Source organism: Amblyomma americanum, chromosome 1 (genome assembly GCF_052857255.1).
Source record: "Amblyomma americanum isolate KBUSLIRL-KWMA chromosome 1, ASM5285725v1, whole genome shotgun sequence".
Classification (NCBI taxonomy): domain Eukaryota; kingdom Metazoa; phylum Arthropoda; class Arachnida; order Ixodida; family Ixodidae; genus Amblyomma; species Amblyomma americanum.
Window position 1 is genome coordinate 525,294,712 of NC_135497.1, and position 144,179 is coordinate 525,438,890.

Sequence of the window (144,179 nt, forward strand, 5' to 3'; positions counted from 1 at the left end):
ATTGGCCGCTGCGTTAACGTGTGGCTCATGGAGCATGCTAATTTTTTCAGAAAGAAACTAACCTAGCTAAGCATTGTTTCACGTGTAAATGTACGCCATTTTTTGACGATACTGATGTCTTGTTCGCTCATTCTGACCAGCGCACTAGAGAAGTAGCTGAGTCGTTTCAAATTATCGGAAAAAGTAATGGGTGCGTGAGTGTCATCTGTTACATTATCGGTTCGAGAAATGAATATGCTACTTAGCGGGCACTGGTTCTGCAGATATTCACGTACTTTTAAAGCAGTTTTTTCTTTGTACTAGCACTAGGAGTCTTGTTGACATCGCACATGAACGCTGTTTTTCCGTGTGTATATATATGACGTGCTTCTTCCTAATAAAAAATCTGTAGTAAGTTCAGCGCTGGTTTGTGTGTCTCGTCTTTTACATGGTCCGTGTGTGTTTGCGCTTTTGAACCACCACTATGCATCAACACCAACTAGCGCAATGTGCAGTTTTTCTGCAATTTAATTTCTTCTTGGAGCTGTTTCCGTTTCATCAGTCGAACGATGACTGTGATGTGTAGTTGGTGTTTAATTCACATGAGGCATAAAAAATCGGTTAGATTATTGCTGGCAGGTCATTGTTTGTCATTCCAGGTCTTGGAAGAGGCTGGATTAAATGTCGTAGTCAATTAAAGCTACATATCAGCGATTGTATTAGTTTTTCTAGTTGCATCATGTGACCAAAACGTCATCTTGACGACAGTCGGCGTTCGGTTGATGAAACCAAAACAGCATGAGAAGAAATTCGATTATAAATTATTTAGCGGGGCTGTAGGCAAGTACTACCTAGTAATCTATGTATTTTATTATCTAACGCATCATTTGACAGAAGAAAACACGCAATAAATTTAGGTGTCTATAGTCTTTTAATGGCTCATGCACCTTTCGGTTATTCTTATTATTGATATTTATGTTTATTATGGTTACGGATATTAACAGCAAACGAAATTTGCTGATATTTCAAGCATTGCACATTGTAGCATTGCATATGGCTATGAAGCATTTGCTGAAAGATGTGACTGTAATACTTTGGAAAGTGATTTTTATCCACCATACTGAATATCAATTTCATATGTTTGTTTATTCGTTCACTTTTACATCTGCTACGCAGCGCAGAATCCCAACAGCCACCATGGAAGGCAACAACAGAGTGGCTGCATTCGTGCGGGGGGCGAGAGACTGCGATGGCGGTCGGAAAGTTCGGATGAAGGGGGCGGACCCTTCACCCCAGTAATTGGGTCTTTGTATGCAAGAATGCCCAAATTGTCTTGCAAAAACAAATCAATAAATAAGAAGCATTCTTACTTGCATTGTAATTTCAGTAGTAACATGTACACAAAAAATACTGATGAAGTGAAGAAAGCCTCTCTGGTTTGGCAAGGTGGCCCTTAAGTCTAATTATATCGGTGGACCCAAAGGCATACAGCGATTGGTTCTATATGGGTTACCTTTGTTGACTTCCCGCAAGTTATCACCTAAGAAGCCCACTGGGCCCAGTACGGGCTAGCCCACGGAGGCCCGACACGGGCCAGCCCACGGCGGCCCGGCACGGGCCAGCCCATGGAGGCCCGGCAAGGGGTAGCCCACGGAGGCCCAGCACGGGCCTGCCCAAGGGGATCCAGCGCGGAGCCTTGTGGGGCTATGCAGTAAGCCCACTGGGCTGCCCTTGAGGGTCCCCCCCCCCGATGCCAAGTTGCAAATCCCACACATAACGCACGTCGGGCCCCTATGGGCAGCCCGTGCCGGGCCCACAAGGGCCCGCAGCTCAGAGCCCCATTTGTGCTACTGGGGTATGCTATGTCCCGCCACAAAATTTCTCGAAGCAATTCCGTTGAAGGACTTGAGCTCCACAGAAATAGCTGACGCCCTTTTGTCAGTGTTCGTGAGAATAGGACTTCCGGCCGAAATCCAAGCCGATCAGGCGACGGTCTTTACAAGCGCCTTGACGACCACATTCCTAGAAAGATACGGAATTAAACTGTTACACAGCTCGGTGTATCATCCGAAGTCCAACAGTGTAGAGAAATGGCATTCGGTGCTGAAACGGGTGCTACCCGCTCTTTGTTATGAGCATACAGCAGACTGGGAGGATTGTCTGGCGGCCACACTTCGCTTTACGAACAGTCCCCCACGAAGCTACGGGGTTTACGCTAGCAGAACTCGTGTTGGAAGAACCCTCCGATCTCCCCTCCGAATGCTGAGAGAAATGTGGGAAGGGACAGGAGAGAACCAGACAGTGGTTGAGTACGTGCTTTAGCTACTGGACCGCCCTAACAACACGAGGGAATTAGTAAACCGAAATATGAAAGCTGCCCAGGAGGCCGCCAAGGTGTAGTATGACAAAAACGCGCGCCTTCGAGGTATCACCACGGGAAATGGCGTGATGATCCGCCGGCCATCGAGAAAAAACAAGCTGGAAGTTCACTGGGATGGTCCAGTGGAAATGTTGCAAAAACTTTCGGAGACGAATTACGCGCTAAGGGTTCCAGGCAGGGGAAAGCAAGTGAGAATCTATCACTGCAATCTGATGAAGCCGTTCGTGGAACGCAGCAGGATTGTCAATCTGACTCTAAATTTACCAGAAGAGCTGGACAGCGAGGGTCAGGGTTGGAAGGGAGGTGCGGACGCTAGAGACAACGTGGAGAACATTCTGGCTCTCTCCGTGAATGCAGACTTCCTAAGCGGGACCCAGGTCGACACGCTAAAGCAGTTGTTGAGCGAATTCGCTGACCTATTTAGCGGTCGCCCGGGCAAGACACACCTCCTGACACACAAAATCGAGCTCACCTCTGATGAGCCGGTACGGTCGAAACCCTACAGGGTATCACTGCGGCAAAAAGAAATAATGGATGCAGAAATTCAGCGCATGTTGGAGTTAGGGGTTGTGCAGCCAGCCGAAAGTGACCATACCTCACCGCTAATTCTTTTTGAGGCACCAGGGAAATATCCTCGTCCCTGCGTGGATTATAGAAAGCGGAAAGGAATTACCAGGGATTAGATATACCCGATTCCCAACATAGAGGAAAGGATAGACAGGGTGAGCGGCGCGAAATTCATTTCCACCCTCGATCTCTTACGGGGATATTGGCAAGTTCCCCTCTCAGAAAGCGCGAGCAGGTATGCCGCTTTCATCTCCCCAGCGGGCACCTTTCGACCCTTAATGGTCAGTTCTGGGTTGAAGAATGCCCCCTACAGCGTCTCGAAACTCATGGACATCGTACTGAAGGACCATGCAGTGCTTTGCACTCCCTTATTTAGACGATGTGGCTATTTTTTCGGAAACCTGGCAAGAGCATCTAGAACACCTAAAGACCGTGTTTCTTGTTTATGACAGTCTGGACTCACACGGAAGGCAGAAAAGTGTAGATTTGGTTGCACTCAGGTGACGTCCTTGGGCCACGTTGTAGGCCAGGGAACTATGAGCCCATTCGAGTTAAAGATTGCCCCGATCGCAGCATTTCCGCAACCACGGATGAAAACGGACATTCGGTCCTTTTTGGATTAGTTGAGTACTACCAGTGATATATTCCTAGCTACTCACAGCGGGCTATTCCCTTAACTGAGGCCTTGCGAAAGGGAGCACCTACCAACGTAAGTTGGGATAACCAAAAAGAAAACGCCTTCAAAAGCCGGAAGGAAGCACTCGTGTCCTGACCCTAGCTCAGGAACCCTGACTATGGGAAAGGGTTTATAGTCCAGTGTGATTCCAGCGATAGAGGGCTGGGTGCTGTCTTAAGCCAAGTTGGCTATGACCATGAAGAACACCCAGTTCTGTACATCAGCCGCAAACTGACCAGTAGAGAGGAAGCGTACAGCGCTTCCGAAAAAGATTGCGCGTGTTTAGTTTGGGCCGCGCAGAAGTTGTCGTGTTACTTATACGGAGCAAAGTTTGTATTTGAGACTGACCATTGTCCTTTAACGTGGCTGCGACAGATGTCCCCCTAAAATGGTCGCTTACTCAGATGGAGTCTGGCTCTCCAACAGTACAATTTCTCGGTACGTTATAAGAAGGGGAAACTACACGGAAATGCTGATGGCTTGAGCAGACTGATGTAAGCGGGAGAACTTAGAAGAATCTCCTCGTGTGTTTTTTTTTTAAACTTTGTTCCGAGTAATCCGGCTGTGGCAGTTTCAAAAGGGGATGTTTCGCGCTCAGTCGGCACACAATTAACCCAAATTTAAACACAATTTTTTAAAAGTGTATTGTTGTCAATGGACGAAGCCTGGTAATTCTTTGGCGAATTCCGAGCGCTTGCGGGTAGGTCAGTGCTTTGCTGTTTGGAACGTTCCACCTGCGCTTTCCTTTGTTGGTGGTGCTTTGGGTTCTGCCTTGGGGGCGCTGATATTGCAATACAGGAACCAACACGACGCCATCTCATCTCTTCCTGCCCAGCGGTTGTCAACGCTGGACAGTCGAGATTTTTCTGGTCGTGGAGGAGCTGTAAGGTTTCTGGCCACAGCCGGTCTGGTTCAGCTGCGTATTCGGCCCGGGACACCTGCAACCGTGGTCACTGCACGGCGATAGGCATCTTGGTTCCCACGGCCGGTCCCCGCTTGGTTTATTGGATTCGAGACCGAGGGCTCTGCTGCCGTTTGTAAACAACATTGTTCCCGAAAGATCGACCGTGCGGTACGGAGGCAGTTAGCGACCGCCAAAACCGAGCAGGGGTGACTCACCCCTTCAACTGTGCCTGCTTTCCGGCGCCTCGCCCATTCGGACTTCCCGGGAGGCGTGTTCGGCTTGACAGCGTGAGAGCTGTCGTTCGGATGCGAAGACAACGCTCTCTCTGGTGGGGGAGATGGTCCAGCGGCACCCTCTCTCTCCGGCGAGGCATGTGACGGGGGCGTGTCCCTATGTGAAGTGGTGTTTGTGTGTGTGTTTACGACAGCGCAAGTTAGGCCACGCCCAACCTGGCGAAGACCTCCTCGAACCTGGGGAATCCTAGGGACCGGACCCTTTTAAAATCGGACGACGAGTGCCATGAGGAGGAATCCCCGATCATCCTCAGATCTTCTCATAACCTCCGACCTTCCCCATCACCCTCCAATGGGTTCCTAAATCTTGTAAATAATGTAAAATAAACCCGCTGTGCAGTTTTCGTCATAACCAAGTCCGGCTACATCATTCGGAGAAATGACCTGCGGTGCTGAGAGAGTCAGCTCGCTCAAGGACCCCTCGTCTCCAACATAGTCAAGAGCGTCGTCGATGCGGGGAAGAGTATAATTGTCCTTGTGGGTAATTTTGTTGAGGCGGCGGTAGTCGACACAAAATCGGATTGAACCATCTTTCTTCTTTACAAGTACCACTGGCGAAGAACAAGGGCTCTGAGACGGACGGGTGACATCCCGGTGTAGCATTTCCTCAACTTGTTCACTAATGACGCGGCACTCTGCTACCGACATACAATATGGCCGCTGTCGAAAAAGCGGGTGAGAACCGGTCTCCATGCGATGAGCGACGATGGAAGTCCGGCCTAGAGGAGTGTGGGCGACGTCTACAGCGGAGCGAAACATGTGCAGAAGGGCTGAAAGCTGCGTCCGGTGGGCGGAAGAGCGTCGTCGATGGCGGCTTGAAAGGTGGCGTCGGGCAATGGATCTGGGGCCGAATCGGGATGAAGAGCGTTGATGGAGGAACGGCAGGTGGTCACGGGGGCATCCAGGTCAGAGAGAATGTGGGCAGGTTGAATTAAACCAGGAGATTAGCCACGTAGCAGGGTAAGCGGGCAAGAAGATGGATTGTTGATAAGCATCTTCGTAAGACCTCCATGAACATCGGGAACAGCAGACGGCAGCGGCAGGTTTTTGCGGTGAACAAAGGAAGAAGACGGCGTAAATAAAACGGTGACGTCCGGCGTGGCAGGACGCGAGAGGGATACAAGCGCCGAAGACTCCGGAGCGATATGGACGTCTTCAGTGATGGTGAGCTTCTGCGGACACACGAAATGGAGCTCGTCGGCCAGTTATGAAGTTGTGTTGGAAGGTAGGTGCGCATTTAGTATGCGTGCTTTGAATCTCAGTGATTGTTTCTGCAATGCAAATTGGAGGACAGTTCTCTGCTGCGCGAGCTTTTTTCAATGTAGTGAAAGTAGCTGGAGCAGCATTTGTTACTGTGTCACCTAGCCAAAAGTTCTCCCACAGGACCACTGAGCTTCTGAATACCTATGGCTTGAAGCTCGAAGCTCTAGTTGCCCTTTCCGAGGTTTTCTCTATTAACCAGTGCAAGGCCAAGGGCTCCGAGCTAACAAGCATTTGAAACCATAGAACTATACACTGTAGTGCTGGGACCGTGCAGCAAGTCAGTGTTAACGAGGTCGCAATAAACATGGTTTACTGTAGAAAGCTAGTGTGAAAAATAGTTGCGCTCACAGAAAACGCTGTTTTTTTCTTATTCGGTCATTGAAACAAAGCAATGCATATAAAATTTTGATACCTCGCTGATCCCTCAATTTTTTTTCACGTAAAGACCAAGAGTTGCATGGAAGTTGTGCAAGCCACGAAGTTGCGTGTGATATGTGCCAGGGACCTGGAGCAGGCTGGGAAATTAGTGAATGGCCGGTGGTATTCCCTCAGTAAGGGAAGCTTTTTCTGTAAGTATGGTTTTTGGCGTGGCATTGCTTAGAGATGCATGCATTAAACTGACTAATCTGCACCTGCCCATGCTTCAAGAACAATGAAGTACATGAAAAAAAATTGATTGCCGAAAAAAAATTGCCGTTTCTGGTATGTTCTTTCAGGAAAGTATTTGCCACTTAAAGGGCTCAGTGTGTTGTGAAAACCTAAAAAATTATTATGTGCTTGTTGTGGCCTTTTGTAAAATTTTTCCTTCCACGTCTTTGTTGGCCAGACCTTGTAGCTTGTCTGCATGAGATTTCATGAGATTGGCTGCTACCTAAAGGTTCTCTTTTTTGTTGCTTTTTTATTGGTTGTCACATTCTTTGCGTGGTAGTGTCATGCGGTTTGGGAAGTAATCTGATCTGATTTCTGCATTCGCCTGAAGTGCAAGCTTTTGCATGTGGGGCAGGTTTACGGTGACCCCTTGTTTGCGGTAACTGCAGTTTGGCCATGAGGATTAGTCCTTTTTTTATTGTGATGCATAGTCATTTATTTCATGCATAAATTAATGAAGTGAGCTCTATTTTTTGCAATAAATGAACATTCATTATAGCTGCGGCCATTATAAGTGCGCTTGACTCTAAAATGGCTGGCTTCCGGCATTCAGTATTAACTCTTAAAACCGGCCGAAAGACACAACACAGAAGAGATGAGCACAAGACGAGGCTGGTCTAACGACCGAATATTTATTTAAGGAAAGCGGCAAAAGAAGAACTAAAAAGAGGTGCACACGCGCATAACCCCAATACAGTGAGAGGGCAAAAACAATATAAAGTCACTGGCATACAAGTAAACTATCTAAAAAAACAAATTCCTTACAGTAAAGGTTCACCAATGTTTAGCCACGCATATGTCCTTAGCCTTACCAATGTAGTAAGCCCCAACTATATCAGGACAGATTTATCATTTCCCTAAACCACTGATGTGCCGCGGAAATCAGGCGTGCAAAGAGACAGGTCGTCCTCCGATTGCATTCACGAGATTGAACGTGCAGTGTCAGGTAAGAATTCGCCTTCCCCTCTATACAGTGAACGTGCACTCAGTCAGGCGCACATTCAGACATCTGCCTGTCTGCCCATAGTAATTTCAGCTAGAAGGCAGTGAAAGACAAAAACCTTTTACTTTTGCAAGTGGTGAACATTTTTTATGTGCCACTGTGCATAGCGGATGATTACCGTAGTTGTATCAAGCCTAGTTTGAACGTTAGCGCATGGGGCTCCTACCTTGCTTTTAGCTGTCAAGACAACAGCAACATCATACTTTGGTGCGACTTTCTTAAGACGGTGCGAAATGCCATGGAGGTAAGGTATAGAGGCCGCCTTTTTGTGCTGCTCAACTACGTTAGCATCATGCGAGTGGTGTTACTTTATCTCGAGCGAGTGAAAGCGCACCCTGACAGGTGCGCGAGATGGGCAAGTTGGAACGCAGGTGCCATAGGCTTGGAAACCTGCTCCGAGAATGCATTCTCAACACAGTGCTGGCATGACTTCCGTAAAGCGGCCTTGATGCATGCGATTGCCAACCCGTCCATCACCAGCCTCGTGTGGTTCGACTCATAGCTAAGAGGATTTCCAGATCTTGGGCGTTAGCGCCAACATATGTGGTTGTCTACAAAGTGAAGGTTTAAAACAAGAAACTGCAAATGGTTCTGCTTAGCGAAATTCAGACGTAAAAGATAGGCTTTGACCGCATGCCTTAAAGATTTCTAAAACGTCTTGAGCCAACTTATCTGAGCCTTCCTTGTGGAATAAAATTAGGTAGCTCTCAACATAACAAAATGCTACGATGCCGCGGTCTTCCAAACAGAGCTTTGACGCGGTATCGACTGGACTGAAAAATCTCGTGGAGGAACGGTGCGACCTGGGACCTTCTGCATACGCCTGACTTCTGATGTAAATACCGCCCTGCCAACTCACAAAAGTGGAGTTCTCTGGAGTTCTAGTTTCTTACGGACAGCAACATGGGCAGGCGCAGTGCAGTGAGCATCGACATGGAGGGCCTGTACTATTCATTGTCACTTCTGAGGCATGTGCAAGACAGCATCAGGGTGAACAATGAGCATGCTTTTACAGACGATTGAGTGATTTTGGTTGCTAGCTTCATGACGCTGTTTTTATTTTACTGCAAATCCGCATTTGTCAGTTGGCAGGGCGGTATTTACACCCAGTTCGCCTTTGCTCAACAACATTTTTTGTCTAAAGTCGATAAGGCATTAGAGCCCTGTGTGGAAGACCTTGGCATAGTAGCATTTCGTTATGTTCGTGGCTACCTAATTTTTCTCGACATGGAGGGCTTAGATCAGTCGGCACAAGATGTTCTAGGAGTCTTTAAGACGTGCGGTCAAGGCCTTTCTTTTACATCAGAATTCGCTAAGCAGAACCGTTAGCACGTTCTTGATGCAGACCTGCGCTTTGTGGACGACCATGCTTGTCGGGGCTACAGCCCAAGATCGGGGATGGCGCTTTTTAGCTACGAGTCGGACCACTCGTGGCTGGGGAAGGATGGTGAAGAGGTGTACTTGTCGCTGGATAAGGTCAGCAAAGATGGAAACACTTGATGGGTGTGCAATCGCGTGCATGACATCAGCTTTACATGAGTCATGCCATCACTGCTCTCAGGACGCATTCTTGTAGCAGGTTTTCACGCTAATTACAGCTGGGATCCCACTTGTCCATCTCACAAACCTGTCTGAGCGTGTTTTCATTCGCTCGAGGGAAAGCAACACATACTCGGATGATGCTTATATACCTTACGTCCACGGTATTTCACACAGTCTCAAGAAAGTCGCGGCAAAGCATAATGTTGCTGTTGTCTTAACAGCGAAGTGCAAGACAGGAGGCGTTTGCGCCCCCATTAAAAAAAAGGCTTGATAAAAGTATGGTTAATCGTCCACAATGGAGAGTTTCACATAAAAAAGTTCACCACTTACAAAATTAATGGAGTTTATTGCGTTCCACTGCCTTATGGCTGCAACTACTATGGGCAGACAGGCAGATATCTGAATTTGCACCTAGCTGAGCACTTTCACTCTATAGGGGAGAAGGCAAATTCTAATCTGGCACTGCACGTTCAATCTTGTGAATGCAAATCTGAGAATGACCTGTTGAGGCTTACTACATCGGTAAGGCTAAGGACACGTGTGGCTAATCCGTCGGTAAACCTTCACTGTAACGAATTTACTTTTTAGATGATTCATTATATGCCAGTGACTTTTGATTGCATTTCGCCCTTCACTGTTTGGAGTATTGTGCGCACGTATCTCTTCGCGGGTCTTCTTTTGCGGCTTTCCTTCAATGAAATTTTTGTTAGTCCAGCCTCTTCTTGAGCTTATGTCTTCTCGTGTGTTGTGTCTTCTGGCTGGTCTTCTGGCTGGTGTTGTGTCTTCTGGCTGTTGTGTCTTCTAGCTGGTGTCTTCTGGCTCGCCCAGTCGTGAGCCTTGTTCAGTATAACTTACTAGGCTATGTTGCCGTGGATAGTGTCCGCAGCAGTTGTGGGTAACTCCGAAGAGATAGCGTCATACGAGTGGTTGTAATTGGAAGAGGCTGATGTTAGGATGCTGGGCAAAAAAAATTTCGCCGTCTAATAATTAAAGCCAAAAATGTCCAAAACGTAGCCAGACCACAGCAAAACTGCCGCAAAATTTGAAAACGCTGAAAGTAGGTGGAGCTACAGCGCAGCGCCAAATTTGAAAAAATAGAAGTATGGACAAAGCCAAAGTTTCGCGCCAAGTTTGAAAACTCGAAATGGGCAATCACATCACCAGTGATAAGTGACCGATACGTAACCAGGAGATAAAAAAAGAATGATAAATTGGAGGCAATAAGGTAAATAATGAGAAGCGAAATGCAATGAACGGGTAATTAGACTGGGCGAGTATTTATTGAATCGGCGGGAACGATGCGTGGCGGAAAATTTGAAATTTCTAAATGGTTGCGGGGATGAAACGAGGGTAAAATGAGAGTTAATCGATAAGCAATCAATAAATGGGCTTGGGCATGGCGTATAATGCAAGATAACCGCGGGCACTTAAGGGTAACGGAGTGGATTCCAAGAGAAGGAAAGTGTAGCAGGGGGCGGAAGAAGGTCCAGTGGGAGGATGAGATTGAGAAGTTTGCAGGCATACGATGGACGCAGCTGGCAAAGGACAGGATTAATTGAGGAGACATTGGAGAGGCCTTTGCACTGCAGTGGGTGTAGTCAGGCTGATTGTGATGACATTAGAATAGGGCTTGGCTTCCGAGCTGAATTCCAGTGACATTTGACTTAGAGCTGATAAAGAACTTGGCGACCATGATGTCAGTGAGCGTAATGGCGCCACATCATCAGCGAGGGCCATTGCGTCGATGTTCCAGTTCCAGCGCTTGAATTGGACTCATTCATTATTAGCTTCCAGCCATTCGTCGATAAACAGCTTGAATAGCAATGGTAAGAGCGAATCTCCCTGGCGAACAACTGTTTTGGGGTGCACCTTTCTTTCGTGTGCTTCAAAACGCAGCGTTGTAGATGGTGATTGACAGAATTATTTCACGTAGCGGAGAGTCTCCGCACTGTAGCACTTCTGGCCATATCCCGCCTACTTCTGGCGCTCAGGATGACAGAGTGAAACGTGTTCAAGTCGACCGACGCCGTGTACAGAGGCTTGCAGTGCGACTGTGCCTCATGAATTGTCGTTGCTAGTGAGAAGATATTCTCTGCACTGCCGTCAACAGGCGAAAAGTCCCGATGACGGAAATCTATTTTCACTACTCCGAGCAATCAGCTGTAAAGTCGTTTATGTAGGACCGGCTTGAAGATCCGTGCGATTGTAATATGCCTAAAGCAGCCAGCCACTCTATACTAAAGAAAAACATAATAAAAGCGAAATTGACTGGCTGCAAGGTATTCCACGCGTTGGTCGACTCCTCTTACTTTAGTAGGTGATTTTATAAAATGCGGGAGCTGGATATATAAATCGATTTAATAAGGAAATCGGTCCCACAGGCCAATAATAGAAGCTTTTAAGAATGCTCGGAGCGGGTAGATCGAGTTTCCGTCGTAAAAGGACGACCTCAGAATCTTGTTTAGCTCAGCTTTTACACCCTTCTGGAGTATAGTTCGTTGAAAAATTATCGCAATTCTCTTGCAATGGAACGCTCTGCGATAAAGTGGCTGTCTCATGCTGCTTTCGATTTCGATCAATTGTTCAGGTAAGGTTCGCGAGGTGGCACCGAACGTTCCAATTAAAACTGTACGTGTCCAAAAGTTTTCCTTATTGAGACGCGTTTTTCCCGCGCAAGAAATTCCTGCGTTGTAAGGCTTCGCTAATTATGTTGCAGAATGAAAATATGCTGTATTGACGCCGTATTATCGATGACGTTGTTGATCGTAAACAATATGTAAGCTTCGCGATAGAGGCGTTTCTAATTTCTTTCCATTCTTACGACGCCACTCATCGTGGCAGTCGCGTTTTGTACCCGTGTGTCTCCGACTTTTGAAGTGAAGTAGTTGTAAACTTTATATTTATACTTTTTTACCTGTATTTTCGTCCAGGTAATGATCCCTGTCTTTGGCTGCGCAGTTTTTTCTCCTTTATCCTGTCTGAACAAAATTTACTCTTGAATGAAAAACGGTATAACTGATCTTTGTTTTGCAGACCACCGGAATTATGATTGAATGTTTACATGAAGCTATTAATCCAATATTCAGAGCAAACACTGCGACTCTAATTGTAATTTTAGACGTTCATTTGAGAACTCTGCTTTTCCTTAATTAATGGCAGGCCAGAAAACAAAATACTTTCGGTAGGCTGTAATGTTGAATACATATTTTAACAGGCCTCAACGCACCCCAAATTGTACTGTTTTTAGCGTTAACAGTCAATAAAAACTGTATCTGCAAAGGTACTTCATGTTTGCTGATCATTTAGGTAATTTTTCGCGTTAAACTAATACTGCTGTGTAATCACTCACATGTTCTGCAGTCTAAATAAACAGATAAAGTGATTCCTACAGCCTTAAAAATAATCAGCGGTTGCTACCGTAGCTTTTACATGGATTTTGTCATACGCAGACGTGAGAACACCTCTCACATTTTTAAGCTAGAAATCGACATTACAAGCGTGATGTACCACCCCAGAGAGGGCCTGAAATTTTACACAAATAAGTTCGATAAACCGCGACTCTCATCTGGCAGTTCTAAGGAAAAAAATTCAACATATGCAGGGACAAGCAAGTTTGCTTCGTATATTTCGACAATATTCTCAGACGTAGAATTGGTAACATAGTGCAATGTTGCATTGCTCAATCACTAGACTTCGAGTGATCCAGTGCCAGGCCGGGTTATTGCGATATTCTGGACGCTGACGCCGCGGCATATTTATCCTGTGCACTCCAATAACAAACATACAATTACAGGCCATTCGTAAGCACTTATTAAAGGGGCAGAAACGTCGTAATTGAAATTATAAGCAAGGCTTCGGACATTTAGATTCACTTAGAGCTCTTTACGGTATGGTGTATATGCCCATGGGTCGAAGCAACTTTAGCCGATGCCTTTCTTGCAAATTCTTATTTTAGTCACAGGGGCAAAGCCCCCTATTTTCAACACTTTACGCTGGTCCGAGCCACCTGTCTATGCTTTGTGTTATCTTAATCGACGAAAGCTCCAGAAAGCCGCTTGAAGGGTTTAGTTGCATGATCAGTTAACATAACGGTATCGAATCCTATCCTTTGATGCTGTTTTCAACAAAGTTCAGAAAACGCCAGCAGACTGTTGGAGCGCTTTCAAGAGTGTGTACTAAATGTCTGTCTTACGTTATGTTAAAGGCACAAAACAAACGATAAGTGTTCAGTGTTCTGGCCCCGAAAGCAGATCAGTGATCTCTCTTGCTACAAACCTGCTCCAAACTGACCCCTTTAATTTAGATGTTTACAGCAGCTCTCTTTCCGACCCTCTCAAATCTGTAGTAATGCAAACAATACTTGGTACCGAGTTTGGAGATAAAATCTAGTGTGATAACTCAAGAAAGAACAAGTGGCGCCTACTTTTCATGCGCGTCATAAGGTAAAGAAATGAGGTTGGTGTTTTGAGGTTAAGATCATTTTTTCCAATCGTTATTTCTCATGCAGACACAATGCCTCTCGTCCACCCGAGGTTATGCTAATCAGCTCATATCGCGTTTTTGCGCTGTATAGTCCTTGGCAATGGGTTCAGAGCAGCACCGGAGTATTTTCCGATTTTCCAGGTTTACTTCCCTTTCTACTCCCTGAGTAGCTTCCAGTTTATTCCTTTAGTCTTTGGCCTTGTAAAGCTGTCACCGTGAGAGCTCTATCTGCATGCTGGCCTTCCGCAAACCCTATTCGCTATTTGAAGGAAATCAGTTACCAATTAATAAAAGGTAGGACTGCGGGAATAAGACACGTGAGAAGGCCTGGAAACGAAAAAGGCCCATGTATTGTGCCTTGTCAGCGCACGTTAAAGAACCCGAAGTAGTCAAAATTTCCGGAGCCTTTTGCTACGGCGTCCCTCATTGCCTGAGTCGCTTTGGGACGTTGAACTTGCATAAGCCAAACCAAACCAGAACCGAATGCGACACCGCAGGCGCATACTTAAAACTGTTCTTTCATGAATTAGAGCACGTTCTATATAAGCGTGGAAACGATGCGCTTAACCACCTTTGCCAATTTGCACAGGTGCTGATACATTTTTCTCTTCCCTTGGCTAAAAAAAGACAACAAACTAAACAGTCATTCGCGAAGGCCAGATAAAACAAGTGGGCATTCATACATTATGCCGCTATAGGCGCTTCATGCCAAAGGAATGTAAAAAAAGAGTTACCGCTCGAAAGTAAAAATCAACCTGTATAAAGATGACGGGGGAAAAAGAAAACGCGAGTCGGCATTGTAGTTGGCACAATGTAAAACAACAATCAAAGAAAATAAAGACGATACTGTTAGGGTGAAAGCAAGGTATGAAGTACGTAAACACAAACATGCTTTAGTCGGAAAGCACTACTTCAAAAGTTATAACCGGCTCACGGAGTTTGTGTCACGCTTGCCCTTGAAGGTGACCTTGACGAAACTTGCATAGCAATAGTTCATGCAGAAATAAAATAAATATTGCGGCGACTGAGTTTCGAACCCGCGGAGGCCCGAAAAGATCAGCTTCGCGGGCCTCTATGCTATCATTTTAAGCACTGAATTTTACAGAATGATCCTATGTTTTATGTAAATGAGCTATCTACAAACATTTCGAGAAAAGTGGCGTATCAACACACGTAAAAATAAAGCGCGAGGAAAGAGCCAATGGAGAGCTCATAGCTAACACATCATAAAGAGACACATCAAAACAATAAATAACTAGAAAAAAGGCTATGAACAGCACAGTACTAAGAGTGAGTGCTACTCCTGTTCAAACTAGGACTGGTCATGCAATTCTTTTAGGTGCACAATCATTCAACTGGAACGGTCTTTAGGAGACACAACAGATTCACAATGTCGGTCCATCATGCGTGCTTTCCATATTCTCTGCAATCCTGTTAATGATAACATATCTAAGGATTCATCAAAAGCTCGAGAGCAGTTAGATATCGTACAGAATGCGCCGTCAAATTGTCTTTTTTTAATGTCCGTTGCATGATGTCATAGAAGAATATTTCATCTTTACAATTGGTGAAACAATGCTAAGTTGTTTCAGGAGCATGACAAATGGGACAATTTACCGTAGACAAAAAAATACCATTTTTTCTAGGCATGTCTTAACCAGCAAAGTCTCCGTTTGTAGCTTAAAAAAATGTTCTTGTATATGGCGAGAGGAGCATTTTACATACGCCCTTGAATACGTCAGGTCCCGGCAAACTAAAATACGCAGATCATTACATTGGTAAAGGAAAGATCAAACAAATTAAGTCCGTGTAAAACCGTTTCCTCGATGCAGAAAAAAAGAACTCATGCGAAAAACGAGCAAGTAGGAAACCAACAGCCAAATACGTCATGCTCAAATCCTTACAAACACGGACGATACGAAACAATTCAAGACACAGTGAGGCTCGTTAAAGTATGACCTAAATTTACTTGCAAGAATTCACGCACGATTGTATGTGTCGCGTCGCGGAAAAACCTAAAACGTGAAACTGCCTGTCGGAGATAGAGGTGGAATAAACCAAGGCTGCCAGCGCTAACACGCCGGAAAAGGTTATCATGCTTCATTGATTCAAAAGACGAATACCACGAAAATTTGGAAAAAATCTACAGAAACACAGGATGTAAAATCTTGTGCAATTAATAAATTACAGTACATTATAAATATTAGTGGCGAGCAAAAGATTGCATGCGGTCGCCCTGCCCAAAAATCTAGAGACCGTGGGGCGACAAAGTCTGAGTGGTTTCGATCCTGGCCACGGCGGTCAAATTTCGATGGAGGCGTAATTCTAGAGGCCCGTGCACTGTGCGATGTCAGTGCATGTTAATGAACTACAGGTGGTCAAAATTTCCGGAGCCCTTCACTACGGCGCCCCTCATAGCCTGAGTCGCTTTGGGACGTTAATCCCCAATATACCAAACCAAACCGAAAAAGACAGCATACCGCTAAATGTTTGGTACGCGGTCTTTCCAGTAATGTGCACTGTGCTTGGCACTGGAAGAAACGCCACGGTACTTTGGTGGCGTACGTGTCCACTGAATTCCTGCACATTCGGCAGGAGCCGCCGCGGCTGCTCAATGGCTATGGCGCTCGAGTGCTGACGCGAAATACGTGGGGTCGATTCCGGCCGCGGCGGTCAAATTTCGATGGAGGAGAAATTCAAGAAGCACGTGCACTGTGCGATGTCAGTGCACAATAAGGAACCACAGGGGGTCTAAATTTCTGGAGACCTTCACTACAGCGTCCCTCAGCCTGAGTCGCGTTGGGACATTAAACCCGGTACACCGAACCAAACGAAACATTCCGTTGGTGTCGCACCCTACATATCAAACCAGAGAGCGCAATGCATGGCTTATCAGCGCAGAAAAAAACTAGGTCACCCGCATAGGCTAATACGGCCAGTTCGTGATCAATATTACGAAGCCCACTGGCGGCTACACTGTTTGCTACACTTTCACAAAGTGGCTCCAAATATAATGCGAACAGAAGCAGGAAAAGTGTGCAAACCCATTTCAGAGAGGACTGAATACTAACTGGTTGTTAGAGTCAGCAACCAAGATTAACAATTAAGCGGGATGAACGTTTTTTGTAGCAAAGGCGTATCCCAGTAGAAAGAATTAACCAATATTGACGTGGTTTAGAAGAGAAGAAATAAATGAATGGGACACCCGATCAAACGCCTTTGCCAGGTGAAATCGCAGCAGTGCTAATTGTTTGTGAGTGTTACTGCAATACTGCAACACTGTGCGGGCTCCATGTAGATTAGACTGTATTGACCTATCCTTGAAACCACATGTTTGATGCGGTCCAATCGAAGTAGACATTGCAAGCTGTAGCCGATTTTAGAGGGCTTTAGGGAAGGTCTTACGATCAACATTCGAAAGCGTGATCCGTCTGTAGCCATCTACAAATCGTTGTTTTTCTTTATCGTCAGTTTTCGGTATAAGACAATATGACTTTTGGTAAATCATCATAATCATCACCATCAGCCTGACTACACCTACTGCTGGGCAAAGGCCTCTCCCACGTCTCTCCAAATAACCCTGTGTTTTGCCAGCTGCATCCACTCTTTGCCTGCAAACTTCTTAATCTTACCCGCACACCTAACCTTCTGCCGCCCCCCGCTACGCTTAATGTCTCTTGAAATCCACTGCGTAACCATTAAAGACCAGCGGTTATCTTGCTTTCGAAATGCATGCCCTGCCCAAGCCAGTTTCTTCCTCTTGATTTCGACTAGGATGTCATTAACACGCGTTTTTTCCTCACCATCTCTTCGCGCTTCTGGTCTCCTAACGTTACACCTACAACTTTTCTTTCCATGGCTCGCTGCGTTGTCCTTAAGCTCAACCCTTTTCGTTAGCCTCCACATTTCTGCCCCCTAGGCGAGTACCGGTAAGATACAGCTGTTGTAGACTTTTCTCTTGAGGGAAATTAGTAACCTGCCATTCATGATATCAAAGAACCTGCCATATGCGCTCTACGCCATTCTTATCCCAACAAACACAAAACCTCCTCAAAATCTAACAGAAACATTCCATCAGGCCATTTGGAATGTCCCCAGGAGGTGCTCATTTTTCCCAAAGACATCCAAAAAACGTCCCCAAAACTAGCAGTGTCCAAAACGTTGTGCGTCCCAGGGGAGGCCTCACAAGGTTAATTCTAGATTTCTCGGCTCTGGCTCAATAAAATTATTTCTTCTTTTTGATGCAGACTTCACACATCTCAGCGCACATACGTGCCAAATTTCAGGCACATGCTTACGTTACAGGTGGTGTAATACATCTGTCCACTCGCGTGAATGCTTGCTGGCTAGGCCATTCAGACTTACCTGTTTACATGAAATGTGCTTTAACAAGGTGAAAATTTGGGCTGGTTGGTGCATGATCTTGTGACGGGAGCAGCGCAGCACGAGACAAAGAGAGAGGCGGGACACGATGCTGAAAAACAACCAAATTTTTAATGCACGTTCGTCGAATGTATACATCTCGCTCGTATAAGAAGGAAAAGATAAGCATGAAAAACGCACACGTGGTGATATATTAAGACATCGCGCGCAGATAATCAATTTCTCTGTCACGAAGCGCTATTGAAAGTATGCAGACGCATAGGTCGCTCTTTGGTCGGATGTTGAAGGCTTCTTCAATCTCCCTGGTCCGTTGATCAAAATATGACAGGATGACCATTGTGTTGATAAGCTGCGTTTTTTAAGCTGCGGAGCGCATTCATGCTCTCTGCAATGTTTTGCTAATTCACTGTTGATGGAGCCCTTTAGGGATCTTTTGTGCTCTCGAAGCCGTTTATTCAAACAGCGCCTTGTTTGACCAATGTAGGTGCATCCGCATGACAGAGGCATTTCATAAACCCCGCTTTTCACACATTTCACATTTTTCTTCCGGTGTTTTTTCTTGCATTGATTTTTTTCCTTTGCTCGCTGTTGACTTTGGCGCACAGGCTTCATAACTTGTTGGGTGCTGACATAAGCACTTTTACACCAGCTCTTGCTCCTACGGTTTTGAGACTGTGGGAAATGCCATTAATGCAAGGAATGACCGCGTACGGCTTCTTTTATTCTGCTGTGGTTGTGACATATTTTCTGCCTCTAAGTACTTGCAGAATCCATTCTGCAACATTGGATAGCAGTCTCGTCGGACAACCTGCTGCTTTCAGCCGACGGTTCTGGGTGTCAAAACTGCCTTGAACTTCATGATGACAGGATCTCGTCAATGCGGCTCTCATTGGTGTTTTTTTTCTGCCCCCGCTTGATGATATTGGAGTGCGCAGATGTGTAGGGGAGCAGTCCCTTCAAGCTTCGTGGTCCGTACCGCCAGCATATGTGAGCGCCTAGAAAGGCTAGCGTCAAGTCAAGAAATTGCATAACGTTGTTTTCTGGGAGTTCACTCATTATTTCTAGTCCTAGTTCTTCCAGTCCTTTGCAAAAGAAGCAATGAGAGCCGCATTGACGAGATCCTGTCATCATGAAGTTCAAGGCAGTTTTGACGCCCAGAACAGTCGGCTGAAAGCAGCAGGTTACCGGACGAGACTGCTATCAAGTGTCGCAGAAGAGATTCTGCAAGCACTTAAGAGACAGAAAATAAGTCACAACCACATCAGAAAAAAGGAAGCCATACGAGGTCATTCCTTACATTAATGACATTTCCGTCAGTCTCAAAAACGTAGGCGCAAGAGCTGGTGTAAAAGTGCTCATGTCAGCACCCAACCAATTAAGATGCCTATGCGCCAAAGTCAACAGGGAGCAAAGAAAAATCAATGAAATAAAAATCACCGGTAAAAAACGTGAAATGTGTGAAAAGAGGGTTTGTAAAATACTTCTGTCATGCGGACGCACTTACATTAGTCAAACAGTGCGCTGTTTGAATGAACGGCTTCTTGAGCACAAAAGATCCCTAAAGGGCGCCATCAGCAGTGAATTAGCAAAACACTGCAGAGAGCATGAATGTGACCAGCAGCTTAGCAACACAATGATCATCACATAATAATTTGATCAACGGACCAAGGAGATTGCAGAAGCCTTCAACATCCGACAAAAGAGCGACATATATGCGTCAGCAAACTTTCGATAGCGTTTCGTGATAGCGAAATTGATTATCTGCGTGCGTTATCCTAATCTTTTGCCACATGTACATCTTTTGCGTTTGTCATGCTTCTGTACATAAGATGTACATATTCGTTGGAACGTGGATTAAAAATCTGGTTGTTAGTCAGCATTGATTCCCGCCTCTCTATTTTTTGTTTCGTGCTGCGCTGCTCCCGCCACAAGAACCTGAAATGTGCCAAAAATTACACACAAAGGAAATATGAATTCAAAATGTCGCCCGATCCCGCCCATATAACAGGAAATAGCAGCGCAATACAGATGTAATTTCAGATTATCAGATGTGCTCTTTGCATTTAAATGAATACAAACAGGAGACGCATATGTATGCACCATTTAACACACAATGTACGGAGCACTATGACACCAGCATATAATAATGGCGTAATTTTTCTCTAGCTCTGAGAAATCTTGAAAAATAAAGCAATAAAAGCATAATACAGGCTGAAAGTTGATGCACCTTAAACAAACATTCTAAAGGGTACAAAAGCATATATGCACATGCAAAAGCAAACGCATGTAAAGAGCAACCTGGGTGCCAAACGAAAAGACGATATGAGTGTACGATAGAGATGCGCGGTTTCAGGTCACGGATATTCTGCAGGGTGAAACCTACCTCTGGCTTTGCCTCTCGCACGAGCCTCGGAGTAAGCTTGAGCGTGTTATCAAAAGAGGAAAAAAAAACTAATGCTACGAGGCTAAAAAAAAAACGAGCATAAACCAACACACCTTGACGACCTTGCCAACGGAAACCAGGGGTTGAAATAAAATGCTGCAACTATATACATTAATTCAACGCAGCCTTCTGTCCTGCGCCTTCTCAAGGCACAGCGAACGCTCAAACATACACCTTACATCCTCGTTACACCCCCGTTTTATTTTCTTGTGACTCAGTGTGGAGATAAGACTGCTTGGAGCCGGATGGAAACAGGGGGGGGGGGGGGGGGGGGGCGTCTTTAGGTAGGAGCCCTGGCGCGCCGCACCCATGGTACAGCAGACCGCGCGTGTGGCACAATACGGCATGGGAAGCGAGATCAAGGGGATCAAGGCACAAGTAATCCGGTGGGGTGGGTTGAAAGTCAGCGACGTGAACACAACACAAACTATACGGCTGCGACAGGACGGCAATGTAGGTAGAGCAGGTTAATCCATGGGCACTCGCAGCAAGAATCTGGTGGGCTTCTGAAGATCCCTCCCGCCTATGACCGCAGTGGACGGCCACGCTGCCACCAACAACACGCCGCAGTCGTCGGAGGCGCTGAGGGATGCAGAGTGCGCGCTAGGAGTCACCCATTGCCTTGAAATCCGCTGCCGCGAACGACGCCTGTAAGAGCGCCATTATGGTGTAGGGACATGAAGCTGCGCAAAAGACTTGATGCGCCACGCGCGGCTGTATCAGTTCTAAAAGGAATTATGTGGGCACGCCGAGGTGTGCGGGAAAGCTGCCATGAATCTGTAGCTACGAATTTCACGACAGCCCAGTGATGAGAGCAAGAGCTGCCCTGCGCTGGGGCTTGCGCGCGAGCGGCCAGGGGCTGCGCGAATACGTGTGCGCAAGATGGCTTCCGTCCAGCGAGGAAGCTGGGCGAGCGCAACGAAGAAGCCGGGCGAGTGATGGGAGGAAATTACTGCGCCTCCGCTAGACAGCGGCGCAACGAGGACTGCTGGTAGTTGGAGATGCCTGCAGGGACCGCCGCACCGTGCTGAAGTTGGAAACACTATAGAAGACTGGCACGTCGGTGACCGCCGCTCCCGGCGGTGCGACGAAAAGACAGACCGCCGTCGCCTGCCTGTCTGCAGCATGGAGCCGACGGCCCACGAGAGAGATGCAGGGTGAAATGCGCTTCCTTCGGCTGTTCGAACAAAACTGTTTGATCTCTCAAAACGGCGACTGCAAGAGCAAAACCTTCTCTCCCCGTAGCTTTTGGCGCGAGGGAGAGAGAAAAAGGAGCGAGGAGTCAATTTGTATTTTTTGCTGAAAAGCATTGGTCCCAAAAACGTGCCCTAGTTACCTTTCTGGGACCAAAATCCTATGATTTGTTTTTGTTTCTGCTTAGCACCCTCGAAAAAACATTTCTAGGCCATTAGTGGGCGCACTTCCCTTTTGCTTGTGTTTCTGTGTCCTGCCTCTACGGCCTGGAAATGTTCGATAAATGTTTTACTGGGACTGAGACATTCCATTCTTTCTGGGCGCACCTGGGGAGGTACGTTGTTTGCTGGGATCCTTCTAGTTATTCCCCTCTCATGATCCGGATCAGCTGTCACTACCTGCCCTAAGGAGACGTATTTCTTTACCGCTTCCGGCCCCTCGCTGCCAATTGTGAACTGCTGTTTCCTTGCTAGACTGTTGAACATTAGTTTGGTTTTGGGCATGTTAATTTTTATACCTAATGTTCTGCTCTGCCTGCTAACTCATTGGTCATAATTTTCAGTTCACCTCCTGAGTGACTCAGCAAGGGAATGTCATTTAGCGAATCGCAGATTATTTAGGTATTCTCCATTCACTCTTTTTCCCAATTGTTCCCAATTCATGCCTCGGAAGACCTCCTGTAAACCGGCGGTGAATAGCATTGGCGAGATCGTGTCTCCTTGCCTGACTCTCTTCCTTATTGAAAATTTAAGGAAGGGCACAAACACAGCATCAGTATTGTTCTCAAAATTTTGGAGTAGGACCAAGGATAACGGATATTTATATGTTTTGTGAAATTCCCCTAAGAGGCCGTCAGGTCCCGGGGTTTTCGAAAGGGGTAATTGATCAATTGCATCTTCCATTTCACCCATTGTTATAGGACCACTTACTATCCTGCATTCATTCTCAGAAAGTGGCAAAATCATACACATTCATTGCGCTACATGAACATCGTCAGCAATGCTTGAAGCGCTAGTAGGCCTAAAAAGAGAGGTATAGTGTTTAGAAAACTCGGTTACTATTTAATCTGTTCTTTTGACCAGGGCGTCACCACAGTAGAGCTCAGAGACGCGCTTGGCTCTCAGGTGGCGGCGCTCATCAAGCAAGGCCTGTCTTGTTGGCTCCTTAGAGTGCAAAGCACGATTGCTGCGGGAATGGACACGGGCCACCCGAAAATGTACTGCATTGAACCTTTGAAGGTGGCATGTTACAGGTGCAGTTTCCTCTGTGCAATCCTGGAGCCTCGCGTTCATGCTCGTGCATGTTATAACGGCTCAGAAGCAGTCGTTTCTCCTCCCCATGCGTAAAATAAGACCTAACGATGCCAATCTAAATAGCTACACCACGAACTTCTTGCTTAAACATCTCCCAAGCAGAAAATAATGGGACTCTCATGGTCAAGCCAGATTCCAAAGCTGTCCTCACTGGCTGATTAAACTACTTCTCAATTAGCAATGAATATATACGTGTCCACAGTGTCCACTGCGGCTGAAACTTGGGCCGATCACGTTCTCTAATCCGCGCCCACACAGTGACGATTCCATGACCACAGAAAGAAACAGGCATGACACCACACGAAATACGCCTCTTAAGATCTGAGGAAACGTATATCCGATCCGGACGTGAAGGCGAGACTCTAATAAATGTGAATGCGGATGACAATCTGGCATCATTTATGTTGTAGGCAGAAGCCTAGCCATTGCATGTAGCTAGGCTGAGAACGCGCTTGGCTGTGCGATCGCGTGAGGCACGCTGTTCGTGTCGCGAGACCTCGTTCTGGGCCCGGGCCAGTGTTCGCCTGCCCAGGAATTAAGCCGGTCGGTGCTCCTGCTTTCCCCAACTCAAGAATTTAAGCCAGCGTTTTCATTTATACTTGATAAAATACTAATGCTCTTATCGGCGTTTCCACTTCTACCCGCACGGTCTCGTGGGTCGCACATGAAGTTAAAATATCCTACGAGTACCACATGCCGATTAATGCCCAGAAAAGTTGCAATATGCTGAAAGAAAACTGCTTGAACACCCGATTATTTGAAGCATACACTTTGATGAGCCTGCACGATTCTCCGTGCAGCCGAAAGTCAAAACATATAAGGCACCCTTTTGTGTCAACCTGTACATAAAGTCAAACAGAAAAACACTTTTTTTAGGAACACAAAGGAGCCCGCCTAAACCCTACCGAGTGCGACACACGGACATCAAAATCTGCTATGAAGGGCCGCAGGGCCACTTCTATATCCAATTCACTTTATGTCTGACTTCTGAACAGCAATAATGTCTAACCGACGGTCCGTAAACAATGGGCGCAACTGTACTTGTTTCTGCCTAGAATGTCCGTCTGCCTAGATGTTGAGTGTTGCGGCGGTAAACTGCTGGACGTTCGCCATGGTGACCAACGTACACATAAGCCAACCATTCGCGATGGCGGGTGCCAATCCAGAAGGTGAGACCTCCCTAGAGCTGGCACCCTTTCTCCTCTCTCTCGAGCGCCGAGGAAATTTGGTTCTAGACTTTCAAAGGTGGGAGTTGAGCTTGGAGGCAGGGGCGGCGTCCTCCAGAGAAGATACAACTCGGCGACACGCCACGCTTCGAGGACATTGGTGACAAAGCCACAGCTGTTCCACACTTGCCATCATGAAGAAAATCAGCCGCCTATATGGCACGTCTGACAGTGGCATCAGGAATCCCATCAGCGCAGGTGCTCTACGCTGCAGCCACATCACCACCCTTTTCTTCCTCCGGCTCACACACAGTGCAGGCATGCACACCAAGTGTTTCATCATTGACACTGTCTATTTCCGGCGTGTGTTCCGCCAGACAGTGATGGTCAACATCTGCAGAGAGTTGCTCCGTCCGTGAAGGCCTGGCAGGGTCGCGCTGCAGACCAGGGCCGACATCAGACACTTGGCCAGCATTTGCTGATTCAGCGGGTGCGACGGCTTGTGCGGCACCAATAACATCCAAACGTTATGTCACATCCATCAAATTCTCCTGCAGAGTCGTCCACAGCATGGGTGCCACTGCGGACCGTCTGAAGTATGGCCAAGTCGCCGAAAGTCATCACACCGGGGAGTGTAAGGCAGTAACGGCGTATATTCCCAACCTTGTTGCAATTGACACAAAAGGGCGGTCTGCCTGAAATTAAAGCCAGGGACTGTAGACCGCAAACTGTCAAGAAATGAGGTACTTCGTTGACAATGACACCATCAGCGAGTTTCAGCACCATGTCTGTATTCAAAGTACAGTTCAGATCTATTTGCGAAACTCTCTAGTGCTCCACTGTCATGGAAGTAACCTTTTCGGAAGCTCGAAGGGCGTCACGAACTAAGTCATCTTCTAGATGTTCTGGGAGCCAAAGAAGCTCGAGCTTGAGTATGCTATCGCCGCCGCCGATCACGCCTCGTGTTAATCTCCAACACAGTCGCTCGCTTTGGATTGCAGATCGTCGTCTTAACATTCATTTGCGGCATGAACAGATCGGATCTGCCTAACCTTGACCAGAGCTTAACCTGAGTCTAATATCTTCGCCAAACGTTCCGACTGCCCAGAAAAGCAAGGGCATAAGCCAACCAGGATAAACACATGCTTTCGCACGTGTACTCGTTCTAGTCGTATTACAATTATATCACTTTTTTGTTTACCCAAGGGAAGAAAAAATATGATATCAGTACCTGTGCGAATTCACAAAGGCGGTTGCGCGCATTGGCTCAGCGCATATGTTGCATGTGCTCTCACTCATCAATAAAACCTTCGAAGTCTGCGCCCCTGCTCTCTTTTTTGTTTCTAGGTCTCCTGTTCTGTCTTATTCGTGCAGTCATACCCTTCTGTTTAAATGAACCAACTCACCCGTAAGAACGTTCCACAATATAATTAATAATGACAGTGCCGCGAGAATGTTAACCATAATTCATGTCATGCGGGTACTGTTCTTTCATGTCAGTAGATCTATCAGGGTAGAAGTCAGAGTTTTCGAGCACTAATTTGACCGGGGTATTATCAACCGTAACTCTTTCAACCATTTAAATGCGTCGCTTCATGGACAGTTTTTTTCCCTGCCCAACACAAATAAATCATTAGTGCCAAGAACGTCGCCAGCACGATGTAAGAAAAATAAGCTGAAAGAGCGTTGGCATGCCCACACAGCAGCGCTGCCATGCTATTTTACGGAATGTCTGTTTGTAGGCTTAACTCTGCAAGCAAGTCCTACCCAGCACGCGGTTCCACGTAACAATCTTAACAATGTACCTGGAACGTTGCTCCATACACGCGCCACGCAAGTGCATCTGCATTTTGTAGGAGGTGATGAGTTGCGACACCATGGCTTCTCGAGCATCCGCAGGGACATGCCCGCACTGGCATGTTAGTGAGCAGTGCGCCACCACGGACCCGAGCAGCCATGCTTAGTCGTGCGTGGCTAGCGCTGTGTTCGGGAAAAGGGATTCTGGTGGTTGAGCCGATGCTAAGCGTTTGGACCTTTAACGCTCCTAGCGGAGACAACAAACCACTTTGCCTCCAGCTTCCTGTAGACTGCGTCTCCGGCCTGACCCGACCGGAGGAAATCGGAAGTCACCTTTTTCTGTCGTCCTCTTCATCTTTCAATTTCCAATGTTTCACCTCGCAACTTTCCTGTCTCCTCCTGCCCTTTTGTTTTTCTTTCGGGAAGAGTTAACCTTGTGTGGCTAGCTACCTTGCGTTACGCCATATTAGGTTATAGCTGTGGTGAAGAGCTCGCGTGGGCAGGACTTTCCAGCAAGTTCCTGTCCCGTCCCCCTGTCGGGCTCCATAGTGGGCGGCTGGCCCACACTGGCCGAATAACATATGCATTTTATGGCTCCCACGGTTCCAAACATGATCGCTGTCTGAAAAGAGGGCGGAACGAAGCTGCAGACTTTTCTCTAAAAAGAAAGCAACATTCTCAGAGTTCCACATCACACATAGTGGAGTAGAAGGCAAACAAGCTAGAGTCCTATCTCCGTTCCTTGTGTCGACGTGCCTAACAGATGCCTTGGGCCTTGTCTACTATGTATCCATAATGGCCAGTGGCGATTTGTTACTCGAACTCCGTGACAATGTCCAAAACTGAAACACGCAAACATTATGTCTTTTGCGGACATCCCTGTCCCCATCCCACTATCAGTGGCGTCATCTCAGAAACTGATTTCATACATCTCAAAGAAAAAAAATTCTGGAAGGGCTCACCGATGAAAACCTCAGATATCTACTGAATCAAAATCCGTGAGGACAACAGAGAAACAGATACAAAACAATTCGTCCTCACATTCAACATAGCACATTACCTGAAACAATCGAAGTTTGATACCTAGCGGAGAAGCGCGAAGGCGATTTGCACTAAAACAAGGCACATTCTCCTTCAGCGCAAAAATGCACATTGCTGACGGGGGTTGCGTGGGCGCGGCATACTACACCGGCCTATGGTACCTGCCCAGCTCACACGCAGTGAGTCTCACGCAGAGCCACGCACACCTCTGGCAGGCGCAGCGAAAGCTGCTATGTCACCCCCTAAAAAGAACCCGCCGACACCCAGGCCGGCAACCCGCCACGCTTCACCCTTTCGGGAGAAGCCCAGCCTTGCGCCCTCTGGTTCGCCGCGGAACTCCAGCGCCTGCAGTGAGTCCATGAACTCAAACTCCAGCGCACCTCCGCTGCAGCGGCGGCAAAGCCCTTTTAGGCGAGAAAAAAAATCAGGAACAGGACCCAAATAATCCGGGACCTAAGTTTTGAAATGCATCGCCACAGATCTACCACACGGCATTCCTAATGCATTGGAACTGCCGTGGACTACTAAAAACTACAGCGATGTAACAGACCTCTGAAATTCGCTCTTCCCTGTAGCATTGTGTGTACAGGAGACGAACTAGGGGCCCATACACAAAGATATTTATAAACCTATGAAGCATTTTGGAGAGACCGAGAGCAGGCAAGTTGGCTCTCTGGAGGTGCTGCTATTGCAGACCGGAACGCTGTTGCAACCCAAGAAATCAAGCGCCAAACGAAACTCGAAACAATTGCAGTCACCGTTCATCTTCTTAAAATAATTAAATTATGCTGAGTATATCCTCAACCGCATCTGACTGCAACACTCTATGATCTAGAAGCACTTTTTAATCACCTACCAGAGCCATATCTGGTAGTAGGGGATTTTAATGCGCACTCCTCGGTCTCGTAAAGTAAAATGACAGATGCAGGAGGCGGCATTTTAGATTTTAGTTCGTCCGACAATGCCTGCCTGCTCAATACTGTGGGCACATTGACTGCGTCCCGAACTGAGGTGAAAGGAGGTGTTTAGTGATTTTAAGTGGGATGTTCTCGACAAACCCTATGAAAGCGATCACCTCACCGTGGTAGTCACCTTATCATCCTCACCCTCAACTTTCTTTAGTAAACCGCTCCCAGTAAACTCAATTTCCTCAATGAAAGTATGACTAACGAGTAGCAGTACCTGGAACGCTGCTTCGGGCCGCGATAAATATTACACGAGAGGGAGCAGGGTTGTACCGGCAAGATTGAGTGTGCACGATTACCACACGAAAACGCAATAACCCATTTCCACAAGGAGGGCTCAGAGAACTTGCCCCAAGTAACTTCAGCTGAAAGGATGAATGCTCGTCTCTTCAGTGTCCTTTCCCCTCGACTGGCATAGACTACAATAACACGTTCGAACCAATTTCCCAAAGAGCGCCCGGAACAATTCTACCACTAAGCTCCTTCGCTCCTTCACCCCCTCGTGTCGGTCAATAATTGGAGCTTGGCCCGCTTTGCGCATAGGCGACACGCTCCATAATTTCCGACGCACACACGCGCATCTTGTTTTAAAGAGCTCTATATTGCCCCGAAATTCGAGGTGAGTGGTCAAACACTGATCGTGTCGGGGTTTATCGCGCTCCTCGTTGCGCTCGTCTCAATTATGTTTCAGCGAACCCGCCAGCATGCCTTGAGTGCTTGCACGATTACGCAGGCAGCCACGGTAAGCTTCGTAGTGAAGCGCATGAGCGAACTTTGTCTTCGCGCGCATGCCAGCGCTACCGCGAGCTATCTAATGCATCACCACTGGCAAATCCGGCAGGCTGTCCGCGGAACGGCGGTCTGGTTACGTCCGTTCTCTGGGCAGAGTTTTTCGGACGGCGTTATTTTGACACAGCCAGAGATAAGGGTGGATGATAATGTGGCTCTCGTGATTGCAACCGTATAAGAAGTTTTATTGAGAAACAGGCATGATTAGTTTATTATTTTAAGGTGGCACTGAGCATCAGCGAGGCCCATATATCACCTCATTGATGACACGTATTGCATACGACACGTATGTCATGTGTATTACGCCACTTGCTTCACATTTTCTCCGCCCTCAGTTAGACTAATCGCATATGAAATATTCATCCTCACTAAACTTGAACATGCACCAACTATATGGAACCCCATCAAGAGTATCTAATCGAGGCGTTAAAGGCAGTACGAAATCTACCAGCTCGTTTTATGACATCATAATGTGATTCCCGGCTTAGCGTTACTAAGATCAAAACTTCCATTGGTCTAACTCCGCTAGCAACTCGTCGAAAGGTAGAAAGTCTATGCCTCTTTCATAAACTATACCATACCTTCCCGCATTTGCGTCAGACCCTCATTCTGTTCTGCTTGAGGGAACAGAATGAGGGTTTGTTCGATTTGTCCGATTTGTCGATTTGTTCGAACGACGTTTGTTCGATTGTCCAAGTGTTCAATTGCCCAAGTGTTCAGCGCATTCATGGTTTATCGAACGCTTTCAATAAACGATGTTTGCACACTGCCATAGCGGAATGGAACGCACTTTCCGACGATGGGGAGACTGAAAGAAACCCTGTAAAATTTGAACAGTTATTGTTAAAATATTTCTCTTGAGGTGGTGGTGGTGGTGGTGAAAAGCATTTATTTGGATATATTTTAAGAGAGGTGCTCGGGAAGAGGCCCATAGTAAGTCTCGCCCCTTACAATACAAGGCGGAGTCCCTCATTCCGGGACCCCGTTGGTCCTGACCGCTGCGCAGGTCTGCCGAACCAGGGCCTGTTAGGCCGATAGTTCCTGGCAGCCGAGCAGAGCCGCCTCCCAGTCCTCTCGGGTGCGGGTAGGGGTGATGTGTGGGGGGGGGGGGGGGGGGGTGGAGAGAAAGATTTTGCCTGCATGCCCAAACCATGTGAAAAGTGTCGGCCACCTCCCCACAGAATGAGAAACGGCCGTCAAGAGAAAAATCAAAGTGCTTGGGAACCGCCGAGCACAGCAGGGTGTTTGTATGGAGCCTAAGGAGAGTTCGTTCGCCAGCTTTACTAGTCCCTTCATAGGAACTTGGTAGCGCCGGGGTTCGGCACCAATAGTGCTCAGTTTTATCTTTAAAATAAAGAAGAGGGCTGAGATCTTTGTTAAGGTCCGCCGAACAGGCGTTCCTTGGGCGGACGAAGGAGTTCCTATTCTAAGCCTCCTTGTTACCTTCTTATTGCCTTGTTTCATTTTCATAAATCACCGTGTCAACTTTGAAAACATGTGCTTGCTATTGTTTTTATTTTAATGTACCTTATTTTTATTATCTTTGTTAACCGTTATTAACATCTTTTCTCCCCCCCCAACCATGTAGTTCTGCAACGGGGCCCTTAATAGAAAATAAATGATGATAAATGATGATGTACGAAATATGGCTTGTTTTTCACTGAAGCCCACCACTAATTTTTAAAAACAGGGTTTTTGCTTAAAGAGAACTTTTTGTGGCGATGTATTACTAAGTACTGGCAGACGAGCAAAACAGGCAAATCATTTTAAATAATAAAGTGATTAATTAAACTCTAGCAATTAACTTTCCAAGTATTATCGATAGACGCACGATTGCAATTATATATTTGCAGCCAGTAGTTTGTAATAGCCATATCAGCTTTAAGAATTTTGGAGAATGCGATTACCCCCACCGCTATAGTTCAACCTGTTTGGGCCTTCTCTCGCGCCATACGAAAAGTGCGTGCCTGCGGGAAGCACAAAGAGGCATCAATCTATTCGCGGCACTGCGTGGCGCACATGCCACGTGACATCTTCTAAAGCGCCCGCGTTGGGCGCATTGAGTCGTGAGGAGCGGGTGGAACCTGCATAAAGGAGCAGTGTTATGTTGCTCATGCCCTCTGAATATTCAACGCACTCATAATTAGCAGCTACCGCCATGCAAGACACCATGCTTTGCGGTCTTGTCAGCGCCTACTTTCCGTGATGCTTGAACTCGTTGCCCAGAGATGCAGTTGTTTTAATGGTAATAATATGCATGTTGTTCAAAATGATAGGTTCGAAAGGCAACGAAGTGCAGGACCATGTTTATTTCCTCATTTTAAAGCCTAGTAATGAACGACGCACAGCACGCAACTAGCGGTAAAGAGACGAAATAAAAAATTGGCTGCTGTTCAACCCGGCTGAACCTAGTTTACAGAGCGTAAGCTCGATTAAGCATGGTCAGACACAGTTTGCAGTGGTTCAACTTTAATGGATATCAATGACTTCAATGACCAAACTGACAGTGCCCGCTATCAGCTTCCTCTAACGTTGTTCACACCGGTGCTTCTCCATACGGGCCTTTCGCTCTTCTTCAGTTTCTGCTTCAATCGTAGCATATTTCCTCACTCTATCCTTCGCCAACGCGCCCTGTCGAAGTTCCTGATCGCCAGAATCATCAGATTCAATCAGCCATCTACGGTACACAGCCGAAGCACTGGTTCCAGCGAGTACCTCCGCCATGGCTTTCTGCGGACGTCAAGCAAAGCTTAGCGCGTTTTATTATCCGGTCAGATCAAAGGCGAGTTACGTGGTTCAGCTCAACTGCGAAGTCAGCACTGAATCACGTTGTTAGATGCAGTTGCGAAGGCGAGCGGCCGCCGCCGGCTCTGCGCGCCGCAGCTGGGCCGAGGCGCCGCGAGTCACATGGCATGACGTCACAACCATCCCCTGCTCCGCTGCTTAAAGGTGATTGTTCGAAGCGGCATGACCTTGAGGTTTTGCACAGGAGTATTTCGCGTAGCATCCAAAAGCCCCTATCAGGTGGCATAACAATCGTAGCATGCGTTAGTGGTGGGGCGTTCTTCAACGTTCTATATATCTGCGTTCTATTTGCGTGGGCATGACTACGTGATGGTAAAATCAGTTCCTCTTCGCCGACTTGGAGGCAGATGCAGAAAAATTCAGGCTCAATACGAGAAAAACGCATTGCTGCTGATTGTCTGCCATTGGTTTCAGTGGGGTTGATCGCATCAGCGAGCCTCCATCGAATCGTAATATGCACAGATTCTTTAAGTTCACCAAATTGTATTATGCGAAATCATGGCTTGCTTTTACAGATGACGCAATATATTTCTGACCATCTTTCGCACTGAAATTTTCATGTTCTGGGCCCTTGCACTCAGGCAAGCTCAATAAAATGATCAGAAAATATGCAGGAATCGTTGTGCCGCTTTACAAAGATGCACTGGGCTTCCCGAGACTCCAAGCATCACTGTAGTGGAGGTAAAAGGGGTTAGCTTCGCCTGGCCTTTTTAGGCTAGGATTTAGGTGTTCTCTTCAATTCTGGCGAGGGCTCCCAGCCATTGGAGTATCTCTTGCTTATAGGCAGGCGTCGTGGCTTAGGCAGACGCGTTTGTTGAGACGCGCGTCTCTGCATCTTTACTCTCACATCTCTCTCCTCTCTCTGCAAGTGGAAGCGATTGTGGCCCAGCTCGAGCCTATCGATAGGCTCGTGCAGTTTTCTTTTCAACCATCATTTATTTATTTGTTTATTTACTTATTTATTTACTTCACAATACTGCAGCCAGCGCCGCTGCCGAAGCAGGAGCGGTTACAAGAGGAGCGTCTTCGCAGAGCGCTCAAACGTAGCAATATCAGCGAACACAACAACAGAAGGCGGCACACAGTTTCATTGCTCAATGGTATGTGGAAAAACGATTCTTAAAAGAGTTTGGTCCTCACAAGATACGGGCGTAGATTTCTGGAATCTATGAGGGATGACGACCTTTTCGGTGGGGCAAGAAATAATTTATCTCATGGCAAACGTATTTTCTGACGGTAGAATAAATACAGGAATTTTAGTATTTCTATAGCTCGTCGTGTTTGGAGCGTCTCTAGCACAAGCTGAGTCAGCATGTTAGATACCGATGATGTTGGCCTGTGTTCTGATAGCATAAATCTGGCTGCAAGTCACAGATCTGCTCCAGCATGGCTTTATATATTTTGGATAGCACAGATCCCGCGCACCCGTCACATACTCGAGAACTGTGCGCACCAAGGTGCGATAGGCCTCGAGCGTAACGTCGGAGAAGGAATTTTTAGTTTTCTGCGCAGGAAACATAAGTCATTATAAGATTTCTTCGTACATACGTTCTTGAAGCGCACTTGGCAATTAATCCTACTGGTAATCGTGAAGCCCAAGTTTTTAACTGAGGTAGTTCTGTTCATAATATGGCCATTGATAAAACACGTCAACTTAAGCTAATTTTTTGTTGCAATGGTCTAGGAAACCGTTTTATTCAAATTAATTTGCAATCCTTTGCACTCACACCTATACCCGAGCATACAAACATCTCCATTGAGCAATAATTGTGAAGACACATAGTTAATTACCGAATAAATAAGACGCTCATCAGCAAACAATTTCACATCTATGCAGTCGCCCACATTTTTTGCAATGTCATTAACGTAGGTGTAAAACAGTAATTGGCTCAGTCATTTAGGCCAACCGTGCTTAACTATATCGAAACGGAAAAAAAGTATTCACTATAATTCATTGTCAAGTCCGTGTACTTGAAGGCAAGTTTAGTTCGAAAGAGGGCGTTTTTGTTTCGTAGATAAAACGAAAGCAGAAAAAATATCTAATTTATTCGATCAATACGTATGAAAGATTTATAACCATTTACACACATACAAACACACACGCACACACACAGGTTTTATTTCTCCAAAAACTAGAAAGTGGTCTCCAGAGTTAAAAGCATGACGAGGCCCATGAAACCCAATACATTGCAGTAGATCGGGGTTCAAAACTGTAGGGAGGAAAAAAACGTTTAGGTGCGCGATAGTTGGTTGATCATGTTTGAAGAAACGGCACAAGGGACGAGGACGAAGAAGGGGGAAGTTCACCCACAATGTATAAAAAGAACTGACATTAATGAACTGAACATTTTCACTGCATAAACTAGGTTTCCCGAAATAATAGTCCTACTTAGCCAAGAAAGTAGCCTTCAAATTCGTTGTGCAATTCAATAAGAAATGCTACTCTTAAAGAAAATTGAAAACAATGAAACGCTCTCACACATTATGGATTGATAAAATATAGGTGGCTTTCCCAAACGATACTCCACAATAGAGCGTAATCACACAACCAACAAGGGCATAGAAAAATCCGCAGAATATAACCAACCACAATATATAGCCTTCGTTGATAACAAGAAAGCATTTGACTCAGTGGAAACCTCAGCATTTATGCACGCATTGAAGAATTAGGCTGCACAAGGGTGTTGTGCGAATTACTGGAAGATATTTATAACGGCTGCACAGCTACCATAGTCCTCCATAAAGTCTGCAACAAAATTTCAATAAGGAAGGGTGCCAGACAGGTAGACACGATCTTCACAATGCTATTGACCGCCTGCTTACAGGAAGTATCCCGAGGCCTGAATGGGAATGGTTGGGGATATGAGTTAATGAAGAATACCTAAATAATCTGCGATACCCTGATGCCCTTGCCTTGCTGGGTCACTCAGGAGATGAATTACAAAATAATAGCAATGAGTTAGACAGGCAGAGGAGAATGGTGGGTATAAAAATGAACATGCAGAAAACCAAAGTTTTGTTCAAAAGTCTCACAAGGGAACAGCAGCTCACAGTTGTTAACGAGGAGCTGCTAGTGGTAAAGGAATACGTCTATTTAGGGCAGGTAGGGACTGCTGATCTGTATCAAGAGAGGGAAATAACTCAAATAATAAGAAGGGAGTGGAGTGCATATGGCAAGTTCTCTCATATCATGAGAGGCAGTTTAGCAATATCCCGAGAGAGAAAAGTATACAGCAGCTGTATCTTACCACTACTCAATTATGGGGCAGAAACGTGGAGGATAACGAAAGGGTTCAGCTCAAGTTAAGGACAATGCAGCGAGCTATGTAAAGTACAATGGCAGGTGTAACGTTAAGACACCGGAAGCGGCGAAAGTGGGTGAGGAAACAAACGCGGATTGATGACAACCAAGTCGAAATCAAGAGTAGGAAATGGACTTGGGCAGGGCATGCAATCCGAAGGCAAGGTAACCGCTGCTCCTTAAGGGTAACAGAGTGGATTCCAAGAGCCGATAGACAGAGCAAGACAAAAAGAGGAAGAGAGAAGGCAGGGACGTTAACCAGAACGGTGTTCCGGTTGTCTGATCTGCACTGGGGAAGAGGGTTGAGGGGATAGAAAGGAAAGGAAGGGGCGAGGAGCACAGTTACAATCGGGCAATCGGTTTCTTTGCAGGAAGATATTCGTCTCAGTAACCGGAAGCACTAAACTCTACGACACAATCGCAGTTGGCCTGAATAAAAGATGAGAGATTAAGTTGCCAGTTTTTAAATTCCGGATCATAAGAAACAAGCAGTACAAATAATGCAGTAAGAAATAGTACTTGGAGACAAAAACTCTCGCTACATTGTTGTGACGCTTTTAGCGTGCCAAGGCAGTTGAGGTCTTCATGGCGATTAAACGGTCATGTTGAATGAAGCCACGAATGTAATAAGAGTTTATGGGCATCGAGCAGACGCTGCAAGATACTGTTCTGAAAACTGACCCGACGAATAAAAGTGCCTACGTTCGAAAACGCTCAAAGAGCGCGAAAAAGTAATAATCGCTTCGTGTTAGTTTTCGTTACCAGCTCACTGACAGTGGAGCAAAAAGAGCTAAACAAACACGGCAGTCAGACATACGCATGCGACCCGAACAACGAAAACTTCAAACGCGTGCACGGAGAAAGTACGCAGTGGAAGAAACGAAATCCTAGGCATGCAACGCAACACTACGAAGACTGAAAGCACGCCGGAACAAATATCACGACCGTAGAGCAAAGGCGGCTTCATACCGCAGCCTCTACCAAGAGACCTAACCCTTATGCTTACTGACCAGGTCCACCTCCAAACGAGCGGATTAATTAGGAGCCGGCGTTCTCAGTCTGGCCCGCCACCCGGCATCGGCGGCCTCGGAGCTTGCCACTCGATGCCGCTGAAAGAAATGGAGTTTGTGTCGAGTGCCAGACGGTGCGACCGGACCGCCTGTGATCCGGTGTGGTGGTATGTCTCATGCCCTATGTGTACTGCTATGTCCCGTGGTATATCCCATGTTTACAGCCACCGAAACGAAGATAGGCCTTATGTTTCAAGAAATATACTAATTTATGCGATAAAACAAATGAACACGCCTGTAAACGTGACACAACTTGCCAACGACTGTTGTTATAAAGCTTCAGTGCTGATATAAATCTGTAAGCGAAGAACATGTCGGCGCTGTGTAGCTTCCTGCACACACGCTTGAACAACGCATGTGCACAAAAATGTTACAAAGCAAAGAAATTGCGGATTGGTTTCTCCGAATCCAACTGTGATGAAGGGCCCCTGCGACTATGTACTCTTAGTCCTACAAGGACAACAGTCAGAAATACCACTCCCTGTTAACTCAGCAGCTCAACACAGCTGGAGCAACTGGGTGGTACGAATTTATGTTCATAGGAAGAGCCGATGGGTTCGCGCATTCAATGTGCACATATTTTTAAAATATATATAACTTATTTCATATATGCTGACAGAGAGAGAGAGAGAGGGTTTATTGATAGGAAAGGCAGAGAGGTTGGCCTGAAAAATAAATGTCTGGCCTGCTACTCTGCTCTGCGGGACGGGAAGAGGAGATAAAAGGAGGTCACGATGGGGGACGATGATGATGGGAGGAGGCAGATGAAAAACTACTTAAAAAAAAGGCACACTTTCTGACATCACAAACGCGAGACAAGGTCCGTGTCGCTCAAAAAGCGTGAGAGCGCTCGCGTTGCCTTTACAGTTATAAAACTATCTGGCCAAGCGCCGAGGATCAAATCCTCAGAGAGGAGCGATGTGTCCATTGACATCAGAGCAGATGCGAGAATGAGTCTTTCCCGTGCATACGCTGGACACGCCACTAAAACATGTTCTATAGTCTCTAGCACGCCACATGTGGTACATTCCGGGGAGTCCGCTCGTCCTATTAAGTGCAAGTATTTGCGCGTGAATGCCACTTTTAAACGTAGTCTACGGATAACGCATGCAATAGGGCGAGGTATTCCGCGAGGAACTGAAAAGGTCATCGTCGGATCTAGCCGTTTAAGGCGGATGTGGCGGGTGTCTGGCAGGGCCCAGTACCTAGCCGTCGCCCTCCTCATCAATTCCGAAAGGAGGCAAGTTGTGTCCACTATAGAGAACGGTACAGCTGTATGCAGGCCACTGCTGAAGGCGCTCCTTGCTTCAGCGTCGGCGGTCTCATTACCATCGAGTCCGCAGTGTCCGGGGATCCACTGAAACACTATACGGTGGCCGTTTCCCTGAGCAAATGATACGAGACTAATGATATCAAGAACCAGAGCTTGGTAGGCTGTGTGACGTAAGAAGCATCCTAAAATGTGTAGCGCAGGTTTACAGTCGGTTAAAATGCACCACTCCTGAGGCGGTTCTCCGCAGATGTGGCGAATCGATTCCCGAAGGCCCACAAGCTCTGCAGCGGTTGAAGTAGACTTGTGTCCCAAAATGAATCTGCGGGTCGTCTGTTGTGCAGGGATTGCGAAATTATAATAATAATAATAATAATATTAATAATAATAATAATAATAATAATAATAATAATAATAATAATAATAATAATAATAATAATAATAATAATAATAATAATAATAATAATAATAATAATATTAATAATAATAATAATAATAATAATAATAATAATAATAATAATAATAATTGGTTTTTTGGGGGAAAGGAAATGGCGCAGTATCTGTTTCATATATCGTTGGACACCTGAACCGCGCCGTAAGGGAAGGGTAAAGAAGGGAGTGAAAGAAGAAAGGAAGAGAGAGGTGCCATAGTGGAGGGCTCCGGAATAATTTCGACCACCTGGGGATCTTTAACGTGCACTGACATCGCACAGCACACGGGCGCCTTAGCGTTTTTCCTCCATAAAAACGCAGCCGCCGCGGTCGGGTTCGAACCCGGGAACTCTGGATCAGTGTACATATACTAAAATTGGAACGATACAGAGAAGATTAGCATGGCCCCTGCGCAAGGATTGCGAAAGCTGCTGTTGATGCATTTGGAGACGCAGATCCATCCGTGTAGGCATGCGCACATCTGTGGTATTCTGACCAGATGTAGGCAAGTGCGAGTTGCTTCAGTCCGCTAACCGGCATCGCAGACTTCTTGATGATGCCAGGGACATGCAGGCAGACTGAAGGCTGAGCCATTACCCATGGGGGCTGCAAGGAATGATGCGGCAGGGCATAGTCTGATGGCAATACGGAGCGATGGAAGCGCAGTACGCGTGCAAAACTGCTGTCTGGTCGCTCATCAAAAATCTTTGTCAGCGGTGCCGTGTAAGCGCACGTAAATATACACGAAGTGGTTCGTGTGACAGGTAGACCGATATTGGGCACGCAAGAGATTCCTCAATCGTGCCTTTGTTCGAGGCACAACGTGGTAATCCGAGGCATATCTTGAGCGCCTGTGCTTGGACACTCTCTAATGTCCGCAAGCAGGAAATACTCATGTTAGAGAGTACAGGAAGGCTGTAACGAACGTAGCCAATAAAGAGGGTGTAGTAAAGTCGAAGCAAGGAGCGCTCCGTTGGACCCCATTTAATGCCTGCCACAAAGCGAAGCACATGGCAAAAAAGAGTGAGTCTTTTCTTTAGCATGTTTATATGCTGAGAGGCAGACATGGACCAGTATGTAGAAAGCATAGGCGAAAATTAACAATAAAGCACAGGAGATGCGCCCGGAGGGTAGTACAGCACGCAAAAATCCGAAGGAGCGAGATTACCAGTTGGATGCGTGCGGTACGAGTAGAGAGAAAGAAAAACGTAATTTATTGAAAGGACGGTGAAGTGGTAGGCCGGCGGTAAAGTGAGCCTGACCTGCAAGCGCTCGGTATCCAGTTTCGCTGCGTGATGTGAAGTGCATACACAAAAAGGAGAGGCGCCGCTATGGCAGGCTGACTTGAAAATTGGTATTTCGGAAAGGAAATGGCGCAATAACGGTCTTACTCGCCGCCAGCACCTCATCCGCGCCGTGCAGGAATGGATGAAAAAGGAATAAAGAATAAAGTCAGAAAGAGTTGCCGTAGTGGAGGTCTGCGGAATAATTTCGACCACCTGGGTCGTGCACTGATATCGTACAGCACACGGGCGCCTTGGCGTTTTCGCCTCCATCGAAACGCGGCCGCCGCGGCCGGGTTCGAACACGTGTACACCGTGCCAGTAACCGAGCGCCCTAACCACTTTTTAACCGTTGAAGGTGTTTGATTTTGACAGGTGTTGCGTATCACGCTCTGCGGGAGCAAGTGGGCACGAGTCCTGTTCTATTTCTCCCGCTAAAGCTGCCATTTATCATCGAGCTACATCCGTGGGCTGAAAGAGGATAACACAGAAGTTTTCAAGGCGAATTCAAGTAATCTGCTTTGTTGTAAGCGCCAAATTATCATTCTTAAGGCTAAATCAGGAACTTGTGCAGATCTAGGGACCATATGTGGCGTGGTTTGTCGCACCCGTTGTACTGCATTGGCTCAGTCGTCATTACTGCGCGAGGAACCGCACAAAAAGACAAATTAAACGTATTAGGTACAGATGTGAGCTCGTTGGTAACTAGTGCTTAATGTTAAAACGAGTAGATTCAAATACAATGCGAGACAAGAGACCGTCATTTGCCTGTCTTGTCTGCCTCACGCTCTAATAATACAGTGATTAATATTGTCCCTGTAACTTTTATATCTGGCACACAGCAAAACAACAGCGCATGTATCGCTGATGTTATGGCTTCGGTTAGGTGTGTTCGTTTAGGCTAACTCGATTAGACCGATCTGGAAAAAATGTGCCTGTCGGCTTCACGTAAACGCTGGCTGGTGGAGATGGTCAGCCCGACAGCAGGAGGTGGATTCACATGCCAGGCCATCTCGCACACGGCATTTACTCGCCGTCACGCCTAGGAATGGGATCATGTGAGGGAAGGAGAGAAACTGGTTTGCTTTTCCTAAAATATTGGCAAGTGTATGTTTGCTTCTTCTGCACTGTAGGAACCGGTTTGCCATTCGAGCTGTCGCGCCTCGGTTCGGTATCAATCTCAACGCGCAGTGGTCGACTTGGGGTGACTTGTTGAGCCAACCGTTGGGCTGAGCAATATCACCGGAAATTAACGGCTGAACGTTATTTTGAATATGAGCCTTGTCAGTGTCAGTGCTCTCTGAGAGGCGCGCAATAAGTAAACCGGTTTCTGATCTCCCCCGCGTGCCATTAAATTTCCAACTCCATCCACGATAAACCTACCTGACTTTGCGCTCTACCCTCCGTGTTTTCTTGCTCAGAATTTGCGGCTCTTTATCGCAATGTCAAACGTTATTTCCTTCATTAGTTCTGGAAAAAAATGGTCAAATATGACAACCCTTTAATTTTCGTAAGCGGTCGCGAAAATAGGTCTCCTTAAAAAAGGGTCGAAGCATTTATTGGTTCTCTGTGCTCATAGAGAGATATATAAATTTAATCAAATCAAGAAAAAGAGGCCGGCCAGAAAGATTGATATCTGGGATGCTGCTCTGCACTGAGAAGGGGAGGAGCGGAAGAAAGAGGGTCATGATGGACGACGATGTGGTGAAAAGAGAGATGACAGTCTGTGTACACACATTTGAAGGCATCACAGCAGTGAGCCGAGCTGGTGTCACTCAAAAAATGTGAAAATACCCGCATTGCCTGGGCTGCTTGCCAACTGTGTGGCTATGAGCCCATCAGTCAGTCCTCCGAGAGTGGCCTGCTATCCAAGCGCTTCAAGGAAGCAGCCAGCGTTATTGGCGCGCCTATACCGGACGAACCACTAGCACACGCTCTACAGTCTCGGCCAACCCACAAGTGGCACAGTCTGGGATGTCCGCTGGTCTAATTAAATGTAAGTATTTTCGCGTGGAAGCCACATTTAAACGAAGTCTATGCATCAAGCCTGCATGAGGCTGCCGAATTGCACGCGGTACAAACATTTCCAACTCGGATCTAGTATTTTCAGGCGGATGTGCCGAGCTCCTCACTGAGCCCAGAATTTTGCCCTCGCATTCTTTATAACGTTGGAGAGAAGGCAAGTGGTGTCCGGTCTAGACGACGGCACAACTGTACGGAAGCCATTGCTCAGAGCAGTCTTTGCTTCAGCAACGACCTCCTCTTTCCTATGCTCAACATTTTGCTGAGTAATGCCCTCTAGAAGCATGCACAAAAACAATGCCTACAGAGTGTGTTTTGTAAAGTTTTTGTTGTTACCGTTGGTACCAAAAGTATAAATTTTTTGCATTTTGTTTCCGACAATGTACGGGAAAATCTTCCTTTTTATAAAATGCTTCACTGGTGTCTGTAACATGCAGGACATTCAAAAGAGGAATTTGAAGCTAATTTCATGGCAAGTCTCATTTCCATAGGAATGGGACTGGATCTGCAGATACTTGTAGTTTTGACATCGACAGCAGCGTCTCGATCTGTCTGTCTCTCCCCTTCTTTCCGCAGCTTGGCATTTTCAGCGCTGTTTCTTTCGCTCGTCGACCATGTCATGCACGATTGTGCGCAGCAGCCTCAGTTATTCCGGACAGCGGTAGGTCCACGTGACGATGACCCTTAGCGAAAAAAGGCTGTGCTGAAATGCATTTCGAACACATTTATTAATTTCATATTTATTTTGCAATTGTTGTGCATATGCTTAATAGGGTAGGATGTTGGGCCAGTTGGTGTAGCGACATAATTAAAACTTTGCGCAGGAAAACACAGGACGGGAGGGGGAAACACGCACACACACACACACACACGAGCGCAAACTTGCAACTGCATTTTCAGAAATGATACACCGCCTTAAGAGGCAGAGAGGGCGCAAGCGTACAAAATTCAGAACATAACATGTAGGAAGAAAAGAGCACGCTCATAGATACTGCAAAAATTGCATAAAGAATAGGCACATGCAGAATCTTATCAGAACTAATCGGAAATGAACAACAAAAGCAGGCTATCCATTGCGGAGAAAGGCGAGTTCTTCCGTGGTGCTAATTTTAAGGGCCTCTACAATTTTCCGGGCCAGCGTATCGGAAGCCCGCCCGATAAAAACAGTAGAACGGAGGAAAGGACGGCATTGCTGTTTCTTCTTATACCTTTCAGTATAGTGTTCGCATTTGAGGCAATGCAAAGACAGGTTCGAGCCGCCACTTGCCCCCAGGGAATTGGCATGCTCTCTGAGCCTGTCATTGAGGCAGCGCCCTGTCTGGCCTATGTACACAGACCCACAGCTGAGCGGAATCTTTTACACCACACCAACAGTGCAAGGCACAAACTGAGTTTGGTCTTTGATTACACATTTGTTCTTCTTTGCCCTTTTGCTTTGGCACCTGCTGGTCATGGCGCACAGGCGGGACAATTTCAAGGGGGCTGTAAAAACGACATCAGCTCCGAACTTATTAGCCACCCTCTTGACATTGTGCGATAGCTTGTGCACATAAGCAATGACTTGAAAAGGTCTTTTTTTCTCTTGCCAGCGTAGGGTGAGGAACAGCGACGGCCCTCTCAAGCCTACTAAATTGTTTGAGCAGCGACTCCGCCACAGAACCTATTACCAATCTCGGGAATCCGGCTTGCTCCAAACGTTCAACCTGGTGGACAAAACTGGATTCGACCGTATGCGTGCATGACTTTTAAAGGGCTGATCTAAGACAAAAAGACACAATGCCACGTTTTACGAGCTTAGAATGAGATGAGTCATATGGCAACAATGCTTTCTTCGAACGCGGCATATAAGACCAACAAAGGTGTTTGTCATTTTGTCCATATGCTTAAATTGCAATGCGGATACTTTCTAAGTATCCTGGGAAAAATATTTTGAACATTGTTAGGAATGCAACAAGTCCGCTTAGAATGTTTATTATACATTAAAAATATTGCCGCGAATCTTTGCAGTGTTTCTTCCTTCTTCGAATGTGCTGACACGCCACTTTATCGCTTTGTTTGCGACGCAAGACGCGCCTTGATTTATCTGGATTGATAGCAGCCAGGCAGAGCTGATTCTATGTTGTTCCGGAATGTTCTAGTAACTTTACACGCTTTATCTCGAAAGTTCGCTATCAGCCTTAAATTGAGCACGGCCGACAGCGGCGGGCATTCTGTTCGACGACCGCCAAGCACGCTTGTTGCTACGCCGCCGCCGAGGGATTTAGTCCATTGTGGGCGCAAGTCAGCCAAAATAGAGAGTTGTGTTGACACACCAATTTCGCAGCCTTTCTGCTCTCCGGTGTGCAGTCACCACTTCGTGACATCAGGTGGAGGTGCTGGGTCGCCCTCCATGTTCCGGACACCCCCTTCAAGTCGTGACGCCAGCCATCTGAGCTTCTCACCTGAGGACGAGCCAGCAGCTCAGTGAGCCAGCTGACGTCTCCAGGGAGAAGAGCCTGAGTTCGGAACCCTGCCGGACCGCACCAGACAGCGAAAGGACGCCACTACGAGCACCGCTACTTCACCAAAGATGTCGTTCCCGATCATACTGCAGCAGCCGCGGGTGCCGCCAACTTCCAATGGATCCCTAGGCGAAGACTCCGAAGAATGGCTGGACCAATATGAGCGCGTGGCATCATTCAACAATTGGGATGATGCGGCGAAACTCTGGCACGTCTTTTTCACACTGGAGGGCCCAGCACGCACGTGGTATGAAAACCACGAGTCTTCCTTATCGACATGAGACCTATTCAAGAAGGAACTCTTGAAGGTGTTCACCAGTGTCGTGAGGAAAGTCAGCGCTGAACGACTCCTCGAGTCCAGGATCCAGCTTTTGAATGAGCTGTGCAATCCGTCCGGACACGACGACCACCACCAGCGGCAACTTGCGGGAAGTGATCCGCGAAATCATCCGCGAGGAGCTACGCCGATTACTGCCATCCCCCCCCCCCCCCCCCATAGCCGCAAGCAGCGACTCTCATGGACGTGGTACGGGAAGAATTGCAACAGGCACTTGGCACCCCGACGGCCACAGAACCCCAGGCCATGACGTACGCCGCTGCAGTACGCACTCCTCAGCCCCAACGACAATCCCTTCGTCCTCTCCAACGTGAACCACTTGTTCCCTAACTCCGCCTTCGTGCCCCCGCCCGCCAAGCCTATGAGAGAGGCTCAAGCCCCAGAAAATGGGACGCCTGGAGGACTTCCGACGACCGGCCGTTGTGCTTCCACTGGGCAGGCCATATTCTTCGTCACTGCTCGTACCGACGTATCGGTCTTCGAGGATTTGCCGTTGACGCCCCGTGGCCAAGCTTCGGCCAACGTCCGCAGGAAATCGACGAGTACCTGCGTCGAGAGGAGTACACGCCAAACCGCCTTTCGCGCTCTCCACCGCCGTCAACCTCGCGCTTTTCTTCGCCACGCCGCAGCTACGCAGCCGCGGCACGAGGAAGGTCTCCCAGCCCCCGTAGGGGAAACTAAAGACAGCAACCTCTCAAGGTGAGGTTGCTCACGAGCGAAACACCGAAGATCCTCCACCGACCATGCCCCATGAAGACGCTGCACCCGCTACGCCGCATGAAGAAGCTAAACTCGCTGCACCGACGCCGCACAAAATGACAACCCCGACCACGACGCGACCTGCATTCAAAACGACGCCGCCACACAGGAAAGCTCCAACGACACGCCCCACCCGCGATTCGCATACGCGACGAAGCCGTGACCCGACGCCGAGGCCGAATTGCAATGCAAGAGCCAGGACATCAGACTTAAGCCCAAACTCGATGGAGCGTACACACGAAGCGCCTACGCGCACGAGCGTCTGGAAAACCGGTCTGCGCATGCGTGAGGCGCGAGGCGCGAGCGGGGCGCGAGCAGGGCGCAGATATCTGACAATGGTCAGATATTTGCGCCCCCGCGCGCGCGGAAGAGGCTTGTTGGTTTCTGACTGACGTGCACCAATGAGAGCGCAGCTCTCCCAACATCCGGTACGGACTTTTTCGCGCCGTTTCCTCGGTTTCGCTTGGTTCGCCTATGGCTGCGGCGATGTCTGAGGGTATAAATAACGAACTACTCATTGCTGCTGTAGAGAGGCGGCGCTCGCTTTGGCTGGTAAGCGACAGGCTGCATAAAAAATAAGCACTTTGGAGAGAAGTGGCGGAGGATGTACTACCGAGAGCGCCAGGTAGGCATACACTTTGCTCGTGATGAGCACTTCATGGTTGAAATGTGAAACTTTTCGCGTTACAATTGTGCAGAAAGCGTGGACCTTGTACAAAAACGCTGGAAATCGCTGTGCGACAAATTCTGCCTCCTGTACACGGCACGTCAGTTGGGGCGGAAGAGCGGCGCTGGCGCGGACGACATCGAGCCCACGGATTTCGTGTGGGCACATTACGAGCAGCCGTTGTTCCTCAGGGACACGATGGTCACCAGGCCGTAAGTTCATCAATATTTTTATTCCCATACCGAGCTGTTCGCTTTAAGGAACACAAGCAGTGCCGTCGTTTGCCGTGGCGGGAACACTGCAGGCGTGAAGCAAGCGCTATTTGACGTGATACGATTACATCCGAAGTGAACGTGTTCTTGATGCAGGACTTGTTGCAAGAAAATGTGGCATAATCTGTGGCAAAGCTGCAGCTGAGCGTGCTGTTGGCAATTGCTCCACGTCATAAATCCAACGTAAAGTGTGCAAATGCGCCCGACACAACCACCCGGCTGCTGCTTGCGCCGCTGAGCAAGCAGAACGCCGAGCCGCCGTGACACTGGCGGGAGCTAATGATAGGTGTATGAAAATCAGGCACTTTAAATGTACGGAGACTTCATATGCTGCCTTAATTGCTCAGTAATGTGTATTCTTAAATAGGCATTTTAAGCAAGCATCTTGTGTTGCTTACTGGGCTTTTCATGCAACTTGAATGCCACTGACGTCCACACATTAAAAATTACATCTCGGCATTTATTTCTGCCACGAGAATGTTGGAAGTTTACAACATAACAGGTAGAATTTTTGCTACTGTTATTGGATGAATTGTTCCTTTCCGTGTTTGTTTTTTTATAACTTATATGAGGTATTATTTTCATGCCCAGGTGAAAATCTGTTAATTAGATAGTTATCTAATGGTTTCATCTGGTCCCAGAAGGAATTCTGGTTTGCTGCTGGTTGAAATAGCCCCTGTAGGGCACCAACTATTTTTCGGCTTTAATCTACTTGTCCCAAAAGGAAGCCTCTGGTTTGCTGCTGGTTGAAATGGTCCCTGCTGGGAGCTTCTGGTTCTGAGGTGAGATCTACTGGCTCCTACTGAACTTTTTGTTGTCAGATTTACAACTTTTTTCTGTTGTATATGTTGTAATGGTCTTCCTCAACGCACAAAATTTTTCATCAAAATCTCTTCGAGGTTTTCTGCCATACATTGCAAAAATAGTGCTAAAATTTAATGAGAAAACTATGTTTATTAACTAGCTGTTCCCCGCTAACACCTATGGGAAGCCCTTAATGAGAGAGTATATAAGCATGAGCGCATAGTAAGTTTAAACCAATGTGAGTGTATGTTTTTCATATAAGTTATGTGTATTGCTGTGCTTTGTTGTTGGCACTCAGTTGTTACGATTAAAGCTGCGTGTTCTCACTATAGGCAGATCTGCGTGGCCCTGCAGGGCAACACATTTTAGTGTAGGTTGCTTCTGTTGTCCTGAATCTTTGGAGTGTGTTTATTGTCATTAAGAGACTCTTTAAAACATTTTTTAACTTGTCAGAAAGGGATGAAATTTAAGGTCATATTACACGGATGGTTTATCCAAGTAAATGTTCGCGCTATCGGCCGTTACTGGTTCCAGCAGGTACAGGGAATGGATCAATAAACCATTTGAACTGGGATAATAAAGAACCTCATTTGGACATTTTCACCGCAGTCCTATCTCACACTTGTAGATGCCTGTAATGACATACCTGCAGCTCATGGTATTCTATTTAAAAGGATACCCTGTTGCTCAGATTCCAGTTCATGATCAGGAATGCCAGGTGGCGGAAATAAATGCACAGATTTCATTTTTTATTTGTAGCTATTATGTGGTTGTGGGAATTAGCATGCCAACCAATTGTATTGAAACAGTTCCCTCGTCATGAAATGCACGTGGCAGGCCGTGTGGATACGCTCAGTCAAACAGAAGTGGCGAAAATATGCTTGAGGGCATATCAGCTGCATTATTAATGAAGAGAACGTGACAATTCGGAATCCGCAACGACACTTTTTTGATGCAATGATCACAGCTTGACTCTTGGCTGCTTAAGCAGTAAGTGTAGATCACGTTCAAAATATCACAAAGCAGCATGACCAGAAATAAGATCAACACCTTCAGTCTTACTTGCCTGTACACTTCAAATACAAAGCCCTCACAGTGAAATACTGTTAAAATGAAGAAGTAGTATATGAGTTGACCAAGAAACACAGCAAATGGCACTGTAACATACAAAATATATTGCGCACTGAAAGAAAATAACAAGGCTTTGCATTGACTGGAAGCATTTCACACATCTAATATGCGACTCCAAATTAAACGAGTTTCCATTCCGTACTGACATATTAAAATACTCATTTTTTCCTCGAGCTACACGAGAATGGAACAATCTAGACATAGATATTACTAACAGTTCATCATTAAATGCGTTCAGTGCCCAGGTTATAGATCACCTGTTTGTTTCCCAGTAGTTATTCTCATTTTCCACACTTTTCTGCCCTGTTTATTTCTACTGTTTTGTTTGTGCCTAGATTGAAAATACAACACTAACTGCAGCCGATTTCCTTTTTTTGGTATGCTTGTCATCATGTTTGCCGCCTATTATTTGTATCTCAACTTGAATTCTCTAACCGATTTTGTAACTATTTTTGCCATATGTTATTGTTAAATTGTTTACTACAAACATGTGCACTACAACTGTATCATTCAGAGCCCTTCCTGTTACAGTCCTTGATGGGACTTACATTATCAAATAAAAAAAAATGCTCAACATACTGTGTGCACGCGAAAGGCCTCATGAAGTTTCCATGTTTATGCATATTCATCTAGGAAAATTGGACGCTTTATGTGTACAAAAGGAACACCACTGTTTGCAATGTGCTTTGTGCATTACAGATAAAATGTGTTTTCTATCATGTGCACTGTCACAGCTAAGAACTACGCGAGATTCCGTGGCACCAAACAAGAGACAAGGCACAAGTGCTCTTTCCTTCCTTGTTGCGCGCTATAGAACGGCACGTGAATTACCCACTAGCCTGAACCCTCACAGTTCTAAGCTAAGGATCATAGGCAATGTTACCAGCGGTTCACCATTATTCACTCACTCACTGCTTTATCAATCAGACAGGAGTGCCATGTTAAAGTGCAGATTTGCTGCACCTACACAGATACTTTATAGGCAAGCCAAGGAGCTGCATAATATGCTTAATGTGTGAGACAACTACTTAGTGCAATCAATGAACCTGCATATTTTATTTTCCATACAATGTGCACCAACTCCACACATATAGTTCTTTGGGTCACCACTATGCATATGTAACTCACATGTATCAGATTTTGTTTCATATAAGTTCCAGTTGACAGGAACATCTTCCTGCAACCAAGCAGTTGAAAAATGGCAGCACTTTTGTTGCATTAACTGCACACCAAAACCTCAGAGGGTAGCACAAACATGTGCCACCTTTATACTGCTATTATGGTAGTCTTCATGAAGAGGCCAGTGGTAGTAATACATAGCAAAAGCAGCCAAAAGATGAAGCGGTGCAGTGCACGAAACAAAACATTTGGGCACATAAGTAGGCAAATGGCTTAGAGCAGTTTCAAAATTTCACAATAACGTATACAGGACATTACAAGATAAAAATGCAAAAAAGCTAGAATATACAAGACAGTATGCTCAAAAAATGGTATGCAAGACACAAGAGGGAACAGAATATGAGGATGCCACAGTATGTACAGCTGTCATGAACCAGAATAGGGTAAGTCCGTCCTGCAAATATCATTATATGACCTGAAAATGATGAATGGAAGTAAAAAGACTCGTTGAGCATATATCGACACATTCTTGCAAACAGTGACTTGAAACACGCAACTTCATGGTGCATATATATGTACACTCTCATATACAGGACCTGAGGAAACTACAGGCAGCAATTCAGGAAGCCAGGTCCAAACGGGGTGCCAGGGGCAAGCAGTACGCCGGCGTACCAGCACAACAGTGCCCCAGAGCCATCAGAGACCATCATTGAGTTGGAGGAGTGGCGCCTGGACTGCGCATCGCAGGCGTCACTCGTGCACGAGGTGGTGACTGACGAGGCACTGCCATCACGCCACGAGTCGCTGCCGTCAAGCCACGAGTCACCTGCGTCGAGCCGGTCGGTGCCATCCCTCCAGGCACCTGTTGGCTTGCTGGAACAAAAAGCATCAGTGCTGCAGTCATCAACGCCTACACAGAACAAGCGAAAGAGAAAAAAGGAATATGCTGATGATGCTCTGGCTGAACACATCGAAAAACTCACGGATGCACTGCAGACATGTGATGGACATGATGAGTACGACCACTTTTGTCTTTCAGTGGCCAAAATCATGAAGCGCGTGAACAAGAATCAGCAGATTGACCTGCGCGCAAAGGTGCTACAACTTTTTAATGAATTTACTTTTGAATGACGTTCCACTGTTTGGAATCTTTCTTTTGCCTCTAGAATATGCTTAAAATGTGACACCAAAATAGTAACATTTATGCCACAATGTGAAATTGCGATGCGCGAGATTTTGGTCAGGAACATCTGCTTGGTTATGTTCCTGACACAGGCTACGGGATTCACGAGTATAGACAATTCCTTTACTCCAAGGAAAGAATTTGTAACAGGCACCACATAGGCTGTGCTTTTGACTGCCTAAGCACATTATGCGTAAAGAGGCGTCAATCTGGTGCGCAAGCCTCACAAAATCGCCATTGTGTGCACAAATTTCACTCCCGACGCTGTGAGTCTAGCTAGCACTTACCAAGGTTGTGCGTTTTATGAGACACAGCGTCATTGCCCAAATACATATTTTGACAGTAGCCGTACTCTTGTTTGCCGTGAGCGTTCATTATACCAGTGGCCGTTATAAGCAGGCCTGACTGTGCTTCTTTCCGGTCAGTGCAGTGCTGTCGTGTTCGTTCCTGAATACATAAGGCCGCAAACAGCTTCATGCATGGCCAAAGCTAACGTAGTAAGAAGTTCGTATGCATTTCTCTTAAACACTAGGGTACCTTACCTTCACTGTCTAGGATGACACTGCTGGTCTTGCACCCTGCTCAACTGCCTCCTTTGATATTCCTAGCTGCTGCCACTGCCAGGGAACTTCACCAGCCTTGCTTCAGAAGTACGCAGCAAACTGCTCCCTGGCCGCAGCAGCATCAGTGTGGTGGTTTCGTGCAAGTTTCGGAGCCAGTGGGAAGTACTGACTCTCCACACAGCTCTCCCCCACCCATTGCTTGCCTCGCTGCCAGTACCCTTCCACTACATTCCCAGACATGTCTTCCCTATCTGTCAAGTTCTGCGACTGTGGAGTTCGGATAGTCAGGAAGTTGTAGAGGATGCAGGCAGCCTTGACAGTGTAGTCCACATTACTCGGGTGCAGAGGGATAGTGCGCAGTAGGATGCGCCACCTGGCCGCTGTAATTCCGAAGGCGTTCTCAGCACAGCGTCTGGGGAAAAAACCATAACAATGAACGAACAAAGATTGTGGCATATCCAGTGCATTTATTAACGAACACATGCATGGGAATACAGATAGAATGGAATTTTATTTTTCCAGGCCTGCTTGCTTTGAGCTTTCCATTTACTCAAGCTGACATTTCCGTGTTGTGAATATAAAGTGTATTGAGAAAGCTTGCATTAGTTCAATGTCAGTATAATTCCAACATTTGTTGCAGTTATTTTCATATTCTCTGTTTTGAATTAAGCCTGTGTTCTACCACCTTCTTGCACCGAGAACTTGGCAACCGTGATTAAATAATGCCACATCATACCGTGCTCTGCTTAACCGGTAGTTTAAGATCCTCTTCTGATTTTCTCGCTGCCTAGATGGATAACGGTGCATAAAGTCAACTCGAAGCTGGAAGGCTTCGTCGCCCACGAAAGCGAAGAGCGTAGTCTCTTGCGTCCCAGGCAGTCTTCCAATTCTTGGAATGTCCAGGCGTCCCTCGCTAAGGTCACACCCGAAGTCACTTTTTTTCAGTGTGCCACCATCACTAAGCCGGCCTTCAGCACCGACATCCACAAGGATATACTTGCATTCACTGTCGACGACAGCCATGAGCACAACAGAGTATGTGCCTTGAAATGAAAAGCGTAGCACAATTAGCACAGGTGGCAGCACACCTAGTCTGAAATGTTCAGTGTGACAATGACAAGGCATGACTGCATGCTATACAGCATGGTACAGTAAAATCTTATTATAAGAGACACTCTTATAAGAGACATGCGGGAATGGTTTGATTGGTTCCCCTGTTTGCCATGTTAACAACTTTGCACACAAGAGACACCCGGTTACTGTATGCCATTTCACAAATAGCAGGCAATGCTGTGAAGCCTAAGGAAATAGTGCGTCCGCCGCGAAGCCATATAAGATGCTGTTGGGCACTCAAGTGTTCGGGCTCTCTAGCATTACTGTAATGTTCACTGAATGTGAACTACTTTTAGGGCACGGACAGCCTTTGCGAACAGGCACGCTAGCTTTGGCAGCGTTGCCTGCTGTGTATGAAATGGAGTATAATGAGCTCAAGTATGACTTGTCCAATTATGTGTTCCTCCAAATGTGTATAGAAGAATCACGTAGTCAGCCAGTTCATTTAGACATGACATTTCATAACATATCTAAATGGAAGTAGTGTACAGAACATGCACAATTTTACCTTGTAGTTGTAGAACTTGCTCCTGGGGTTTGGAGGGCAGACGATGACCACGTGCTTGCCGTCAACCGCTCCCAAGCAGTTCGGAAACTGCCATCGCAGGGAAAAATCCCTGGCAATTCCTCCCCACTGCGCCTTTGTAGGTGTCTGGAAGCAGTCAGCAGCACTTTGAGTGAGATAGACAGCGGCAACCTTGCAAAATGTTACATGACCAAAAGCCAACATCTAACGACAGACATGGGGAATACGATTTTTTTTGCAATATTTCCCCTGTTAAGTTCCTTTCAGTGCAAGAGCACTACTTCACGATGAATCCTAAAAATCCCGAGGTGGCTATGAAGCCTGTTGAAAAGCCGCTATGATCTCACAACATGAAAAACTGCCGCATGAAAGGGTATACCTCTGAGAGACAACCAGCGCCAACTCTCATGGCTGAGTGGAAGAATATTGCAAAGGCCTACTTCACCTGCATGAAATGATCTTTCAGTCGTTCCCAAATGGCCCGACATGTTTCGTGGATGCACCACCGTGCTGTCTCGATGCCCACGCGGAACGCAACGGCAACATTGCAAATATCTTACCCTGAAGCCAGATAGCTAGGAAACAGAGCAAAATGATCAACACATGACGTAACCTTGAATTGCGCCTCCGTTTTTTATGTACTTTCGATTATTCTGCCAGCGTCTCAATTTTAAATGCAGCTTTTGTAGAGGTATGGCAGAGAAAGTCATTTCATGATGTGAAGCTCCTAGATTCTAGCAATGCTAGATTACAGGTTTAGCACCTCCATGCATTCAAATTTTGCCCGTGTCTCATTTGTTCTACTGCACTGCTTCTGTTATCTTACCGTTTATCTGTAGTGACACTCTTCACTAGCTTTATTTTGTTCCTTTTCAGTTCATTTTCGTCACATTCGGACTGTCTTTGGCTGCATTTGCTTGCTTTCTTTTCTTTTTAAGTCCTCGGGTGCTACAACCCGGCCTTCCTGTGCCGTGCACCTGCATTGCTAGGGGTTCCCTACTCTTTTAGTCACGTCTTAACCATTTTGCTTTTGTTCTGGTTTCTCCAGTTGTGACTTATTGCTTTTATGTGACTTCTTTTTTTCTTTGCATTTTTCCGAATATGTTTTTGAGCATTTAGCACTGTTTCGTTTGCCTTAATGGGTTCCAGCTCTGTAAGCAGCAGCTGCTCCGGTCTCTCTCGCTCTTTCATTTTTTTTAGAGGACCATTACAAGGCTTAAAGGGTAGCTTGTCTATTTCGCCAAACTACCACACAACTATGTGTCGAAATGCTTTTTCTCACAATGTAGAACTCCAGCTTTATAAACCTCAATGCTATTGCCAGTCGCTCGCCTGGCCCCAGGGGCTCTCTCACAACAAGCTGCCGTTTGAGGTCTGGCAAAACAAATCTCAGCACTTCATCAAACAGCACTGGAGTCATCCGGAAAAACTTTCGGAAAAGTTCATGGTCACTTTCACGCATGCGACGCATCGGCAGAGGGAAAATATGTGGTTTGTTATGCCAACAAGCAAAAACCAGACAGCATGACTACAATACACTGTGATGCGCTATTGCAGCACAACTATTGTGGGTGCTTTCTGTGACTGAATAAAGCAGCCTTGTGTACAGTGTCGGTGAAAAGTCTTCAGGGTCAAAGATTTTCGTTCCAGCCGCACAATGGAGATATCACGATGCTATTAAAGTCCAAAGGGCCTTGAAATGATAGGTTTCTTCTGATTGGAGAGAAGCTCACTTCTTGAATGCTTCACTACAAGAAGCATTCAAGGGGACATTGATTCCACAAATGAAAGTTGTGGCCTGCGACCTGACGGCGTGTGCATATTATTTATGCCAGATAAGATATTGAAGTCGTTTTCAAAGCTGCATCTTGTCAATGTCAGTGCTGCCCTTCTGCCTCACTAGCTTGGTTATTTCAAAGTTGCATCTCTGCAATGCAGGCACTAAGCTTCTGCACGAGCAGTGCAGAAGCAGCCAATTGTTCATGCCCCTTGGTTCTCCTGACACTGTTTTGCAATAGCGATGTGCCCCGGAGACCACCGAGAGGAGCCCCAACTTTCGAAGATCGTGCTTATTCGTAAGTTGCCAATGTTCGAATACACTGACATGAAACTCCTTTGCCTTTTTTATGTGATCTCTGTTGGCAACGAAGAACTTTGGAGCGTACTTCATCCGAGTTGCTTCACATCTCCAACCGTATGTATATATATATATATATATATATATATGCCCTAAGTGCCTAGCATTCAGTTCAGATGGAACACGACTGCTATTTTAGTCCCATCAAACAGCAATTACCGGCACTGCATTTCCACCTGTACCAAAGCCTCCATTCCTTTTTGGCACTAACTAAACCCTCCCACTCACTCCTTATGTTAACGGTATGTCACTCCTTATGTTAACGGTATGTGTGGACGCCACTACAGAACATCAGAACATTAAAACATGTATGATGGCGTATTGGTAGCTGGCTTTTTTTTTCTTTACCATTACACCTCAAATCCAAGCTGTTAAGTTTGTTTCAGTTTGGGTTCGTTGTCACAGAGTGGCAGTTGCTGTTCGTTTTGGATACAGCTACAACAGCGGCGAACTTTTCTTTCTCACAGTGCACAGCCGACAATTTACCTGCTGCTGGAATTCCGTCCGCACGTACCACTGCACAGTACCACCAAATATAGCAATATTTGCTGTTGCATGGTTTTAACTTGTTAGCTAGATTACGTCCGCTGTCGTTAGGGGACCTATAAGTGACTGCACTGTGTAAACGCAATCAAACCATTGATTATGTAGCCCCACGGGATAAAGCATTCTTCTTTGCACAAGGTGCAGTCAAAGGAACATTTTCCAAGCAGATTAATGCAGAGAAGCCGACCACCAGACCAGGGGGAAAGGATCTCTGTACCTCTGTACCCAGTGTATCATAGTGGGTACCTGGCGGCACTGGCGACCGAACTGCGCGCCTACGGCATAGGGCTCGGATGTTTTAACCACTAAGCCGCCGAACTGTTGCGCTAAATGTCTTTTCAAAACTCTACACGGACCTTTTACACTTACAGCGGAAACGAAGATACTTACCGCAGGGTGACATCGGCCTTCTTGTCTGCGCGCCACGAACACGGGCCGAACCCACCAGCGGTGCCTTCTCCGCTGGCGACGCTCCTGCCTCCTCCTCACAATGAACTGAAGTGCTGTTCTTATCACCAGCAGTAAAACTCGTCTTCGTGCACACACCACTGGCATTATTGCAAATAATGATGCTTGGAGAGGAGCGGAATACCGACGAGCTGAACCGGGATCCAAGTGATGCTATGTCGATGGTGCTTCAGATTACACTAAACACCGAAAAAAACTGCGAGGCGATGCGTGCGCGTTTGCATAAAAACCTACTGTGCAAACCACAATTCAGTTTATAAATGGATTTACTTCTCCTGCCGCATTAAAAAGCTAAACGCTTCAAGTGGCAGTCAAAAAGTTTCGGCCGATTTTAGCCTATGCAGTCAAGCAACGATACGGGAGGGCGAGCGATACGCGAGCACAAGCACGCGCCAGCAACTGGCCATGGAGATTCGCACCGCTTTCGACGTCCGTCGCGGCGCGCCGCTAGGCGCGTAGGCGCTTCGCGTGTATGCCTCGGAAGTGTTCATCCAGTTCGGCCTTTAGAAGTCACTATCAACGGCCGTAAAGTTACCGCTCTTGTCAACACAGGAGCCATCTGAGGTGGCACAGTAGCCAGGTATGGCTTCAATGACAGCAAAAAATAGTCATCGCTGTCGTATGGGTACGTAAGGCACTCCTGACAACATCAAGCTGGACATTTACTGTGTCTAGCTTGTTTCTGCGCTTCTTAGGCCTCTGGCGCACATTTGCCTCTGAGGACGTTGAGGAACATGTTCTATTCCGTTCATTCGAAGCAGTGGGTTGCGGATGGCCGGTGGAGTCATGGTCGGTGAACACGTGTTCAGGGCCCACAAAAATGTCCTCAAAGGACGGTGCAGGTGAATGTGGCCGCGGGCTTGCCTCTTCCTCTTCGAGGACAACCTCGGGCTCTATGCTGCTGTGTCCTCTGCAGGAAACGCCATACGTAAACATTGTTTACATAGTGAACATAGCTATTCGCTTATTGAGTTTGGCGGCAGCACTGGTAAAACCACGGCTTGGCTGAGAGCATGCCAGTTACGCCCGCCTGTCTACAAACCTGCCCTTTATGTATCTGAATTGAATCAAATAACCCGTCAAAACGCACACAAGTATATTAGATGAAGAATGCACCGAGTAAAAATGTTTGCAAAACATCAATTTCTCATTTTTGCATATTCGAAAGTAAAAGCAAGCGCGTAAAATCTAATCTGTGCAAAATGTGTGGTGGTAGATGTTATTGAAGTGCTACGTACTGCCACATATCCATTTGATCTCTGAGGAAACGCATTCTTTCGAGGTATATCCAGACCTCACTCTTGGGCACGGCCCCTGCGCCGCTTCTTTTGCAGTTCTGAATGTCTCTCAATTTTCTGCGGTAGGTGTCTTTGAGGCTTCTCCACCGACCTTGTACAACGTCGACAGTTACTGAAAAAAATGTTAAAATTAGTTAGGAAGGAAAATAATTAACTAAAAACACCTTAATGAATTCCAGAGTGTGGCACAAAGCGTATAGCATGTTCCCAGAGTAGCTCTGAGGAACAAAGCATGGACATGACTGCACGCTCCACTAACAGTGAGCATGCACTAAGCAGTTCGCGAATGGAATCGGTGCCGAGATTGTGCATTTCGACATTTGACACCACAGAAATATCAGCAGCTCAAAACGGCCCAGAATAATTCTGATAATTTAAGTTATTTTAGTGCGCATTGACATTGCACAGCACGCGGATATATTTGCACTTCACCACCATCGGAATCTGTGGCAGAGACTTGAGCATTTACCTTGCAGTTACCGGTGAAATAAGTCATTATTGTGCCGTACCGGAACGGGTACTGGCGTGGCCCCCCGCCGTGAACAAACACAGTGTAGATTGAGGCAGAAAAATGAACAAGAAAAAAACAAGCCTCTTCCGCACGTGAACAAAGGCAGTCAGATTTTTGTTTTGCCTTCACGATAGTTTAAAGTTACTTTTTTCCCCCGGAATGCAAGTGGAAAGCCCCCATGGGCGCCGCAGAGGGTAAACAAAGGAGGAGAAAAAGTTTGCAGGCCTCGAGCCGAGCACAGTATTTAGAGAGCACGTGCTGCTGAGCGAGTCTTTCGCACATTCAAAAGGAATCGTTTCGCCCATACGCGCTTTCTCTCTTAATAACAAGTTCAGCATATTGTGTTTTAATGATGTGTTTATTTCCTCGCAAAAGGGAGCGATGCAGAACGTGCGGCTGCAAAACACCCAGAATCCACGTGTGCAGCCATTCATATGCGCCTGCCTTCTGAACTGACTGCCGTACACTTTCATAAAAGAGAAATCACAATCGCTCGTAGTTAGAGCTTCGGCACTGCAATCCACACCCGTGAGCAAAAAAAAAGAAAGAGTAGACTAAAAACTGGTACGTACGTGTGGGGTCGATCTGTCGGAGGGCCATCGCGCAACACCTCCCATATACCGGTCTTGTTGGAATTTTTCCGGTATTCGTTCGAGCATACATTCCATCAAATCGGTCGCTTGGCGACATTGTCGACAAGCAGTTCATTGAACGCAGCGCGAGCCGCTTCACCAGCGCGGAACGCAAATGCTATATCGACTAGTTGCCCCTGCATGCGCTCGAAAAACCACAACACCTACTATGCCGCCACGTGCGTGAGCAACGCTCCAAAACACCGTTTGCGTTTGGCGCTTCGCCGCTTCCGGTACTGTACTTCCGGCGGCGGCGGTGGCACGTGACCACAGGTTAAGATGCTCGCCATTGGTCAGTCGCAGAGCGAACACACCGACGCTGCGACTGAATTTCCACCGAACGGAACTCGATCGCAAGCTGTCTGCGACTAGAGCGACGGCCCTCCCCAGTCGCAGAACGACAGAATTCGCAGTGTCGTAGGCGAAAATCGCATGCATGTGAAACCGGCCTAAAGCGTTTATGATTTACAGCGGGGTTGTTACCTTGTCACGCAGTGCAGTGGCATTGAGGAAAATCACTGTGGTGCTGAGGTTTAAATTCAAAATTTTTGTTTTCCATGAAAGTAATTCACTTAAAGGTTTCTCACCGTAACTAAAATCATAGCAGCTATTTAAGGTGCCGCATATTCAGTTTTTTCTTCGAGTACATATTTCTGACGATTTAAGGCTCATTACTCGGCAACTCCTACTCTGTGGCAACCTCGGAATTCTTTCGGGTTAATATGTTCTATTCAAATTTAAGCTCCTTAAGTAGTACAGGACGCACAGAAGATGAAGAGTTTTATATTAATCACAAATGTACGTGCATCGTTTTCCGAAAAAAATGAGAAAAATGGTACTTTTGTACCGAAATATTGAAATAAATCGTATCAAAAGTTCTCGGATGGCACTTTTTTCTTGGCTGACACTAAAGTACAATATTTCTACATTGTTCAGGAAAATTTACGACAGCATAAAAAATATACAAATTTGTAAATCTTTTTCTCAGACCTAGATTTGCACTTGCCTGGTAAATTCAAGGGCTCCCACACGAGCTGTCATTTATTTCTATTTAATTTTGCATGAAATTTCACGATAAGAAACAACTATAACCAGAAGAGATTAGGGAGAATCGACCACAAACAATGGTGCGTTTGGCATGGAATGACCTATTCCTGGGAGAGAAGGCCAATAGGGGTGGTTTCTGAAGAAGACCTGTGGTGTCAAACCACCCCTCTACTGTCAGGCTGACTCTGCCTAACCTGCTGACGGCAGCTGAACCCAACCTAATGACGTTACGTGAGAGCGGCATGCAAATTCGATCCCGACAGGGCAACTTGACCTGACGTTGCTAAGCTCATGTAAACGCCCTGTCTACTTCAAACGTTCTCGTGTGTCATGTATCAGCACCAAAAGTGACTTACAAGTAAAATCAGTTGCCTTTACTTGTTCATTCTTGCGCCATTCCCATCTTGTCCTCTGTTATGGTGTTTAAGAACGACTTTGATGGCCAGGACTGGTTATTTTTCTGTAATTAAAAGGCTGATGAAAGTTTACATTTTTATGTGGCTATGACAATAATAGCAAAGTACTAGAGTGAGCATTATGGCTCGTTGGTTTACTATGGGCTGGCTGGCAGTTTCAGGAAATTTACTGAGGCTGATTAGTGATTATACCTACAGTGGCCCTCCCCACCCGGCTAATAAGGAGCGCGAAAAAGCCAACTTTTTGATAAGGAGCGCGAAAAAAAAACCCAACTTTTTGATACCCTTGACCCGCTGCGGTGGCTCAGTGGTTAGGGCGCTCGACTACTGATCCGGAGTTCCCGAGTTCGAACCCGACCGCGGCGGCTGCGTTTTTATGGAGGAAAAACGCAAAGGCGCCCGTGTGCTGTGCGATGTCAGTGCACGTTAAAGATCCCCAGGTGGTCGAAATTATTCCGGAGCGCTCCACTACGGCACCTCTTCTTCCTTTCTTCTTTCACTCCCTCCTTTATCCCTTCCCTTACGGCGCGGTTCAGGTGTCCAACGATATATGAGACAGATACTGCGCCATTTCCTTTCCCCAAAAACCAATTATTATTATTATTATTATTATTATTATTATTATTATTATTATTATTATTATTATTATTATTATTTGATACCCTTGAGGTCGTGCGGATCGCCATTGGGCACATAAGGGCTATGTAGAGAGTGCGTATCAACGCATAGCGAATGCAGTGCAGTGCGTTGAGGCACTGAAGCAGTTGACTGGAGTCCGGAAAGGAAAAAAGGGCGAACGATAACAGCAGGCAGGGCAGCAAAAAACTTGTATTAGAGGTGGCGCGGCGATGACATCGGGCAGTGATGCTTGGTGGACTGCGCGTATTAACTAGTCTGAGGCCTCGCTGTGATTATTGACGTAGCGCCCATTTCTGTGCTGTATCCGTTGCCGTGTTCATTAAATCGCATTTTTTTTTATGTGTCTCCGTCGTTTGTTTCTTAAGCCATCAGTGCCTCTGCTGTACTTATCTTTAATAATCATGGTCGTATATAAAAACATATTTGTTTCATTTTAGTGAGGTCTCATACTTTCCTACTACTAGTTGCATTTGTGATTGCGTTATCATCTTTTCAATATGGCACATATGACAAGACAAGAGAAATGAAACGTAATCAATGAAAACAAGGCAGCACTTCAGCACTGAACAGACTGATAACCCTGCGGTAATTCTCGGAGTGGAAATCTAATCACACTTTTTACAAGCTAGCAAATAAACGCTCTCATGGGTACAAAATGAAAGCTGATATTATTCCTCCGTGCGTTCATTTTCAAGGATGCGTGAGGAACGATAGCGTGCTCTTGGAAAACGAAGCTTCCGTGAAGGTCATGACATGTGGTCAAACGATTGCGCGAAGGAGCACATCATCGAGACAACGGGCGCAATGAGCGAGGAAAAGTGACACATCTCAGCCAAGGAGCTCGAAGCTGGCATGAGTTGTTGAGCTGCCACACAGCTTTAATAATTTGGAATCCAAGTGTTACTAGTTCGATTGCACAAACGTTCACCCTACTCCGCTTACTTCAGAAAATGACCAATCAAAACTGCATTTCAACCTGCGTGTGATACTATTTTGCATTGAAACCAAACATGGATGGAAATGCACGACGCCGCGGTATATTAACAAAGAGCGGCAAGCAAAAATGCCGCTGTGGCGTTTCCTTTTAATTTAATTTTAATTTAATCAAGTTATGCTTCCGCTGCTGCAGTGTCAAACGGCCAGGCATGGGCGAACCGCGGCAAAGGGTAGCCAATGCCAGTGATTCATTGGCGTTACCTGTTGGAACGAGGACGATTGCCAACGAACGGTCGTTATCAGGCTATTGTTAATCCCTGAGGTCAAGCTCAGCTAAGCCGCCGAGCTGAGCCCGGTAGATTTTGTCGGCCAGATTTCTCGGGCCACTCTTCAGTCGGTGACAGTTTTGCTTCTTTGGGCTCGAACCACACTTGCCCAAAAGACGCATCCTCCAACTCCGTCACCGCTCATCAATACTTGTTAGCAGTGGTCAAAACATTGTCAGTAAACATGAAAATTACCAATTCTGAAGTGATTGAGCTACCGCAATAAGTCTTTCTTCGTTAAGACAAGGATTATTGGAAAGATACAGAAAGAGAAAACAAAGCGTACTCTGAAAAGTGAACGTTCCTGCAGATAGTGACGGAAATCAGAATTAACTGCCTTCTTTAACTGCTACAAATAAGGTCGAAACTGAAAGACACATTGTACAGTTGCACAGTGGAACCTAGTACAATTGCACTGCCTACTAATAACCAACCTTATGCACGCACTTTCATTGCTTCGCTCCCCATTTTCGCGAAACGTTTAATCAAGATAGCCATCAAAACTTCTACGCTGCAGTTGGCAAAGGACGGAGATGTTAATGATTCGACACACCTCTCTGGGAAGACGATGGATGGTTTTTGGAACTGTGACATGCTTCAAGGAGAATTTGGAGAAATAGGACGCGCACGTGGACATCGTGCTATGAAAAAGGGAGAGGTTTGATGATACCAGCGTGGGTTAAGAGTACACTGGCAGGAGCTTTCACTGTTACGCGTCTGCCTGAGATAATGGAGTGATTAAACATACAAGGACACCAAATTTTATTATAGGTTTGCAATGCAATAGCATTCAGAGCTATTGATATTTTGCCCGAAAGTGACTACTCAGGCTAATGAGACCCCAGCTGCTCGTCCCGTACCGTCTGCCGCCTGCCATGATAGGCAGTTACACACAAACCTGGTCAGGTTAAGCCTCTTCCTGTCATCCAGTGGACATCCTCCCGTCTCGTGACGTGACAGCCAGGCTGGGGCGTCACGGCCCTCCGGGCTTTGACATTTCCCGCTGTTCTGACGTCAGTAATGACGTCACTTACCGCTGGGTTTTCAGATTTTTTTTTCTGGACGAAACCGCATGGTCGCCGCCAGCTTTTTTCTCCAGTGAGGCTTCCATGATCTAGCAAAAAAATGCAATGGGCTATTAAAGTTGCTACCAATCTCAGGGAGATCTCTTTTGTTTTTCTATAAAGATATGATGAACGCCTGGGCGACTCTTAATAACTCCACCAGAGAATATGACCGCCATACAGCGGCCCATTGTGAAGTGAGGAGGCAAAACGAATGACAGTACGCGCTTCGCTTGATAGCAACATCCCACCCTTGAAATTCGCATCCACCCGCTACTGTCGTCTAAGATGCCGGAAGAAGCTAACCGCCAATTCGTACAAGCGGGCACAGCTACCACTTGTGACTGATTACTTCGCCAGCTAAGCCCCACTATAGCTTCAGCAGGGCCGATGGTCATCACGGTGCTCATCGTATGAGCGGACGAGCAGATGTAACATATGGTGGAAATGTAAAGCGCAAATTAAGAAGACGACACAAGGAAGACACATGAAACACACGAGCGCTGACTTTCAACAGTTTATTTGAAACCTCGGGCCAGTATATATAGCTGATAAATCGGGCAATTGTCACACATGCGCAGTATGTCACACATTCATATATTGGCGCAAGTATTACAGCTCCTTACCAGTAAGAGCAATAGTTGGCTTGGCCACACAGCACCCGCCCAAACGGTCTATCATTTCAGCCTTTATGATCTCTCAAGTCAGTCGGCAATGGTTTTTGGCGATAACAGAGCAATCTTGGTAAGCGGGATGACACACGAAATCTTCATCTGAATCGCTATCATTTTCACCTTCACCGTTTTTCTTACATTTCCTACAGTGTGTGTCCAGAAACCCTCCTCGCCGTTCGGACCCATTATTTCAACGTTCTCGGAGGCGTTCCTTCAACCACCTGCCTCTTTGTCCTACATAGCTCTTCCCGCATTTTAAACGGATGCTGTAGACAACGAAATGCGTACATTATATGAACTTTGTTTGGTGCTTTTTTTGCTGTTCGAATTCTTCTAATCACAGGACCTGGACAGTCTGCACAATTTTTCCAGCCTATCGGAGCTGGGAAAAAAACTTTCACGTTCCCCCGTTCGCCGATCTTTTTTAGGCGATGCGACCGGCCATGAGTGTACGGGATCACAGCAATCCGTTCTGTCGAGGGTGGTAGTGACGTACGAGACTCTTGTGAACACAGGCGCATAAGTACAATTTCCGCGACACTGATCAAAACATGAGTAGGATACCCCGCGGCTCAGAGACGAAAGATTTGCTCACTGAGGCTAGCAGCCATTAGCTCGGGACTGGACTTAAAAGGCGCATTTTTCAAGCATAACCTTACAATGACCATCTTTGCCAGTTTGTAATGCGCGGAGCCGAATGAAAGCGTAACAGGTCGAGCTTTTTCTGAAGGAACTAGGCAATGGATTTTTGCCAAGTGACATTTTCTCAGACAATTGTCCTGAAGGGGTGTTAACCTTATGTGTTTTGACGCTAAAAAAGACCTCAAGAAAATCACGGCGACTTGCTTCTATACTCTCTCCAAATCTTGCAACTCCAGCTTAGTACAGAGCTGTCTCACTTTAGTTTTCACCTTTGACATACCTAAGTTCTTGCAGGGATTAAGGTCATTCGAAACTGCTTCTAAAGCTTTGACCTTAAAAAGCCCGTGAGAAAGCACAGAAAAGCTCCCCCCCCCCTCCTTATCAGCGGGTAGAACACAAAGGGCACGTTTTTTTCAAAAAGGCCAAAACGCGCTAGACAGGTACCTCCGGGACAGGCTGCTTGCAGTGATGCAACGCGTCCATGCCGTCCGACAAACAGCGCAGGGACTCCTCTGCGGAGGCACACCGGGCCACCCGTCTCACAAAGGGCTCAAGCTCCGGGGCTGAACTCCTCCCTTGGGCCGCAAACTTTGGCCCGAGTGCGAGCACCTTCCGTACATCCTGAGTCAAGCTGATTTGTTCAAGGCCATGGACAGTACCAAGTAATACTGAGTGTGTCTCAGGGAGGGCTCGACAAAGCTGCCGGAGTCGAAGTTGCCAGAAGTGCTCGGTGGTTTTGTAGACTAGGACAGAGAACTCTCTGAGCTGTCTTGCAGTTGTGGACGGGTCCCCAGCGGCGCTGAGCTGCGTGGCAAGATGCCTTCGTGGGAGACGAGGAAGGGGAAGCCATTCAGATCTCTGAATTCTGCAGATCCGATTTCCGTGGTTAAAAGATGGTAGGAATCCTACAAACAAGGCGCGAACGTGCTCTGGAACAATTTTGTTCGAATGCAGAATGAAAGTGACCGGGCATTGGAGACTGCGCTTGCGATGAAAACCTTGGTTGATGAAGGCGCACGAGAAACACATAAAAAAGAGCCCAATATGTAGGAGAAATATATTTCACTAAGGTGGCAGTCTGGGCATGTTGGTGATTCACGATGAAAATGTACAGCGCAAATAAAGACGAGGACGCAAGGAGGACACATGGAACCCACGAGCGCTGATTTGCAGCAGTGTATTTCGAACCTCAGACTGTTATATATAGCTGAAAAAACGGCAATTCTAACATATGCGCAGTATGTGATACATTAATATGTTGACGCAAATATAACAGCTATTTACGAGTAAGAGCAATACACGGCTTAGCCACGCAGCGCCCACCCAACCGGTCTTTCATTTCAGTCTCTATAATATCCCGAGTCAGTTGGCAACGGTTTTCGGCGATAACAGAGCAATCGTGGTAAGCGGGTTTGCCCACGAATTCTTCATCTGAATCACTAATAGGAACCTCAGGCCGTTGTCTGCGGACATGAAGGATCTTGTCTATTCGTTGCCACAGTCAGGCTTGCTGTCTTGTGTCCAGGACTGTTATGGTATATTCGGAAACGTAGCTTTTATGAATGGAACTGGAATGTCAAGCAGGGGATTCTTAGAACTTCTTAGGTTTCATCTTCGGTGAACTTTTATCCAATGCTAAGGCAAGCCATATCTGCACAAGGAGAGAATTTGTATCGGCTCCTGTATTGCCCCGGTTTCTAGTGATTTATTTTTAGCTCATCTTGACAGAGCCCTTTTTAGCTGCCTACCGACCCAGTCAAAACACACTACAGGATTCTAAGACAGAAAATTTCTGTAGTCTGTAGTCTTGTCGTATTTTGGGCATGTCTTGTGTGGTCTGTCTTGTCTTCTGTAGTCTATCTTGTCTGTTGTAGTCGGTCCTGTCTTCTGTAGTCTGTCTTGTCTTTTATAGTCTGTCTTGACTTCTGTAGTCTGTCTTGTCTTTTGTAGTCGGTCCTGTCTTCTGTAGTCTGTCTTGTCTTTTATAGTCTGTCTTGTGTAGTCTGTCTTGTCTTCTGTAGTTTGCTTTGTCTTCTGTAGTGTGTTTGGTGTAGTGCTCGTACACTGTGTAACAGTCGTTACTGTGTCACCTGTCAATTAACACAGGATTTGTGTTCTGGAGTAGGCAATGCACAAAAATGCACAGCTTGTTAATGGTCGCCTGTCAACACAAGCTTTGTGCATTCCAGAGTAATTCGTGCACAAAACCACTAGAATTGAAATGAAAATGATCAATTTTTATTTACTGTTTCATGCTTTTTTTTCGAGCTTGCTGATGCATGCTGTCCAGCGTTGTCCTGGCCGCAGGTTCCTAGATACATCGCCCATGAGCCAAGAAAAGTGGTCTTTGTCTTGGCTGAAAAAAAGAAAAAATAGAGATCACCGCTGCTACCTGCACAAAAAAAAATGTGAAAGCGTTGACGCCTCCTCGACACTGGTCGCCTTTCAAATTTGGCGCCATGGTTGTTTTCTCGTTCACTTGATTGGTTATCAATTAACTCTTCTTTTACCCTCATTTCATCCCAGCAACGTTTTCGAGTTTTCAAATTTTCCTCCATGCATCGTTACTGCCCACTCACTGAATACCTGCTCAGTCTAATTGCCTTCTCGTTCATTGCCCGTTCATTGCCTTTTGATTCTCAGTAATTACCTAATTGCCTCTAATTTATCATTATTTTTGCTATCTCCTGGTTACGTATAGGTCACTTATCACTGGTCACATGATTGCTCATTTCGAGTTTTCAAACTTCGCGCCAAGCTTTGGCTTTGTCCATACTTCCAGTTTTTCAAACTTGGCGCTACGTTGTAGCTCCACCTACTTTCAGCGTTTTCAAATTTCGCTGCACTTTTTCTCTGGCCCAGCCACTTTTTGGACATTTTTGGCTGTAAATAATTATCCGATTAGGAAATTTTCTTTTCGCGCAGCATCCGCACATCATCCTCTTCCAATTACACAACCAATCGTATGATGCTATCTCTTCTGAGTTGCCCACAACGCACATCATCCTCTTCCAATTACACAACCAATCGTATGATGCTATCTCTTCTGAGTTGCCCACAACTGCTGCGGACACGATTCCCGGCAACATAGCCTAGTAAAGTTCTCACTTTATTCAAAATGTTGTAATACTGAACAAGGCTTACGACTGGCCGAGTTGATACTGACTCACCTTAAAACCAGCCAGAAGACAGAACACACAAGACATGAGCTCAAGAGGCTGGACTAACAAAAATTTCATTGAAGATTTTGATTATTTGATTTGATTTGTGAGGGTTTAACGTCCCAAAGCAACTCAGGCTATGAGGGACGCCGTAGTGGAGGGCTCCAAAAATTTCGACCACCTGGGGTTCTTTAGCGTGCACTGACAACGCACAGTACACGAGCCTCTAAAATTTCGCCTCCATTGAAATTAGACTGGCGTGGCCAGGATCGAACCTGCGTCTTTTGGGACAGCAGCAGAGCGCCATAACCACTGAGCCACCACGGCAGCATCATTGAAGGAAAGCCACAAAAGACCCGCGAAGAGATACGGGCACACAATAACCCAAAGCAGTGAAAGGGCGAAGTGCAATCAAAGGTCACTGGCATACTAATGAATCATCGAAAAAAGCAAATTTCTTACGGTGAAGGTTTGCCGACGTCTGAGCCACATGTGTCATTAACCTTACCGATGTAGTAAGCCTCAACTATCTACCGACAGATTTATCCCTTCCGTAAACCACTGACGTGCCGTGGGAATTAGGCGTGCAAAGAGACAGGTCATCCTCAGATTTGCATTCACAAGATTTAGCGTGCAGTGCCAGATTAGAATTTGCCTTCCCCCTATAGAGTGAAAGTTCTCAGTCAGGTGCAAATTCAGACATCTGCCTGTCTGCCCAAATTAGTTGCAGCCATAAGGCAGTGGAACGCAATAAACTCCATTACTTTTGCAAGTGGTGAACCTTTTTTTGTGACACTGTCCATTGTGGACAAGTACCCAGTTTTATCAAGCCTTTTTTTTAATGGCGGCGCAAATGCCTCCTGTCTTGCACTTCGATGTGAAGACAACATCAGCATTGCGCTTTCCCGCGAATTTCTTCAGACTGTGAAATACTGTGGAGTTAAGGTATATCAGCATCATCCGAGTATGTGTTCCTTGCCCTCGAGCGTGTGAAAACATACTATGACAGGTTGTTGAGATGGGCAAGTGGGAACCCAGCTGCTTGGAAACCTGCTACAAGAATGCGTCCTCAGTAGTGATGGCATGACTTATGTAAAGCTGATGTCATGCACACGACTGCACACCCATCAAGTGTTTCCATCTTTACTGACCTTAACCAGCGACAAAAACGCCTCTTCACCATCCTCCCCCGCAACGAGTGGTCCGACTCGTAGCTAAAAGCAGCCTTCCCCGATCGTTAGCTGTAGTCCTGACAAACATGGTCGTCCACAAAGCGCAGGTCTGCATCAAGAAACTGCTAACGGTTCTGCTTAGACAATTCTGATGTAAAAGACAGGCCTTGACTGCATGCCTTAAAGACTCCTAAAACATCTTGTGCCAACTTATCTGAGCCTTCGATGTCCAGAAAAATTAGGTAGTCATGAACATAATGAAATGCTACTATGCCAGGGACTTCCAAACAGGGCTCTAATGCCTTATCGACTTTAGACAAAAAAATGCTGCTGAGCAAAGGTACGCCCTGCTAACTGACAAATGCAGATTTGCAGTAAAAGGACCACAGCCCCATGAAGCCAGCAACCAAAATCACGCAATCATCTGTAAAAGCATGTTCATTGTTCACCCTGATACAGTTTGCACATGCCTCAGAGGTCTATCATGTGACAATGAATAGTACAGGCCCTACATGTCGATTCTCACTGCAGAGCACCTGCCCAGGTTGCTGTCCACAAGAAACTAGAACTCCACTTTTGTGCGTTGGCAAGGCGGTATTTACATCAGAAATCAGGCATGTGCAGAGGGTCCCAGGTCGCACCGTTCCTCTGCGACATTCTTCTGTCCAGAGTCGATACCGCATCAAAGCCATTTGGAAGACCTCGGCATAGTATCATTTCGTTATGTTGATTGCTACCCAATTTTTTTGCACAAGGAGGGGTCAGATAAGTTGGCACAAGACGTTTTAAAAAATCTTTAGGCATGCGGTCAAAGCCCATCTTTTACGTCTGAATTTCACTAAGCATAACCGTTTGTAGCTTCTTGACTTAGACCTGCGCATTGCGGACGACCACTTATGTTGGTGCCACAGCCCAAGATCGGGAAGCCTCTTAGCTATGAGTAGAACCACTCGAGGCTGGTGAAGGACAGGTTGGCAATCGCATGCATCACGACCGCTTTATGGAAGTCATGCCATCACTGTGTTTAGAATGCATTCTCGGAGCAGGTTTCCAAGCCAATGGCACCTGGGTTCCCACTTGCCCATCTCGCGCACCTGTCAGAGCGTGTTTTCACTCTCTCGTGGGAACGGAACGCCATTCGCATGATGCTGACGTAGCTGAGCAGCACAAAAAGGCGGGCTCTATACCTTACCTCCACGCCATTTCGCACCGTCTGAAGAAAGTTGCACCAAAGTATGATGTTGCTGTTGTCTTGACAGCTAAAAGTGAGGTAGGAGCCCTTTGCTTCTCCGTTCAAACTAGGCTTGATACAACTACGGGTAATCGTCCGCTATGCACAGTGGCAGATAAAAAATGTCCACCACTTGCAAAAGTAAACGGGTTTTTTGCGTTCCACTGCCTCGTAGCTGAAACTACTATGGGCAGACAAGCAGATATCTGAATGTGCGCCAGGCTGAGAGCACTTTCACTGTATAGAGAGGAGGCGAATTTTCACCTGACACTGCACGTTCAATCTCGTGAATGCAATCGGAGGACAACCTTTCTCTTTGCACGCCTGATTTCCGCGGCACATCAGTGGTTTAGGGAAGTGATAAATCGGTCCTGATATAGTTGAGGCTTACTACATCGGTGAGGTTAAAAACGTGCCTGGCTAAACCGTCGGTGAACCTTCACTGTAAGGAATTAGTTTTTTAGATGGTTTACTAGTATGTCAGTGCCTTTCGATTGTTTTTTGCCCTCTCACTGCTTTGGGGTTTTGCGCGCGTGAATCTCTTTGCAGGTCTTCTTTTGCCGCTTTTCAATAAAATTTCTGTTGTTAGACCAGCCTCGTCTTGTGATCATCTCTTCTCCTGTGTTGTGTCTTCCGGCTGGTTTTAAGATGTAATACTGAATGCCGGAAGGCAGCCATCTTAGAGTCAAGCGCACTTATAATGGCCCCAGATATAATGAATGTTCATTTATTACAAAAAATAGTGCTTTCTTCATTAATTTATGCATGAAGTATATGACACGGCATCAAAATAAAAAAAGGACTAACCCTCATGGCCAAACTGCAGTTACAGAAAACAAGGGGACGCCATAAACCTGCCTCACATGCAAAAGCTTGCACTTGAGGCCAATGCAGAAATCAGATCAGATTGCTTCCCAAACTGCATAACACTGCCACGCAAAGGATGTGACAGGCAATAAAGGAGCAACAAAAAAGCGAACTGTAAGTAGCAGCCAATTTCATGCAGACAAGCTACAAGGTCAGGCCAACATCGAGGTGGAAAGAGAAATTTGAAAAAAAAAGCCACAACAAGCACATAACTTTTAAGGTTTTCACAGCACACTGAGCCCTTTTAATGGAAAATACTTTCCTGAAAAAACATAACAGAAGCAGCAATTTTTTTTCGGCAATCAATTTTTTTCATGTACTTCATTGTTCTTGAAGCATGGGCAGGTGTAGAGTAGTCAGTTTAGTGCATGCATCTCTAAGCAATGCCATGCCAAAAACTGTACTTACAGAAAAAGCTTGCCTTACTGAGTGAATACCACTGGCCATCCGCTAATTTCCCAGCCTGCTCCAGGTCCGTGGCACAAATCACACGCAACTTGGTGGCTTGCACAACTTCCATGCAACTCTTGGTCTTTAGCTGGAAAAAAATTGAGGAATCAGCGAGATATCAAATTTTACATGCATTGCTTTGTTTCAATGACCGATTAAGAAAAAAACAGCGGTTTCTGTGAGCGCAACTATTTTTTCACACTAGCTTTCTACAGTAAACCACGTTTATCGCGACCTAATTCACACTGACTTGCTGCACGGTCCCAGCACTACTGTGTATAGCTCTATGGTTTCAAATGCTTGATAGCTCTGAGCCCTTGGGCTTGCACTCGTAAATGCAGAAAACCTCGTAAAAGGCAACCAGAGCTTCGAGCTGTAAGCCATAGGTATTCAGAAGCTCAGTGGTCTGTGGGAGAACTTTTGGCTGGGTGACACAGTAACAAATGCTGCTCCAGTTACTTTCACTCCATTGCAAAAAACTTGCACAGCAGAGACCTGCCCTCCATTTTGCATTGCAGAAACAATCACTGAAATTCAAAGCACGCATACTAAATGCACACCTGCCTTCCAAAACAGCTTCATAATAATGCGTATAATTATTGGAATGAAATACCAATCAGTACATGTAGTTTTCAATTTATCCAAAAATTATAAGCAACCACAAAAAATAAACATTAAAAGAGAAATAACCAGAATTGTTTTAAAAATCTGTCACAAGAATTATGTGACATCCATTACACTCCAGCAGTTCTTCGGCATTGTGCACCTTCAAACCACACTTTCTACAGGCACATTTGCACAGAAATTGGGTTGAACCTGATCTTTAAGTATCTTTTTTGGTGCAAAAGTAGGGAGAAACTAGGTTTTACCCAAAAACGAAGGGTCCTACCCAGGCAGCACAAACCATTGGCCCAATATTGGGATTGTGATGGCAAATGGTGGTCCTACATAGGACCACCATCACCACTATTACCCCAATATAGGCAATGCCTCTTTCCGACAGTTCCAATGATGGCCCCACATGTTCTATGTGTCCCCGATATTGGCAGTGCCGCTTAGTTACATCGCCAGCAATGGCCCAAGCTGGGCAGTATTTTCCCGATATGGGCATTGCCACTCACATTTCCAATAATGGCCCCAGTTGGCCACTATGTCCCCCATAATGGCTTTGCCACTCAGTTACATTCCCAATAATGGCCCCAGTTGGCCATTATTTTCCCCATAATGGCTTTGTCACTCAGTTACATTCCCAATAATGGCCTGATCCGGAGTTCCCGGGTTCGAACCCGACCGCGGCGGCTGCGTTTTTATGGAGGAAAAACGCTAAGGCGCCCGTGTGCTGTGCGATGTCAGTGCACGTTAAAGATCCCCAGGTGGTCGAAATTATTCCGGAGCCCTCCACTACGGACCTATTCGTTCCTATCTTCTTTCACTCCCTCCTTTACCCCTTCCCTTACGGCGCGGTTCAGGTGTCCAACGATATATGAGACAGATACTGCGCCATTTCCATTACACCAAAAACCAATTATTATTATTATTATTATATTATTTGACCATTATTTTCCCCATATTGTCATTACCACTCAGTTACATTCCCAATAATGGCCCTGGATGGTCACTATTTTCCCTATATAGGCAGTGCCACTCTGTTACATTTCCATTAATGGCCCCTCGTTGTGTAGTATTTCCCCAGGATTGGCAACGCCACTTCAATAGGCAGAACGATATCGGTCATTGTTTGCCACTAATTCTCCACCATTCCAGTGCATTTATTATCACCCACGAAATTTGTGGGTGATAATCCATGAGGATTTGCTTGGGGCAGTTATTGGATTTACACAAAAATCTTAGGCAAATCGATCGAAAGATCGAACTATAATATATATGCGCGTTAGTTCTTTAAAAATCTCTCACAAATCCCGATATGTAAACAATGCGGGCTAGCGCGAACCATAGGAAATGGGTCGATTATACATACGCGTGTGTGCGCGCTAATTGGTAATCTAGAAAATTCATTCTTTGTCCGTGAGACTCCGTGCACAGCACACGCGCAATACGGGAGAGCCTGCAGCGCACTCATTTTAAGTGGAATGAATAAACTGCTTGGCAGGAACACGTATCTTCAATGACGAATGTCTCTTAAGAGAATGATATGTGTGGTGCAGATGGACTATAGTTCACTCGATCGATTCCAAGCGAAGGGTTTATAAGCAATTTTCAGCTTATTCTGATTAGCATCGCCGCAAGCTATATATGGCCTCAGCCGTCGCGTTTTCCATATGAATTTCGAGAATTTGGGGGAAAAAATCACGACTGCAGTGTACACAGCCGGCGTTAGCAAGATATGCAAAAAATTCAGGAGGGCGCACACTTTGTTGACCTAAGTGCGGTAGTCGAATGCCTTGAGCGCGGTGTTACTGCTTGTGTCACTGATGTGTGGTTAAGATGTTAAGTACACAGTTATTTTGAATATTATGCTGGAGACATTGGAGGGTGTTTGGGAGGCATATCCGTCTGATTCGGCGCCTTTCCGCACTCTCCGGCGTCATATATTAGTGTAGGCACAGAAAAATCAAGAAAATATATATTTGAGAAGTAGAACCGATTTCGTGTTGGAAGGGAGTAGTGTAGTCGGATTCTACTTCTGGCCACCGAGCGTGACGGACGCGGAATCATGGGCTCCCACGGAGCGGCGATAGCGGCCGTTGCCGGCCGCGGAAACAGGTTTGCCAGCGACGCTGATAAGGATTACGAGATCGTCCTGCCTACCCTGCCTACCGGACGTGTGGTTTTAAACACGGTTTTTCTGCACGGGGACGTGCGTGCGAGACCCTACAGGGTCGAAGACTTCAGGGACGCCCTCGCCAACGCTGGTGCGCTCCCCGACGTCGTGGCGTTGGGGGCGTACCAGATAAACCACGTGTGGGCGGTGACCTTCAGCACCGCTGACGCCGCAAAGAAACTGGCCGCCACGAAGGAGCTGGAAGTCAAGGGACGCCGCTGCATTGTTTTCGATCCAGAAGACCACCAGGTAAAGCTGCGCCTCCACTGGATGCTTCACGGCGTCGCCGACGAGGACATCCGTACGGCATTCGCGGCGTTCGGCAACGTGACCGAGGTCACCCGGGAGCGTTGGCGCGTCGCCGGCATGAAGGAGAAGGGGTCCACCACGAGGACCGTGCTTCTGAAACTGAAGCCAGGTGTGAAGGTGGACGACCTGCCCCACCAGGTACGAGTCGCTGGCGAGTTGGCTCTCGTGGTGGTTCCCGGGCGGCCGATGCAGTGCCTTCGTTGCGGCGGCACGGGGCACGTTCGCCGCGATTGCAAGGTGCCCAGGTGTTCGAAATGCCGGCGCTATGGACACTCGGAGGCTGACTGCGTTCGTACCTACGCGTCGGCCACCGGGCATGTAGCAGCGAGCGTCTCCGCAGAACTGATGGACGTCGTCGAAGCAGAGGAGGCAGCGAGCGGTGCCGACGACACGGGCAAAGCGGAGGGGGTGCCGGTGCAGCCAGCTGTTGCGAGTAGCAACACCGACACGGCTGTGGCTCAGGAGAGCGGGTCGCCAGCTACTGACCCATCTTCGACGCCTGTGGAAACGCCCAAAGATGGAGCGAGCTCGTCCGTGCACGTGGAACGGGAGGCCGCCAGCGAGAGCCACGACGAAAAGGACGACTCCCGCATAAACGTCGGCGTGACTACACCTGCGAAGCGGCCACACGCCGAGACCAAGGCCGACGGGGAGAAGGCAGCGGAGCCCAGCGTCGGGGAACCGCCGGCAAAGACGCCCCAAGCACGACGGGCCGGTCTGAGACCGCGCCCAAAAGTTCCGGCTGAGAAGCGTGGCGGCGACAAGGCGCCTCCTGACCAGGAGCACGTGCTCGCGCCGGATGACACCGGCGGCGACGGCATCGTCTAGCGACATGCTAGGCGCGGGAGGTAAGCACCGTGCTTTCGGTCTCTTCTTCCTAAGTTAAAATGGCTTCTGCAACTCCGTTTAAAGTCGCTACCCTAAACGTCAGAGGCCTGGCAGGTAAAAGAAAACAAAGCCAGCTGTACAGACTTATAACGGAGCAAGATATTTATATACTGGCAGTGCAGGAGACTAAAGTCGATGGTGAGGAAGAGACCGGGAGCATGGTGCGACGTTTCACGTCTAGGTATTTTGCCGTCGTTAGCCATACTGTAGGCACATCGGCTGGCTGTATTCTTTTTGTTAAGAAGTTGCCGGGAATAGATGTACACGGTCATCATTCGTGCTTGTCGGGTCGACACGTGTCCATCGATTTTTCGCTCAGTAACATAGACTGGCGCATTGTTTGCCTCTACGCGCCTAATGTGGTTAATGACCAAGCCGCGTTTTTTGAAAGCGTCGAAGAACGGCTTCGCACTGACAGACAGCTGATTGTTATGGGCGATTACAACTGTGTCCTTAGTGCGCGCGACAAGACAAGCCTCCGAGGTTTCCGAGACAAAAGCACCGAAGTGTTGTTACGAATGATTGTGAACTGCAACCTCGAGGATGTAGCAGAGTGTCTTGAAGGAACGCGTGCTGTAAGGTACACACGATTCGAGGGCACAAGTCACGCACGGCTAGACCGCATTTATGCATCCGCGGAAACTGTACCTAAATGCAATAGTTATGTAGTTATGCCGGTATCATTTTCTGACCACTGTTTGGTTCAATGCTGCATAGGATTCATTAAGAAGGGGAATGGTTTTTCATGGTAAATGTGGAAGTTGAATGACAAGCTACTTCAGGACGAATTTTATAACCGAGCTGTAAGGGAAGAAGTAGCAAAAATAGAACCAAGTAGCAACATGAGGATATGGCAGCAGTGGGAGCTCACTAAGGAAACTTTAAAATTAAAAGCAATAGAAAGAGCCACTTGTATACGTCATCAAGCAAAACAACAGGAAATTGAGCTAAAGACACTGCTTCAGAAGATGTTAAAACAGGAATGCCGAGCGCCTGGTAAATGGATGGAGGACATAAGAAAAACCAAACAAAAGCTAGAGATAATCGAAGAAGAACGTTATCGGGGAGCGTTGGTGAGGGCAAGGGCAGAAAACATGGCTGCAGGGGAAGCGCCAACGAAACGAGCACTTGGTTTGGAAAAATCCCGTGCCGAAAGAAATCACATTAACGAAATAGAATGGGGAGGTGTTTCAAACACGTACATCGATCACATCAAAGGAGCCTTTTTCGAGCATTACCAGGCGCTCTTCGCATCGCACCCGGTAGATGTTATCACATTTAAGGAGGCGTTTCTAGCCGAGATGCCGCGTCTGGACGACGAAACTAAAGACAGATTAGAACAGCAGATAAATCAAGAGGAAGTCGAGCAAGCAATAGATAGTTTAAACCCAGGAAAGTCGAATGGACCGGACGGGTTCAGCGCGGCATTCTACAAAGAATTTAAACATGTAATTTCCCCGGTCATGAGGGTAATCTTTAACGAGGCCTTTAAAGTCAAAGCACTGCCTCCGTCCTATGGGTCGTCCCATACTGTGCTGATTCCCAAAACAGACGACACAGACAGATTACGACTGGTGACAGCATACCGACCGATAGCACTCACTAATGTTGAGTACAAAATTTTTATGAAGATTTTGGCGCGAAGGCTGCAGACCGTGATTCATCACTTAGTTGGTCCGCATCAGACCTGCGGGATTAAAGGGCGGTCTATTTTTACAAATATTCACGTTGCGCACAGTGTCTTAGAAACCTGTGATGACACAAATGGTCAGGTGGCTATTCTCCAGATCGATTTAGAAAAGGCTTTTGACTGCGTTGCCCATGAACTTTTGTTTGCAGTATTGAGCCATGTTAACGTTGGTTCTGTTATTCGCGAGGGTGTGGCCCTGGCGTACCGGAACTGCACGACGAAATTGATCGTTAACAAGAGTCTGGGGGCCCCCATTAGCGTGCAGCGTTCGGTGCGCCAGGGCTGTCCCCTCAGCCCCCTTTTATTTTGTATTTATGTGGAGACCCTTTGTTTGAAGCTACTGAAAAACAGAAGTATTACCGGATTCAGTTTACAAGCAGCCGAAGTAAAGGTTCTGGCGTACGCTGATGACATTGCTGTGTTTGCCGTTGACGAGGGAGGCATAAGCGAGGCCGTTCAATGTGTACGAGATTTCAGCCAAGCTACTGGCAGCGGGGTTAACTGGTCGAAGTGCCTCGGACTTTGGCACGGAAGGTGGGCATCTACGCCGGAGCGGTTTGCCAGCGTGCCTTGGACGACGACGCCAGATAAATACTTGGGCTTTCCACTCGCTGCTTACCGTGACAGTGAACAGTATTGGACAGGACAGATTAAAGAGATACGGGAAAGAGCTGATAAGTGGAAAGGAACGACCTTGTCCATTTTCGCCAGAGCCACTGTTTGCAACTTGTTCTTTATCAGCAGGCTCTGGTACGTCATGCAGGTGTTGCACTGTTCACGGTTAAGTATTCAAAAGCTACACCGAATTTTCGCCATCTTTGTCTGGTCGTCTGAATGGGAGCGCTGCAGCCGGACCAACCTGTGGGTTCAAGACGGCGGGCTGGAACTGGGCCATTTGTTTTTGAGACAGCTGGTTAATCGTTTTTTGTTTCTTCGGGATCAAGAGACCCGTTTTTGCGTACCGTATGCCAAGTTAATCTGCGGCATCTGCTTCCAGAGTACATAGTCGGAACTGCTGACGTTTACAGTAGGGTCACCGGTTTTTACCGGGAAATCGTAGCCAGTGTAAGGTTTGTTTCCGCGCGGTTTTCAAATGACTTTCTGTCGACTGTGAAACGAAAGAAACTGTACCGTGCTTTGTGCGATGTAGTTTTCCCGGTGCCCTTGTACAGGGCCTTGTACAGTGGAGGCCAAGGCAAAGATGTTTTAAAGAGAGTTAAAAACATGCAGGTGCCATCAGGAACCAAAACCTTCTTTTTTAAGCTGCACACCGGAACCTTACCGGTTAAAAAATTTTTAGAGGGAAAGGAATTATTTTTACCCTGGGGTTCTCACTGTTTAATTTGCAGAAAGCCTGAAACAATAGACCATGTATTTTTACACTGTTGGGAAGGGGTTTATTTTTGGGATGTATTACAGCGAACCTTAAAGAATTTCCACTAGACCCGTATGGCATCCGTTACTTATGTGTTGAAAATGAGGATGGGGTGCCTTGTGATTTAATAATGCTGACAGGCCTCCACTGTATATGGCGCTCGAGAATGGCAGGCTTTCACTGTGACAGAGACGCAAGACCTGCCCGAATCTACTTTCGAGAAAGTATGGACATGTTTCTGGCCATTCAGAAGGCCGCAGCGGAGCCTCCGGAGTGGCTCTCAAGACTAGAGCCACTCTGTACACTGCGTGAATTTTAAGTTGACGAAGCCAGACTCATGCTGGCTGACTTCGAGTCGGGTGTACATAGCGTTTGTCTTTTGTTGATTGTTATGTGCAATTTTCTGTGTCAAAGCCAGGCAATAAAGGAAAAAAAAAAGAAGGGAGTAGTGTAGTGGGTAGTATGCTCGGCTGCTGAACTCAAGGATGGTGGTTCAAATCCCGCCGTGCACAGAAGTTTTTTTTTTAGCGAGTTGTCATTTATTTATTGACTGCTATAGTGGGACAGATTTCGCGGAAGGACGGACAATGATGACCCATTAAAGGCTTTCTCCTTAAAATAGATCTCTCTTAAAAACACTATAGTTCCCGCATCGAAGCAGCTCGCACTGTACCAGCGCACACGGGAAATTTACACGATCGACCTGTGATGAGACACCATGAAATTGAAAAGGAAAAGGACGAGACGGCTTCTTAAAACCGATGTCGTCCCGTTCATCGCTGTGCGCAACAATATATATATACATATGCATATTCATCTTTCACCTTTCTCTCGTTGAAACATTCCAAATGTGCTTGCGGATTATAAATAGCTGTTATCATTCACAATTCTGTTGTAACAGCTAGCAGTGCATCATCTAGCGCCCGCTGATTACCACAACCTATATACAGTTGAGCGAAAGTGCAAATATCGACGACTTCCACGACTTGCATACAGTTCAGGCAGAATATAATGCGCGCTTGGACATATAATTCTAATAACTCTTCTGGCATGTTGCGTAGTGTGAATATAAATGTTTTAGGCCTTTAGATATTCAAGCACAAGAGCAAATTTTGCATCAAATATGCGCATAAATCATCCTTTATCTTTTGCTAGGTAATGCGTCAGCGAATTTACTACTTAAACGTACGTGGTCGGTTTCTTTCGCCCCTGGACTGTTAGTCGCCGTCTGTAAGAAAATGTAAGGTGGGCGCATTGAACGGCGATAGCGCAGAAAAAAACAGCCAGGCTGGCGATAAAATATGGTGCTTATACAATTGTGACGTATGCCTTGAATACATTGCTCACGCGCCCGATAGAGAGACACGTGGTTCGCTTCGCTCAATCATTGACATTCGATACATGTGCCACCACAGAACACTTCGTACTGTTGTCATATTAAAACTCGTTTAGGGCGGGTGTTGCCAAAATCCACACCATTATCCACTTTAATCGCATGTTCTGTTAGACCAAGGCATGCGCGCGCATTCTGTGCCAAATTCTGCTGTGTAACATACAAGGAAGCGTTTTTTTTTTGTCTCCACTTTTAATCATAACAACAACAATTATGTGTGCTGTTGCTCTCTGGTAATCAATAAAGTGCACCATTAATTCACATGCAGTCAGCCATCTCTAGCTGCTTTTTTCTCACCTCTAATGAAGAAGCTAGGTCATTGTGTAAAGCATGTTCATACTGCAGGTACTTATTCAGTCGTCCATATGTGTATTGAACGGGCAAAACATTAAGACAGTAATGAAACTGATATTGTAATTAGCTCATTGTACCACTCATCTTTAGGGTTTCAGGCAGATATATAGCCCAGCAAAGGGGTCAAATGTATCTTCCTTCTGTGCAACATGCGCATGAAGCTTGTTTCTATTAAAGTGGGAATATAAAGAAGTATATATCACAGCCTTTTGGCCAGCGCTTTATTCTCACCAGCGTGTAAAGTGTCAAGAACAAATTTCAGATGGCATTCAGCAGAGGTACAATGCTCAAGGTAGCATACATATGTGTCACCTTCTGCAAACATACACCACCAAATTAACGAATTAATAGGTGGTGAGTGTAATACCATATAGCAGACAAGTTAACAGTTAAGTTCCTCTCCAAAGTTTGTCACCTGATACACATGTATTTGTCCAGATTGCTTGTATAGCTGCAAACAGTTCAGATCCCCCTGTGATCTTTTTGTGAAACCATTTTAACCACAGTCCACATTTTGGATTATGCATTAGTACTATTTGTGTATCATAAAAATGTGTCCGAGAATGCATGCTTCTGAAGGATGGACCAGATCAGTGCCATATTTTCTCACATGTAGTTGTAGTTGGTGCCTCGATCACTGACGTGGGGGCTTAAATGCTGCATGAAAACCATAAGTTCAATTGGATCTGCAGTCCTTGCCTGTTTTAAAAATTATGTGATGCAACGGTTCCTTCTAACACACGTACATTCTCAATCTTTAACCTAGCAATTCAGGTACTCAGCGGCTTTCAGCCATAGAGTCTTGGACTTGCCCGTCTGTCTATGGAAATTTTTGCCCCTTAATTGTGTCTCAAATTTTTTTACCACCACCACACCAACTAATCAGAACTGACTGGAAAAGATGCTTCCATCTGCAGTACAAATTGACAATTTAATTCAATTGTACCCATAAATTAGTCACTTAGATAGGAACTGCAATATATAGTTACTCAAAAAGTATATCAAAGTAAAGCAATGCTATTATATTTCATTATCTTAAGTAAACACATCAGTGGTTATTGCTGAGCCTTTCACTGACATTTGTTCAGCAAAGCAAATGCAATACCTTATGTTGTGGGTTACACAGCATAAAGCCATGGAGGTGCACGACTATATCAAATGTGTATGCCCAAGAGCAAAATTTAGCCACTCTGCCTACTATTGCGCCAGTGTCGACATACATGCAAAGGCTTGCATGTGACTGTTCACACCAAACGAACTGTTGCCTTGCAATGAAATATATACAACATCAGCAGTATGGGAGAAAATTTAGGAGTATAGAGTTGAGAGCATTTCGTATTTTTCATATCTTTTATTGGCCTGTGCAATACAAAATTGTTACTTCACGCATTAGTATAGTCAGTTAGGTATAGTACCAGTTCACGCAATACAGCATGATGTTGATTGCATTGTCACTGACATTCACAGAACCCTGCTGTCATAAATAAAATTATCCTGCAATCTAATTACTTATACAGTTTGGATATCTCATCACATGGCTTTAAGCTTCACAGACCTCAGCCTTTGTGCTATAGGGTTGGAGGAGTCTACATACTCCAAAGTACTAACATCTACGATATCAGATTTAAAGTACTTTAATTACCTTTCTCCATTTCTGTACAATTTACTGCTTCTGCAATGGTCAGGAACAAATATGCTTGTAATACCCGCATAGTCCAAATACGACAGCACAATAATTAAATAAGGATATACACTATCTTATACACAGAACAGATATTGATTTCCTGAAGTGGCTGAAGGTGACAGACAGCTACGGAAACGAGCTTTTGAAAACTGCAAATATAGAGAGTAGCAATTTGGACTAGCATAAGACCAGGCTATAGTTGCACGCAACTGATATGGTACGACCCTTTTTCTTCCACTAGGCATAATATGTATGGCAATAACAATAAATTTCTCTTGAGCTGTACAATTCTTCACTTAGGCCATGCACCACACTTCAAGGCTGTATTTAACTTTAGTGCTGTGCCAAATATTCACTGTTGTACTAATTCCTCAACTTTAAATGAAAGAGTGAAGTCACACTATTTCTAGATGCAAAATTATAGTACGAGAATGCCTTCACCAGGATATTCTCTTTATTTTTCACTTTCAATACACATAAAAGATCCTTCATTCAAACATCCTTAATTAAATAGTCAACCCAAGCCTACTTCAGAACGTGCTAAACTTTACAGAGCGAGGTGACCCTATAGATATACATCATGGCAAAGGCCAGCTACTATTTGCACTTGCTCTTGGCAGGCTAGAATTGCATGTCCACAAACATTTCTTCAGTCTTATTTTGGCTTGTTTTTTGTGCCCCTCCTCTCTTTACTAAATTCTCGTTCATGGAATGTTGCAATCATTGGAACATAATCAAATAATAAATGGATTGTTGTTGTATTGGGATGCTGGTACTGTTTTTGTTTTTTTCAATGACCGGCGCCTAAATTAGATCGGGATGGTACGTGTTAGGCAGGTATGAAGGCTGCACATGTTTGAATAAAGAAACGTACCCCTGAAGTTTTCAATTTTCTGGAAAAGAACTACAACAAATATGCAAAGCAAATCGAGAAGGACGAGGAGGAGGAAAGGAAGATAGGTTAACCAGGAGCCGGGGAAAGGGGTCAGGGGATAAAAAGATCAAGGAGAAAGCAAAACAATATGTATTATTAATGACATGAGCTAGTAGCATAACCTATCGTTTCCTGTTGCAATAGTTCAAGTAATCTCAATAACCTGAACGGGTGTCCATAGGACCGTCGATCATCTCACGACCAAGAAATTGTGGTGTAAAAACAAGTTACACTACCACATTAAATCCAACAACACATAGCCATTTCCTGCGTTCTCAAGATAAATGGTAGAAAATACACAATGAGCTCTCTAACTTTTTGCAGTGTGAAAAAAATGACGGTATAGGCATACCTGTATGCAGAAGGAAGTGCACTCTCAGTTTTTACTGCAGCAAAAATGCTATCAAAGAAGAAACCTAAAAGCCTGATCTTTCAACCCTAGGATTAATGAGCCCAGAAAAAATTTGATGAATGAAAAATTGCTATGCGAGTGCTCTCAGGAACAATAACTCATCTTTAAGCACAAACAAAGTTCATGAAAGAGCTAAGGCATTTCATGTCTCGAAAGGAGGCAGCACAAGCATAAAAGCCCCTTAATTCCCACTGCACTCTCAGATTCAGAAATTCCTTGACTGCTCATGCATTAAGCGAGTGAGATCAAAGTAACTTTTCTTCTATTCTTATGTATTTATCTTTTTTTGTAATGCTTGGCTGCAAAGCCAAGTGTTTCACATACTCGGTTCCTTCTTCACCAAGTTTCTTGTTGCAATAACCAGTTAACTGTGAGTAGGCTTTATGTGCAAGTTTTTTTTTTTCATGTTTCGAAGAAGTGTGATTGTCTACCAACTTGCCTAGAATGCAACTCTAATCAAGCTATAAGTGTAAATGGAAATTATTCTCAGGCTTATAAGACTATTGCCAGGAGTTTGACAACTAACAAACCATTAATTGTCGACCAGCCACCATGCAGCCAGTTTACCACTGCATAAAATGCATGTAAAGGGCTGGACTGGAAACACACTTGGCCCCTTTTATGCCCACAAACGGTGGATCCAGTTCAGTCATTAAGGACAAAGAAGAATATGGCACCTCTGTTTGCCTCCTTTTGGCGAAATGAAAACAACACGTACGGCAGAAGCACCAGCTTTAAAGGGGCATGGAGGATATGACTTCAACCTATTGCTTTCTTATAATCGATTCCAAGGCTCTTGCTTTCTGTGTTGTTAGTTCTTGCAGATAAAATCATAATTTTAAATTTTTGTCCTCTCTCAATTCATAACAATAGCAAAAAAACTGCTAACTACCATTTATAATTGAATGGCGCATCACCACAGATCCAGTGAAGAACCCGTCTTTTTTAACTACACTTTTCTTGCAAAAATCTCTAATGATGACAGCAAATGTATCTAAATTTTTGCAACTTCCCTTTTAAAGCGTTATGATGTGTAAGTAGCTTTTTTGTTTTCAGACAGCAGTAATCCATCAGATTTGTCCTTGGCATCCCTTAAAGTAGCAGCAGCTTTGAATTTCTTGCTACAAACCTGATGCTCTATGGTACTTTTATTCAGTATAAATAGCCCAAGCCTCATGTCATGAGCAGACATATATATGGTTACACAGCTAGATTATTCAATTTCTTTTTAAAGCAATATATAGTCATGTTAAATTAAAGTGCTGAAAATATGATGTGTCTCGTGCTAATTAAGTGACGTAATTCAAAGACTGCATTGAAACAAGTGTTTGAAGGGAGCTCCTTCCTAGAAACAGATCTACTTTCTGGTGTGGCTCGTACCAAGTGTTGATGCACTTCATCCTCAGCATATTTACAACATGGGTGAAACTGCATTTACGAAAGTTAAGTGTGCAGTTTTATAGGCTCATCTTAGCAGCCCGAAATTAGCTGGCATGAGAAAAGAGCTGCAGGGGACACAAACAATTAAGGGCGCCCATCACAGCAGATGCCACTGCACTACATAGTGACAGAAATCCGTTTTTGCTGGTAGACACTAAGAAGCGGTGCACTGCTTAGAAGCAGGTCATTTCAAACTTATTATTCGATGCAACAACTTTCCGTGCCATGAAGTGACTTCCAGAGGTGAGTGAGCATCCCTTCTCTCCTATGATGTTTGAACTCTAGGTTTGTCAAGTTAAATTTCCATATTATCTTTTTTGTAATCATGTCATTAATGCATCACTTACAAGCAGTTAAGCTGCATGCACTAGTCTTACCTAACATTTAACATAAATGCGTGTTAATTCAGCCTTGCATTCTCAATATCTTTCTTTGCCCACTACTCTGCAGTCTGTTATATACTAACAAGTTGAGAGTATACTTTCAGGGGAACAAGAGGGTTCTGGAGTTTCTGGAGGCGCAGCAACGACCCTGCCAGTAAATTTGGGTGGCCCTGAAGAGGGACATTATAGCTTCAAAGTTGAAGTTCCCCAAAAGATGAAATTCCAAGTGCTTCAATGCAGATCTAGTATGCAACGGTGGATCAGTGGTTATGGTGCTTGGCTGCCGACTTGAAAGATGCAGATTCCATCCGGGCTGCAGCAGTCACATTTTGATGAGCATTGAATACTATAGAGGCCTTTGTACAGTGCGATGTCAGTGCATGTTAAAGAACTGCATGGCGGTCGAAATTTCTGGACCCCTCAACTATGGCATCTGTCATAGCCTGAGTCGCTATGGGATGTTAAGCCCCATACAACCAAATCCAAACCATGCAAAGGATGGTGATGTAGAAGTTGCTGTCTTCAGCACCAATTAACACTTCAAGCAAGATGCTGCAATCTGCAGCTATCTTAATAGACGCACATAATCCTTCAGGCACCACAGAAATGTAAAGCCTCACTGAAGGTGAAGCAAAGGGAAAACGACATGCCCCCTCTTGTACTGAAGCTTTATACATCGAACTTTATTCTTGATGTACGAAACGGGCCAGATTTTGGTTTCTTGACCAAGAGCACTGTAGCGACGCACGTCCATCCTTGAAGAGTCAATTGGGACTCTAAAAAACTCTCTGCCATTTGGCAAGATGCCAGCTTTGGCATTGCCCCCCAGGAGATCAACAATGACTACAGCGCAGTTATCCACCAGAAAGCAGTCACCGACTTTCACGTCACCACCCACTTGTCCTGTAGAGAGCGGTGTGCACGCCCTCACCTCCGACATTCGTCGGCTGAGTTGCGCCAGAGGCTTATTTGTCGTCCGCAGTCTCTTCTTTACCTTTCCTAGGTAACTTTCAAATAGAAATGCACTGAACTCATCGACAGTGCCGTGCTCCAGGCATTGCTCTGCCAAGTGTGCAAGGGTGTGCACATTGTACACGAGTTGTTTTTGTCCGTACAGTCAGCCAAATTCTTGCACAAAGTACCGCAGCAGGTCGTGAGCAAACTGGTTGAGGTCTCTGTGATGCTGAGGAGAGGCAAGTACCCTAACAGATACATGCAAATATAAAAAAATGCTTATAAAGCTCATCAGGCAGGATGGATTTCAGGAGAACAGGCCCCAGGTATAGTAAAAAAGTCCTGAACTCTGTGGCCTTCCACCCGTCGAGTTCTTCGGTGCCCCTCGGTTTCCTCTGAAAGTACTTTGGAAATGCAGTTGCTGCTTCTCGCAGCTTGTCGTTGAGTGCACTCCTGTCAGACCGGCTCAGCCTGGCAGCGTGCCCCTTGCATATCCAATTCCTAAGGAGCCGCCGCATAACCCCCAAACAGACTAAATGCATATACTCTGTAGGAAAGCATTTCACCATATCTACGTTCAGAGATGTAAATGGTGAAACACCAGTGTGATGGCGCCGATCCTCTTGCGAACGAAAAGAGGAGTCTGTTCGCTGTGGTGCATGCAGGTCAGGGAAAGTCATCCTGTTTTCCAGATAGTGCCCTTTTTGGCTGCAACGTTCACAGGCATGATAGCCTGTGTGGCCAGTGATTGCCTTCACGAAACTCCTTGCTGGAGCGTCACAGATCACGGCTTTTAAGCACACATTGACGTGCACCCCTTTCATCATCAGTCCGTTGCAACTAAGGTTGCGCACTTCATCAATGAAAGGCCTGAGGTATTCCTGGAGGCACGGAGGTTTCCCTTCACCGCAGTACGCACTGACCATAAATGGTTCAGATTTCTTGATGTTAATTACTCTGCACAGAATTGGCCAGAGTGCAGTCTGGCTACTCCTATGCAGAGGCAGCCCATCAATATTTGCGTGCAGCTCGACATTCTCAGGCGCTGGTCCTTGGCCAACAGCATGATGAATTCCCTCAGCAAGGCCAAAATGCACAAACGAGTCACCGTGTTCTAAATTAGCTTTCCGCTCCGTCTACATGATGGTCCTTGCATCTTTCGGGAGCTCTACAATCCCACGCCGACGGCAGAAGTCCAGCAAATCGTTGATGCAGGCGTGCGTCAAATTGTGCTTGCTAGCTATGCTAGCTAACTCCTGCGCTGTCGAGAGATGGCGATAACAAAGCTCAGGAGACTCCTCACGAGGCTGGCCCATTTCCACGTTCTCAGCAGTAAGGCTGTTCGTGGACGAGGTCTCATCGCTTGAGTCGCACGAGGTAGCGGTATGCTCACTAGAAAGGCTTTCAGCGCAGCTCTCGGACACATAAGCCTGCTCGTTGAGCTCGCTCTGAACAGATGGCATCGACGGGTCTGCAGGTAGCGACGAAATAGCTCGTCCGCTGCCACTAGCGCAAGCGCCGCTTGCGCAGGCTTCGCTATTCGGCCGTTTGCTTGCTCCGGACGGTAGCGGGAGTGGAGGGGCGCTGACGACGTCCAAGGCCGCTTCGCCGCCCGTTCTCTTGCTTCCGGAGGATTTCAGATTCGTAGACGGTGGCCGTCGGATACCGAGCTCTCCTAAAAGTTCCCTGTACTCTTTTTCGATGATACGGTACCTCCGCCACTTGCTCATGACCTCCGTCTCCATGCTCATGACGGAGCGCTAAAGATCAGAGTGACGAACAATCAACAAACCTAACCGCTCAGAGCTACAGTTAAAAACGAAAAGAGGCCTAACAATGAAGATACTCGCAGCGCACAAAAGCACAAACATCACAAAAAGGCGTTAACACTGTGCATAAAAAAGACCTCCGGTTGCGAATTATTCGGTATTATATTAGGTCACTATCTTTAGTAAATAAAAAAATAGTTGAGTTGTTTTTATTTTTAATTCACGGAGAAAATAAGTGGCCGCAGCGGCACGTCTTAGTAGAATGCGTCTAAAATACGGTCGTGCCGCACCTCCATATTTACCACCACTCGCTAATAACTGTTCAGGTCATATAGCCTCCTTGACTCGCTCATCCATCCACTCCAGTGAGAGCTACACTCTACTGTAGTTGCCGGAGCAAATGTAGTCACTTTCTGTAATTTATATTTTTTTGTGATTTGTTTACAGCCTTTCTCGGCTTTGTGCCAGTGATCGATGCAGATCGAGGCTATTTTCTCTATTTAAGCGCTGATAGCTGGTAGAAAACTTGTCGTGAAATATTGTGTGGGCCTCGGGACAGACGGGGCATCAGCCCAACAGCCTTTACACAAAACTCAAGGCACAAAATGCGTGGTTCTAGCGTGGTTCTAAAGTGCGTGGGCTACCCCCACATTGACTGCTTTTCATATAATGTACTAGAATCCTTTACGTCAGGCTTTCAAATGAAGCACAGGTACTCCAAAACGGCAGCATGAGCACGGAGAAACGTACGCCGGCCTCATGTGACGCCGCTGATTATTCGTAATATAGTCCGAGGTGATGGCGGCCGTGCTAGACATCTTATCTTCCCGCATACACCTAACGGCTTGTGTGCGTCAAGTTGGCTCAGCATAGCACCTGCCTTGCGATTAATTGTGAATAAATTGGCTATACTGGAAGGCCGCTTTAATCGGTGCATTGAAAAGTAGAGAACGCTGCTACGCAGAAAGAATACATATGGAAATATACACCGATGATCAAAATTTGCCTTTTGTTGGATTTTTAATCGGTGAAATTAATTTGAGCGAATGAACAAGGGCTTCGGTGGAAGACCCCGGCCCCTGTCCGGCGAGCTTTAGCTCTACCGTACGGTAACTACGCCAATTCTTTTGCGAAAACGCTGAGTTGCGTGCAGCTACGCAGAACGACCACACCGAATGGGAGCAGCACATATGTTACATTTCAGGGCATGCGGTAGGGTTTTTTCTAGACAGCCCCGAAATATCTTCCCCTGATCAGCATCTCTGACAAACGTTTCCTGCTGGATAGGTGCCGCAGCGTTTCTTCTTTTTTTTCCTGCATTAAATGTGAGCTGAAGAGGCATTACTGCGAACCTAAAGCTTCTGAGTGACCGGCGCCGACCCGAACTCCATCGGTTTTGTCTATTGTCCATTCGGTGATTTCGTAGCAACAAAGTCAATTTATGCAATCGAATCTGACAATCGCGTGCTCAAACGAAAGTTGACGATCTGTCAGACAATACCCGGTTCTGCATGATAAATGCAAAAAATGTTGGAAAGCCGATAGACGTTCCCGCTGATGAAGTTGAAGGTCACATGACCGCGCATGTCGAGGTGATGAGCCGTACGTATGGGTTCAGAAACGTCTATCGTAACCTGGACATGGTCAGTGATTTTCAAATTCATCAGTATATCATGCCTCCAGACGGACTTTACCATTGATGTCTGAGCTGGCACTCTCTTTGTTGTCACTGCCGTCATCAAACGCAGCCGTCAAACAAATGCTCAGCTAAGTCTTAGGGCTGAGACGGGACAAAAATTCTTGGCCGGTTTAAAATCCTAGCAGCCTCCATTCCCGGCCATACCAAACTTCACGTACATGGAGGAGAGCTTGCAAAGTCTAGTTATAGATCTACATTCTATTTCGCAGGTAGGTTTTATAGTGAACGAGACCTGGCAGAACATTTGTTCGGCGGCTGTGTTTGATGACGGTAGGGACAACAAAGAGAATGCCAGCTCAGACATCAATGGGAACACATATATGCTAGGGCTCGACGAAAGTTCGTCTCCATGGTCAGGCATGACACTGATGAATTTGAAGGTCACTGACCATGTATGGGCCAAACTTTTCCCCTTCGAATCAGGTCACGATGCCTGAGATCCCTCTCTAGACTACTTCCGTCTATTGTGCTATATCTTGTCTAGCCGCAACCTCTGTACTAGAGTTTGTCTTGGAATTTATTGTAGTGTATTTATTTTATTGTGTTTAGTGAAAATGTCGTGAGCTGTACCTATACTGCATTGCTGAATGCATATCATTACTGAGTGAGTTTTTTGTGCGATGTTTTTTGCGTGTTGTTATTTTCCCGATACTGCTATGCTTTGAGAAAAAAATAAAACACGACGTTTATGATAAACACCACATTTGCTTAATCATGAATTCGCTTGCAGGCAAGCCTTGCGCTACTTCTAATAGTATTATGTAAATATACTTGCGAAAAATAGTTTAATATGGCTAAGGAGTTTTCCATGCAAAACCAAAGTTTTTTGGCTTTATTTGGGCTACTACGGAGGCCAGCTTGGCTACCTGTGCTTGAAGCTATCTGGCAACCCTTGCTGCCCGTCCGACCGCTCCGACGGATGCCATCTCTTTCTTTGTTCGGTCGTCGCTGCGTATATATCGTGTTTTCCCGTGATCTTCAAGCCCGCCACTTGCGTAAGTATTTACGCTTTTTTGTTAGTAGCTTCTTTTGTTTCCTCATGAGCCTACTGTCATAAGTAGCAATAAGGGGAGAGGCGTCATTTGTTGCCCTGTTCTGTAATTGTACTATTTTATAGTCATGTGGGAGGCTAGCTTGCCACATGGGTTCGGACCGACGACATGTGCACCTTCAATTGTATGCCTTTTTCATGCACTTATTTTCTTAACGCTGCGTTGTATTGCTTCTGAGATGTGTCGCGAGACCTTCGTGCGAGAGGAACATGAGAATAGGGCGAGCGAGCTTGTGAAAAATCAGTTTACGCACTAATCTTTGTTTGCATCGCTTTACTCCTTGCAGCATGCTACCAAAACCGTTTGCGGTCGTGAAGTTCCCGATGGAGGACGACAGCTTGGCTGTCGTCCCTGTCGGGTGGCTCTCCCACGATTGGCAGCATTGCCACTGGCCGAAAAGGCGAGCCGCGGAGGTAATCCGCCTCGCTCGAGAGGAGGCGGACCCATCCGCCCCAGGGTGCGAGTGGTTCCGCTGCCCAGTCGCTGTCGTCACAACATGCAGTAAGTGGTTTTATTGCCGGGATAACGCTATGTGTGCAATTGTGAATTGTGGTGTCTAGCATCCCGAAGCGACGCATGGGCTGTGACGGGCGCTGTATTGGAGGGTCCCGGATTTTTTAACCGGCTTTAACGTGCGCCAACACTTCACAGCACACGGGCGCCTTTTGCTAGCCTGTCAAGTGACTAATCTTTTCAAAACTCGGAGGCTAATGAATGATGCACACATGCATTTGTGAGTTGATGTCATTGCTTCATCTGCATCAAAAGCGATTGCCAGTCCAAATTCGCATGTGATCTCAAACACTGCAATGCCTTGTTTTATGGTGATATCCAGTTTCCAGGTCACTGGACTCTACAGGTTTGAAAACATTTAAGACTGACTGTGCTTTGTTCTTGTCCAAGTTTATCGCTCGTGATCGAAAAGATATCTCTATCACATGGGCATTTCAATGACTTTCAAACCAATTGTCTACGACTCAGGAGATGAACACTAGTTGCTGCACAGTTAGCTGCAGCAGCAATTGAGTCAATACATGGCTTGCTCGTGACGTGACTTCTGCTCCTATCAAGCGCTGGCGGCCATGCCGCCAAACCACTCGATCCCAGACCGTCCGCCTTGCGTGGCCTGACTGCTCCTTAGATGCTTTGGATTATTTCCTTATCCTTTCAGGCGTGATGCTGCCTCCACAGGGGAATCGGCTATTCAATGCAGGCTATTACTTTGAACTTGCTGGATCGGTGCATGTGCGCTGCACAAAAAAGGTGGAAATGTGCGACAATATGCATGCATACATAGTGTGGCCGGGTTACGATGCAATGATAGATGATGATGTGGTCTGAAGTGACCCACAGGGATCGTGAACTATCTAGTTTACTCTTCCAGCTTTGTGACATTAGAAAGAATGGAAACCTCAAATCATTGGAGGTACAAAAATATTTCACGAGCTGCTGGTCGAGGATCCTGTCTGCAACGAGTCTACGATACCTAAAGCTCGGCCTCAGCATGCTGTCCTTTCTGCCGTTGTTGCTGGCTGTGGCCGTGGTGATTAACCACTTTGCCTAGTGCTGTAGCCAAGGTATATGCAGTGACGCAGGGCCCAGTCTGTGTTTGGGTTGTCAAACAAGTCAGATGGCCTCACTCGAAACAAAAACATTCACTTCTTCAGGGTGTAGTCCTTGCTCACCATAGCTTTGCAGACATTAAGTTCACGACCCAAACCTCTTATCTGTCACAAAGTGCACTCTGTACTCTTGTAAATTGAGGCTCTTGGGGTCCAAATTGTCTTGCTTAGTCCGAGCCAGCCACAACCTGCAGCTCTTTGTGCTCTGGGATCTTGGAGTTCTTGTGCTAAGTTCATGTTAGTCAGCTTCTTCTTGTGCCTGTACCTGTCGCTATGATTGGAGCCACTGAGGATAATGCACAAAACCATAGTGAAGCTGCGGATGGACAGGAATCAACTCTGTGTGAGCAAACAGAGGCAGCGGTAAGCTAGAGGCAGTCTGGCAGTGGTTCAGCACAGCATGGCCGCCTGGCAACCGATGGGCACTGAATGCGACATGCGGGCCATGTATAATGTATTGAGACAGTAAAGCAGCACGAAACTTGGTGGTGATTTCGAAGGCCTTCAAGAGCGGCAGTGTGCACTCTTGAATTAGGAAATCAGAGCCTTATAATTGGCGAATTGCTGATGTTTAAAAATATTCAGTTGAACCTTGCTGTAACGAAGGAAACCCCAAAATGTCTGTTTTAGCCGTTCCATTTTTATGGCAGTCATCGACCTTTGTTGCAAATGGATTTCATGCTAACAAGCTTATCTACTACAATGTTTTGCTAATTTGCATGAAATTTGACTCCACATTGCAGTGGCACTGTGAACTAGTCGAAGAAAGATAGGTGTACAGAATCGGATGGTTTGCTTTGTCACTTGAAGGCTCCACTGGTACTTTCTTCCATCACTTTTGCTGTGACAATATATATTTGTAACGCTGTTCCACGAATTGCTTGAAAGTAATGAGATAGAAGAGCTGCTGATATCATTATGAAATTTTTCTGCTGCCAGCAAGCAGCACAGAGAAATCATACAAACAGGAGGATGTCTCTCTGCATTGCAACATTTGCTGCACCATGACAGTGCAGTTATCAGGAACCCATTCTATATAATAATGTTCAATTATCGAGTGATTTCTTCTGTATGGTTATATGCTAAACTGACGGGACCAAAATATGCTTCACTTCTAATTAACTGGAAATTCCAATTAAGCGGCTTAAAAATATCGGGAGTCAACTGTATAAATTATTTAGCGGTTTTAGGCGAATAATACGCAGTGATCTGTGTATACACTGATGTCTACCGCATCATTTGAAAGTGCGCACCAACAAGCTGTGGTGTCAGTCGATGCATGCGCATGTACCTGTTAGTTTTAAGTAAGCAAAAGCATTGGGCGCACAAGACAGGGGTAGCTTTGAAACCAAAATTACTGCACGTGGTTGGTGATCAGTCATTAAAAGCCTTACAAAAAATTAACACCGATTTTGTCTTTTATACACAGATAGCTTAGTGTGTCACCAGTGTGCGTTGCGGGAGCTTTCAACACACACAAGTGCCTGCCTCATGCCCTAATTTAAGTAGGTCAACTGAATATGTCAGCCTTGCCAACGCTTGCCTGTTTCTTGCAGAGCCCACATGAGAACGGCTAGCTGTCTTCCCACAGGCCTAATCGCCTGCATGTAGTCATAATGACCAGGCAGTGGAAAGCTTCTGTGAAATGTAGAATTGGCAATGGGGAAAGTAAAAATGCAGTATTCTGTACTAATCGGAGGCTTCAGTGCCAATGTTGGCAAAAAGCAGGCTGGAGACCAGGCAGTAGATGAATATGGCATTGGCACTAGGAATAGCAGAAGGTCGGTATTGAGTTCGCTGAACGCAATAACTTGAGAATCATTATTACTTTCTTCACAAAACGGAAGAGCCGAAAGTGGACATCGAAAAGCCCTAACGAGGAGACTAAAAATAAAATTCACTTCAAACTGTGTTCTAACCCCGACATTGTGCAGCATGTGGAAGTAATAAGAAAGGTGTGATGCAGTGACCACAGATTGGTAAGGTCTCAAATTAGTCTGGACTTGAAGAGGGAACGGAAAAGACTAGTAAAGAAGTCCATCAACAAATTAGCGGTAAGAGGGGAGGTAGAATAATTCAGGATTTCGCTACAGAACACATATTCAGCTTTAACCGAGGAAGACAACCTCAGTGCAGACGCAGTGAACAATAAAATTTCAGAGATATTACCGATTGCAGTGAAGAAGTAGTTCAGGGGAGGAGTGCAGGGAAGAAGTACTTTACCAGCAAACTATCCAAGCAGATGAAAGATTTGATTAAGACATGGGAAAGTGTGAAAGCCTCCAACCCAACAGACAAGATAGAACTGGCAGAGCTATCAAAGCTGATCAACAGGCGTAAAGTATACGACATAAGGAAGTATAATATGGAGAAAATCGAGCATTCTTAAAGAACTGTGGCAGCCTGGAAGCATTGACAAGAAGATTAGGCGTAGGCAAAGATCAGATATATAGGCGCTTAGGGACAATTAAGGGGGCAATGTCATTACTAATATGGACAAGTTTGTCAAAGTAGCAGAGGAGTTCTATACTGACCATTCATTATTCAGAGTAGTGAGGACAATGAGATTGGCAGTAGAGAAGAGCAATCAAACGTTCTGCCAGTAACGAAGACCGAGGTTAAGAAAGCTTTAGAAGCTATGAAAAAGGGGAAAGCAGCTGCGTAGGACGCGGTAACTACAGATTTGTTGAAGGATGGTGGGGCTATTGTGCTAGAAAAACTGGCCACCCTGTATAAGCAGTGCCTCTTGGCATCGACGGTACCGCAGTGAAACTGCCCACATTCAGGGCCACTGCACAGAATGCCTCCACGACAAAGTAGTCCGTTGTTAAAAGTTCTTTCAGCGCAAGCTAGAAGCTAATCACAGGAAAAACTTATAAGGTCTGTATTCTAGAATTTGGTGCCTGGCTGGTTTCATAATTCAATATAGTTGCATTATCGTTTACCACCTTCCAGCCTAGCAGGAAATAAACCACATATGCAGCAAAGGCCACTGATGCTACCACAGAGGCTGTGTGCTTGGCCACCAAGCTCACATGATAATCTACATCCCTTCCCTACATTTCCTTTCATAGCCCACAGGCTGCTTCAAGATGCCTACTGTAAAGTGTTTGTGTTTGCAATAGCCAGGAATTATTGCATTAAAAGTAATATCCAGGAATTGTTGCATTAAATGTTTGCCTTATTTTCATGTGAAGCAGCAATTTTAGTGTGGACTGCACTTGAGTTGGGTGTTTGATCTCTAACCTTTTGCAGGATCATACAAGAATGCAGAGAAAAAGGCTAAGAAATATGAGATGAGCTCTGCAGTGGAAAGCTCTGCAATTTCTGGTAAGTGGAAAATCCTAAATTTTTAAACATTAGTAAAATTAATGCATATTCAAAATATGCACGCATTTTTCTGTTTTTGGCAATGAAGGTCCGGATGGGCCTGAAGTCCGGCTGCCATCGCCACCACCCCGGCTGCCATCGCCACCACCCCGGCTGCCATCGCCACCACCCCGGCTCCCGTCGCCACCACCCCGGCTCCCGTCGCCACCACCCCAGCTGCCATCGCCACCCCGGCTGATATCACCACCCTGTAAGCCTTTATCTGTGTTTAGTCTTTAGATTTGCATTGTTTCAGTTATGGCTTAGTGAATTTATGGTAATATCACATAGGAGAAAGGGGGGACACCCACCCTCTAGCCGTGCCTGCTTTTTATTGATCGCAAAAAATGCATATGGGTGACTCATGAATTTGAGCTCAATTAAGACCCTGTTGCAAAACTGCATTAAGTCTGCTTTCCTGCATAGCAAAAACCCCTTTACCACAGAGTCCATGCGAGTCCTTGAAAACCTTTCAAGAGGGAGAAGTTATTTTCAAGGGCTGAAGAACAATTTGAGGTGAAGGCAACGGAACAGATTCTTTCAGTTGTCAACACGTGTGCCCTATCCTTAGACGATGTCATGGCCAGTTGATACAGTGTTAGGTGGTAGCTTCAGAGATCACTTCTTGGTTTTTATCGTTGTTACAATGTTCTTTTTGGTGCCTTTAAAATCACCAGTCACACCTGTGTAGGCATGCGCTGTACCCTCAGAAGACTGAAGCATGCGCTGATTGATGTCAGACGTTCTTTCTGAGAAAAATGTACCCGGGCGTTGTTTACGGCGTCCCATGTTCCGAATGTGACAGTGTCTACATTGGCGAGACTGGCAATTTTAAAAGGCACCTAAAAAAACATTGCAACGATAGGTTTGCCGAGAAGAGCAATTGTAGTGAGGTACTGTAAAAATTGAGTCATGAAGTTTAGCATTTCATTGTTTTCAAGCAAAGGATGGAAGGTAGAATATAGTTTTTGTACTGAAAATTTAAAAGTGCACAGAAGACAGGGACAAGAGGACTGGATGGGACAAACGCTGCTCACAACTGGGTTTATAAGAAACATTTTTCATTAACAGCCCACCTGTGAAGTCATAGTCAGCATTGACTTGCACAATGTAACTGCCAAAGGCAGGAGAGAATTTTAAAATTGTAATTCATCAGAATGTAATCAAAGGATGGTGCTACGTGTGTACAATGCTTGCTGACACCAAAGCATGTACTATAGTAACCATATGCGACTTGCCCATGAACAGCAGCTCTTTTTGAAGCATGGTCACAGAGCCTTTCGCTCATACACTCGACACACAAATTGCCGCAATGGCTTTGTGGTTAAGGTGCTTGGCTGCTGACGCGAAAGGTGCCGGCTCAATCCCGACTGCAGTGGTCTCACTTCAGTGGAGGTGGAATGCTAGATGCTCGCCCGTGTACTGTGCAATGTCTGTGCACGTTAAAGAACACCAGGTGGCTGAAACTATCGGAGCTCTCTACTGAGTTGCTCCAGCTAAGGTGGTTTGGGACATTAAGCCTCGTAAGTCATGACTAAGAGACAATTTCGGTATCTCCCTTTCAGTTTGTTTTTTTGCCATATCCCACGATTGCAGTCCTGTGCACTTCAGGGAAGCATCCGTGGCATTCCCCACAATGAAGTGGCAGATTCAATCCACCGCCTGTTCCAAAGGGCGTGGGCGCTCTCTGAGGCGGTCGTTAATACACCAGCCAATTTGGCTGATGTACACTGCCACACCTGTGTGGTATTCGATAGATGACACCAGTGCAGCAAGGAACATGCACGTTTTGGTGCTTCTTCCGGCAGTCAGTATGGCGATCCGGCCTTTCCTCTACAAGTCTTGCATAGCTGCGACAGCTTACATGGCGTACAAAAATCCCAGCTGTATGCCATACATTTCTTCGGGCTATGAAAGCTTTGTGCTGTAGGGCGTAACCTAATACCATTTGTTCTTGGAACCTCATATATTTTGATCTCGAAAAGTATGAGGTTATGCCCTAACTGCACAGTCTCATAAGCTGAGGATACTTGCTTCTCAGTATGGCATACGGCTGGTGTTTTCTGTGCCACGTAAGCTGTTACAGTTATGAAGACTTATAGAGGAAAAGCCATATTATCGTACTAGCTGCCAGAAGAAGCACCAAAACATGTACGTTCTTGCTGCGCTGGTGTAGCCTATAGGACACCACTCAACTATGGCAAAGTGTGCATCAGTAAAACTGGCCGGTGTATTAAGAATACAGATACCTTCCTTTTGAGTAGTGTTTTCATCTTTAAAATATTGTGTAAGGCATTGTTACACATGGATTACCGTGTGGTATTTTCCTCTGGCTGCTATATAATTTACAATCCATTTTCTTGTGCTGTTTTGGCTTCAGTTTAAGCAGCTAAACAATGACCGCGACGTCAACATGTGGTTACAGGTCACGTGAGGCATGAAAAAATGGCGGTATAATCGCTACTCCTACATTTGTTATCATTCAGGCTCTTTGGCTGAAAGTGCATATTTCGCTTCTTTCCTTGTGATGCATCAGTAATCACGGTTCCCTTTTCTCAAAGGTCCCATGTCTGCCCCACTCCCCAGTTTTGCAGTCCTGCAATACCATATATATACAATTTTTTCTGTTATCTTTGCGTTGCTGTCATGCATTGTTGCAAGTGTTTGGTTTGGACGCGTTTCTGAACATCACTACGCGTATGACTACGTATTACTCCCCCGATAACAGAGCAGCAAGCTTCCACACAACCGACCGAAAGGCACTTCTAGCATTACTTTTTTTCGAACTGAGCAGAGAGAGGAGGTGAAGCCTTAGAGAAAGGCGCATGCCGTGATCACCGACGCACCACAAGGAAAGAAGTGAAGTGTGTGCTTCCGGCAGAGCAGGCGGATTGGTGCATCACCCGTTCGCAGCAGTCTCACAGAAGCAAGGACTCCTTGGGTACTTTTATTTCTTTGGGCTTAACTTACAGCTGTGTTGTGTCGACTGCAAGGACATTTTAAAGGAAATCCAAGGGCCAAAGTAAAAACAAAAATGAAGTTTTCCAGAATACTCTTTTGGAACAGACAGCGGATCAAAACTTCATTGTGGTAACTGTCTTGAATGCTTTCCTGAACTGCACAGGATTGTAATCGTGAGACGAGGCAAAAAAATGAACTTGAGAAGGAGGTACTGGAAGCATCTCTTTTGGGTGATAAGTGCGTGAGCGAAAGGTCTGTGACCGTGCTTCAGAAATTGTCCACGTGCAAGTAAAATATGGTAACTATATAGTACGTGTTTTGGTGTCATCATACGTTCTACACACGTGGCACCATCCTTTGATTGTATGCTGGTGAGTTGATAATTTTCTTGTTCTGCATTTGGCGATTACCTTATGAAAGTCGATGCTTGCTACAGCTGCGCTGGTGGGCTGCTATCAGAAATGTCTGAATAAACTGCTATGAGTAGCGCTTGTCCTCTCCGGTTCTACTATAGTAGTTCTACTACTATAGTAGACCATAGTCCGGTTCCGGACTATAATCTAGTGATTGAATGTGTGTGTAGATGGTGCCTTCTGGAGTGGACTATTTTATACTCTGAGTGAGTGCGTACATGGATGGTGACTGCGGGAGTGGAATATGTACTATTATAAGTGACTGTGTGCATAGTGGGGAAGATCCGACAGGTTTTAGGTCGTTGTTAACATAAGTGACGCTACGGTGGATCAATTGCCAGCAGAATAAGCAAGGCTAATCCCACCTGTAGCATACAACTCAACTCTGCGGTTCTCTCATTCAAGTTGTTCTTGTGCTTTCAAATTTGCAGCATGATACCAGCTGGGGCAGCATACAGCTTCGTTAAGGCTTTTTGTGTTTTTGAGGGTCCACCAGAATAAAGGAGCAGTTTAAATTACTAAATCTGGTAGAATGAGATGACACCCTGAACAAGCATGGTCTTAATGAATGGGAGCCCATAAATGCTTAATGCTAATTCTGTACGAGGCAGTTACGGTGTATATGTATGTATCCTTTCAGCAGAAGTGCTGATGTAGCATTTTGGCATTATCTCTGTAGCATTACCTGTGTTATACTGAGTAATTTTTCCGTTCTTCCTGCATCAACACTAATGCTTCATGTTCGTGTCCAACTTCAGCCCTGCTTAGCCACTCAATGGAGGCGGCCACACCAGCTGGTGCAAATTGCACTGCGGGCTGCCCGGCTAGTTCGGCCTCCACTGCAGGTGACCTTGAGGATGTGGAGGAAGCGACTAGCGATCGTAAGGCTTTTCGCTTTCTTTACTTGTATATGAAAAGCCTGAAAAGACGAGAATGCAGTGAGAGGATAGGATGAGAATCTATTTTTTTGAAGTATGAGCCTAAACAGGCCTTGGTAGAAGTTCTGTTTTGCCTTAAAGGAGACCTAGTTGGTGGATATTTCAAAACGTGTGCTTTGAAAATGACCACTGTTTGTATAAATATGCCTGCTGCAAGTAAATCTTAATAGAAGTACTGAACCTAAGCGGTGATAAAATTTGCTACTTGACACTTCCACAGCTCTATCTCATTCCTACTAACTAGTTGCAGTGTGTTTTCCCGGCGAGTAGCAGTTTGTTTCCTTTAATTTCTTTTTTTTGGTTCTGGATTGTGGTTTTGGTTCTGTTATTGTTGTTTCCCTTGGCCTATGTCACTAGAAAGCCACAACCTTTTAAAGACGGACCAATAGAAATAAAACAAACATTACAGATTGTGGCTCAGGACTGCAAAGTGGTCACCGTACTCTATACAGTTTCTGTAGTTTTTGTGCATATATTTTTTATGTGCCCAGCCTGCTGTGCTTTCTCACTACCACTGGCAGCTGTTGTCACAATGGAAGAATACACTTATGGCTGTTTCCATCCTTGCCATGATGTGACGGCAATCAAAATGGCAACCAAGCTGAAAAGAAAACTGGTGGTACATAGAAGGAACAGTATTCAGAGCAGCTATTTTTAACTAAGGCATTGTCAGTGCATGGTGCATTTGTGATATATAGATCTGCAAGGGGTAGAGCAGTTGTACAGAACAAATACCTTTGTGTTTAGCTGTGCATTGTGGTGCAATCAATGGCAATTTAGTAGCTTAATGCAGAGCATGTTGACGCCCAGTGTTGGTTTACATTACCATCATCGATGCTGCAGTCCCACAGGGTGTTAATTGTTCTGACGTCCAGTGAAATCCTCCACAGCAGTTCATCATCCTGCAAAATCTCGCACTTCACAAACAATCTCACCATGACATCGTGTAGAACAGCCACAAATATGTTCCCTCGAGGCAGCCACCACATTTGCATTACCTGTTCTGATATGTCAAACTTGCGGCCAGGTGCGCAGTTGTTCTGTGAAGGATGACAGCCATCTTGAACATATTCGTGAAGAAGCACCGAATGCTTATGGGGCATTCACTCTTGGACACTCGGCGGAGAGAGCAAGCGAAATCCTCTGCCACCGAAAAAGCTGCATCGTTCACACTTCCCAACCACCTCGTCTGCGCTCATCGTCTGTGTGTCGTCTGCTCAAGGCGTACACAGATATGGCAAGAGGTTAATCCATGCTGTCTACGTACGATAACTGTATGCACGCTTACTTACGCTAAATGCAGCTATTTTGCCAGACGTTACGCCATTTCCAGCACTGTCGCTTTTAAATACATAAGATTAGCCTAGTGGCGCCATCTGGTGGTTACTCTCAAGCCTTTTTTAAAAAAAGAAAGGATCGTAACCTAAAATAAAAAAAGAACACATTTATCACTCACACTTTTTTTATGGGTGAGATGAGACAAAGCGAAAGAGCGCTGGGGCTTTTATGGGCATTGAACGCGCTCAAACAGGCAGTAACAGCGACGAATTCAGTCCCAAACGAGGCGTCCCGCACCGAAGGGCGTCGCCATGTTTGTTGCCGAACTTCGTACTCTCCTTCCTATTGGCTGACGGGATTCGGCGGATTTTTTTCCGGTGGCAGAATTCGGTCCTGGACCGATCAGGCTTACCGCTTGGTATTTCGGCGCAATCTCTGCCGCGGCAGCGGATTCCGCTCGTTCTCTCTGCCGAATGTCCAAGTGTGAACGCGCCATTACTTGGCCCTGAGCACAATTGATGAAGCACCGCATTACAAACTGGTAAAATATGTAGCCAGGAGACATTACATGCATCAAACAGCCACAGAGAAACTGTGTGCGTGGCATCAGCTCTTTTGTCAGCTGCAGAAGAACCAACAACAGAGTGAGCTGGTGCATCAGTGAAGAACCAAAAACAGCGCTCGCCCTTCTTCTAGTCTGTCTTTATGGCGCTGTTTTTAGGTTTTCATCAGGTACCGGCACTCCCTGCAAGCGTTGCTGTTGTGAGCGGCAGTTCCACTGCAATTGGAACAGTGCCCCTTTCATCAACTATCAACACTCCCAAGAGTGCTGAGCATACAGCTAAAAGTAGAAAGGAAAACGAAAAATCCTTCTCAAGAACCATGCAGAAAATTCTGGGCAGAGCTGTGGAGCAAACATAAAAATTTCATTTACCGCATCATCCCTGATACTAGTTTGTCTCCCCTTTTTTTATGGTGCCATGCTCTGATTTTCGATTGCAAGCCAACACCCGCATTTCGGATTTTCAAATTTGAAAACAATAGGTCGACTTGCAAGCGTGTAAATGCAGTATATTGCTCATATTGCGTCCTTGAGGTGTAAATATATACATCTGCTGTGAAAGCCTGCCCTCACTGGAAACCTTGCTCGTTTCAGCGACAATGCTCAAGGTGCTGCGGCTGCTGCTAGAAATACGGCAGCAGCAGCGGGAAATCCTGCAGAGGCTGAGCCGGCTGGAGCAAGCTCGGCAAGAGCCGAGGACACGGTCGCCGTCTCCTCCCGTGAGCTCCCTCCCGCCACTGTGCCCTCAGCTGCCAGCCTTCAGTATTGAAGATTTTGAGGCGGCAGAAGCTGCTGTCAGAGATGACAGAGTAGCAGCTGCCCTGGTAATTTAATTTTTCATTCAATGTTTTATTACAGTAGTCTTTGGGTACTTAATGTATATAGTTGAGATATTTATTGAAAAATCTGAGCCCCAGAAGTAGATGCTTGCCATGCCTAAGCCATAATCATGCTGTTCTTGTATAAGTTTTCAGCTAATATAGTGGGAATGGATGAATTTTGAAAAGTCCGCACATAGTAGGGTTACTGTGACATTGTTAATAGTCTGTTTTATTACAACTGAAAATTCCGGAAACAGTCGCGCCCACTTATACCGAACATGACAGTTGCATAGATTACTTTATACTAAGTCTAATTCCTGTATTACAGTGAAAAATCCAAACTCCCGTACAGAATTAACATTTGTTTCTTTTTGATTCGAAATAAGTGCCTTAATTGTTTTTGCTTCTTCTACATTCGAAATGAATGCATTGTTTCTGTTCCTTCTAAAATCGGATTGAACGTTTCTTCAAAATAGACCCTATTTAATGCACTTTCTAAGCTCCCAAGCGCAGTCGTGTGCTCCTTATCAAGATCCTTGGCTATAAGCTGACTGCAGGCACTATGCAATTAATCCCCATTGCCGCTTTCACGGCAGCTAGTGGTAGGTCAGGCCTCTTGTCATTAGCTTCCTACTAGTTCAGTGCTTGTAGTTCACATGGCATATTCGTTTAAAAGCATCAACTATAGGGTTCATGACCTCTGCAACAAAGCACACAAGATGGTACAAAGGAAAGAAATTAACACGGACAGCACAGCTGTATCGGGGTATATAGCACAATTTCAGCTGATGGAAAAGGTGCGAAGGAAACAGGGCGAGAATTAACAAGAGTAATTAACATTTTGATTAGTAATTATATGCTGTCATTGACATATAGCACATTCTTGGCCACATGAGCAAGTTCTTCACTGATACTGATGGGGTACTAAGGCAAGGTTTACCTGCTTGGATATATGAGGGTGCAACTCTGATGATTCAGACGAAAATCTCTGTTACCTTGAAGTTTGAATTACAGAGTACTGTATCTGTGCTGCTAAGAATGCTTTCAAGAGATATTTTAAGGCTTTCTTGATTTATTTAATCACAGGACTATGTTATGCTCTACTATACTATTTGTGGCACATTCCATCAAAGTATTGAGCCTCATGAAGCTAGTGTAGTGTAATTTTAAGTCTATTTTTTGGTATGTATTTTGTTCACAAAGTTTGGCTGAGTTAAGGTGGCACACAAATTATTTTAATTATTGGTTTGAGACGATTGACTGGGGGTGCTGTTTCGGAGCTAATTTTTTACATTATTCGTTGTTTTCCAATTAAGGAGGCAGCTTTGATCAGCCTTTTTGCCTGGCTATTGCTTTTTATGCCTTTCATTAATTGAAGTGCAGTACTCCACTCCAACCAGGACAGTTTCAAGAACCATAGATGCTAATTTTAGTTGCATATTTTCCCTGTAGTGATGCATAAGACATGAATCACCGTGGAGTATTCCCTTACGAGTGCTAAACAATTTAATATTGAACTTCTTGATGCTGTTACGGTGGTCAAAATGTAAGAAGTGTTTCACATGAGGTGTAAAAAAACCACTTTAATTGCTGCTGTGTTGTAGCAGGTATACTACGATTACTTTCGAAGTCACACCGTTGTCTTTGCTATTGCGTTCTACAAGTTAAGTGGTTATAGAATGTGATTTTTCATGTGAAATAACCGTTGGGCAACTGCAAATTTTTCCTTTCAGAAGAAGCAGCTTCTCCGCCTAGGCGGAAACAATTTAAAGGAGGTGGCGGCGAATGTCATGGGTGCTGTGATGGGGGTGGCTGTGCAGAGACTATTCAGCCTGCGGGGGAGGAAAGGAAAACGGCCATTCGTTGGCACAAAGCTGTGCAGGGTGGCAACAGGTATACCTGATTTTGAATTGCTGTAGCTTTTAATTTAGAAATATTGAGATTCCTGCTTTTAAACATGTACAAGTTTTTCGAAGCTATTTTCTTGCTGTATCTTACTGTAATTTTTTATAACAGCTGATGAATATTCTGTTGCTGTGTTTATGTGATTAGTTTGGGGGTCTTAGTCATAAAACTCCATAAAGAAGCAGCAGATGCCCTCAATCAAACCAATCATTTCCATTTGTCATATTGTAATCCGTTGTCATGAACTTCCCTGCAATGGCCGCTTTGACGTTGATTGCAGTGTCTTCATGATAGCTCATTTTTTTTGCATTTCACTACTGTACAGTACTTGTGTTGTTTGTTGGGATACCTTGAGTGTCAGTAACGTGTGGTTTTTCTGTGTCAAATCATGAACTTGGATTTTCATATGCTTGCAGGAAGTGTATCGTTTTAAAAGTTGCATTTCTTGGTCTTAATGCACACTCACCTTGCACAGATGCCATCTGCGAGAGGCAGGGTGTCGACATCCTGGCAGCACAGGGTTTCATTGGCAGGTGGCTGCCCGGTGCGTGCGACCGAGGGGGCGGCCGAAAGAGGCGCTATGCCCAAGCTTTAGAGCCTCCGGAGTCTCACGCTCAAGCGCCACCTGTTAACCCCTGTGCTGGGTCAGCACCCTGCCCAGGCGCGCCCTCAGCCTCCTGCCCTGCAACCCCTCCAGGCATGGCCATCCTGTCCCCCTCAGGGGTCCACCCAAGCTCTGCCCCCCCCCCCACAGCCTCCTCCTCACGCCCAGCCACCCTCCACCCAAGCTCTGCCCCTTCCCCTGCCCCCCCCCCCCCCCACAGCCTCCTCCTCACGCCCAGCCACCCCACGTAGCACCCTTGCCACATGGGTCATTGCCCCACGGGCACATGAGAAATAAAAAAACATTTTTCTGAAATTCCTGTTTGCTTGTTTCATTTGGTAGCTGCTGGACATTAAGTAAAAAATGTGCATGAAATATTGTTTGCAAATCAAAATACATATGCAATGAAAATACTGCATGCAGTTTTGAAATTTTAATGGGAGTTCGAACTAATTGCATATACAGCTAGAAGTCGCACGGTATTGAAAACCACAGACGGGACCTCTAAATGCATGCGATAATTCTGCACTGGTCTCGGAAAATACTGGAAATGCCTAGAGGTAGCCAAGATATGCCGGTATCCGAAAGGCCACTATTCGGCCATATTGGGGCCACTATTCGGCCATATTGGAGCCACTATTTAGCCATATTGGAGCCACTATTCGGCCATATTGGAGCCACTATTCGGCCATATTGGGCCCTATATTGGCAGTGATGTTTGGGCCATTCTTGGCATTCAGATTGGCTGAACATCAGCCCAATCTTGGCGGGAATGTTGGGCCATGCTTGGAAAGAGTTGCGATTTGCCTAAATGCCAACGAAGGGCCGATATTCGCGCCAATTTTCGCCAATGATATGCCAACGGTGGCCCGTTATTGGCGTGCTGCTTGGGTACACATTTGCATCACAAGCCCAGATGGTGCACTTGAGTTGCTTCTTATGCTTATGCAAGAAACAGGAACAGAGATATCTTGACTAAATCGAAAAAAGAGGAAGTGCAATGCAAGTGTAATGCAGAGAACTACTAAAACACTGGGAGGATTCCAAGGGTAGGTGAATGCATGAATGGGTGGCAATCAGATGGCTAAATGAGATTAGGAAATTTGAGGAAAAAGGGGGGTAGCATGTGGCACAGGATACAGTTACCTAAAATGAACTGGAGAACCATTGTCCTGCACTAATTTTAACAGCACATTCACACGACAGACAAAATCACTAGCTCCAGGAACGGACCGCGCATCATGCGACTCAATGTCAATCACCATTGCAAATGGCACCATCACCGCGGACTGCACATGAGGAAAAGTAGACGTATTTTTGCTCTCAACTTTGAGCAGCACTTAGCTGCGCTTTTAAGAGCAAAGCTCTGAAATACGGCAACATTGGCACTTTGTTTTACTGACATGAGGGTGCTCAAGAGCGTGCAAGTCCCATGTTTGTTTTGCACCAAATGAGTTAATTGCGAGGTATGTTTAACTAAAGAGAGGCATCTAACATGGGCATCAGCCCTCCACTAGGGCAGCTCTTCATTACTTCCCTTCTATATCCCTCCCTTATATCACGGTTCAAGTGTCCACCAAAATTTGAGACAGTTACTGTTACATTTCCTTGAATTTTCCTTCAACTAGTTTTAAATTTTTCAAGATGCAGCTTTAAGAAGGTAGAGGTACAAACTGTGCAGTATAACCGTATGCTACGGCAATAAACCAGCAATAAGTCTGTGCTGACAGCAGCTTGCCCAGTGCATTGCAAGGATGGTATGCCATACAAGGATTGGTGTCATCGTGCAATGTTACATTACTGACTGACAAATTGTTCTCTGTATCAGAAATACTGGCAAACCATCATTGTTGAGCACAATGTTTTTAAAGAGATAAATGAACATATAGGTCCTTTTCGAGGACACATATGCATACCAGGCAACAGGTGTGCATTGTAAAAGCACGTATATGTTAACAGCAGCTGTGTCAAGAGCTACATCAGTGACTATACTTTGTACAAGTCTACAGGTCCGGTATTTATAAGCTGAGGTACTGCTGTGAAGTGCATGTAGAGTTTGCATGCATTTCTAAACCTTGATGCAAGCCTATGTTGAAAATATGTTTCTAAATAGGCAGCTAAGATATGCATCACTGAAAAAGAATAACTACCATGAACAGATCAGGAAGGATGACACAGCCGAAGGCAGGAAGCACGCATGGCCCAATAGATGCTGGCCGCTGGCAACTGCAAATAAATACATCCAGAGCAACAGCTGTCAGTGGCTGTAGCCATGTCATGAATGACAAGAGAGGAAATCGTCTACTGCTTTAAAAACTAAAATTAGATGCAATATAAGTAAATAAAAAACCAATAAGCCAGCCCATGACAAAAGAAATGAACAGATTTTATGTAATGCAACCGTATACATTCTTTGAGAAGAGTCACAATGACTGCTATAACCACACTGAAAGATGAGCTCGCTGAAATACCGCACACCAATATGAATATAGGATGTGCAGGTTTTCATTAATTCCTATCATGGTGCCTTGCACCAATGTCTAGGTATTAAATTGAAAGTTGCAACCAGTCTGCCTTGGTTAAATGAGAAGAGAGAATGGAAAAACCATGCCTTCGCTAGCAAGAAGCTTGATATCTCACAGCACAGCTTAGCATCATAGAAAAATTGCTAGCGCATTTAACAAATCTGTATACAACTAAAAGCTGCACAAATTTGTCGATTGGCAATGCAAGTAAGGGCAAGAGAAACAAAAAAATACCAAAGAACACTCGTGAGTGCGGCGAAGGGAGGCCTGTGGGTAGGATCCCGTGCCTGGGAAGAGTTCCGAGCTCGGAGAATCGCCGGCACAACAGCTGATGGAACGCAACCAAGAATTAATAACAAAGTGAAAATAAGTAACAAAAAAAAACATCGACAATGGCGAAAGACTTGAATGCGGGCCGCAAAAGCGAGGGATATAGCAAAAAGGTAGAATTCCTAAATAAGTGTGCAGTTGCATCTCCGACAGCTCGCAGTGCTCAGAAGGAGAGGAAGCATCAACGCTTGCAGCTGAGGAGACGCAAGATTGATTAAATTTGACATAACACTGCCGAAAACCCTGTTCCATTGGGGAAGCACAGATAGGTTTACAAATGACAAGGCGAGGAATATGCACCAGCATTTCACATGCGATCACTTTCGCCGAATAATTTAGTATAACGAATATTAAGGCACAAGCACTAATCCGATAAGTACCAACCCTGAGCAAAATAGTGCGGTGTCTGATCGCAGCTGGCCTAGCGCGAGCGCTCCGCCGCGCGGCACTTCTCGCTCATCGTCTTCTACGCAGTGCAAATCCATGCTTTTGCACAGAGTGTCGAAGCGCTAGCAAGCGAAAGAGTAACTCTGTTGTGATATCTGGTGCCATTTTGATTTACCACGGCACGCGAGTACTAAATGCCCATAAAGAAAATGAGAACACACTTGTCATGCAGGATATAGGCCCTGCTTTTTTGGCGCCGCATTATAGCTGCGGCAACCGCATGCAGACTGCCTCCACTCACATCCCTATATAGCCGCATACAAATAGCGCGTGTGAATACAGATCATTAGCAAAGAAACGCAGAGCGGGACTCACCGGTCATGCGATTCATCCAGGCTTAGTAAAACCGCGCAGGAGTCTTCGTTCGCTTTTACAGATGACAATACGTCGCAGCACCGTCTTTGTTTTTGGCTTACCAGTTGAAACTCGCCAATGCTGACAGGCTGTAATTCTGGTCGTTGGCTTCCAAAACACACTCCTGCTCACCTTACTATTGAATGAGTTCTTCACACGTGTCCGCCGTACCAGCACCCAAGAAATGCCTCAAAGAGGCAAATAATACAAAACGCGACGCGTCGTTTGCGCGGCAATGGCGCCGACGGCTGCGTTTTCGCGTCGTTGGAAAATAGCAACCGACAAAAGTTTGTTTTTAAACCATGAAAAATTAAATTATCTCCGTAACAAAGGCGTTCCATTTTTTTTAAATTATTTTTACATTATTTATGAATATTAAAGCGCTTTTAGTTACTTTTTTGGCATATCGTTTGTAGAAGCTGCGATCCTGTGATCCCCGGAAATGACCCGGATGCCCTAGCAGACGACGGAGCAGGCGACGGAGCAGACGACGCTGTTGATAGAATGTAATTTCGTTTGATGCCAGCCCCGCCGCGGTGGCTCAGTGGTTAGAGCGCTCGACTACTGATCCAGAGTTCCCGGGTTCGAACCCGACCGCGGCGGCTGCGTTTTTATGGAGGAAAAACGCTAAGGCGCCCGTGTGCTGTGCGATGTCAGTGCACGTTAAAGATCCCCAGGTGGTCGAAATTATTCCGGAGCCCTCCAGTACGGCACCTCTCTCTTCCTTTCTTCTTTCACTCCCTCCTTTACCCTTCCCTTACGGCGCGGTTCAGGTGTCCAACGATATATGAGACAGATACTGCGCCATTTCCTTTCCCCCAAAACCAATTATTATTATTTTTATTATTAATATTATTAATATTATTATTATTGATGCCAGATAAAATCACTAAGTTGCGACAAAAACAGCGAAGAAAAGCGCCGTATCTCGAGCTGGCGAATATCGTGGATAAGTTGAACGCAATTGGCACGATGGAGAGTAGCTGCGATGCATTAATTTGCGCGACACTGGCACGCACACCGGAGATCATGAAACTTAACAGCTTAATCTGTGACCAGTACAAGCGGATTGCTTTGATATCAACTGTGTTACGAAACTACGTCGATACTTGCGTCTCACTTTAGCTAATATGCAACAGTGGCTAGCACTTGCCGCATCCTGATCGCGTGTAGTTTAACAAGCAAGAGCCCACTAGCGCATCGAAGCAGCCGTGTTTTCGAGTTCGTATCGTTACGATAAATACGAGGTGTTTTGGCACGTACTGGAATTGAAGTTCTGAGCCTGTGCGTCACGGACGGTGACGATGGCGTCCGGACGATCTTAACTAAGACTCGCCGCAACGCAGCCGATAACCCAAGTATATGGGCGTTAAAGGTTGTTCACCAGTACTGCAAACGTGGGCATAAAGTATCGCTCAGTCGCAGCGCCAGTCGCTCGCTGCTCGATTTCCCAGCCTTCCGAGTGAAGGTCGCAAGCTGTTGAGCCAATCGGTGAGCCAGCCGGAGCGAGCCGAGCTTTCGGGAACGACGCCGCCCGCGGGCGCGCCGGGCAATGAACTACGCGCTACCCTCTGGCTGCCCTAGTCGTCGCTAAGCCTAGCCGGTTTCACATCAATGCAGCAGTTGAGTGCACTTCGAAACCGGCTAGCGCTGAGGTGCTGCTCTCGTCATCGTTTTAATGTGAACCTCGTCTCATAGTAAAACAAAGATATGCTCGGTTTCCGCGACAGCTTCAGGAGCGGAGACAGCTGAGGCCAGGAGAGCCGCGATTGAGGAGCAGCAATTAAAGGCGCCGTGGGAAGACATTTTTTTGTATTCCTGTTATCGCTTCTACCAACGACTCGATATTGGCCAACGATACTCCATCCGACGGCTTAGTATGGACTTGAACAAACATTACTCTCGCATTTTTCTGACGCTGGCGGCCGGTATCCAGCCTGGCATGCCGGCCCCGAGAAGGGCGCCCGTACTTTATCATGGCGCTTAACTGTATGGCTGTGGTGCACATAAAAACCCCCAGACATCCTCCTCTTTGCTCAGATTGTCATAGCACACAGTCACGCTGGGACCAGAGCAGTTTAGAGGACCTAGCGCGGGTGCACAGGAGCTAGACTGTGTCAAAGCAGGCGAAACTCTTGAAAGTGCGCGATTGACGTCAGTCCCAAGACTTTATTCTCATTTCGACCGAGAATCAAATCGGTTCAAACTCGCCGGCCGCCGCATTTCACCTTCGGCGTCATACGCTGTTGTCTATATTTAGCGACATTTTCGTGTCACCGTCATGAAATTTTCAGTGAAGGCAATGAACGACGTCGTAAAGTATTTTTTTGCTATTTTATGATAAGCAGCACGTCACTGCCGCTAAAAAAAATTCTCCGCCAACACTGTATCAGTGTTGGACTTAAGAGCGCTAGCTACGAGAGCTTCAAGTGTTTAGATCGGGGTGCTAGATCGGGGTGCTCAGCAAACGTGGAGAAGACAAAATACGAACATCTGAGGGCGTTTCGTTTCGAAAACATTCCTTCTAAGATACAAGCAACGTCATCTACTTCAAAGATTTTGCACTACCATTGCGATCTGCAGCCACCTTCGCTATATCCGGTATGTTTCCTCCTTATATATCAGTTAACGAATTGTATACACGTGTGCATTACAACAAGACGAATTGTTTGACCGCATCCGGAACCCTCTGCGACAAACGATTAGGCCATATGGCTGTCTGGAAGTACCCGGAATGCACTGTTTGGGGGCGAAAAGGTCGTCGGTGCGAATCCCACACATATTTTGGGCTTCATCAAAATATTTATTTTATCCTCAGGAACATGACAAGTCAAATGACACCACTTCGATCATTATGCTTCAAACGGGCGGCCCCCAAATTTGATGCAAATCGGGGTCCGCGGTGTCCCGCTTCGATAGCCGCTATACTGGCATATGTAAAACGGATCGAAGGTATCTGTGACAACTGAGGCTCTACGCGCCCGCTGTTGCTATGCGATATAGTGTGGTAACTGTCTTGGCCAATTTGACCTTCCCTGCAGACAGACGTGTCCTTGACAAACGTAAGTAGTAAGAGCTGACGCTCTTAAAACTGAAACGCGGAAAAATGATATCGGGGTTGCTTTGAACATTTATACAGACAACTGCGTGCATGTACATACATGCTGCCTTTGTGTAGCCGGATGATTATGGCGAGTAATTTTCCCTGATTGACGACTAACGATATTCTTTTCCGCGCCATGCGTAGAAGTGTCCTTGGCCTTTTCTGCGCATGTAGTAGTAGCGGTACATTATGTTACATGTCTTAAACCTGTCACAGAAGCCACGAGGACACTGACTTTCAGTAGCGCGCATCGACTTGCGCACACCGATTGGTGTGCAGGCGCTGTCGTGGCTGCAGCTACATGCCGCCACCGCAAGCGCGTGTGAATACGCAAGCACCGTTGGCTTCGTCGCTTGTGCATTACAGCTTTTTGGGCTTTCAAAGCCGCATTATACTCTTGAGCATGCACTACTTTCGTCACACTGTCATGTGGGAACAGAAGGGAATTAGGTGAGTGCTCGAGCAGTGCCTCTCCTCTAAGCCAATTCTCGTTCGGTGAGAGAGCCAGGTCGCGGGAAGCGAGTTGAAAACTCGATTCGCCAATGTGAATGAGCACTTCATTTCGCTCGGTGCCCGTCACCAACAGACCAGAGCACCTCGCATCCTCTTCGCGATTCGCCACAGTGAACGCGCTTTGAAGCATCTTTGGTCAATTTGATCCCATCGCTGTCACACGACAGCACGACATATTTCTAGAATTCTGCAGTAAAAGAATTACCCTCACCAGGAATCTGTCATACGACACATCCCACGATAGGTAGCTATCGCGCGGCACAAACCACGACAGGTATCTGTCGCGCGGCATATCCCACGACACGCTGTTGTGTCGCGCGACAGGCCGCACGACAGGTACTTTTGTCGCGTGAAAAGAGGCGCGCTAGAAGTCTGTCGCGCGACTGAACCCACGACCGGCAACTTTGCTGAAGCACGCAATCTCTGTCGCGCGGCACGTCTCCCTTTGTCGCGCGACAGTACCTGCGACAGGAACCTGTCGCGCGACACATGCTGCGACAGGGACCTTCTTCGCACTACAAAATGCAGGAAAGATGTCTGTCGCGCGGCAGAACCTACTACAAACAACTTTGTCGCGCGAAAGGACCCACGACACGAAGCTTGTCGCACGACACAAGGCACGACAAGACTGCTTGTCTTGCGACACAAAATTGTGTCGCGCGACAGATGCGCGACAAAAAATTCTGTCGTGCGTTTTGATCGGGAAATTTTAAAGTAACCAAGATTTTAAGGTATGTTGATGATTTTCTAATATTCCTTGACTGCAGTTCGGACTGCTTTGAAGTACTAGCTACTAACACACTGACCTTCTTACGTGCAGGCTTATCGCCTCTAGAATTAACGCCTGAGATGCCTTGTGACGACAGTATTCGAATTCTGGATATCAGGCTTTTATTTCGTAACGCACAGATCTACTGGAAGTACGTGCCTCGCGCTAACAAGCCACTGCTTCCCTTCGGCTCCGCGCATTCCAAACTGGTAAAGAGGGGCATTGTAGAGTAATGCTCGAAAAGTGCGCTTTGTAAATGTAGTCCTGAGCTAATCGTTGCTACCTTCAGTGAACAGATCCTACGTCTCAGAGCCGCGGGCTATTATACTCATGTTTTGTTCAGTGTGCGGAAATTCTTCTTACACGCCTGTGCTCAACAGAGACTCGTACGTAACTACCACCTTCAGCAAAATGGATTGCTGTGATCCCGTACATTCATGGCCTGTCTCATTGCCTGATAAAGAGCGGCGAACCGGGGAACGTAAAAGTTTTTTTTGTCAGCCCCCGATAAGCTGCAAAAATTGTGTGGACTGTCCAGGCCCTGTAAATCGAAGAATTCGAAGTGCAAGAAGAAGCACCGAAAAAAGTTCGCTAGTATGTACAGTACGCATTCCATTCTCTGGCATGTCTTTGGAATGTGGAAAGAGCTATGGAGGACAAAGCGGCAGGTGTTTGAACGACCGCCCCTGAGAACTTTGCAATAATGTGTCTGAATGGCGAGGAGGGTTTGTGAACGCACACTGCAGGAGCACTAACAAAACCGTGAAGTTTAAAACGATAGTGATTCAGATGAAGAGTTCAGCCTGCTTACCAAGATTGCTCTGTTACAGCCAAAAACCGTTGCCAACTGACTGGAGAGATCATAAAGGCTGAAATGATAGACCGGTTGGGTGGGTCCTGCGTGGCCAAGCCATCTATTGCTCTTACTAGTAAGGAGCTGTTATATTTGCGTCTACATATGAACGGGTCACCTACTGCGCATGTGTAATAATTGCCCGGTTTTTTTCAGCTATATATACTGGTCCGAGGTTCCAAATAATGTTTTTAAGTCAGCGCTCATGTGTTCCATGTGTCTTCCTTGTGTCCTTCTCTTTATTTGCGCTGCACATTTCCATCATGAATCACCAGCATGTCCAGACTGCTACCTTAGGTAACATATGGGGCGGGGAGACAACAAAGAATCAGGTGATTTTCTTTCTCACTAGCATGGCTAAAGGTTGGTACTCGATCCACGTCACAACTTAGTCCGCGCTGAAGACCAGCGTCTCTGAAGTCTTTGGCCGTTCTTATGATCTATACACAGAGCCTTTAGACACGGTCATGACCATAATTAAGTCGTTCGAATTATGCAGCAGAAAACAGCCGGTAAGACAGTTCTTTCTGAGGCCGATTCATCACGGTTTGCTTGTACAAACTACCACTTACTCTTCATTTCTGAAGTGCAAATAAAGCTGCCAGCACATATGGCAGAGCAAGAAATAGTGGTTGATGAGACCCTTGGCGACCGGCAGCACTTCTCTGTGCTATGCTATCTCTTTTTAATGCGAAAATATTACTTGGCTCGTAGTGGAAAACGCCGCCGTAGCCCGAAAACCGTGGCAGGCATGCGCGGCAGGAAGGCGTGGAAGAGACGCCGCACGCGAGTGACTTTCTCACTATCAGTGCGACTCTCACCATCCCAGAAAGGCAAGCAGACATCATCAATAAATGAAACAAGTTTTGGGACACCCCTCCCCCTCCTTGACTCCCTATACACTACTTCCTCATTGGGGTAAAAAAGCAGACATCGCTCAAGAAGCGAGCGACTGGACGCCTCCGACGCATGCACTGGGCGCAATGCCACTGTCCCGCCCGACTTTCTGTGGTACGTGTAAACAGTGGCGTGTCGCTACCGCGGGACACGCTGGTAAATACGATGCGCCACTGTCGTATTCGTGTAAACACGGCTAGAAAGTAGAGAAAAGAGAAAGACCCTTGGCCACCGTCATTTCTCCTTCAGCTTTCGGTGAGTAAGGTTGCGCCGTTATGGAATCTTCATCGTCGAAGTGGACTCCCTCGTGTCTACATCACCCGCGAGACAGCAAAGCGTGGCCAGCGGCTGCAGTTCACTGCCTGTGAAGTACAGAAGTACACGACCATCGTAACGGAGCCAAACGTGGGAAGCAAGATGCTGCAGCGAAACTACTCCCCTCCGTAGCCTCTACGCCCTGTGCGCCGTGTGCACGCGTTTGACCTTGAACGGACCTTGAAGCTCGTAACAGCTATGACGTCACTCAGCCGCCACCGAATCCGAGCGCTCGCCTCTGTTTGTATCGGGCGTCGGCGTTCATTGGCGTTGGTGTTGAGAACGTTCTAGACCCCGGTGATTTTGAGGAAAGAAGGAGAGCATAACTGGCTCCCTGTGTCAGTGGACGCCTCAATCGCGCTTCGACGCAGTCATGGACAAAAGTTTGCGGGATGCGACTGCGCGGAAAAAAAATTTATCGCGGAGCGGTTATGCAGAACAGGTCGATGAAAAGCGTAGAACCGTGAGGAGGCATCGTGTGCTCCATCTGGTAGAAGAATACTGTCTGAACGGCTAGCAGGGCAACGAAGAAAATTTTTTTTCCACGAATCTACATCCCGCAAACTTCTGTCGATGACTGTACGTGGCGATGGTGAGAAAGATAGATGTAGGCTACATGCATTAGCGCTGACAACGTTGTGGCAGACACGCGGCACTGCAGCAATAGGCCGCACCGTTTGCTGGGTGAGCAGCCTCTCGCGATCAACCATTAATCGAACAGCCACATGCCAGAATGGCATGGTGGGCGCGCTGCCTGTTCAGTGTGCGGAACGCACTCAACGTTACAGATGCCAAGCCGCATCTACTTGCCCGATACACCGCAGCTTTCGCTCTCTAAACAGGTTCAGCAGTAGTTCAGGAGCACGGACTGTTGGGCGAGGTGGTTCATTGCAAACACGTACAAGCGCACAAAAACACAAGAACGCAAAGACACGAAGAAGAAGACTGCTACAGAAGGAGACTGAGACACCACGAGCGCTTCGTGGTGTCTCAGTCTCCTTCTTCGTGTCTTTGTGTTTTTCTGCGCTTGTGCGTGTTTGCAGCAGTAGTTAAACCGCAGCTGATATTTTCTTCCCGTGCTCTGAATTTTTTTAGTGTTCCCTATGTTTTCAACTTTGGTGTTTTAAGTTTTTGCTGCCTTGTCCTATTGTTTTGATTGTATCTACGGTATTTTGTACATGTCCACTCCTGCGATAGCACTTGTAGGGGCTGCGGTATGCACAAATAAATAAATAAATACATTATTTCCATGCCACTTTATACTCTTTTGTGAGTACCACCATCCTTTCATCTTCAGATGCGTTCGGAAATTGTGTATGGTTCTGGGAGTAGCTGCTACTTTGACTAAGACTATATTTTTCTCCGGCAGAAAAAGAGGAAGCAACAAAGCACTAGGACAGCACCTGTGTATCTATTCTCATTACGTAATGCTTAGCTTGATGTTGTGCCCAAAGGAATGCCGCCTGAATAGTTTAACTTTATTTTTCATCTATGGTGAAATTAGCAAAATTTGACCGCCTTGTCAATCAGCAGGGTCGAGTGTCATAAGGCCTGAGATCGGATATGTTCATAAAGATGTTGGCCATCTATTGTATATGCAAAGCGGGAATAAGAAACACTTGCTCTTCCACGGCAGCAGGCCAGTCTGGATATCTGTAATACATCCGTACCATTTCTGTTTGACTTGCACACTTGCAGGCTTAGCAGAAAATGAAAAAATCCTGGTTCCAGCTAATTTCTCTCAAGTTGTCTCTGAATAAAAAAAAAATATGGTCGGTCAGGTGAATATTTGCATCTCGTTTTCAACTAAGATTTTCATATTCCAAGTTACATGTATGCGGTGCGGCTGAGATAAACGGTTCGCTTTCTTTTACAAAACAAAGGTGTCGTTAGCGTCATTGGTTAAGCGCGCTTCACAAAAATGTGCAGGCTATATCTGCATGCAATATTTCATTCACGCAGAAAACGTTTTGTGCTTTTAACATCCATGACGACGCGATGCTAACGTCTGTGCCATAATTGTGCCTCAATCAAAAAGGTAAAAATTAAGCTCGCAATGTAAGAATACCTTGCTGTGACACTAAATATGAAGAATACGTTCGTTTGCAAAAAAATACTGAAGTTATTTAATTTTGTCGCGTTTAGTTTGTGTATTTCGGAGTAAATAAGGCGCATGAGCATCGAAATTAGCGATTAGATTCAAGGCAAATTTAGTAAATTCGATTTCAAGATTTGCAATTAACACACCTGCAGTTCTTCACCATCATTTAAAAACTATCTTGTGCAAATGTTTTACGTGTATGTTCTCGCACACTCAGCTTCAAATTTTCAGTGTTCTTTATAGAATTTTTATCTTTTGCGGCGATGGCCGTACACAATCTGATAACCAAATCGTACATCCCTTTGCAGCCTCGTAAGATGAAGTCATGGTGGAAGAACTGGGCGAGGAATTTGTTTCAAAGTAGTGCAACATTCTCTTGCACGAGGAGTGCCCCACTTAGTTCTGATGTGACTCATCAGTCGAGGAACGCTTCGCTCAGCTTTTTAGAATTCCTTAGCGGTGCCGCATAAGCTGGCCAAGTTGCGTTGTCCAAACTGATTCATGAGCCTGGCAGCAAACTTGAAAATAAAGATTACGAGAAGGCGTTTGACTCAGTCGAATCTTCAGCAGATAAGGTATTTAATAAAATAGTAAGGACAACCTTACACTAAAATAAACCAAATGATCAGGCGGGCTTCGTAAAGGCTACTCAAAAATTTACAATATTCAAACTATCAATTAGACGATAAAGAAATGTGCAGAATATAACAAACCTCTACATATAGCATTCATAGATTACGATAAACCATTTGGCTCAGTCGAAACCTCAGCAGTCATGCAGGCATTGCGGAATCAAGGTGTAGGAGAGCGTCATGAAAAAAATGCGGGAAGATATTTACGACGCCTGCACAGCCACCATTGTCTTAATTAAAGACGGCAACAAAATTTCAATGGGGAAGGGTCTCAGGCATGTGGACATGATCTCCCCAATGCTATTCACTGCCTGTTTGCAGGAAGTATTCACAAGCTTGGTATAGGGAGCATTTAGGGATAAGAGTTAATAGAGAATACTTTAATAATCTACCATTCGATGGTTACACTGCCTAAGTCACTCAGGGGGTGAACTGCAAAGCATGATCAATGACTTGGCAGGCAGAGTAGAACGGTTGGATTGAAAATTAATACGCAGAAAATCAAAGTAATGTTTAACAGTCTCGGAATAGAACCACAGTTTAAACTGGCAGCGAAGGGCTGGAAGTGGTAAAGGAACACATCTACTTTGTGTAGGTAGAGACCACACATCCGGATCATGCGAGGGAAATAACTAGAAGTATAAGAATGGTGTGGAGTGCATATGGCAGGTTCTCTCAGATCATGAATAGGAGGGTACCAATATCTCTTAAGAGAAAAGTGTACAACAGCTGTATCTTACCGGCACTCACCTACCGGTTAGAAACGTGGAGGTTAACGAAAAGGGTTCAGCGTAAGGATAACACAGCGAGCCATGGAAAGGAAAATGATAGGTGTAATTGCAAGAGTTCGGAAGAGGAAGAGGCCGTAGTGGGAGATGGAACAAAGGTGAGTTATTGACATCGTAGTCAAAAGGAAGAGGAAGGAAAGGGCTTATACAGGTCATGTAACGCGAAGGCAAGACAACTGATGGTCGGTTAGGGTAACGGAGTAGATTCGAAGAGAAGGGAAGCCTAGGAAGGGGCAGCAAGAGATTAGTCTGGCGGATGAGATTAAGAATATTGCCTGTATAGGGTGGGCGCAGCTGGCACAGGATAGGCTTAAGTGGAGAGATGTGGCAGAGGCCTTTGTACTGCCCTGTACCAGTCAGGCTGATAATGATGAATGAAATATGTCTGCAGGAATTTTTCAATTACTTATTGGTGAAAATACATTGTGTGTCAAAAGCTGAAAGTTTATTGACACAACAATAACAAAGTGGACAAGAAATCTACAGGATACTTTTTAACTATTTAGAGATAGTTATTTTAAACCCTGCGAGAGATATGTCGGTGTGGTCTGTGCAGGTGGACTCTACAGCAAGGCGGACATTATGCACATGATATAGCTCAGTGACTAAGCAATTAATTACTTAAAATTAACTAATCAACCTTTTTACTTATGATTTTAGGGGCCACCATTACATTACGAAACCGAAGGCTGTCGACATAGAAGCTAACACCATTTTTAACATTTTCTTTACCGGGAATGCTGTGCGAAATATTTTACGTCTAACATACGCATTTTTCTCTCCTAAAGCTGGCTTCCTCCAACGCGCATTTTTAAATGTTGTCGCTCGCATTTCTCATACAGCAAATACAGAAGCCGTTTGTCTATTTCATGCTGTTGAACCACTGAGCCAGATTTCCGCGGCAATACTACGCCCAGCGAAGCCGTTTGAAATTGTGAATTTTGGGAAGCCAAGTTTAAGAGCTACAAAATGTGCATTTTTGTCGTTAACTATTTCAAAATGCATTGCCGATAAAAAAAATTAAAAACTGGACTCCGCTTCTATGTTGACAGCCTTCAATTTCTTTATATAATGTTGGCCCTTAGTATAATAAAAGTAAAAGTTTATTAACTAATTTTCTTTGATTAATCGTTTAATCACTGAGCTCTATGAACTACTCGTACTTAATATCCGCCTTGCTGTGCAATGTACTTGCACAGAGCGCACCGACGTATCTCTCGCAGGGTTTAAAGAAAGAACGATCAATAAACAGTTAAAAAAACACCCGGTATAGCAAGTAGCCTCTGATGCAAACCGCAGGCGGGATCTCTAATTGCACGCAAGACTTATTTTCCAGCATCTAGCAATGGAACAACTAATGGCTTGCCATACTGAAAACGCCCTTGTGCTACCAGTGATGGCAATGCAAACGGGTGAGGTAGGATATGCCAAACCCTGAAAAGCCATTGTTATCACAAAATGGTAGAGAATCAGTGCTGAACGTTAGTCCATTATTGTTAGCTAGACTGGCTAATATTTGGCCCTGTCGTGTCGTGAACGTAACGTGGTTGGAAAAATCCTAACTTTGCCGAAATGCCAATGTGGGACCGATTTTCATGCCTATTTTCGCCAGTATTGTGCCAGCGCCAGTCCATTGTTCGTGCGTAACTTAGCAGGTGGACTCAAGTCGCTTGGCCCTTGGATGGTCAGCAGATGGTCAGTGTCAATCCCAGAGCTCGAGCCAATGGCCGGCCATGGTCTGCCTGAGGGTACTCAGTCGGGCAGATTGCTCGGGTCCAGATTCCTCCAGTCAGACTTTCTGGTTTTTGGGGCTCGCATGACGTCATTTATCACGTTTGTTGGTTACGGTGATTTCGCTAAACTGATGCGCTTTTCGAGGGCATTGCTGAAACGGAACCGACGTGCAACACCTCCGTCCATTGTATTCGCTACATATTCCGCCTCGCCTATTCTCAGTTTTGTGAGCTATTGATTGGGTTTCTGTTATTTTTTTACGTGAGTTGCTGTCTGCGTGACACATTCATTCTGACATGAATTTGTGACAACAAAACAACACGTCACAGCACTGAGAAAAACTTGCAGTATGATCCACGCTACGCTGCGACTGCCCTACAGCGCGTAATTGTGAGCGGCATTCCTTTAAGCGACGCGTTATTTCCTTTAACTTCTTCCAAGCTGACGCGGATATGCTTCTCTACGCAGCCAATTAGGCGGCTCAAAGTGCGCGTCTTGAATCTGTTGCTCAGACTGTAGTGTGCTCAGACACGCAAAAATGCGCGGCCACAGGGTAGTGGACGTCAAAAGCCATTCTTGCATTCAATATACACAAGCGTGAGTGCGGAGCCCTAGGCTGGACCATATGCCAGGAAGCTTTGACTGCTTTCGATGGCAACTTACTTTTTAAGACTAGTGCCATCATGCTGCGAAAGTCAAGGAAGCACTCCACTGGCAGTGCGCAAATAATCTTGCATGCCGCGATATTTGTCGCATCATAAGCCACTCACTTACATCCTCTCACGAGACAGTAGTGCTACCACTATACAGGGTGTTTAGCCTAATATTTTACACATTTTTTATAGGCTTTTTGTGAAGAAGAACGCTTTCTCGGCATAGTATTGTCAGTTGTTTAATACATCAGATTATCGCTAAGACGTGCTAACTATCAGGCTTGTTAACTCATAATAAACAGTTAAACTTTTTAGTATTACTGTTCGGCTCCTGAATTATTCAAAGAAGTGTAGCCTACCGTAAATAATATCTATATCAGTTCATAGAATTTCGAACACAGGGTTACGCTCAGGGTAGTGACAAATATTTTCGCTATGTCGCTCCAAAACACATGCGCTTTCGAGACGCATGCAGGCTAAGCAATGTCACCAGTGCATATAACTCGTCGAAATAGCCAAAGGTTGCTGGGCACGCCACCGAGGTTAACCGCGTTTTCGAAATTCTAAAAACTGATATGGATATTACTTACGGTGGCCTACACACCTCTCAATACTTAGAGAACCTAACATAAGCTAACTATTTACTATAAGTAATCATACTTTCAGTTAGCACGTATTACCTGCATTCTTATGTACAAAACCGCTTACAATGCTATACCGAAAAAAGCGCTGTTCTAAGACAAAAAGCTTATCTCTAAAAATTGTCTAAGGTGAAACATCCAGTATGAAGCCTCATTAAACAGGAAGTGCCGAGCACGTGTCGCATTTTAAAGTAGGCGGCTGTTTTTTCTGTGTTTTTTTCGACTTCCGACAGAGGGAGAGAGACAGAAAGAGACAGAGAGAGAAAAGTGATATAGGAAAGGAAGGGAGGTTAACCAGAAGCATGTTCCGGTTGGCTACTCTGCACTTGGCGAGAGGGATGAGGGGGCGTTAAAGAATAACAAGTAGAGCAATTTGGTCTGTATCTAGCACGACCAACAATGACAAGCGCACTGAAAGTCACAGGCCGCCGCAGCAGTAGCCTGCACACCTTGAGGGCTGCCGAACACTGCGACCTGAGTAGAACAGATCAGCAGTCCTCTATCACTGATACGAGGCAGACAGGCAGCGCAGACGTTCTAGAGTGTGGAAAGGCTGTTTGCGGTTGCGGCTGACAATTTTGATGGCAACGTAACACACCCCGACTTCTTCTCGGAACTATGAAGCTGGAAGATGCGTTGTGCCAGCTTTTGGGCAGCTGTAAGAACTGGATTCAACAAATCCAGCATCTGCAGTGCATTCTGTGCAGCTGGCATGAGCAAGCTGGAAAGCAGCACACGCATGACATTCACGATTGACTTCAGCATTGCAATCACTTGCTCGTCTTCGCCTTGAACCGGTTCCTGACCTACTACCCGACCAGCAGTAGGCTCAACACGCTGGGTGCGCGGTGGCTGTTCTGTCACTGAGGGTGTGGAGTGCCTCGGGAGCAATGGCCAAATAACTTTCCGATCGAAGTCTTCGACTGGAGTTGATTAGCAATAGGCTGAGGACTCTGGGCGCGCAATACCTGCTTGGTCAATGAGGGTGTGTGTAGCTCCGGCGGCGATGGCCAAGGCCAGTCTTCGATAACCGTCCCTGCCTTGCCAGTCGTATGGCTGTCGTTCCTTAGAGTAGTATGTGGAAGAGGAGGACAAGTTGCGGAAATTCATGGACGATCCTTTCCAATGGTAACCACACTCTGAGAATGCCTGCGAAGAAGGTGACGACATCGTCGCACCTTAGCGGCAGCTTCCCTGTGCGTGGCATTGCCTCTTGCCATTTGTTTCTCCGTCGCCCGTTCTCTTTTCAGGCGAACACAACGTTTCAGGCAGCGTCATGAGGGCCGCGGCAGTTGCCACACTTAAGGGCTGTTGCCCGGCAAGCATGGCCGCTGTGTGGCAGAGTACACCCAGGGCACTCGATGGGGAAATTGCACACACTACTCGCGTGTCCTATCTTCATACCTTTCCGGCACTGAATAGGCTTCCGGACTTAAGGCCCAACTTTATGCCGAAAGTGCGCAACCTTCATGTACGTTGGAATACAGTCCCCTTGGAAGGTCAACTTAATGCACTTTGTCCTCCCAAGGCGCTGAGCTTGCAGTATGGCTACACCATCGGTAGCTGGTTTAATCAAAATGGTCAGATCAAAGTCGCGAATGGCCACATCGACGTCGCAAATGACGCCTGCCGCAGTGCCCCTGCATAGAAGAATATCGGAACGAACGCTGATGCCGCCAGGCGTTTTGATGGTGCTCAAACTTTCAAGCGCGTTCCTGTCCATGACATCAATGGCGACGACATTCCTTAAACGATTCACTCACATCTTTAAATGCTCCCGGGACGCCAGCCTCCAGGAACGCAGACGTGACTTGCCTGTTGATGTGGTTGAGATTGTCGGTGGGAGTCCCTGGCACAAACAAGATAGTATGTGCAGATGCTCCTCGCTTCGTAGTGATCGTGGACGTACTCGACGTCGACGAGCCCTACCTTTGCGCAGGATTCGTTTGGCCTTCTTGCTTAGGACTCTGATGAAGCCGCCGTCAGCCGAAGAGTCGCCACTGATGGCCGAGTACAGTACTGTGCCCTGGCTGCTTGCGTCACTCTGGAGGTCATGACGTTTCCTCTGGGCGGCAGCGGCTCACCAACCGGTCTGAAGTGCAACAGCGTCCATTTCTATCACCGTCACCAAAAAAGAAACAGCGGTTTCATTATAATGCAGAAAATCAGGAAAAGCTGAAGACGCGAAGGGAAGGCGCTCTGTTGTAGAACCACTTCATCGACTTCCTATTCAGGCAGTTAATTTAAAGAATTTCAGTTGGGACGGAAAATTCGGCTCTTGTGGTGGCGTTCCTTAAGCTTCGATAAAATAATGCACTTCTACACAACGATGTTGATGATGATAGTGGATTATAAGGATGCAAGGGCTTCTGATGCCAAACAGTGCCAAACACAAGGTAACAGGTCTACACCGGTCACTGATATATGCTGGATGAGGTAAAAGAGCGGTAAAAGAAAGGTGTATATTGATTAAAAAATTCAACGCCGGTATGTTACGAGATTCGGAAAAATTTTAATGTGCTACATGTATAAGATTTAAACAGGTCCAGATGAATTAGCGGCAGTTCTTACCTCGGCTACGCTTCTCAAATGTCTGAATTAAAACAAAATCTGCCATTTTCACGAAAATAAGGAAGAGGCTGCGGTACGTATCGCCAAGAAATTTCATGTAGAAGGCCGACTTTTGATAAAAACTAAAAAACTGTTCTTAAAGGAAACATTCGCTCTTAACAGCGATCGAAGGTGTGTAGGGATGTTCTTTATGTATAGCTCTAAAAAGGCGTCTTCTTTCTGGTTCTAGCCTCCAACACATGATTAAACATCGGAAGCCAGTTACCACATCACGAGCAATGCGGTGCCTGGAATCGGCCTCCTGGATCAGCCAAGCGGAATCAGTGCACCAAAAAAAAATCTGTCTTTTCCGGTGGTATATCTTCCTATTCTCGTGTTTATTACATGTAGTTTGTTTTCGGTGGCTGTTTCATTCCTCTTGCCACTGTCGTCGAATCGTGTCCCTAATGGGTCGTTTGAGGTCCTCGTGTAGTGTTTTCTCAAAGGCTGTAGTATTTCGGCCTGTAGTAAGTCGATCAGCTGCCTCATTTCCAGGTATCCAACGGTGGCCTGAAGCCCAGTACACTGGAATTTTACACTTATTCGTGAGCGGACATGAGACGAGATGATTGTTTATGCGATTTAATGTCCCCAAGCGGCTCAGACTTTGAGGTAATACGCTGTAGAGGACTCCGGATAATTTCGACCACCTGGAGTTCTTCAACGTGCACTGATATCGCGCAGTGTGCGGGCCTCTAGCATTTCGCTCCTACCGAAATTCCACCACCGCGGCCAAGATCGAAGCCGCGTCTTTCGGGTCAACAGCCGACCGGCATAACCACTTAGCAACCGCGGCTTCTCCGCACATTAGGCTACAGAAGACTTGAGGCGACAGTGTAAACTGAACACATCTTTACTTTGCCTGCAGAGACACGCAGTGTCCTGTATACCAGTCGATAGCCGGTTTTTTTCTGCTCCAACGTTAACAGTGTGTATTTCCCAAGGAGTACTGCATCTTTTGCGGAAGTCGTTTGAAGCATGGAAGCCGGAGTGTTCAGGTTTTCAGTATTCGTGGTTACTCTGATCAGTTGTGGTGTTGTTGTCAATGGTTTTATTGAAAACTGTTGTGTGCTTGTGTCGAGCAAAAGCTGGTGCCATGGATGCTACAGGTGGGATAGCACCTTTGAAGCGTAGTTGTGCCTGTAAACTGTCTTTGTCGTTCCAGTCAACATTGCTCAGTTTCTTCTAAGAGGCGAGCAATTGGGCTAGTTCGGAAAGCATCGGTGATAAAATGGAGTCCAAGGTGGTACACTGAACCTATCATAATTAGGGCAGACCTTTATGATGACTTGTAGTCTCCCGAGCCATAGTCAATGCGCGACAGTACTATTGGTGTGTGTGGGATGAAGCAAAGCTTTTCATGAAGGATAAAACCAAGGAATTTGGGATATTTTCGAACGGCACGCCTCTGGCTATGCATTGGTATCCTGGGGTCAAGCCTAATGCACGTTGATTATAAGTTAGATTATCGTAAACAGACAGTCTTTTCAAAGTTAAATTTAAACCTATTGTCATCAGCCCACCCACTTAAAGAGTTTGTTAACCACGAGCTTGATCTGCCATTCACAGATTGCCAGATTAATAGATTTGATGCTTATCTGAGCATCTTCACCGTATAAAGAGTTTTACGCAGCACGCTGTTTAGGGAATTCATTTTAACTATGAAGAGTGGGCGACCAAGTACACAAACTTGCCGGACGCCAGTCTCGCATAAACTGCTTTGACAAAGTGTTTCCATCACAAACCTTGAAGGTACAATGACATTTGATTTGATGAATATGAACTTTTATGGCGCAATTACATCTATTACCGAATAGAGGTATGACACATGGCGTTTTTGATTACTCAAGGTGGGGTAAAACACCAATTTTCCATGCATTTCACCTCTGATGAGCCGAGCACCAGGCCGGGGAAAGCTTGCACTCACTGTATCACCGGTGAGTGCCCGGTGGCACTGGGTGTCAACCCCGCACCTTCCGCATGCGAGGCGGATGCTCAACAACTCAGCTACCGCTGCGGTGGCATACCTTCAAGGTGCGTTCGGAGAGGTAGCTTTCTAGCTTATTTAGTATGTTCCCGAAGAACAAGAGAATATGAAGTATGGTGTTTTTTCCGGTTCCTGACTAGTAATAGTTCTTTGTAAAACTATGCAGCAGCTCCAGTTTATTCCAAGAGAACTGAGATCACGGAGCATACCACAACGCAGTTTTGTATCATATGGCTTCTCCAGGTCAAAGAACAGATAGACAACGCTTTCTATGAAAAAAAAAATCTCGGACATATGACTCAAATACAACAAGCTGGTCAGCTGTTGTGCGGCCCGACCTGAATGCGGCTTGCCATTGGTCAAGAAGGCCACGGCGATTTATCATTTTGTAGCGAGAGCTACACTGTGCTACCAGTCGGGCATTTCGCGGCGCATGGAAGAGGCCAGTTGCGCGCATGCGCCGTTACCATGGCAAACGGAGATGAGCAAGGTGATTGCAGTAGTGTTGAAATCTGGATCAGTTGGTACATGTTCAGGAATAAAACTTTTTTCCAATGCTATTTGCCAATGTTAGTAATGTCGGCAGAGGCAAGGGAAAAGTTGAGAGTGAAATCCTCGAAGCGTTCCTCATTAGTATTCAAGGAGATGATTGCATCAGCAGTCCTTCTATCTACCTCATGCAGAAGGAACTATTCTTCCTTTCGCAACGGCGTTAGATCGCAGCTTATCTGTAGATTGTTGTTAACTGAGTTGCGCAAACTTTTCCACTTTTCCTGGAAGACTGTTTTCTTCTATAAAGCACAGTTGCTAGTTCAGTCGTCGTGTGTGTGCCTCGTCTCTTCGCTGTGTTCCGTCTTCTGACTGGTTTTACTCCTGAGCAAGGTGATGCGTGCGTTTCGCCGTCGCCGCGGCCGTGCGCCCGCTCCATCGTCGCAGCCGAACGTGACGTCACGCGGATGAGCAGGTGTGCACATGCGCCGATACCATGGTAACCAGAGAGGCCCCACAGCTGCGCCGCGTGCTTCGCCGCCACTTCGCCGCACGCCGCTCTATCACTCGAACCGCGCCTCGCATGCGCAGCATTGCGTATAAAAGGCGGAGATATAATGGGCGGCTGTGTCACAAGATTTGACATGCATGCAGAGAAGGAGAATCCAGCCGCTGCTAAACGGCAGAATAGACAAGAGACGATGTACTCTTTCGATCCTGAGGTTGTCGATTGGCAGTTGGCTACTCAACAAAGAGAGAATGAGCGTCAGAAGGCGCAGCGAGCAGCGGAGACGGCCGAGCAGAGAGAGGAATGCCTTGCCAAACGGAGATGCCATACTGCCGAGCGTAATAGACGGCGCATAACCGCCGAGATGGAGCCTATGGAATTCGTCAGTCAACGGGAGCCAACAGAAGAGGATGTGAAGGCCCGTCGTGTGGCTGATCACATCATTTGAGTTTTCGAAAAACAAGCTCATCCATGGAAACGTACCTCTCGCTACGCACATACTGGTATAGCCGAGCTAAGCCACTGCTAGTTTTTTTTTTCAATGAGTTTGCACAAGCAACTAGTTAGGGTTTAGCTGTCCGGTAGCTTAGGACTGTCCTGTAGCTTCCTTCAAGATTGCCTTCTTTTCCTTGTTTCAATATCGATAGAATAATTGCCTATTTCCGTCTTTTGGAGATTACATCCAGTGGAATAGATCTTGCTAAAGAGAAAGAAAACTGTTTCAAGCGTGTCTTCGTGCAGGTGTTCAATCATGCTATACGTATTTTTGTAACGGCAGGCTGATTAATTCCCACATTAGCATTCTGCCACCTTCAATTCCTGCAAGGTAAACGCCATGTTGTACCCTCCTGTGGATGGATTTTCATCGCAGATGGGTTTTCATTCAACAACGACTTTGTACATGACGAAAGAATCTCTATAGTATGCTCAGCTGAATACACATTCAAAATGCTGCTTTACTGCATCTACTTGGCGCCTAAGTGAATCACCAGCAGTGCTGAAAAGAAGTGTTGAGTATGCACTATGGCCTTTATGCGCTCTTATCCTGTGGTACACTATATGTGAGTCTGTATAAGTGCTTACAGATCTCAAAAAAAGATTTCCTGCTTTCCCGTCTCAGCTCACGACGGATGCGCCTGCCCTTGGCTTTTTTCCCGCTTAAATTTTATTAAGTTGTCATCTGTTTGATGCCTGCAGAATTTCGACCATACATTCTTTTGGTTCTCATGACCGTCCTTGCATTGTGATTTCAACCATGGTCTACGTTTGTTTTGTATTGCGCCATGCGTCTGTGAAATGCATTTCTCTGCAGTAATGATGATCTGCAGCCTTATGTAGAGGTGCAATTCTTCAATAACTAAGTGTGAAATTGTTCAACGACGTAACTTTGAGTCTTCTCTGAACATATTCTTTTCAGCCGCCTATTCTTCAAACTTCCTGGGGATATTTATGCTTGAAAATATTTATTCTATATATTTAAAAGAAACGAGAAATTTGTCACTCCAATAAAGATTATTACTGACAATAAACTCTTTGGTTGCCGAGAGCAACGGAGAGCCCACAGCAAGGTCTATTGCCGTATATGAGTGTTGTGATATGTTAATCTTGGCTCTTTTTTGCCAAATATACAGGATGCAGAGGAAACTAGAAATCTGTCGACTAGCCCACCTTGGGAATCGGACGAATTGGGTTCAGCTCAAGTTTAGGAGAACGCAGCGAGCTATGGAGAGAAAAATGAGGGGTGTAACGTTAAGAGGCCAGAAGCGGACACAGTGGGTGAAGGAACAAACGTAGGTTAATGACATCCTAGTCGAAATCAAGATTAAGAAATGGGCTTGGGCAGGGCATGTGATGCGAAGGCAAGATAACTGCTGGTCCTTAGTGATGGAGTGAATTCCAAGAGAAGGGAAGCGTAACAGGGAGTGGCAGAAAGTTAGGTGGGTGGATGAGATTAAGAAGTTTGCAGGCATACGGTGGGCGCAGCTGGTAAAGGACAGGATTCATTGGAGAGACATGGGAGAGGAATTTGCCCTGCAGTGGGCGCAGTCAGGCTAATAATGATAATGATGACCTCGGGTATCAGTTCTTGTGCATCCCCTGTGGAGAACCTGTTTCCCTCCCCCCCACCCATTTTGACGCGGCCCATCTTCACCATCGTTCGTCAGGACAGCACCGGCTGCGCCGTGAGGGAAGCCTCCCTCAGGGGGAGGGGGACCGCAAGCAGCGACGGGAGCTCCGCCTCGAAGGTTACGGGAAATTCCGCGGAGCCGGTGAGACTCTCGTCGGGGTCCGGCCAGCGTCGTCAGCGGTTGCAGCCTCACATTCTCGTCACCTTCCGCGTCAGGCGCACGGAGATCCGTCGTGCCTTGCCGCTGGACTTCTGGTTCTAGGCAGCGAACTGAGCGCAGCCCACGCGCGCTCTCGGCACCTTGCCCAGCAAATGCTCGGGGATGGTTTTGCCCCAAGAATACGGCGAGCACAGGGAAACCCGGCCGCCTTTGTCGGCGCATACAAACGTTCTCCGCCGAATCCTCCCATGTCGCGCCCCTGCTTCGGCCGGTAATTCGAAAGGCCTTCTTACGTAGCCTTCTAATTCCGAGGAATTCCTTGTTGATGTTCTGTAGCTAATTGGCCCGCACTGTGCATTATTTGAAAGTGTAACAAACAGGATATGAGTGTTCACGGTTTGTCGTCCCTCCCTTTGTTCCCTCGAGCACAACAACCTCCCCCCCCCCCTCCCCCCACGGTTAGCGAGCGGAAACGCTGCGTCTGCGGAGTGGCAGTGAGCGGGCGGAAGGATGTTCCCGATATTTCCACACCCCATAGTGGACAATGTGCATTAAAATGTACAACCGGGAAGAACGGTTCCAGAAGCTGGTCCATGAGCATTTGAAACCCGCAGCTAGATAGGCGTTGATCGGGTGGGATATATAGAGAGCATACTTCTGCACTTCCCCAAAATTAAGGCTCGTATTGCCACAGTCTCTAAATCTGTAACCAGCGAAAGGGTCTGAGATGCAGTTCGTTAATTAGCAACAGTGTCAACGTCCCAGATGAGTGGATACTGCCTTGTCTATCCGCTAAGCAAAGTATATTTAGCTGGTATTGCACAAATGTTTCGTATCTGTCATCCAGGTTCTTAAGTAGCCCTCGGCAGTTCCACTGGATGATGCTCCCCGCAGTCATAGTTGTACGTGAGGAACAGGAAAGAGGGGATTACTCTTTAAAGAATGCCGCCTTTTTCAGGCGGCTCGACTGGAGTATGTTGTTTAGTTTGATGCGTACCAGATGACTTCACCTCTTTTTGTGTAACTCTCTGAACATCTCTGACGAAGAGGAGTCCGAAGTCGCATCCATCCCTTCCGGTGAATACCCAGAAACGACTGGGGTTTCCCACGATGGACAGACTCCATCCCAATACTTTTTGTTGTCCCAGAGGTCTCTGAGAAGTTGACCGCTGGGATGCTGAATAGTGGTGCGGCCAACAGCTTCTTGGGGGGGAGCCGAGACAGGCGTGCGTAAGGAAAGCTGTGCTGAGTGCCCACCGCGACTAGACACGGCCCAGCACCCCGGCGGGCTTCGTGAGCACAAGTGAGGACTAAACCGAAAGCTTCTTCCTAAGTTCAGTAATTGTGATATCTGCTGTTAACTCTAGTTGAATGATTTTCTTCACCTTCCTCAGCATTTCACAAGTTCTTTAGTACGCACCATGTGGCCCGTTAACGTTCGGGCATTCTGTCTGAGTGTATCTGCAGCTTTCGGAGGCGTGCTTGTGTGCACTGCACTCAGCGTAAATCAGTTTCCCGCGACAGGTAGTTGAGCCGTACCCGTACGTTTGACACTTGAAGCAACCGCGTGGGTTCGGTACATACGATCCGACCTTACAATGAATGGATTCCGCGTTTACCGACTCTAGAAGTCGTATCCGGTTAAATGTAAGGAAAATATGGGGCGTCGTTCCCGCTTCACTATTCCGTCTTATTGTGATGCGGCGACTGTCAATGACACCTTGGTCCACGGAAGCCTTCGAAGACGTCGGAATAGATTTCAAAGGATGAGATCACGCTCAGATATCACCCCTTGGATAATGTTTTGACTACGGTACGGGGTTATTGTGCTCTTTCTTTGAAACTTCAACAAATATGTCAGCAGAGGGCAGTTTTTGGGGTTTGTGGTTTTTCACGCTGAATTTTTCGTAGTCTTAGCAATCATGAAGACAGACATTGAGGCTACTAGAGCACAGTCATTAAAGAAATTTACAATAAGGAATTGCCGAAAGTGGTTAGACTCAATGTAAGTTGTGTCCAGCGCCATTTGGGTGCGGGACCTTTTCAGATACCGATCAGGTTTATTTGTGTTATCTTTATCCACGCGATATGTGTATGTTGACGGTTCCTAGTGGGTCACCTACTTTTCATCGCCTTATGCACTGAAAGGTCGCGGCGCGGCCTACCTGGTAGACATACACGAAGCCCATCGGCCGGGGCTTGTCCATGACCCCGATTGCCAGCGTCCATGGTTTACACCCTACACCTTACAATCTTTCACCACGATGCGGATGCCAGCTTCGGTATGGCGGCTAAGGGTCCGTGATGGCGCCAAGCACTTGAGACGCACGGTGCTCTTGCGGATTCTATATAAGTAGAAAGGTGAGCTAGCTGTGGTGCGGTTGTCAGCATCAGAATGGTTGACTCCGGAGCTGGAGATTGCATAGCCTTCAGAGGAGAGGCTCTCCGCGTTCGGTCAAGCGAGCAGGAGGAAGAATTCACTATGTTTTTGTTTTTACGTTTTCGTACACCAGGCTGGACTTGGGGCGACTGCTCATACGTGACCCTTTCCAAATGAAGTGCAGTCGCGGACAGTTAGCGTTATCCCGTTCTAGCTGCTGGGCTTCCTCCAATTCTATAGAAAATAAACTTACGTGGATCCGAAGCGGGCAGAAATCGACAAACTTCACGAGGCAACGTTTGCTTGACATTCCTACTCGTAGCCTATTCAACGATGCGTTCCAGCCCTGTTTGTTTCCGCAAGAAAAGACAAAAACAAAAGTTCACCGAGGCCCCCAGTTTTCATGCAATGTGAAAAGTAACTATCATAACTGTGCCTCTCAGCCTGGTCAACTGTAAAGCTGTAAAGTCTTCGCAATGATCACTTCAGGAGCGCTGATACTGCCTTACTGAAAACAGGTTGCAAAAAAGGATTCGACAATGTTAGGGTTGATAGAGGCAATTCGGATTTTGTTCAGTCATTTGACACCACTTCAAACATTCTGCGTCAAACGGGTGGCCCCCAAATTTTATGCAAATGGTGGTCCCGGAAAGGGGCAGGAGGGCCCCACTTCGATGGCCGCTTTGCTAGCACATATATAACGGATCAAAAGTACAGCAATGAGTTGAGGCGCTACGCACCCATGGTTGCTTTGTCATATAGTGTGGCCACGGGGTAACTGCTTTGTTGAATTTGACCTTCATTGCAGACAGACGCTCCCTTGAAAAAACGTAAGTAGTAAGAGCTAACGCTCTTAAACGGTGGGCTTTCAAATGCGAGGAGTTAGGGAGCCTGTTTTGGCCGGTTTCTTCGGCAGTCCGCCGAAACCGTCTTAGAATTCACCACGGAAGCACCCACCATAGCGAGGGCCGTCGATGCCAGGGCTCGCCAGTACGACCGGCAGCTACATGTCTTCTCTGGCAGTCACTCCGACACCGTGTCAACGACTACCACAAATTTGCGCGAAGTTGCCCTATCAGAGCTTCTACACTTCTACATTACCCCACGGTGCATCACTAACAGAGGTCATTCGTGAAGAAGTCTTTTTAAAAACCCATCGGCGCACCACAGGCGAGCACCTCGACTACGGAGATCCACATTATGACTTACGCCACAACCGTACATAACCAAAGCCGTCCAGCAAGCCAGCGGCAAGAGCCCTACGTTCCGTCACAACGACTACAGGCGTCCGCCCACATCTCAGCAACCCCCGCCAAATACCATTCGAAGACCCCAACCAACGTATCCCACTCTGCTTCCACTGCGGTCAGGCCAGCAAGATCCTTCACCACTCTCCGTATAGGCGAATGGGGCACCGTAGCTTTTCTTTTGACGCTCCACGACCATGCCCACGCCAACAACACCGGTATGTCGACTATTAACTTCGTCGACAGGAATACGGGCCGAGATTAACCGCAAGCTTCGCATCGCCAAGCCGCAGACGTGCAGAGGATGTCTACAGAAGTTCCTACAGCTCTCATACAGGAAACAAAAGGCAGCAACCTGGGGAGATGAGGTTGCTCACGAGCGAAACACCGAAGACCCTCCACCGACCCGGCCGCATGGAGGCGCTGGCTCCACATACTATGAACACATCCACCACAACGAGACCCGAGTTTAGTTTGACCCAGAGAAAGCTACCCCAGCCCCGAATACAGCACGCAAAAAAGCCGAGACCGGACTCCACAACAAACTACCAATGTGAGAACAAGAACCAACGACCTTGATGTGGCCGTCGACGGCGGCACCGTAATAGCTTTAGTGAACACTGGAGCACATTGCTTATCCATCAGGTCACCGTTTGCCGCTAAGCTCATGAACGTGACGACAACTTGAGACTGTCCGAAAATCTTCACCACTCGCGGCTACCCAGTTTCATCATCAGAAAAATACAACGCACCAGCGACATTCAGCGGACCTACCTACCCTGCGAACCCTAAAACCTTTTGGTCTCTCCTTTAGCGCCAGCTGCCTGCTCTGTAGAGCAGTGTCTTCGGACCCCTATCATATGGTGTGAGCCTGCCCCTCCAACCCGCCTATTACCCACATCCTCAACCCAACCAGGGAGGACTGGGAGGCAACCTTGCTCGGCTGCCACAACTTACAGGGACAACAAGCCTCAGTCTGGCGCGCCTGGGCGGCGGCCACCACCGCTGGTGTCCCAAACTAGGGTCCTCCACCTAGTGTTTGTAAGGACCGGTCTCTTACGGGCTCATCCAAGCATACCTCTTGTTCCTTGTATACACAATAAATGTTTTCACCACAATCACCTTCATTATCTTGCAGAATTGTTCCCGAGATCTTAAGCAAGACTTTTTGAATGAGCATCGAGCGATCATCAGCCTTCAAGTTCATCATATTTACGACGCAGGAAGCCCTACCTTCGAAGACAGCCTTGGACCATCCCATCGCCTTGAATGTGCTCGATGAAGAAGTAAGCGTTCCACCACCGTCAGGCATCATCGTCCCGGGGGGTGCCAGGATCTCGAAGAACATTGATGGAATCATTGAGGGAAGCACACTGTTACTTTTAGACCTAAGTCTGGCCATCGCTTGATGCACCGCCCGTTTCTGAAATGGACGAGCTGAGGTGCTGATGGCACACTTCAGCGAAGAACACCGACACCTCAACAGAGGCGCGACGGTCTCTTCTTAGACGAAGTATCAGACGTTCGAGACACCTTCACGATATCCAATCAAACAACAAGATGCTCCTTACCAAGAAAACTCGCCCACCTTCAACATCAACTCAGCTCTGCCACGAACAGACAAGACCAGATACAGTCTTCTTCAAAGTTACAGCGAGTGCTTCTCGCGCTCAAGGGCGCGCTCTACTCAGGTGCCGCGGCTCACCGGTTCTTGCAATCTACCTTCACACACGGCCGGACTCGAGGAACGCAGTCCCCTTGAGACCAGCTATGCTTCACGCTACCGCCGTATCCTCCTCCTTGACTTCCATCCTCATTTTATCCAAGCGCTCCGAGCTCGTTTACACCTACAGCGAGGAACGCCGCTTAACCCGGAAACGGGTCCCAAAGCCTGCATCACGTGCAAGCGAAAATGCTAGGGAATCCTGCCACCGCGGCGAAAAAACCTGTTTTCATTCGTCGCGGCGATGAGTGGCAAGCTGCTAACAAGTTGGAAATTTTCGCTGCGACACGTCGCTCGACCGCTTAGTTGCTTCCATGTGCCCCAGCCTTAAAAGGTCCCTGAAAATTGTGTTTGAGTTTGGCTATAAAATGCTCGCATTATGTAGAGTGCAGGCCAATGAGAGTTCATGCCGCGTACACCACCTCAAAAGCATGCCCATAATTTAAAATACAATTTTAAAAATGCCCCCTTCCGCGCCTAGCGGCGACCTGCGGTGTTGCGTTTTCGCCCAAATCCGCGCTGGTTACTTCAGCATCCGCGCTCGTTACGTCATGTGGCGCTCATTATTTCAGCAGCGGACAGCTAGCATTGCTTCGCGTGCGTCGGCAGCTGGCGGAGGGGGCGAGTGCGAGGAGCCGGCGGAGGAGCGCCGACAATTCAGCGTGCAAAGTGACGAGTAGAGGGAAAGGAAATTCAAATTTTTCACTACAGATAATTGAGCTTCTACGAAGCGCCTCTGAAAAATTCTTGCTAGAGGATAATAGAGAAGAGGCGTCCTTGGCATCCTAGGCACATCGCGTCTTTGCTGATGCCCCCTTTCACAGCACCTTTAAGGGCGCATTCACACTTACCCAAAAATCTGGCGAGCGAAGCGGCTTCGGCCGCTTTTGAAGCCGACAAGAGCTGAAAGCGGCAAGGCGAGGCCGTTCGGTCTGGGACCGATTTTCGCCGCAGGAAAAATTCCGCGCTGACAAACATGGCGACGCTCTTCGAAGCAGGACCCATCGCCTCGGATTGCATTCGTCGTTGTTGCTGCCTTTTCCAGCGCGTTCACTGGCCGTAATTGGGACACCGCGGTCGTTCGCTTCGTCTCAACTCTAATATAAGTAAATGTAAAAGCGATAAATTTGCTTTTTTTTATTTAATGTTATGATTTTGCCGCTACTAGGCTTAAGAGGAGCATCGGGTTTGGTGACGGTACTGGTTCCCGTCCTGACAAGCAGATGGCACCACTAGGCTGTGCTTTTCGTTGCGAGTCTGCTTGCATACGCTGAATTAAAGATGCGAATGTGCCTGAGTTTAGCGTACGTAAGCGTGCATACGGTTATGGTACACAGAGAGCATCAATTTATGTTCTTTTCTAAGCATATCTGTGCACGCCGCGAGCGGTGACGTGGCGGCCGGGAAGTGCAAGGAAAAGCGAGAAACAGCAGCAGCGCGGCGGTTCCGCCTCGCCCGGACGTCAGCAGATGAGAACAGGTCCTAGCTTTTCCGGCGACTGAATCCGCTTCGCTCGCCGAATTTTTGGACAAGTGTGAACACGCCTTAACAGTAGCTCTGTAACGGCGGTAGTCGCGGCATAGTGAAAGGAAGCCGCCGGTCTCTTTGTTATCTATTATTGTGCTGACCATCGAACGAGTGGCGATCACTCTCTTGGGTACGGTCAGAGCGCACATTTCCTTCGTTAAAAACGCTGCTTAGAGAGCTACATTGCGATAGCAAATGACGGAATCTTTTTTTAATGGTGTGCGCCCACTTCTAGCCGTTTTTTCGATGAATACCGTCTAAGATCACCGATCAAAGCGGCCAAGAGAGGACTATGAGATAACGGATTGGGGGACGGCGATGAGACAAAGGAGGGAAGCCCGCAAGGGCACATTAAGGCTCAAGGTGATGGTGCTTGGCGCCAACACGGACCCCTAGCCCCTATACCGAGGCTGAACGTTGTAAGGTGGATGGTAGAAACTATTAACGGTGGAGGTCGGGGTCATGGTCAAGCCCCGGCCGACGGGCTTCCTGTCTAGTACAAGGTTGAGAGCTGCGGCATATTCCTGTCCATAATACGGTGAATTACGGCTACTTCTGAGGAACCGTGAACATATACATGCCGTTTGGGTAAATCCACCTCAAATAAACGTAATCGCTACATCAAAAGATCCCCCACTGAAGTACATCTAGATAATACTCGCAATGACTCTGACCAATACTCGCATTTCCTTATTGTACACTCACTGAATCACATTGCTCGAATCGCTTCAATGTCTGTTTTCCTAACTGTTAACGCTCTCGAAAAAGTAATCAGGAAAAATTAGAAATCCAAAAACTATCCTCTGGCGATCTCCCCATTGAAGTTCGAATGAGCACACTGACACCCTCCTGAAAGAGCAGTGGTTCGGCGACCTAAGTATCATCATAAACCCACATCGTAGTTTAAACACCGTCCAAGTTGTGATATCTGAGCGTTACATCATCGGCGAAACCGAATCCGACTTCTTGAAGGCTTCCGTGACCAAGATGTCATCGCCCTTGGTCGCATCGCAATAAAACGGACCGGCGAAGAGGTGATGACGCCCCACATCGCCCTCACATTCAACCGGTCACGGCTTCCAGGATCCGTAAATGCGGAATTCATTCATTGTAAGCTCAAACCGTACGTTCTCAACCCACGCAGATGTTTCAAATAAACTAAGTTCAAGCATGGATTCACTAGCTGTCGCGGGAAACTAACTTGGCAAAGTGCTGTGCACACGAGCACCCCACCGCAAACTGAAGTCCCACTCAGACAGAATGCCCCAACTATTACGGGCCACACGCTGCCTACTCAAGAGCTTGTGAAATCATCAAAAGTTAGAAACTAATCATCCAACTAAAGGTAGCAGAAAATTTCGCATTCGCTGAAGCCGGAAGTACCTTCCGCTTCTCTCCTCAATATCATGCTCTTACGCAGGCCGCCGGAGGGCCAGGCGGCATGTAACCTCGGAGGCTGCCCAGTACAGCTTTGCTCATGCGCGCTCATGTCGACCACCACTCAGCATCCAGCGGCTTCAAAATCAGAGATATCAACTTCTCAGAGGCCTCTGGGACAACAAATACTACTCACAGAGAGTCTGTCCTCGTGAAAAATCCCCAATCGGTTCCTGGTCTTCACCGGAGGCGATAAATGTGACTTCGGACACCACCCGCGCCGGATACGTCCAGGTAGTTACCCCAAAATATGAGCAGTCTTCTGTGGCGCCTCAAACGAAAAAAAATAAGATCCAGCCAAGCCGCTCTGCTGGCAGCGATGTCTAGAGAATAGCCCCCTCTTTCCTTTTCCCCATTTAACCCCATGACCGCGGACAGCACCATGTAGCCGAGGCCGACATAAAAACTTGGATGATATATAGAAAATACTTGGACAGTACCAACCAAACATACTTTCAATACAGGAAGCACACTTAAATCCATGCACACCATTGTTCTGAAAAATTCCGTTCTTTACCATAAAGGCAGAGAGGGCAGTGCCCACTTTTGAGGAGGCGTTGTTATTGTGGCACTGAAATCAATTGCCTGTCAAAGTCTTTCTGGCTACTGATTAAAAGGCGTCGGCAATACGAGCCCTAATTTCCTAGTGTTTGGGAAAATATCACAGTATGCTCTCTGTACATCCCCCCAATCAACGCCTATCTGGCGAAGGTTACAAAAATCACTGACCAGCTGCCAGAACTGTTTTTGCTGGTTGAAGATTTTAATGCACATCATCCACAATAGGGATGAACAAGAACTGACTACCCAGGTGCGCTAATCGGAAGATTTGTATTGTCCTCTGCGTCATGCATATTTATAAATGAGCCAACGTAATTTAACACAGAATAAAACTCATACATGGCAATAAGCACGCTATTGGCTATCCATTGCTCTTATCAACCATAGAGTGGGCTGTCATTATTGATCTATATGTAAGTTACCACTTTATGGTTTCTTTGAAACATATGCGAGATATGAATTCAAAGGATAAAATACCCCAGAAATATTAAAGCAGATGGCTAGCTGGTGGATGCTCCGAGAACTTTTAGACTGCCTCGTGCAATTATCTTACACGCGTTGACGAATTCCAACTCTACAATACACTGCAGATCATTGGTACTGCCGAGAAATGCATTCCACAGACATCTGTCAAAATAGAAAAAAATCTTAGATCATGGTTCAATGCATATTGCAAGGAAGATCTTGAGAATGAAACTGATCATGCATGGTCGAAATTCTGCACGTAGCCAACAGTTGACAACTTTGTAACTTTAGGTGAAGAGCAGCTAACTTGAGGCGCTCCCGTCTTGAATGGAAAGAGGAAATTTGTATACCCTTTTTTATCTGTAAAAACTTATATAGGCTGACATAAAGTATACTACAGAATAAGAGCGTTAAAGTCCATAGTGCACACCAACACTTCTTGTCAACGATGCTGGTGATTCAATAAGCCACCATGCATATGCAGTAAGGCAGCATTATAAATACGAATTCATCTCAGCACGCTATAAAGAATCCTCCCTCAAATACAAACTGGCTGAGGAAAGAAAATTTATCTTCAGTAAAGGCCATCGGTAGGAGGGTACAATACCTCCTCTATCTTGCAGGAATTGACGATGGCACAAGGCACATGCGGTAATTAAGCAGCGGGCCCCCAAAAACTGCATATAGCATGAAGAAACACCTGCAAGAATTAACACGCTTGAAAGTGTTCGTTTCCTATTTAACTAGCTCCAGTCCTCTGAACATCTGCGGAATGAATGGGAAGAGACTGTCATTGTCCCGATATTCAAACGAGAGAAAAAAAACACCCTTCCGGGTAGCAACAAGCCAATAACCTATTTACTTGTTCAAGCGCTTTAAAAAAATGATAAATCGCTGCCTATGTATAATCTCGAGTTCAGTGACCTTCTTGACCAATAGAAGCCCGGATTCAGGCCTGGTCGGTCAACAATTGACCAGCTTGTTGCATGTGAGTCATATTACCGGAATGTTCACATTCAAAGGCACACACTGTAGACCTGTGTTTTGACCTGGAGATGGTGTACCATACAACATGGCGTGATAGTATTTCTCCGTGATCTGCGTTCTCTAGAGTCTCCGGGAGCATGCTAAATTCCATGGGAAGCTACCTCTCCGAACACACCATAAAAGTTTACGTTTGAAACACTGTCAACACTGTCGAAAAGTCTTGTATATATGTGTCATATGTATGATATGTGTCTAGCCCATACGAGATTATGGAATAGGTGCCATACGGGCCCACATATGCATTATGCGATCATGTGTCAATCGTGTCATATGTGTCTCATATGTAAATCTATTGTGACAGAGAAACGCAGGGCTGCAATTTAAAGGATGGGAACGATAAAAAAGCTGCCATACAATTTGGGAAACTAAAAGCAGTAAAAAAAGTACTGGGGAGAAAAAAACTGCCATGCTCAACAGGACTCGGGCCACCATTCTCCACGTCCGCATCGCACTACACAAACCAGTACTCCACGACTGCCACATGGAAGTGTTGCGTTAATTTTCTATGACAAAACTCACGCTGTTCTTTCTATTACTTTGCCACTGGAGTGTAAGACGTGAGGTGAAGTGGTTATTTGCCAGGTTTAAGGAACGAAACTAGAGAACTATTCTTCCACCGGTAATGTGAATGTTTATTTGTTCTGCGATAAGCATTGAACCATGTGTTTCTCACTGCACAAGTATTTTTGCTGCACCAGGAGCTCTGCCAAAGAAATACCCTCGTTATTCGTTGCGTAGCTTTACAGCTGCTCAACAAAGCCGGGAAAGCTATATTTACTGCCAACTAAACCACATTGAAATCGCCGAACCACAGGCAGCTTGGGTAACCGGTGTTCAAAGGAAGATACAGGGCACGAACAGAGAAACAAGGCGAAAATTGTGTAAAATAGGCCGAGATTTTTTCTTTTTCATGCTTTGGTTCGCATTTGTTATTTGCTTTTTGGTGGCTAGATTTCCGCGCGTTTCACAAAGCACACGCGACTGTATACGAGGCACTAATAAACGACAATGTTTCCAGGATTTAGATGAAGGCTAATACGATGCACATTGTAGCTCCTGTCTGCGCATGAGTGCCGCGTACGTGTGTTCCCCCAACACGTATGTGTTCATCCTAGACATTTGTTACGCGTATGAACTCGTATTGAGCCCATAAGAGTTGATACGAGGCACATCGCTGACACGTATGAACTTATATGAAACAGGTGTTCATACGAGGCCCGTTTCTCGACACAAATCTCATATGAGTTCATACGAGACACATTTCTGACCGTTATGACCTCGTATGAACCATATATGTGTTCATACGAGACACAAATCTTGATACATATAAATATTATGCTGCCCATCGAGTTCATACGAGACATATTTGTGACACTTATGACCTCGTATGAAGCATATATGTGTTCATACCAGGCACATATCTTGACACATTTAACTCATATGCTGCCCATATGAGCTAATACGATGCATATTTTGAACAGGTATAGCTCGTATGTACCACATCTAAATTCATTCGAGATACATATGAAATCATACGAGATTTTTCGATAGAGAAAAAAGTTCACAGAAGAGAATGACGTCCCGCATTGAGGTGTAATCACCTGCCCACTTTTCATAGTTAAATTCTCTACAGAGTGTGCTGCCTAAATATTTTTCGTACTCTGTACACTTTTACGAAGTGCAGGTAAGCTTCAAATTCTGTGTTCTGGTATCTGTGAACGGCAGATCCAACTAGGTTTTAACAACTCTCTAGCTGGACTGATAACAATAGTTTAAATTTAACTGTGAAAAAACTGTCGGCGTACACTTTTCTATGCTACGTGGCGGTGGGCCTGACTCCGACATCACAGTGAACGGTCAGAGCCTTCCGTTTGCATTATTGACCCCAACATTCTTGGTGTTGCGTTTGACGAAAACGTTTGCTTTGTCGCGCACACCAAACAGTTGAGACTGAAATACCAGGTGTTTCAAGGAAGACTTTCAAAAATCGGCTTTTTGTAGTAAAAATATGTCTTTTCAGGCCAGTGTTGGTGAATACTGGAAAGCCGGTGAATTGTCTTAAGTAGTAAGCTGCTTAACTAATTTCTGATTACTAACTTTCAACTATCACAGATAGGCAACTCCTTTCGATTAGAGATTTGTAGCTGGTCGTAAATAATAGCCATATCAGTTCCACATCAGTTTTAGAATTTTAAAACAGCGATTTTTCGAAAACGCATGCGCTTTCGAAAGCACGCTGTTAAAGAAACGCCTCCAGTGCACGTAACTAGCGGAAAAGCCAAATTTTGTCTAGCCACAGCGACAAGGGTAGTCGCAGTACTCCAAATTCTAAAAATTCTGATGCCCGCTCCTAACGACCGGCTACATTCCTCTAATTGCAACTAGGCAGCTAACTCTACTAGTTCGAAAGTTTATCATTAAATACTACTTAAGAAACTCACTACTTAAGACGATTCATTGGTTTTCTGGTGTCCGCCAGCGCTGGTCGCAAAAGCCGCAAAAGCCAGATTTTAAGCTCAGAAAGCCTATTTTTGAAAATTTCTGAAAGTGTTGGCTGAAACACCGGTATATGGGCGCGTCTACAACAATAGCTGCTAGACGGCTGTTCGGCACCCAGCTCGTGCGCCACACTGTTCGCTTGAGAAGAAGAAACTGACGTTCCGCTCTGGCTGTCTCGGTCTGCTGCCGCATCTTCTCAGCGCTTCGCGGTATTGCTGTTTCTCTGCCGTCCAGACGCGAGCTACCAGCACCGACTGCTACGTGACAATATTAAAGATGTTAATCTGCTCAGAATCATCTGTATAGTGTTGTCCTGCCATGCCTTCACTACGGCTCGGAAGTGTACGAGTCAGCATCAAGGGGTCCCCTAAAGACACTATAGACCCATTGTACAACCTTGGACGCCGTCTCCTCACTGGTGCTTTTGGAATTAGCCCATGGTAACCTGTTTGATAAGGCGGACCGATAGTGACTGGACAACGAATATAGTTTACAGGCGCAACCAGGCTACAAGGGTACTATCCCACCTTCAGTATCTATGCCATAAGATTCTGCTTGCCACAAGCACAGAACAGGTTTCGATAAAAACACCATATCCCACTAGAGTAGTCACGCATACTAGAAAATGGAACATTCCGGCTTCCAGTCTTCAAACTACCTCAGCAAAAGATGTGAGTACTCCTTGGGAAATACAGGCTGTTAATTTTGACATGTCATACCTCGAAGTAGAAAAACACGGGCTACCGACTGCTATACACAGCACTTCATGTCCCTGAAGGCAAAGTACAGATGCGATGAATTTACACTTATGCCTCAAGGTTTCTGTAGCCTCATGTGCGGAGTACCCGTGGTTGCTGAGCGGTTATGGCGGTCAAATGCTGACCCGAAAAACGCGGATTCGATCTTGGCCGTGGTGGTGGAATTTCGGTGGGAGCGAAATGCTAGAGACCTGTGTACTTTCAGATGTCAGTGCACTCTAAAGAACCTCAGGTGGTCGAAGTTATCCAGAGTCCTCCACTACGTCGTCCCTCATAGCCTGAGGCTACGTAGGATTGTAAATTTGATAAGCAAATATCTAGTCTCGTGTGAGGCCCATGGACCGCAGTTCTCCAAATCAAAAACAATGAGCAAACACGCAAGCATATTTATTGCCGAAAGCTGTTATACTACTAGCCGTAAGACAAGTAATAGAAAACAAGTTCACATCTGTTATTTACACCGGCTATCTAATGTGGTAACAACCCTATCCTCATGGAAATCGCATAAGAACCCAGCAATAAAATCCCCCCTCAACCGCCTTATGCCTGCTCACAAATAAAAGCTTAAGAGTAAAGTGTGTTTGGTGCCAGGCTGCCGTACCATACCTGGAAATGAGCCAGCTGATCAGCTCGTATTGTGAGCCGCTCTCCGGAATACTACCGACATTGAGAAAAATGTTGGACGGGACACTTAAGCTCCACCTGAAGGGTATTACGCTGTAGCGTAATGGGTTAATTTCTATCTGTGCAAAAGGCCATTATCTACTTTACATTCATAGACCCCTGGGAGTCCTCGTACCACTCCTGGCTCAATGGTACAGCGATTAAGCAATGTGCCACTGCCCTGCAATGGCATGTGCTCCCAGCGTTGGCCCATTTGTGCCATGGATTGATCTTCCCGAGCGACCAATCATTAATTTAACTGCGACCTGCCGAGGTGGGCAGTTTGCTGACGCCGAAAGATCACGTGACCTTGGTGGACAACCTGCCTGCTAGGTTGCTCCCCTGGTAACCACCTGCCGGAGCAATGCCCGTGATTTTTCACTCACAACGCCGACGCCGACAACGCCTACACTGGATTTTTTAGTTGAGGCATTTAACACTCTCACGTTAATACCATACCAGCAGCTCAGCTCAAAACAACCCATTGGGGACATGATTCAACGAAACTGGCAAGAGAAATGAAACGCAGCAACCGAAAGTAAAGCACACGCAGTAATACCAAGAATAGGAGGTAGAGTACCGAAAAGCAAAACCGATATAAAGAAGTGGCTTAGTTCATGCTGTGAATGGCACACACATACACAACGCATTCACATGTCGTAAGAAACGCTCTGGCACCTCGTACCTGTAGACGCGACGGCTGGATTACTGTTATTGGTGTTGTAATCATTTAGCGGAGGTTAGAAACAAAACAATACGCCAGTTTCCAGAGATGCACATACATAAAATACCAACACGCCCGTCCTTCTTTCTCAGAAGCGATCGAAAGTTTGGTTTAAAAAGAGTTTCAAAGCTTTTGAGAAACGCAGCCTTTCCGCATGTAATTTCTTACGACATGGACAACAGCCTCTGTTTCCTTTTCGAGAATATTTTGAAGTTGTCCTTTTTAACGTTCGAGGACCGTAGCGGTGGCTTAGAGGTTTCAGCATCCGCCTTGCACGCGGGAGGCGTGGGGCTCGATCCCCAGTGCCGCCAGGTACCCACCGCTGATACAATGGGTACAAGCTTAGGAAATGTGTCTTTGACCCCACCTTGAGGAAAAAGGGCCACAGGTGGGCTTTTGCCGCACGAGTAAGGTTTAGGTTTGTTTGACGGCGGAACGTATCACTGGACAGTTAACGCAACGATTTAAATTTGGCCGTCCCTGCCAACACGGCGATTTTCCCAGAAGGGGCTGGGTCCACTTTTTGAGGATTGAGGTCCCATGATTCCCGAGCACAAAATCTGGAGCGCCCTCGTACCTATTTCACCAGTCACCTGGCTCTGAAGTGCCTTCCACGTTCTTGGCGGATGCTACCACAAGGCGAACCGTGGTTGGAAAGGTGTCCCTACAGCACCCCGTATGAGGGAGCGCCAAAAGCCCCCATCCTGATGAAGCCCCCTGAGCGGCCGAGCACCTGGCCGGAGGAAATCTGTAGCTATTTATGCCGGTGGGTTCCCGCCGGTGGCATTTCGGGCACTCCCACAGACCAGGCCGGATG

At 46.2% G+C, this 144,179-nt stretch overlaps 3 protein-coding genes, 1 long non-coding RNA gene, 2 other non-coding genes and 1 pseudogene across 6 annotated transcripts; 5 read left to right on the plus strand and 2 right to left on the minus strand.

Annotated features, from left to right (window-relative positions):
• Positions 1–24,217: 24,217 nt before the first annotated feature.
• Positions 24,218–49,604, plus strand: LOC144128885 (uncharacterized). Its single transcript, XM_077662664.1, has 4 exons — positions 24,218–24,239; positions 45,307–45,487; positions 46,272–46,329; positions 49,195–49,604. The coding sequence occupies exons 1-4, from the start codon at positions 24,218–24,220 to the stop codon at positions 49,312–49,314; spliced, it is 381 nt and encodes a 126-aa protein (XP_077518790.1). The 3' UTR covers positions 49,315–49,604.
• LOC144116863 (U6 spliceosomal RNA) lies at positions 38,053–38,151 on the plus strand. The gene has a single exon (XR_013311983.1). It is a non-coding gene; the product is annotated as a U6 spliceosomal RNA (small nuclear RNA).
• A 15,934-nt stretch (positions 49,605–65,538) lies between the features above and the next one.
• Positions 65,539–106,636, minus strand: LOC144107396 (uncharacterized). The gene is made up of 4 exons (XR_013309271.1): positions 106,554–106,636; positions 105,945–106,020; positions 70,162–70,291; positions 65,539–65,678 (listed from the first exon to the last, which is right to left on the minus strand). It is a non-coding gene; the product is annotated as an uncharacterized LOC144107396 (long non-coding RNA).
• Positions 72,878–74,122, plus strand: LOC144099628 (uncharacterized). The gene has a single exon (XM_077633132.1). The coding sequence runs from the start codon at positions 72,878–72,880 to the stop codon at positions 74,120–74,122; it is 1,245 nt and encodes a 414-aa protein (XP_077489258.1).
• On the minus strand, positions 84,450–86,935 carry LOC144107374 (uncharacterized; annotated as a pseudogene).
• LOC144107385 (uncharacterized) lies at positions 98,451–104,179 on the plus strand. The gene is made up of 4 exons (XM_077640380.1): positions 98,451–98,567; positions 101,059–101,288; positions 103,019–103,178; positions 103,666–104,179. Exons 1-4 carry the CDS (start codon positions 98,462–98,464, stop codon positions 104,043–104,045), a joined length of 876 nt encoding a protein of 291 aa, XP_077496506.1. The 5' UTR covers positions 98,451–98,461; the 3' UTR covers positions 104,046–104,179.
• Positions 106,637–107,980: 1,344 nt separating the features above from the next.
• Positions 107,981–108,052, plus strand: TRNAS-ACU (transfer RNA serine (anticodon ACU)). Its single transcript has one exon. It is a non-coding gene; the product is annotated as a tRNA-Ser (tRNA).
• The last annotated feature ends 36,127 nt before the right edge of the window (positions 108,053–144,179 follow it).

Excerpts from the sequence above, each read along its gene's own strand:
- LOC144128885 (XM_077662664.1), top strand. The coding sequence starts at position 24,218 with ATGGCGGGTGCCAATCCAGAAG. Across the intron at positions 24,240-45,306 it reads GGCGGGTGCCAATCCAGAAG|AAAGCGTGGACCTTGTACAA; the intron begins GTGAGACCTCCC and ends ACAATTGTGCAG. Across the intron at positions 46,330-49,194 it reads TGGGAGCTTCTGGTTCTGAG|GACCTGAGGAAACTACAGGC; the intron begins GTGAGATCTACT and ends TCTCATATACAG.
- LOC144099628 (XM_077633132.1), top strand. The coding sequence starts at position 72,878 with ATGGGCTCCCACGGAGCGGCGATAGCGGCCGTTGCCGGCCGCGGAAAC.
- LOC144107385 (XM_077640380.1), top strand. The coding sequence starts at position 98,462 with ATGGAGGCGGCCACACCAGCTGGTGCAAATTGCACTGCGGGCTGCCCG. Across the intron at positions 101,289-103,018 it reads ACAGAGTAGCAGCTGCCCTG|AAGAAGCAGCTTCTCCGCCT; the intron begins GTAATTTAATTT and ends TTTTCCTTTCAG. Across the intron at positions 103,179-103,665 it reads GCTGTGCAGGGTGGCAACAG|ATGCCATCTGCGAGAGGCAG; the intron begins GTATACCTGATT and ends CACCTTGCACAG.